At 44.7% G+C, this 143467-nt stretch overlaps 9 protein-coding genes and 1 pseudogene across 14 annotated transcripts in view; 8 read left to right on the top strand and 2 right to left on the bottom strand.

Annotated features, from left to right (window-relative positions):
* cnbpb (CCHC-type zinc finger, nucleic acid binding protein b) overlaps positions 1-3886 on the top strand; it is a 12224-nt gene extending 8338 nt beyond the window's left edge. The window contains exon 5 of the mRNA XM_083660844.1: positions 290-3886. Within this exon, the coding sequence (XP_083516970.1) occupies positions 290-407 (118 nt within the window). The 3' untranslated portion in view covers positions 408-3886. The remainder of the gene's footprint in view (positions 1-289) is intronic.
* Positions 3887-7741: 3855 nt separating this feature from the next.
* Positions 7742-18511, top strand: isy1 (ISY1 splicing factor homolog; the record flags this gene model as incomplete). The annotated part of the gene is made up of 11 exons (XM_083660721.1): positions 7742-7809; positions 9182-9204; positions 10515-10566; positions 10935-11000; positions 12420-12462; positions 13188-13300; positions 13710-13827; positions 14862-14984; positions 15929-16044; positions 16381-16467; positions 18404-18511. Exons 1-11 carry the CDS (start codon positions 7807-7809, stop codon positions 18509-18511), a joined length of 852 nt encoding a protein of 283 aa, XP_083516847.1. The 5' UTR covers positions 7742-7806.
* Positions 18512-25862: 7351 nt separating this feature from the next.
* LOC310798441 (haloacid dehalogenase-like hydrolase domain-containing 5) lies at positions 25863-35610 on the top strand (the record flags this gene model as incomplete). The annotated part of the gene is made up of 10 exons (XM_083660988.1): positions 25863-26036; positions 26615-26806; positions 28587-28699; positions 29224-29317; positions 29430-29463; positions 30292-30466; positions 32310-32486; positions 33201-33375; positions 35173-35346; positions 35422-35610. The coding sequence occupies 10 exons, from the start codon at positions 25863-25865 to the stop codon at positions 35608-35610; spliced, it is 1497 nt and encodes a 498-aa protein (XP_083517114.1).
* A 2527-nt stretch (positions 35611-38137) lies between these two features.
* On the top strand, positions 38138-67489 carry pcif1 (phosphorylated CTD interacting factor 1). Its single transcript, XM_083660760.1, has 16 exons — positions 38138-38201; positions 42822-42973; positions 46400-46524; positions 49046-49174; positions 49291-49430; positions 49754-49908; positions 50772-50919; positions 54197-54280; positions 54647-54746; positions 55610-55769; positions 57010-57188; positions 58231-58317; positions 58421-58605; positions 61710-61803; positions 62097-62272; positions 64064-67489. Exons 2-16 carry the CDS (start codon positions 42850-42852, stop codon positions 64455-64457), a joined length of 2280 nt encoding a protein of 759 aa, XP_083516886.1. The 5' UTR covers positions 38138-38201; positions 42822-42849; the 3' UTR covers positions 64458-67489.
* A 2620-nt stretch (positions 67490-70109) lies between these two features.
* On the top strand, positions 70110-81123 carry LOC310798594 (deoxynucleotidyltransferase terminal-interacting protein 1-like). Its single transcript, XM_083661134.1, has 13 exons — positions 70110-70376; positions 71011-71078; positions 71521-71617; positions 71957-72055; positions 72786-72851; positions 73801-73854; positions 73989-74050; positions 75159-75201; positions 75436-75494; positions 76034-76094; positions 76557-76628; positions 77305-77360; positions 80113-81123. The coding sequence occupies exons 1-13, from the start codon at positions 70302-70304 to the stop codon at positions 80225-80227; spliced, it is 927 nt and encodes a 308-aa protein (XP_083517260.1). The 5' UTR covers positions 70110-70301; the 3' UTR covers positions 80228-81123.
* Positions 81124-81961: 838 nt separating this feature from the next.
* On the bottom strand, positions 81962-84946 carry polr2j (RNA polymerase II subunit J). Its single transcript, XM_083660712.1, has 3 exons — positions 84750-84946; positions 83973-84081; positions 81962-82161 (listed from the first exon to the last, which is right to left on the bottom strand). Exons 1-3 carry the CDS (start codon positions 84890-84892, stop codon positions 82060-82062), a joined length of 354 nt encoding a protein of 117 aa, XP_083516838.1. The 5' UTR covers positions 84893-84946; the 3' UTR covers positions 81962-82059.
* Positions 84442-95140, top strand: ube2c (ubiquitin-conjugating enzyme E2C). 5 transcript variants are annotated; one of them, XM_083660710.1, is made up of 7 exons: positions 84442-84463; positions 88759-88878; positions 89204-89231; positions 89420-89506; positions 91709-91913; positions 93933-93992; positions 94966-95140. In XM_083660710.1, exons 2-7 carry the CDS (start codon positions 88778-88780, stop codon positions 95001-95003), a joined length of 519 nt encoding a protein of 172 aa, XP_083516836.1. In that variant the 5' UTR covers positions 84442-84463; positions 88759-88777; the 3' UTR covers positions 95004-95140. The 5 variants fall into 5 exon arrangements, with proteins under 5 accessions (XP_083516836.1, XP_083516833.1, XP_083516834.1 ...); XM_083660707.1 differs by lacking the exon at positions 84442-84463 and adding an exon at positions 86872-86958; XM_083660708.1 differs by lacking the exon at positions 84442-84463 and adding an exon at positions 86958-86986.
* Positions 95141-96731: 1591 nt separating this feature from the next.
* Positions 96732-101038, bottom strand: LOC310798440 (E3 ubiquitin-protein ligase RNF182; the record flags this gene model as incomplete). The annotated part of the gene is made up of 6 exons (XM_083660987.1): positions 96732-96905; positions 97108-97337; positions 97965-98067; positions 99431-99498; positions 100497-100650; positions 100991-101038. The coding sequence occupies 6 exons, from the start codon at positions 101036-101038 to the stop codon at positions 96732-96734; spliced, it is 777 nt and encodes a 258-aa protein (XP_083517113.1).
* A 6071-nt stretch (positions 101039-107109) lies between these two features.
* Positions 107110-108411, top strand: LOC310798439 (monocarboxylate transporter 1 pseudogene; annotated as a pseudogene). Its single transcript has one exon. The product of its transcript is annotated as a monocarboxylate transporter 1 pseudogene (transcript).
* Positions 108412-117381: 8970 nt separating this feature from the next.
* The window catches only part of ippk (inositol 1,3,4,5,6-pentakisphosphate 2-kinase), a 26297-nt gene continuing 211 nt past the window's right edge, over positions 117382-143467 (top strand). The window contains exons 1-14 of the mRNA XM_083660930.1: positions 117382-117564; positions 122684-122743; positions 124661-124756; positions 125089-125155; positions 127434-127552; positions 128370-128459; positions 128669-128727; positions 131673-131745; positions 132248-132400; positions 134551-134662; positions 136113-136248; positions 136434-136536; positions 137101-137192; positions 137860-143467. The exon at positions 137860-143467 is cut by the window's right edge and continues 211 nt beyond it. Of these exons, the coding sequence (XP_083517056.1) occupies positions 117484-117564; positions 122684-122743; positions 124661-124756; positions 125089-125155; positions 127434-127552; positions 128370-128459; positions 128669-128727; positions 131673-131745; positions 132248-132400; positions 134551-134662; positions 136113-136248; positions 136434-136536; positions 137101-137192; positions 137860-138079 (1461 nt within the window). The 5' untranslated portion in view covers positions 117382-117483 and the 3' untranslated portion in view covers positions 138080-143467. The remainder of the gene's footprint in view (positions 117565-122683; positions 122744-124660; positions 124757-125088; positions 125156-127433; positions 127553-128369; positions 128460-128668; positions 128728-131672; positions 131746-132247; positions 132401-134550; positions 134663-136112; positions 136249-136433; positions 136537-137100; positions 137193-137859) is intronic.

The following is a 143467-nucleotide window of genomic DNA, read 5'->3' as shown; positions in this document are numbered from 1 at the left end:
CAAGCTGGCATGGTGCATTTGTGTTTGTGTTCATGGTCGAGGTTAACCACCACTTGACATAAACAACTAGTCAACAGGACTACTTAACTATTTAACAGGTAAACAACAAATGAACAGTCAGACTAGTCGACGGGTAACTGAGGTAAGTACCTCTTAGTCAGACTCAGTCAGGTAATTAACTAGAGGTCTCTCTCTCCAGGTGTGGTTAATACCCGGTCTACCTGTCTGTCGGTCTGTCTCTGCTCGGGTGTGGTTAATTCAGTCTACGTGTCTGTCTGTCTGTCCTCAGGTGTGGTGAGATCGGCCATGTTGCGGTGCACTGCAGCAAGGCTTCTGAAGTCAACTGCTACAACTGTGGGAAGTCCGGTCACCTGGCCAAGGAGTGCAGCATCGAGGCTACGGCCTAACCACGCCCGTCACCAGGCCACACCCTCCCCAGACCACACCCTCCCCAGACCACACCCCAAACCCACAAGCCTCCCCAGGCCACCCCCCCACTCTCTTTCATCATCCTCTTTTCTTTGGCCCAATCCCACGTCTTTTTACCTCTACCCTTCACTTTCCAGCTTGCCCCTCTGAATAGAGTTACAAGGGGTAAGACCTCGATACGTCATCAGTTGTCAGACACCACAAGTTTGTTGCCGGACTAGGGATGTCTTCAGTGTTTTCAGTTCATTTTACTTTCGATTAACCGACACCCTTAACCGGTTAATACCCGGTTCATTTTTTTTTAAAGATGTGAAATACAAGACAGTGGCACGTGCCTTTCAGTCCAGCGGTCCATTCAGGGTTTGAGACTGCATATGCGACCATTATTTTATTTAGAGTGTGCGAGTCCATTGTGCTTTCCACACTACCAAATCTGCTTGAATTTGACATTAGTCTTATGTATTATGTCTTATGTCATAGACTAATGTCTGGAATAGTGATATTTTCGCTCTTCCATGATCCAGAGAAGAGCAGAGCAGACTCGGCCAGCCTGCCTCTCTGTGTGTCTAGGAGGAAAAGGAGGCGGGGCGCGGGCGCTTCCCAGCTCGCTCTCACTCACTCACTCTGGCACAGACCCGAGACGTTACGGAGAGGACTTACGTTAAACATTTATTTAATTTTTTTATTCTTCAGTAGAATCGATGTGGAAGAAGCTTGTTGCATGAAACACGACGAACGTAAAGTGAAAGTAAAAACCTCAGGCAGAGAAATGCAGTTTTCCACTGCCTGGCAGCTCGTCAGGTAACATTAACGTTATATTCAGCCCCCAGTCCCACACAGCACACACAGATTTCACAAAATCTGAAATGGTCAGACTCAGAGCCACATCTGAGCTGTCATTCAGAAATTCAGGGGGGGGGGGGCGGATAGTGCGTGAGAGAGAGACAGGAATCCATGAAGAGCTGCTCTCTCAAACGCTTGGAAAAGACGAGGCAGTTTCGACCTTTCTCTAAATGAATGTTGTTATTGGCAGTGGCAAGAGCTTATAATTCCTATATAATGCTAGTTTAACCCTTGTGCCATGTTTTAATATACTTAGGTTAACATTGCTTCCCACGAAGGAGGAAAAAAATCGCCAGATTGGCAACACCGTTGTATGCAAATTAACCATTTAACCGACATGCTTAACCAGTCAGAGACGTTCTCGGCGGTTACCGTTGACATCCCTATGCCGGACATCAAATCTATTTATCCAACAAAGGGGTAAATGCGACATGGAAATAAACTGTCGTGCACAAATCAGCCTTAAAACAATGTAACGCTAGCCAGCTAACGTTATAACATTGTTTAACGTTCCAACATTGTTTAAATGTTACAACATTGTTTAATGTTACAAGATTGTTTAACGTTCCAACATTGCTTAAATGTTACAACATGGTTTAATGTTACAAGATTTTTTTTACGTTCCAACATTATTTAGATGTTACAACATTGTTTAATATTACAACATTGTTTAACGTTACAACATTAACAGTTACATTGTAATGTTAAACAATGTTGCAACTGTTGTAATTGTATATTATTATCATTACAACATTGTTTAACGTTACAACATGGCTGATTTGTGCATGACAGCGACGTCGACATACTAGCCATTTTTTTGTGATTTTTTTTGTTACACTTGTTACAAAGAAAAGGTATCTAATACATCTAAACAACATGAAACTAAGATAATACGATGTTATCATAATTTTTTAATATTTATTAATGAAGAGAGTACTTAGATTTGTGGATTTCTTTTAGCGTTAGCCACCATCTTGGTGGTAGTGGGGTGTATTGGGATTGGGCCTTTCTCTTTATTTTTCATTTTCTCTGATGCACCTCCCATCATTGGTGCGGAGGCCTGTCACTCAGCCTCGGCCCGACCAATCAGAGGGACGGAAGGAGCGGACAGAAATAACAACAGAAATCCACTTTCTTCTGCATTTCTAAAACAAACCCAGAGTTAGTGTTTGATTTTGGTAGCGGTGTCATGATCTGCCGAGCTTTGTTTAAGAATCTTTCTGCCCAGCCCATTGACCTTTCCTAAGTCCCACCCATTTTCGGTCTCCCTAGAACCAAGGTCAACTTAACCTTTTCCTGTTGTACTCACCACGGACACATCTGTTCAAAGGTAACATTTTAACATCATATTACATTGGTATCACAATCTACACAGATGGACACATTACATTGTATATAGCCATATCTTAAGTTAGCTATGTTAGCAAAACAAGAGCTAGCTAACCCGGCCATAGCTACATCAAAACGAGTTGGCCTAAGATCAGCAACTTCCTCCTCATTTCTAATTCATGTCATCTTAAAATCTGTCCTTTTCCAAATCCTTTTAATGTTACCACAGAAATAAGGAGGAAGTTGGTGATCTGACATTGGGCTAACTCCTCTCCATGTAGCTATCGAGTTAGCTAGCATTTTGCTAATATTAGCTAACTTGAAACGTGATACAATGGGGGTTTCTTTCTGATCCCCCCCCATTTTCTCCCTAATTGTACTTGGCCAATTCCCCCCTCCCCTGCTGCCATGGTCGCTGCTCCACCCTCTGCTGATCTGGGGAGAGCCGTAGACTAGCACCATGCTTCCTCCGACACGTGCAGTTGCTAGCCGCTTCTTTTCACCTGACAGCGGGGAGCTTCACCAGCAGGATGTAGCATGTGGGAGGATCACGCTATTCCCACCAGTTCCCTTCAAAATGTGATACAAATGTAATGTGTCCATGAAGATTGTGATACCAATGTAATCTGATTTAGTAAGGTTATCTTTCAACAGATGTGTCCTTCTGCTGGTAGAGCGAAAAGGGGATGGGCCTTATGAAAGGTCAATTGGCTGAGAGTGTAGACTGATATGTTAAGCCCCTCCCATCAGCCCTAAAAGGGGCGGGGTCACGGGAGGGGAATAAAATATGCTACTCTAAGTTTCTATCTTCTGACGCAGTTATTCACTTTATTTGTACTTTTTTTTCTTTCTTTTATTCCCGGACAAAACTGAGTTTGTCTGAGAGAAAGGTGATTGGCTGCCTCCAGGCTAGCAACAGCCAATCACTCGGAAGGATGGCCACTTCATTACCGCTGGAACGAGCGAGCCGATCGCAGCAGACGACAAATGAACATTGATAATAATTCATATCTTAAAGGTGCGTTTTGTGTTTGGACAGAGAGAGATAGTGCTGACTGAAGCACGGAACGACGGACGAGACCTGCAAAGACAAAAAAACAAAAAAACAATTTTAATTTGGGGGAAAGGAGAATGTTTTCACAAAAGAAAAAAAATCAAATGTTATTTTTGTACAATATATCACTTAGAACTACTGTAAAGAGATCATTTGCTTGTACTGAGTGTTAAGTGGAGGCTGTAAGTTTAACCTGAAATAAACCTGGAGGAGAGAGAGGACGGAGAGAGAGACGCCCCCTGGCTGCTGTCATTCTTTACCCAACCCGGTCTCACTCGGGAGGGGAATAAAATATTCAGTGGTGCTGGAAGTACTTTTTTTTTGGCCACTTTGTTGCCAGATTAGAGGAATATTAACATTAAGATTAGACTGTTGTGTCATTATTCAGTCACCTTTTCTCACTCACCTCGATGTCACCACTTGCTCCCACTGCTGTGTTGGAATCCTCATTCTCTCTCCCACCCTTTTTGGACTTTTAGCCATATTTAGATGAATATTTAATTTTAAATTAACTTTAGGATTATACTGTTGTGATGTCATTATTCAGTGTCTTCTCCTCTTCTCTGCAGCATTACTCAATTTACCCTCGGGAATCAGGGACAGTGATAGCCTACCTGCTATTCCTCCCATATATCCAGGGCCGGATTAATAGTACCAATAGGCCCCCGGGGCTATTCATTTTCTAAGCTATTCATTTAGCCTTTTAGTCATAAAGATTATATCTTCCAGACTGAAATGTTATAACAGAAGTGGAGTATTGGCCAGAATTACATGAACATTTGGACACTTATTCAGCGGGTATTTCAGGTGCACTGTAATTTTTTTTATATATATATATAGACAGTTTTAACTTGACAACAATAACAACCGTCACAACCCACCTGAATATCCGGTTTACTTCCTGTATACATAGCTGAGCGCAGGCTGATATTCGGCTCTTATTAAATGTTAACGTTAGGCCGTGTCTCCGACAGACACATTAACAAGGTAGCCTATTTCGGTCTTTATGTCTTGTAGTAGTTAGTAGTAGTTGTTGTTGTTGTTGTTGATAGTTGCCATAACAACCACCCCTGTCGGAAAGACGTGCACACGCTGGGTAGGAAGCGTTGTTGTCCCAGAGGCGATATTCTTTTTTCGGATGATGGCGAAGGCATAACCCGCCCCTTTCTGCCTCTGATTGGCCTAGCGTCAAACTTCCATCCAAACACATTCGCTTGGCTATCCTGCATTACATCTCTTTCTACAGTCTGTGGTCAGACCGTCAAACTCAGTGGGTCAGACTCAGACATACAGCAGTTACGCTTGCTAGCCTGCATGAAAGACGCCAGTGTGTTTATGTTTTTAATATAGTCATATCTATGGTTTATAACGCTGCCACTAATCAGAGGCAGAGAGGGCCAGGGGTGGGTTATGCCTTCGCCGTCATCCAAAAAAAATATCGCTTCTGGTAAGCTAGCTAGCTAGCTAATGTTAGCTGCTGGTTGGTTGGCTAACTAGCGAATGTTAGCCGTTAGCTAACGTTAACACATTAACTAGACAAACACAGACATGCAGAGCTCCAAAAACAGAGCAATTCGTGATTTTGTTACTGTAGTTTCTGCAGAGTAACGTCCATGTCACGGATCTGACTGATAGTGCAGTAACAGTCAGCAGCTATGATAGCGCAGCCAGGGGGGGGAGGAAGTCCATATATGGTCCATCCGGTCATGGGTCATAGGACATTACGTCATCACAGGATAACGCGATTGGCTGGCTCAGATCTGTTCAAATCTGAGCCAGCCAATCACGTTGTCCTGCGTTGTTTGAGACGTGTATAAAAGGCGACCGCGGGTGGGGGTGGGTGGGGGGAACCAGAGGAGAGGAGAGCAGAGGGGGAGAGGAGAGGGGGAACCAGGGGGAGAGGGGGGGAGAGGAGAGAGGGGGAACCAGGGGGAGAGGAGAGAGGAGGGGAGAGGAGAGAGGGGGAACCAGGGGGAGAGGAGGGGAGAGGAGAGAGGGGGGACCAGAGGGGAGAGAGGGGGAGAGGAGGGGGGGAACCAGGGGGAGAGGAGAGGAGAGAGGGGGGACCAGAGGGGAGAGAGGGGGAGAGGAGGGGGGTGACCAGGGGGAGAGGAGAGACCAGAGGGGGGAGAGAAGAGAGGGGGAGAGGAGGGGGGGAACCAGGGGGGGAGAGGAGAGAGGGGGAACCAGAGGAGGGGAGAGGAGAGAGGGGGAACCAGAGGAGAGGAGAGCAGAGGAGGAGAGGAGAGAGGGGGAACCAGAGGGGGGAGAGGAGAGGGGGAACCAGGGGGAGAGGAGGGGAGAGGAGAGAGGGGGGACCAGAGAGGGGGAGAGGAGGGGGGGAACCAGGGGGGGAGAGGAGAGAGGGGGAACCAGAGGAGGGGAGAGGAGAGAGGGGGAACCAGAGGAGAGGAGAGCAGAGGAGGAGAGGAGAGAGGGGGAGAGGAGAGAGGGGGAACCAGGGGGAGAGGAGGGGAGAGGAGAGAGGGGGGACCAGAGGGGGAGAGGAGGGGGGAACCAGGGGGAGAGGAGAGGGGGAGAGGAGAGAGGGGGGACCAGAGGGGGGAGAGGAGAGAGGGGGAGAGGAGGGGGGGAACCAGGGGGAGAGGAGGGGAGAGGGAGAGGAGAGGGGCTGGATCCCTCCAGGGGCACTGCCATCTCTCTGGGCGGCCCTGGTAGTGGAAGCGATCATCTTGCTCTATAATGACCAGAATGGGTGTTGTTCAAACTGAACATTTATTTCTTCAACATGCTGCAGCAGAAAGGGAGATAAACAGTGGACACTATTTTCGTAGTTAAGCTATGAAGTAGCCTACTTCCCCCGCAGCATCGTGACATTGAATGAAAGTATAGGCTCGTTTGAGATGACTTCTGGCTCGCCTGGGAAGCAGCCGAGAGCAGCCGAGTGCAGTCAGCAAATTAGAGGCAGAGAGGGGCGGGTCATGCCTTCGCCATCATGGGAAAAAAAAGATTGCGTCCCGGAGCTAGCCTGAGAGGCTAATAAAAGCTACATGTTACAGAGTAAGCTGACTATCAGTACGTTATTGCACGCATAGGCCTATCTTTACATTTAAACGTTTACATAGCAAAAATAGAAATAGAAGTAGGCTATGTCAGTGTTTTCCCCGAATAGCTGAGAAAGTGGACACTGTCAATAGTTAGCACTGTGAAGCTGATACAATTCAGGTGGCGGTAATGCAACATTTAAGGATGCCAACCGCCATAAAACACAGAAGAAGAAGCTGAGAAAGTGCTGTGGGGTTGCAGCTGGTGAAAACCGTCTATATATACAGTATATATATATATATATATTTACATCTCTTGCCACCAGGGGGTGCTGCAGCACCCACCGCACCCAGCTTCCCGCGCCCTTGACTCCACGTGCCTCCAAATATGCCCATTTGTCACTCCTCTTCAGGGTCATGTCCCCCCAGGGTCACGTCCCCTCAGTGTCCTTATTGCAGACATGAAAGGGTACGTTTTGTGTCATAATATACGGGAGGACTGTTGTACCCTCTGGAAATCTTTCGTTCATTGAAATATGTATTTTCTTCCTCCAAAGGTGAGGATTTAAAATCTATTCTGAAAGCGGTTTCTGTTGCTAGTCAGCGTAACTTGCTGTTTTGACACAGCCCAAGTTCACACCACTCACTGCGTGTGTCTGCTTAAGCGAGAATTATGCTTGACGTATGGACTGTCCGGAAATGATGAGACACGGAATCCTTTTGCAGCTGCAACTGTGTTGCGTTTGGCCTGTATGATGTGATTGAAATCTTCATATTTTTTCTAGCATTGCTCATTACTCCTGTGTGAAATATGCCACTCTGCTGCCAAAGTGATCACAAAATAGACTATTCGTTTTTTATCAATGAAAATTATGTCCACCGTGTCGATGCAGTTCAGCAGCTTTTCTTTTATTATCATTATTTTATTATAGGAATTATTGAAGCTGCTGTAGGCTGGCAGACACAGCTGCACATCTCCTCATCTGTCCCTAGATGGAGACATACTGACTGACAGACGGCGGCGCCTGGATGCTCTACTTTCACCCTTGACCTCTCAGACGTACTTCCTGTTTGTGTCAGCGCGTGCAGTTTGTTGTTCAAACAGAACTTTACGTCCTCAAACAGAAGAAGCAGAGGGATCATAAAATGGTGAGAAACACGCTTTGATACGAAGCTAACAGCTAGCTAGCACTCCGTAAGATAACCTGTTAACCTTGGCTAACCGCAAATAACCTACAGAGTCTAAGCTAACCTGTTTGCAAGCCGGCTAGCATCTGTCCATAGAGAGAGAGAGAGCTAATGTTAGCTAAAGAGTATAACTATACCCACCCTAGAGATACACGATAAGCCACGGTTGCCGACTTTGGGTACCTGGCTGGAGTGAGATTTTGATGGCATGGGTCATGTCTCAATTCACCATCAGGCTTTTAAAAAGTACATGCAGCTTCGTACACACACACACACACACACACACACACACACACACACACACACACACACACACACACACACACACACACACACACACACACACACAAGATGAATACATGCAGCAGTATGCTGTCAGTGATGTCACTTGTCCTTATGGAATGAATGAATATCCAGACTCCTACCTCCCAATGTTATGTTTTGGCATGACCATATAAGTACAGTATTGCCAAAACATGTTACAAGGTTTAAAATCTAAGTCAACAAATGGCTTGCAGTTTGCACAGTAGACTATAATAGCCTATATCAGTGGTTCTCAAGCTTTTCACATCAAGGACCCCTCTAAACTGACACAAATTAGACCATGGACCCATTTGATAAGATTTTGTCCCAGGTACCCCATCTGAAAAGATAGTTGCTTTTAGGTGATTTATTACAGAAAGTGTACCAAACCCATGATCAGAATAGTCATACGTTCTGTAATTGTGTTATATGGAATCATAGCGAAAATAAATGATCCCATTTTTGCTGGGGACCCCCTGGGACCACTTCCAAGATCCCTGGGGGTCCCTGGACCACAATTGGAGAGCCACTGGCCTATATAATGTGTTCCACAACAGTGACAGAGATGACAGGCAAACGTACAGCATTATGGTCAAAAAGGGTCTTAATTACTCTATTACTCTGATTGGTGCACGATATGCTTATCTCCGTGTTGCCATCACTCACTGCAGGTGGGGTTGATTCTCTGCCCGAAGCCGAGACCCGGCTGGGCTGTCTCTCCACTCCTCTCCTCTCCTTATGAGTGCATGCACTGAGTAATGCTGAACAGCTTTCTGCCATTCAAATGTCTTGCTGGATGTTTAGTTCATTGTGTCAATTAGTCAATGTTTTACGATTTGAAATGCGAGTGGCGGGGGGATTGTCGCCGCACTCGCTTTACGCGTGCTGTGAGACTAGGCCTATAGTGACAGGTTTCTGAATGGAGTCTGGTGTGACTCGGGCAGAGTGGAAACAAGCTGTGGAGTGGACAGGAAGCTGTCTGTTAGCTGCTAACGCTAACTCATGTTTGTCACTGTGTTTTCACCAACAGGCTCGAAATGCAGAGAAAGCCATGTAAGTACTGTGTGTGTGTGTGTGTGTGTGTGTGTGTGTGTGTGTGTGTGCGCGCACTGTCTGTACAGTGTTAATGTTGTGGTAAACGTGTCATCTGGTATCCAGCCCCTATGTATCTATGTGTGATGATTTTTTTACTGTATGCCTCCGCCAGCGATAGCCAGGCCGGAGGCATTATGGATCCGGGTTGTCCGTACGTACGTACGTATGTCTGTCCTATGTTTGTTACCGCGATATCTGAGGAACGCCTTGACGGAATTTAATCAAATTTGCCTCAAACCTCGATTTGCACTCAAGGATAAACTGATTAGACTTTGATGGTTAAAGGTCAAAGTTCAAAGTCACTGTGACCTCACACACCCAATTTCCAAGCTCTGTAACGCAACATCTCAGGAGCGCCTTGACAGAATTTCTTCCAATTTGCCTCAAATTGCGATTTAGACTAAAGAATGAACTAATGGCATAAGTCCACGGTGCAGTCGTTCTAGTTTATATATACCGTATATATATAAATTTTTTATTGGGTAAAACAAAATTACAAGAAAGAAAAATACAAAAAAACAAAATAAAACAAACATTTATACAAAACAGGACCCCCCTGACCCACAAAACCAACAAAGATATTAGCTCACAGTATATATATTCAATATATGTGCCCTTCAGGACATATCAACCCAGGCAGGATCAATAAGTGGACAGTCTCCACCACACACAACAACAAAAAAGAAAAGACAAATGCAACCTATCTATGATTGCGAGATGTCCATGGTCCCCACGCACAGATTTCCACAAATGCATTCCACGTGGAAATATTTTCTAATTTAGCGCCATGCATATGAGCCACCGACATCTCCATGACTCCCAGGTCCACAGCTGAAGAAGCCCATTGTTCAACAGGCAGAGTATGAGGAGGCTTCCATCTTTGAGCCACACTTTGGTTTTGTGGCAGTAAGACCCAGCAACAGCCAAGGCCTCTGCCTCAAGGATACATTCAACCCAGTAAAATCATTCAACAACAAAACAACAGGAGGACAAGGAATAGAGCGGAACACCAGGCTAGACTAGAGGCTGGACACCAGGCTAGACTAGAGGCTGGACACCAGGCTAGACTAGAGGCTGGACACCAGGCTAGACTAGAGGCTGGACACCAGGCTAGACTAGAGGCTGGACACCAGGCTAGACTAGAGGCTGGACACCAGGCTAGTAAATGAGTGTTTTTGGATTCATTCAGAAGCTGGTGGCTTTGAAACAATGAACAGCATGCTAGTGAACTACAGTGCCCATAATGCATCTGTTCTGCTGTGTTGTAGGACGGCTCTGGCTCGGTTCAGACAGGCCCAGCTGGAGGAAGGCAGAGTCAAGGTACTGCTCTGCTGCCATGGTAACACACTCACACAATCCCACAGGATTCCCACAGTCATGGGAATACCTGCAAAAGTCATGGGAGTTTCGACATCTAATTTTCCAGGCCTGGAAAACTCATGGAACTAGTCAAATCCTTGAAAGTTTTTGAAAAGTCATGGAATGTTGTGTGTAATGAAATTAATTGTTCCAAATTAATTCTCTGTAGTTGTTGACGTAACGTAGCTCTAATATGTGTTGACATGTGACCCACTGACTCCAAATCAGTACCAGATATTACTACACTGGACAAATAGAACACGTGTGTTGTTTTATCCATGAAAATGTTCTCTGTCTGTCTGACTACCTGCCTGCCTGTCTGTCTGTAGGAGAGGAGGCCCTTCCTGGCTTCAGAGTGTAGCGAGCTTCCTAAAGCAGAGAAGTGGAGGAGACAGGTTGGTCACTCTGTATTTATTTATTCATTCATTCATTCATTCATTCATTCATTCATTCATTCATTCATTCATTCATTTATTTATTTATTTATTTATTTATTTATTTATTTATTTATTTATTTATTTATTTATTTATTTATTTGACGGGGACAATGCTCAATAACGAAGCATCAAACATAGAGGACTCAAGCGCAGTAAACTGTATAGTACAGAGGTTTCTGATGGCCTGATACCTGCCTGGAGGTGTGTCTGTAACCGATGACGCGCTCGTCTGGAGTCGGGCCTGTGACTGCTCATTAGTAAATGGCCTGCATTTATATAGCGCTTTTATCCAAAGCGCTTTACAGTCAGTAGGTACATTCACCCATTCATACACCGATGGCGGCAAGCTACCACGCAGGGTGCTGGCACACAATCAGGAGCAATTTGGGGTTCAGTATCTTGCCCAAGGACACTTCGACATGCAGACTGGAGGAGCCGGGAATCGAACCACCGACCTCTTTTATCCAAGGCGATTAGTGGACAACCCGCTCTACCTCCTGAGCTACAGCCGCCCATTAGTGGTCAAAAAGTGTTGGCTAAAACCTTTACGCTTTGTAAATCCTTCCATTAGTTTGTCAGTGGAAAACCTTTTAATATGAAGCAGCAGGAAATGTTATAGTAACGTAACGGTTTCTCCTCGGCTCTCCTGCTTTTTAATTTAACCGCTCTCAGTGCGATGCAGCCGTCAAGCTAACGTAAGTCACTGAGCAGACTTATACGTGTTTATACTGCTCTCTGAACAAGCTCGCTCGTCAGGCTGAGCTGTATATCGTCACTGCTGCTACTGACTATAAACAAACCAGTTGAATTGACTTGAACACATTGTACTCACACTGGGTTGAAAATAGGAAAGAATGTATTTTAACATTACGTTAGTTTCTACTCACATTGTGTTGAAAATAGGAAAGAATGTATTTTAACGTTACGTTAGTTTCTACTCACATTGTGTTGAAAATAGGAAGGAATGTATTTTAACGTTACGTTATTTTCTACTCACTGGGTTGAAAATAGGAATGGTTGTATATAACGTTGTTATGTTAGTTTCTACTCACACTGGGTTGAAAATAGGAAAGTGGGTGTAATTCCCACCCTGTATAGGACGTTACGTCAGTTTCACAACACAGCCTCTCAGCACCGCGGCTCAGAACACTCTGTGCTCAGCTTAGTTTGTCACCCGGATTCAGAACGACGACACATCGCCCGTCACTCAAAGTACCTACCTGATCATTGTAACCGACCATAGAATATGATGATGGCCATCTGTGACCATCATAAATCACTGTACTATAAACTGCCCTAAAGATGTGTCAACGCTGCTGTTACTAACCTGTGTGTGTGTGTGTGTGTGTGTGTGTGTGTGTGTGTGTGTGTGTGTAGATCATCAGTGAAATCTCTAAGAAAGTGGCCCAGATTCAGAATGGTGAGTATCTGAAACGTTTGCTCCAGAGACAGACAGACAGACAGACAGACAGACAGAGCTGAATTGTATCCACCTCCAGACACTCGGTACCACACGTAATTTTTATACAGAGTTTCCACCCGAAAGCTACGTGATGTAAATTCACACACAAATGATTTCAGAAGCTAGGTATCACATTTAATAAATATCTATGCACATTTAAATTAAGTTACAAACATGTCACCAACAGGAAGCGGGAAGCCCTAAATCCCAGTTTGAGCGACAGTCACTTTGTGTAGATTGGTATTGGCTGATGAGTGGGAAAATAAGAGCGTTGAGTACATAGCCTGCACTTCTTATTGTGAAGGTACAGGAAGGCTTAATAAAGCATTAATATGGTGTATATGAATATAATAACAAGGTATCTGTAACATTACAAGTTAATGTAAAAGCCATATTAAACTTTCTCTCTTTCTCCACCTGTCTGTCTCTCTCTCCACCTGCCTGTCTCTCTCTCTCTACACTTGCCTCTCTCACACCTCTCTCTCACCTGTCTGTCTCTACCTGTCTCTCTCTCCACCTGTCTGTCTCTCTCTCTCTCTACACTTGCCTCTCTCACACCTCTCTCTCACCTGTCTGTCTCTCACCTGTCTCTCTCTCACCTGTCTGTCTGTCTCTCTCTCTCTCTCTACACTTGCCTCTCTCACACCTCTCTCTCACCTGTCTCTCTCTCACCTGTCTGTCAGCCGGTCTGGGAGAGTTCAAGATTCGGGATCTGAACGATGAGATCAACAAGCTGCTGAGAGAGAAGGGTCACTGGGAGGTCCGCATCAAAGAGCTGGGAGGACCAGACTACGGGGTGACCAATCATTCTATTCATATTATATTCACCATCAACTCTATTCATATTACTATTAACCATCAGTTTTGGACGCAAACAGTCCGACGAAAGTGACAGAACCGCCCAGAACACACACAGACCTTACACACACAACACAATACCGAGCCGGAGTCCCAGCAAACTAGATTGCTTCAGTGCAAACAAATCCCATGGTGCAGTTTGATCCAGAACGAGACCACCTCTTTTCCTCGGACTAAACAGCCTCATTTGGTCCGGACCAAGGTCCGGACCAAATGAGGCTGTTTTGATCCGAAGTTTGGTTTGGATCAAACTGAAAAGTCCTAAACGAGGTTGGTGTGAAAGCCCCCATTAGTCTTGATTAATGTTAATGTTAAAATTAATGTGAATATTAACGTAACTGTTTCAGCGTGTGGGACCTAAGATGCTGGACCACGAAGGGAAAGAGGTCCCGGGGAACAGAGGCTATAAATACTTTGGAGCGGCCAGAGATCTGCCCGGAGTCAGAGAGCTGTTTGAGAAAGATCGTACGTATCTGTCTGTCTGTCTGTCTGTCTGTCTGTCTGTCTGTCTGCCTGTCTGTCTGTCTGTCTGTCTGTCTGTCTGCCTGTCTGTCTGTCTGCCTGTCTGCCTGTCTGTCTGTCTGCCTGCCTGTCTGTCTGTCTGTCTGCCTGTCTGTCTGCCCGTCTGTCTGTCTGTCTGTCTGCCTGTCTGTCTGTCTGCCTGCCTGTCTGTCTGTCTGTCTGTCTGTCTGTCTGTCTGCCTGTCTATCTGTCTATCTGTCTGTCTGCCTGCCTGTCTGTCTGTCTGTCTGTCTGCCTGTCTATCTGTCTGTCTGCCTGCCTGTCTGTCTGTCTGTCTGCTAGGGATGCAGGTGGCGACTAATTTCCCTGATGACTAGTCTATTTTTTCTGTATTTAGACTACCGGTAGTTGACTAGTCTATAAGTAAGAAAACACTCAGAAAATAGCCAAACTGAACACAATTTAATCTATAAGGTTAAAAAGTTGTAAAAAAATGTTTTTATTTATTTTTGTGACACTTGCACTGTTTCTATTTTTTTTACCTTTATTTATACAGGGGTGGCCCTTGAGAGCAAGCTCTCATTTTCAAGAGCGTCTTGTTACAGCAAAACATTTATAAAAAGTTATAAAATTACAGACAGACAAGATGAAGACAAACAATAAAAACAGATGATAAAAAAAAACATCGAGTAAGACACGAACACTCCCTGTGCTTAAATTTTAGAGTGTCCTGGAGCCTATTCCATTTACCAGGGGCATAGAATGAAAAAGCTTCTTTCCCTGTTCAGTCCTCACACCTGGAAGGAAATGGAAGTGTTAGCATGTTAGCATCCAGGTCTCCCGCTCTCATTCCTGCCGTACTGTAGAAGTATAGAAAAGAGTGAAAAGGACAAAAGATGAAAAACAGCAGCTGTGTCAACTAGTGAGAGTAACGTTGATGCATCAATTCATCGTCCATGGTGCAGTTACATAATCTATACTAATGTATACTATACTGTCTGTCTGTCTGTCTGTCTCTGTCTGTCTCTGTCTGTCAGCGGCCCCGGCGGTGAGGAAGACGAGGGCGGAGCTGATGAAGGATGTGGATGCAGAGTATTACGGCTACAGAGACGAAGACGACGGAGTACTGCTGCCTCTGGAGACGCAGCACGAGAAACAAGGTGATCAGCCAGAGGGGGCGCTGCAGAGCCCAAATTACATCATTAAAGCCCCTCTCCAGTCAGTTTCCCTGCCTGTATACAATATTCTTATAAATATCAACAACTAGCCAACACATATCAACGCTGGTGGGCTTTATGGAAAGAGTGTGACTCCAACTGCTTGACAGTTGTATCAAACTGGTCATTCAGTGGTGTTCTACTGCCAAGTAACTAACGTAGCGATTCTAGCGAACAGCTGTGAGCTAATGCCAGAGGCTCTGATATCTCACTGTCTCTGCTAACGTAACTCCATGCTGTAATGTATTATTTGAATATCGTACGTCAGTCGTTAGACAACCATAATGTCTGACGTCATCATTGGGCTGGGAAGAGTCACTTATCTCCCGATTCGATACTATCACGATACTTGGCTGCCGATTCATAAGTATTGCGATTCTACAAGTATTGCGAGTCGATATTACAAATTTTATTGCAATTTGTGTTTGCTCTTTTTTAACACTAGACCATGTGAAAGTGAAACAATTTTTTTGCCCAGCCCTAGTCATCACCCTTTTTTACCAACAGCTTATTTTTAGGACTTTGAGCACAAAATAAGGTTATTCGTCAACAAAATACACTGGCGAACACTGTAGCTAATCAACAGAGCAGGGAAAAACCCAGCTATACATGAAATATCTTAAAAATGACAAAATACACTGGAGCGGGGCTTTAAGAATCAATCACAGATTTACCTTCCCAAGGGTTTTAAAAAGCTGTGTGTGTGTGCGTGCATGTATGTATGTGTGTGTGTCTCTGTGTGTGTGTGTGTGTGTGTGTGTGTGTGTGTGTGTGTGTGTGTGTGTGCGTGTGCGTGTGCGTGTGTGTGTGCGCCTCTGTGTGTGTTTGTGTGCGTGTGTGTCTCCCTGTCCGTATGCATGTGCCCGTGTGTGTGTGTGTGCGCGCAGCTGTAGCGGAGGCAGTGGAGAAGTGGAAGTCAGAGAAGGAGGCGCGGCTCTCAGGAGAGAAGGAGAAGGAGGAGGAAGAGGAGGAGCAGAACATCTACACCGTGCAGGACGAAGAGGTACAGCACTGACCAATTAGCATCTGTTGTTGTTAGCATAGCCCTTCCTGTTAGCTTAGTTAATTTTGTTTATTGTCCTTTTGGAAATTATTTTTGCGTCTGTGGCAGTCAGACAAGATACAGTACAATACAAATACAAACAGTTGTGACAGATTTAACAAATATTTGCTCACAAAGGCTAACAGGAGGCTACTAGGAACCATTTCATGAAGTGTTCGTTCCAACTTGTAAAAAACACTGTTGCCTGGAACTCACTAGTACTGTGTGTGTGTGTGTGTGTGTGTGTGTGTGTGTGTGTGTGTGTGTGTGTGTGTGTGTGTATGTGTGTGTTTTCAGCTTGACGAGGAGAGCAGAGAGGAGCAGGAGGGAGAGGAGGGAGGACATGCCTTCATCTCCCACGTTCCTGTTCCCTCACAGAAAGAGGTAGATTTTGATATCTTTATTTATGTTCACATTTAGACAAGAATCATTGAACATTGAAAACAGCCGAGCGGTATCCTCCTAACCTCATGAGGCCTAAATTGGCTAGTATGACCCAGATGTTTGCAAGTATAAACCCTGATAACTTGAGTTATTACTGTTTTCACTGCTATACTACCTCCTACCACGATATATATATATATATATATATATATATATATATATAAAACTCTCCTTTTCCTTTGCTCTTATTTCTTTTTTGTTATTGCTGATGTATTCTTTTATTTTATGTATTTTTATTCTGTGTGCTGGTTGGGATGTTTCAATGTAAAAAAAAAAATACATTTGTTAATGTATTGTAATGGCAATGCTCCCTGTTCAAAAATAAATATTATAAAAAAAAGAATCATTGAACACAAACAATAATAGCTGCACAAACATTTGGAAATCTCAGAACGACAAATATATCCCGTCTGTCTATGGATAAAGAAAGTAGCGCCTCCTCCAAATGATCACTGATACAGAGCAGAATTTAGCCAGTGCCTTAGACTTGACTTGGACTTGGACTTGACTTGGACTTAGACTTGACTTGACTTGGGGACCGCCCACTTGGAAAGAGTGGGCGGTCACTAGGGGTGCCACGATATTGACTTTTTCCTGTCGAGGTAAGCGCAAAAAAATGACAGAAAAAAGTTATAAAGTAAGGTAATTGTCCTTAAATAAAGGTTTAGGATGCATTCATTCATCTAGTATAATCTTTATATAAGTCTATAAATAGTCTTTCTTTATTCCAGTGTTGTTGTCATTAATAATAATAATAAGAGTCGGCATTCCAGCCACGCATTCGGGCAAGCACGCGTTCATGATTGAAAAACAGACAACATAGGAAGTGCGGAAGGGGGCCGACTCTGCAACCAAATACTTAGACTTGTTGTTCGTGCTGCTCGCCACATGTTGCTGTCTATGGTGTATTTCTTCACTCTGGCAAAGGCATCAGATGCTGCTATCTGGTGCAGTCCTGAGCGGGTACCTCCTGAGGTGGATGGGTTGCCTTTCATTGCATCATAGCGATGACGAGTTGGTCCTCAGATGCGATGCCAGATTTGTCGTTTTTCATCGCATGGAAATTGATTTTCTTGCCACAAACACGACACAGCCTCATCCAAATTCTTTGGCTTTCCGTCTTCCTCGGGCAGAAATTCCGAAATGCTCCCAAACGGGAGAAATAATGTTGGGTTTCGCCACAAGAGCCATGTTTTCAGTGCGGCCAGCAGATCAAAGCACTTTTTCCGATCAGAATACTGCCAATTGGTGAGTGGAAATTTCCATCACACGACGTGAAAAAAATAAGCCACACAATTTTCAAAATTTTCCTCAAATTTGGCTCAAACATCCACTTGGATTCAAGGATGAACCGATTTAGATTGTGGTGGTCAAAGTTCAAGGTTCACTGTGACCTCATGACCACCCTTTCCATCAAGGGAGGGGGCGGGGCTAGGGAAAAGGGCATAGCTCGGGATAGAGACAGTCGGCATGTGTGGGAACGCCCACAAAATGTTATACGGCTGGCGCGCGAGTGGGGTAAAACCGCTGATATATCTCAATGGGCTGACTCACCAAAAGACGGTGCTGTGGCTCTAAACTACATGTTTGGGGGTTCTAGAGCAGAACACAAGACGTCTGCTCAGATGTGCGTTTACTGCGGTGGTTAAATCCCCGATCGTGTCTGCCTGGGCTGGGCTATCAGCTAAATTCTAGGGTTTGAGGGGTGGGTATGGAGAGTGGTGCTCAACAGAAGATCTGTCTGACGTGTCTGTCTCTCCCTGTGTGTGTGTGTGTGTGTGTGTGTGTGTGTGTGTGTGTGTGTGTGTGTGTGTGTGTGTGTGTGTGTGTGTGTGTGTGTGTGTGTGTGTGTGTGTGTGTGTGTGTGTGTGTGTAGGTGGAGGAGGCTCTGGTGAGGAGGAAGAAGATGGAGTTGCTGCAGCGTTACGCCAGTGAGACTCTGCTGGCCCAGAGCCAGGAGGCGCGGGCCCTGCTGGGGTTGTGAGGGGGAGGGGCTTGATGGGGTTGTGAGGGGGGAGTGGCCTGATGGGGCTGTGGGGGGGGGGGGGGGGGGGGGGGGGGGGGGGGGGGGGCTGAGTGGGTGGAGTGTGTATGAGAGGGTTGCAACTAATGAGTATTTTCATTATGGATTATTATGGAAGTACCCCTAGGGATATTTGTACCTCTGGTTGGGAATCACTGTCATAGAAGACTAAAGAAACCAGAAAGAAATATTTTTTTTCCTAAACGCTTAATCGATTATGTAAAAATAGTTGATTAATTTTCTGTGGAAGGACTAATGTCCTCATGGTTGCCGCTGTAGTGTGTGAGTGATGGTGTCAGTGTAAATAATGTTTTTTCTACATGAAAATGATCTGTTTCCTATTAAAGACATTCAGTTCAGTCTGAACCTGCTGCTGTCCATCTTCTGTCCACCAGGGGGAGGGGTCCACTGGGTTCCAGGGAACTCATGTCCAGGTTTCAGGACTCGTGTGAGTGAATGAAGAGAAAAGAACTCAACAAGCTGAAAAAGGCCCAATCCAATTTCTTATTTTTACCCCTAGTTTTCGAGTGCCCCTCGCTTTGCCCCTTGTCCAAATTAAATCCCCCCCCCCCCATATTCTGTTGTTTTACATTTTAATTTAGGGGTTAGGATATATATATAGATATATAGATATGATATCATTTGATGACTTGTCTCTCTCAGCCAGCCTCTTCGACATGTTTCTCAAAGTGAAAACCAAGTTGTGAGGTGACGTCGGGCCCCACGCAAGACCGACCCCCCCCTCTCAAAAACACCCCAATCCTAAACATAATTATTTCTCTAGGCCTATTTTACAATTATGAATCATTTAGGTCACTGCAATAATTATGTCTACTTTTGATTTTGATTATTAGGCCTACTTTTATCAATTTCAGCCAAATTATGGAAGATTCTACAACATTCCATGTTTTACAGTTGATTCCATTTTTATTACCAAATTTATTTTTATTTTTATTTATACTTTTTTCTGCTTTGCGGAAATCATATGGCCCTAACAAAGGCAATAAGACATGGTCCAAATACAGTTTGTCTGTCTGTCTGCCTGTCTGTCTGTCTGCTCAGTGTCTCAGCTTCATCATGTGGCTTCAATCTGGCAGCTGATTGGTTGATTGCCAACGTCCTGCTGCATGTGATGTCATGTGAGGAGCACCAAACTGCCATCAGCCCAAACTAATCTGTGTGTGTGTGTTTGTGTGTGTGTGCGTGTGTGAGTGTGAGAGAGAGATCAGATTCCTGAGCAGGTATTGATGAATGATTGTTTACAGATTTCTGTTGATTCACTTCTCCATCTTTGATCTGAATTCATCTGATTTGGGAGGCAGAGAGACAGAGTGTGAGACACAGGCAGAGTGAGTGAGACAGAGACACTGAAGAGGTTTTTAAAGGAACAGTTCACTCAAAAATGTACCGTAAATTCCGGACTATAAGACGCACCGGTCTATAAGCCGCGGGACCAAAATTGACTATTTTTTTCTTCTATAAGCCGCACCGGTCTATAAGCCGCGGGTGTTTTGATGTTTAATTACCATATGAAAGGGTTCGTGCACAGAGAGGAATGTCGGGAAAGAGATGGCTGTTTGGGGAAGCTCCCATTTATTAACATTTCAACAAAACAAAACAAAAGTCAGGTCACTAATCCCCAGACAAAATCACACAACAATAGGCTATATGTGCAGCAAACCTGTAACCAGAGAAGTCAAGTCACTAATCCTCGTCTTCCTCTTCTTCCTGCGTACTGAAACCACCAAAGTCCTCATCTTCAGTGTCGGAAACGAACAGGTTCAGGGTGGCTTCGTCAACCACTCTCCTCTCTCCTTCATTGTCACTCAAAACCAACGAACTCCTCTTCATCACTGTCGGCATCGAACAGCCTCTGAAGCCTCTGACGGCCCTCAGCGCCAGCTGTGGCGGCGTCATCCTCTTCATCCCGCAGCAGTCCAGCGTTTTGGAACCCGTTGGTGATTGTGGATGTTTTCACACTCCTATAATATTCCGTGATCTTCCTTTGTGTTTGTCCTCCTGCTGCACCGTCCAACGCCTCACCATTGACTCATCGATGCCCAGGTTACGCGCGGCTGCTGTTTCCCTCTTTTAATGCGAGATTGACTGCTTTCAACTTGAAAGCTGCGTCGTGTGAATTTCTGCGTACCTTCCCCATGGTAAGTGAGAGTGTTGCTTCTACTGCTCGTCTTGTTGTGAATATTCCTTGATCTTCCTTTGTGTGAATTCGCCGAAGTTTGTGATTTTCTCCTGGTAGTCGGGGGAGGGAGTTGATGGCCGAGTGGCCGTTTGCTTACCGTAATTACCATATGTAAGTGGTCACGCACAGAGGGGATTGTCGGGAAAGAGATGGCTGTTTGAGGAAGCTCCCATTTACCGTATTACCGTAACATTTCAACAAAACAACATAACACAACACCACCGTTGTTTATTTTTACAGTGCACACAGTGTCCGCGGTGTGGTGAAAAGAGGGCAAGAGAGGAAATTAAAACAGAAGTGGATTTATAGTTAGAAAGAGTGCTAAAAAAGAGAGATTTTATTTGTATTTTTTTTTTTTTCTGAAAAAATCCATAGATAAGACGCACCGTTATATAAGCCGCAGGGGCCAAAAAACGGGAAAAAAGCCGCGGCTTATAGTCCGGAATTTACGGTAATTGTGTCATCTCCTTCCCTCATGTGGGTTGGGTACTAAAACCTGATACATCTGTCGTACCTCTATGATACCCAGTGTTGGGCAAGTTACTTTCAAAATGTAATCTACTACATATTACTAGTTACTTTCATTTGAAAGTAATACGTTACTTTACAATATTACTTTCTGTGTAGAGTAACTCATTACTTATTTCACTACTTTTGCATTACTTTTACCAAAACAACAGCAGCAGCAGAATGACATTCAGAACCATCCCGAAAAAAAAAAATTCAACCGCCTTGAAGTCAGTGTAAGGCTTACACATTTAGAAACATTTAGAATTTTGGATTGCTTACACTGTAAGCAATCCAAAATTCTAAATGTTATTCTTTTCCTTTGTTATTGTCATTTATAGTAGTTATTTGCATAAAAACACACAGTTTGATTAGGAAATGATTGTATCTTTTTTAAATATGTGATTTGATTTAATAAAATGTAACTCAATTTGTAACTTGAGTTACTTGATAAAGTAACTGGTATAATATTACTGAAATCCTATAAGTAATAAGTTATATTACTGAGTTACTGCTAAAAGTAATATATTACATGTAATATGTTACATTTGTAATGAGTTACCCCCAACACTGATGATACCTCTCTGGCAGCCTACCGTACAGTAGGTGCCTTGACAATCGGTACTACTATACACCGAATAGAGCACCGCAGTATACTTCCAGGTTCGTCTGGGGAAAAGTGAATGGGCTTTTAGAATGGGGATTTCACTTAAATGCATAAAATAAGGTCTGTGGTTAACAAAAGTTTATGGGAACGCGAATTTGGGTTCAGCAGGATAATCTTCACAAACGTGAATAACTTTTATGACTTTTAGACCGTAAATGCATTTTTTAACGCGATTTTTAGAAAACGCTTCAAAAGGCATAAAAGTAATTAATGTTTGTGAAGATGATCCTGATTAACCCGAATTTGCGCTCTCATAAACTTTTGTTAATCACAGAACTTATTTGATGCATTTAAGTGAAATCCCCATTCTAAAACCCCACAGACTTTTCCACTGATGAACCAAAATGGTGGCGATTTCTGGTTAAGCCTACAAAAATACATCATCCCTGTGGTAGTGTTGTTCCATATACTAACAGACAGGGAGGTTGCCAGCACAACTCCACATCAGCCTTCTCCAAAACAGCCAAAGTCAGTGGGGACCAAAACCAGCCAAACAGACTGTGAACAGAAAGACCTACAGACCTATAGTCTTCGCGGTCAACGGCTTTTGCACACCAAGTCTGTATTTTTCTTTCTGAAATTGTTGCATGTTTAAAAATAAATGCAACCTAATTTTGTGTAATCACATTTACACACAGTGACTCCCAAACTTTCGTCCGTCATTAAAGTTTTCGGAACAGGTTGGATTTTCTGCGTTTTTTCGCATCAGTCAAAAGCCTTTTACGAACTGTTTGACCCGTGTGTGTCTGTGTGTTTCCACTCCCTCTCCCAGGGGAGCTCCACCTCACTGGCCCCTCTCCGCTCCATCTCCCCAGAGAGCTCCACCTCACTGGCCCCTCTCCACTCCCTCTCCCCAGAGAGCTCCACCTCACTGGCCCCTCTCTGCTCCCTCTCCCCAGAGAGCTCCACCTCACTGGCCCCTCTCCACTCCCTCTCCCCAGAGAGCTCCACCTCACTGGCCCCTCTCCACTCCCTCTCCCCAGAGAGCTGCACCTCACTGGCCCCTCTCCACTCCCTCTCCCCAGAGAGCTCCACCTCACTGGCCCCTCTCCACTCCCTCTCCCCAGAGAGCTGCACCTCACTGGCCCCTCTCCACTCCCTCTCCCAGGGGAGCTCCACCTCACTGGCCCCTCTCTGCTCCCTCTCCCCGGAGAGCTCCACCTCACTGGCCCCTCTCTGCTCCCTCTCCCAGGGGAGCTCCACCTCACTGGCCCCTCTCCACTCCCTCTCCCAGGAGAGCTCCACCTCACTGGCCCCTCTCCACTCCCTCTCCCAGGAGAGCTCCACCTCACTGGCCCCTCTCTGCTCCCTCTCCCCGGAGAGCTCCACCTCACTGGCCCCTCTCTGCTCCCTCTCCCCGGAGAGCTCCACCTCACTGGCCCCTCTCCACTCCCTCTCCCAGGGGAGCTCCACCTCACTGGCCCCTCTCTGCTCCCTCTCCCAGGGGAGCTCCACCTCACTGGCCCCTCTCCACTCCCTCTCCCAGGGGAGCTCCACCTTACTGGCCCCTCTCCACTCCCTCTCCCAGGGGAGCTCCACCTTACTGGCCCCTCTCCACTCCCTCTCCCAGGGGAGCTCCACCTCATTGGCCCCTCTCCACTCCCTCTCCCAGGGGAGCTCCACCTCACTGGCCCCTCTCCACTCCCTCTCCCAGGGGAGCTCCACCTCACTGGCCTGTCAGTCTGTCAGACAGATTGTCTATCCACATGTTGTAGCTCCTCCCAAGGGGAGGATATATATGTCTGCTATAAATCAGTCTCCAAACACAGCAGTCACTCTCTGAATGACAGACAGGCAGCATGCGGTGTGTGGGTCTCCTACGGCAGGCGGTGAGAACCAGCATGAGCCACAGACAGGTCAGGGTGTGTGTGTGTGTGTGTGTGTGTGTGTGTGTGTGTGAGAGCCACAGACAGGTCAGTGTGTGTGTGTGTGTGTGTGCGTGTGTGTGTGTGTGTGTGTTTGTGTGTGTGTGTGTGTGTGTGTGAGAGAGAGCCACAGACAGGTCAATGTGTGTGTGTGTGTGTGTGTGTGTGTGTGTGTGTGTGTGTGTGTGTGAGTGAGTGAGTGTGTGTGTGTGAGAGAGAGAGAGCCACAGACAGGTCAATGTGTGTGTGTGTGTGTGTGTGTGTGTGTGTGTGTGTGTGTGAGTGAGTGAGTGAGAGAGAGCCACAGACATGCCAGTGTGTGTGTGTGTGTGTGTGTGTGTGTGTGTGTGTGTGTGTGTAAGCCACAGACAGGTCAGTGTGTGTGTGTGTGTGTGTGTGTGTGTGTGTGTGTGTGTGAGAGCCACTGACAGGTCAGTTTGTGTGTATGTGTGTTTGGGTTTGAGCCGCAGACAGGTCTGTGTGTGTGTGTGTGTGTGTGTGTGTGTGTGTGTGTGTGTGTGTGTGTGAGCCACAGACAGGTCAGTTTGTGTGTGTGTGTGTGTGTGTGTGTTTGAGTGTGAGCCACAGACAGGTCAGTGTGTGTTTGTGTGTGTGTTACTGTTCAGTTATTGTCCTTTATTTTCTTGGTTCTGTCTGTAAGGTCAGGACTCAGGATGCTCGATGATATCAGCACACTATCCTCCACCACTAGAGACTCTCTGTCCTCAGCAGTACAGACTGTCTACCTGTCTGTCCTCAGCACTACAGACTGTCTACCTGTCTGTCCTCAGCACTACAGACTGTCTACCTGTCTGTCCTCAGCAGTACAGACTGTCTACCTGTCTGTCCTCAGCAGTACAGACTGTCTTACGGTCTGTCCTCAGCACTACAGACTGTCTACCTGTCTGTCCTCAGCATTACAGACTGTCTACCTGTCTGTCCTCAGCACTACAGACTGTCTACCTGTCTGTGCTCAGCAGTACAGACTGTCTACCTGTCTGTCCTCAGCAGTACAGACTGTCTACCGGTCTGTCCTCAGCACTACAGACTGTCTACCTGTCTGTCCTCAGCATTACAGACTGTCTACCTGTCTGTCCTCAGCACTACAGACTGTCTACCTGTCTGTCCTCAGCAGTACAGACTGTCTACCTGTCTGTCCTCAACATTACAGACTCTCTGTCTGTCTACCTGTCTGTCCTCAGCAGTACAGACTGTCTACCTGTCTGTCCTCAGCACTACAGACTGTCTACCTGTCTGTCCTCAGCAGTACAGACTGTCTACCTGTCTGTCCTCAGCACTACAGACTGTCTACCTGTCTGTCCTCAGCAGTACAGACTGTCTACCGGTCTGTCCTCAGCACTACAGACTGTCTACCTGTCTGTCCTCAACATTACAGACTCTCTGTCTGTCTACCTGTCTGTCCTCAGCACTACAGACTCTCTGTCTGTCTACCTGTCTGTCCTCAGCACTACAGACTGTCTACCTGTCTGTCCTCAGCACTACAGACTCTCTGTCGGTCTGTCTGTCCTCAGTACTACAGGCTCTCTGCTTTGCTTCTGCCTGCTTATCTATTGTATCTACATCTATGTAGCTGTTAGCCCGGCTGAAAGGCAGAAACCTGAGTGGACTTCTGTTAACACTCATTGTACAGGATGAGAGCAATCAGAGGTCATGATCAGCTGTTTTTAAACTTTTCACCATTCTAGAACCCACCAACAGACAGTGACTGACTGACTGACTGACTGACCGACTGACAGACAGACAGACAGACAGACAGACAGACAGACAGACAGACAGACAGACAGACAGACAGACAGACAGTGACTGGTGACTGACTGCCACAGATTACCAGGCTACGTTCTGGGAGAGACAGAGAACGTTGATCGGAAGCTGCTCATTTAAGGGTTTTTGGAAAGGAATGAGAGAAGAGAGACAGTTCTGTACAGTCGTTCTGGGAAGCAGTAGGGTCAAGGGAGGCTTGACTCTAGCAGTCTTTAGAGCAGCCAGAACAACACCTGAGGACAGAGGAGTTGATAAGGGTCGTGAGGAAGGGAGGGAGATACATCCGTGGAGATGGTTTGGAGAAGAGAGGAAGGGATAGGGGTCAAGAGGGCAGGAGATGGCTTGGTTAGACCTGACACGTTGAAGGACTTCTTCTGGGGAGAGGGGAGAGAAGCAAGCAAGCACAGGGACAGGGACAGGGACAAGCACAGGGACAGGGACAGGGGGCAAAGAAGCAGGTTTGGAGTCAGGAGTGCTTTTGTTAATGCCCGGAGGATGGAAGGAAGAGCTGATGTCATCCACCTTCTTAGCAAAGAAGGTTACAAAATCATCAGCAGAGAGGAAGGAGGGAGGGGGAGGGTTGAGGAGGGAGGAGAAGCCCCGCCCCGCCCCCCAGTGGAGCTCCGCCTCTCTGGGAGGCGCGTCCCCAGTGGAGCTCCGCCCCCAGTGGAGCAGACACCTGTGCCAGATGCGGCTATCAGAAACATTTGGCCGTAAGATGATTAAAGAGACTGTCTGTCTCTGTCTTGTCTGTCTGTCTGTCTCTCTGTCTGTCTTGTCTGTCTCTCTGACCTAACTGTCTGTCTGTCTGTCTCTCTGACCTAACTGTCTGTCTCTCTGACCTAACTGTCTGTCTGTCTCTCTGACCTAACTGTCTGTCTGTCTGTCTCTCTGACCTAACTGTCTGTCTGTCTGTCTGTCTCTCTGACCTAACTGTCTGTCTGTCTGTCTGTCTGTCTCTCTGACCTAAACTGTCTGTCTGTCTCTCTGACCTAACTGTCTGTCTGACCAGGCTGTCTGTCTGTCTGTCTGCCTGTCAACAGGCGGGTGTGTTGCTGGATGTGGATGGCGTGTTGCTACGCGGCGGCTCGTTACTTCCTGCGGCTCGCCGGGCATTCAGGAAGCTGCTGGATGCCGACAACAACTTCCTGTTTCCTGTCGTGTTCGTCACCAACGCAGGAAACTGCCTGCGGGAACACAAGGCCAGGCAGCTGTCTCACCTCCTCGGGGTCCAGGTAGGACATGCCAAGCAGCTGCCTCACCTTAGTCTCTCTCATGTGGTCAGACCCAATGTCTTACGTCAGCACGCTTCCAGCGATGGAGGGCCTGAATCACAAGACAAATTTCCAGGTTCTGCCGACAGGAAGCGTGCAGTGAAATCTGATTGGTTGGGCTGTTACGGATGTCCCGCATGCCGTCCGTGGTTGGCCAATTCATATGTTTGTCACACCTCTTTTTTTTGTCTTGGGGGCGGGCATTAACCACTTTTCAAGAGTTGTGTTTGAGACGTAGTAGTTGGGTCATTTCGGGTGATTCCGTGACCGCAGATGTAACAATAGCATTGTTATCCTGTGTTTGATACTTGTTTCTGCACGTGACGGACGTGTTAGAGTGTGACACCAGGAAGAGTAGCTGTCGTCCAGGCGACGGCTAATGGGGATCCTTTTTAATAAACTAATAAAGTACCCAGGAGCAGTGTGTGCTGTCAGACCGCTGAGCATGTTCATCTCAATCTAACGTGGTTAATAAACAGTGTAAGCCACTCAAGTGCTTTAATCGTCCATTCTGCAGAGACAGCAAGCTAGTTTGCTGTGCAGCTAACTAGCTAGCTAGCTCCACCCTCTGCCGATCTGGGGGTGAGCCGTAGACTAGCACCATGCTTCCTCTGACACATGCGCAATTGCCGGCCGCTTCTTTTCACCTGACAGCGGAGAGCTTCACCGGCAAAGACGTAGCACGTGGGAGGATCACACTATTCCCACCAGTTACCTTCCGCCCCGAACAAGCGCCCAGACCGACCAGAGAAGGCGCTAGTGCAGCGACCAGGACACATACCCCTAATCCGGCTTCCCACCCGCAGACACAGCCGGTCAGTATATGGACGCCCGACCAAGCCGGGGGTAACACGGGGGCGCGAACCTGCGACCCTCGGGTTGGTAGGCAGGGAATCTACTGCTACACTACCCGGACGCCCCAGTACCCATATCTGTCTATGTTGGATCACCGCAACACACCAACTCAAGGACTACAGACAAGTCCAGCTCAGAGATTGCTGAGTAGGAGGACCAGAACCCTACTACCAACCAGGGACAGTCTTCTACAGCCAGAGGTGAAACATACAACACAAGCACGGATTGACACTGCCAGACAAATGAGACAAGCCAAATACTCCAACAGGACAGCCAAGGACATGGACGCACTAGAACGAGGAGACTGTCTTGTTTTTTAATACAACCTTTTGAACCCTGCACGATCTGGAGAAAGGCTACAGTGGTGAATCCTGTGGACCACAGGACCACCTACGCGGTACGGCTGGACTTGGGGGTGGAGAGAAGGCCGGCTGAGGTGGATCTGAGAGACCAGTAGGGTTGGTAGGGGGAGAGGAGGTTGGTGAGATAGGGGGGGGGGGGGGGGGCAGTTGGTGAAGGGCTTTGTATGTGATGACCAGGATTTTGTAGTTGATCCAGTAGGTGTTTTCAATTGTTGCTTCACAAGCTTCTGCAGTCTAACCTTGTTTCCTGAGTTGACCATGAGTTTGTTGAACTCAGCAGCTCCCCCATTTCTTAGATGACATGCATCAAGATTTTGTACAAGAGGATCGGACGTCTCCATGAATGAGACCCATAAGTCCCTCATGTCTTTGCCCGGTTTCTCATCAACTCTGTTGATCAGCTCCTTCATGTCACCATCATCCTCAAGATCAATGTGAAGTTCCTCTGCATCAGCGAAGACTCCCTCTCTCTCCCTCCCTCTCTCTCTCTCCCCCCCTCTCTCCCCCTCTCTCCCTTTCTCTAGATCGCCCCGGAGCAGGTCATGCTATCCCACAGTCCTTTGCGGATGTTGACTGGTTTCCATGATAAGTGTGTGTTGGTGTCTGGACAGGGACCAGTTATCCACATCGCCAACAAGTATCCTTAAAGCCCCTTCCAATGTTAAAGCCCCCTCCCTCCAGTGTTAAAGCCCTCTCCAGTGTATTTTGTGGGCAGTGGTGGCCCAACGGTTAGAGAAACGAGCTTGTGACCGGAAGGTCGTCGGTTCAATCCCCGAGACCGGCAGGATAAATCTGGCTGGGGAAAGTGAAAAGGCAGCACTTGCCCCTCCCTCATTACCACAATCAACACCATACATCAAAAGAATACAAAGCCATACAAATAATAGCCTACAAAACACCATTGCAGATACTAGAAACAGGAGCACTCAACTGTTACCATATCCTCCAATAGAAGTTTAAACTGATTGAGTGAAACCAGTTGTTTTAGTTTCCGCGATTTCTGCAGCCTGCACTAAGTCAATCTGATTACTTACTGTGGGTATTAAAGTGAATCTTGAATCTTGTGTAAAAGTATTGACCAATGAGAAGGCTTGTGTAAAAGTAGATCTATATCTAATAGAGTAGATCTGTTTATGTTGTTGCTCCTTGATTGTTGGTCAGTCTGGGGTTCCAGAAGGTTGTGAGCATGGAGCAGCTGAAGGAGCATCACCCCCTGCTGGACATGGTGGACCATAACAGACGGCCCAGCCTGACAGTATGTACACAACTATATTATAACTATATTATAACTTTTGTATTGCTGTAGAATATGTTAGAGTTTGTAGTATTTGTCAGTAATCTAAGTTATCAGTGTTTCTCTGTTTCAGTTGTCTCCTCTGCAGACTCTTCCTAAAGTAGAAGGTAACTACTACACAACTACAACTACACAACTATAGAGTAAAGCAGGAATGAGTTGGAGAACACAAATTACCACTCCCATAAACTTTTGTTAACTTTTTCTTCTTATTTAGAAGTATTATCTTATTATACTTCTTATTTCATAGCCTGGGTGAACCCAGCCTTCAAGGTGACGTCACAGACTATAGGCTACTTAAGGTCACATGGAGGCTGGGTTTACCCAGGCTACTTATGCTGCGTTCAATTGGGCTTGTGTTTACCGTGAATACGACATAAATCCACTTGAACGGCCCCCTCATGTGGTGTTCACGACTTGGTATGTGGAATCCTGGGACACCAGGGACACCTGGGAGAATGTGGATGCTGCCGACCCATAGACCTCTAAAAATATGGACAGAGTCAGCGTGAGTGACGTCAGCCATTGGTTTGTGGACTCCCATTTTGAAGCCTAGAGTACTATGGCCATCGCCATCTTGGGGTTCTTGCACAGCTCGCGTGTGATGGCACAAGACCAGCTCCGCCCGGCTATCAAAACATAGTCTTTTGTATCGTCTATTTTACTTTAAACAGGTAACCTCGCGCCACCAGGCTCTCTCAAAGGAGAGAGAGCATGGTATCATTCCTACAGGCAGGATGTCCCCCCCTCCCCCCCGTACAGCTATCATGAAATGTTAAATTAGAACCAGCTACAACTACAACTACACTACTACAACAAAACTACAACCGTAGTACTACGACTATAATATATACCGTAGTACCTACCATAGCACTGTCATCATGATAGCTTGTTAATGAGTTTACAGTAGACCTTACACCGCTCCACTCCTCCAGCCATCATCCTGTTCGGTGAACCAATCAGATGGGAGACCAACCTCCAGCTGTTGATTGACGTGCTGCTGACCAATGGGAATCTTAGCTCCGCCTACGAGCCCACTCTGTCCACCCACCTGCCGGTCCTGGCCTGTAACATGGACCTGATGTGGATGGCTGAGGCCCCATCACCACGGTAACAACACACACAAACAAACAAATAAAACAAACACAACACACACACACACACACACACACACACACACACACACACACACACACACACACACACACACACACACACACACACACCTACCTCCAGAGGGTCAGGGACACATTGAGACCATATTTAAGTGTAAATGTGATGCGTGCTCAATCCACAAGTCACTGCTTTGTACGTCGTTACCATGCCTCCTTTTTCTAAGTTAGAATAATTGAACAGCACAAAACACATAATGTATCACCAAACAAACAATACATGCCTGGAAGTCAGTAGTCAACCCACCTTCATATTTGACTACAAATGTTGTTCCAAATGCAAATAGCACTAGTTTGCTATCCACAGTAGCATGCTGATGCTACCCTTGCTAAAAGCGCTTTGTTTTGGTTAGCTTACCTACATTACTGTGGATATATTTAGGTGCTTGGTCACACTTGACTCACCTGGACATTTAAGGCCTTGACATACTTCCGCGTCAAACCCCTCGCCGAATACCCCGAGGGGTGCGCCGCGGCCGGGGAGCCTACCTGCGCAGCCTGCGTGCAGCTCCCCGGAAATGTGACTCGACGCAGCTGACGCAAACAGCGCAAATATAATATAGATGGGGAGATAACAGGAGAGAGTGAAAGCTGTTACCAAGTATGTACTACATTCTCTCCTTGGGCTAACTTCTAGTCATTGAAATCCTAGTGAAATCACACAATTGACTCATTTTGCTGGGGACTCCCCTCCCCTGTGACCCCTGGTCAAGCTGACGTTCGAGTATATAGGACCAGCTGTCGCCGGCAAGAGTTTCAGTTGAAAGAGCCATGAGCCCTGCCTCTGCCAACTCTTTACTCCAAAGCAATATGACCCACATTTGAGATGTAATTGTCCAAAACAATGGAGGAGATTCAAGTTGTTGTGTGCTTGGTACATACCTAAGACTTAGGACAATCACTTCAGTGACCAAAACGCTTCATCACGTGTCAGGTAAGGTATTTCCACTCAGTTCAGCACAGTTCAAAACAATATTATTGTACAAAAAGGTCACGTCACTTTGAAAATACTGCTTACATTTTTTCAAATTGACAAGAATATCAGAGCATGCAAAATCATCAGTGTCTGAAAATACCCTCAGACTCCAGGAGGTGTAAATGTAATAATCAGGTTCAGTTTTGCCAAATCTTTTCCAACGAAAGCAGCTATTGGCTGCTCAGAAAGTCGCTAGAAGTTGCGAGATGACGTCATATGCTAAATTGCATACTTTTGCAATTATGCGCGTGGCGACAGGCGTTTTTGGTGAAAACAACCTACATTCAAGTGTCGATAACTAAAGAACGGAAGAAGGCAGAAACAAACTCCCCCCCCGGGAGTGTAACTAGTATGAACTATAATCTATCTTTGTCTGCAGGTTTGGTCACTTTAATGCCAGGTGTTAAAGAAGTGTAACTAGTATGAACTATAATCTATCTTTCTCTGCAGGTTTGGTCACTTTAATGCCAGGTGTTAAAGAAGTGTAACTAGTATGAACTATAATCTATCTTTCTCTGCAGGTTTGGTCACTTTAATGCCAGGTGTTAAAGAAGTGTAACTAGTATGAACTATAATCTATCTTTCTCTGCAGGTTTGGTCACTTTAATGCCAGGTGTTAAAGAAGTGTAACTAGTATGAACTATAATCTATCTTTCTCTGTAGGTTTGGTCACTTTAATGCCAGGTGTTAAAGAAGTGTAACTAGTATGAACTATAATCTATCTTTCTCTGTAGGTTTGGTCACTTTAATGCCAGGTGTTAAAGAAGTGTAACTAGTATGAACTATAATCTATCTTTCTCTGCAGGTTTGGTCACGGGATGTTCCTGCTGTGTCTGGAGGCGGTCTTCAGGAAGCTGACTGGGCGGGAACTGGTCTACCAGGCTCTGCTGGGGAAGCCCAGTCTGCTTACCTACCAGTATGCCGAGCAGCTTTTGAGACTGAACAACCACGGCCAGCCAGTTAGCACTGTGTATGCTATAGGGTAAGACCAAATAAAGACTAAATAAAATATTGAGGGGAAAAAAGGATACGCCAACATTTTGAGAGTTCAGGCCATTTGCCAATATCATTGCCAATATCAAAACTAGAATGTAGATGCCTTTATTTTCAATCTCCATGCAGTACAAACCATGGTAGAGCCCTCACTGCTACTTAGCTTAGCGCTACAATGGTAGTCTATGGTACTTTTGCCTACTCCCGTTCAGTCGCCCAAAATACACATTCCAACAGCGCCAGACACACTCACATGTACATGTTGTGACTCGTGTAACTACTCACCATGCCATGAAATAATCATCTGAAGTTACGTGAAACGGTCATTTTCGTAGTAAATCCACACACCGAGAACTAACAAAGAGTAACCGAACTAACAGAGTATAACCGAAGTGACTTCCTCGTTTGCCATGTGGCGCATGCGCTGTGTGCAGTGCACATGTGCTGTACTGATGACTGTCGTTGACTACATACAGACATTGTACTATTAGGCTACTAAGTACAATGGCACTGAATCATAACGCAAGCTACATTACCATGTTCTGGACCTTTGCTTGAGGACATTTTCTCTAACTGGACCTCTTTGAATTTTAATTGAGTACCCCTGGCCTAAATTCTCAAAATGTTGGTGTATCCCTTTAATGTGGGTTCTCAGATCACAACACAAAGCTAATCTCTTTCCGATTCCTCCTGTTGCCTATAGCGACAACCTGATGACAGACATCTACGGTGCTAACCTGTACAACCGCTACCTGGCCCAACAACGTGTCACCATGACAACCACCGCCAAGCTGGTCGCCCAGGGAAGCGGGAGTCAGGTGACCGCCGCTACACAAGAGGAGCTGGTTTCCACTGCAACACACTGTCATTCCATACTGGTAGGTAGAGAGTAGAGCTGTCAATCTTCCTCTATAATCCAATTTGATTTTCCGTGCTTTATTATTTTAATATTCAATTTCTATAATTTTTTTTAATGAAATTTAGCCTATTTCTCTGTACCTATAGGCTTATAAAGCCTAATAATCAGCATGTTGTTGTTATGTAAAGTTCTGTCCACTAGAAGGTAGTTCAACCACTCAAATGTTCTGTTGTAACATGACCATTGAATGAGATATTACATGAGAAGATGATATTAAGGGGATACGCCAACATTTTAGGAGATTTGCGTATATGCCATATTGCTGACAGTAAATGGAGAATGTGGACGCCTTTATCATCACTGTGCATGCCCTACAAACAGCGGTACAGCCCTCGATGCTACTTAGCTTAGCGCTACAATGGTAGTGAACAGTACAGCTGCCTACTCTCGTTCATTCGCCCAAAATTCACATTCCCAACAGCGCCAGAAACACTCACACGATCAAATAATAATCCAAAGTTACTGGAAACGGTCATTTTCGAAGTAAATTTGGCAGACCCAAAGCAGACCGTGATGGAGTTGCAGAGGACAGGATGGAGTTGCAGAGGACAGACTGGATGATGGCTGTGTAGAACCGGATCAGCAGCTCCTGAGGCAGTTTGTACTTGCTGAGCTGGCGTAGAAAGTACAACCTCTGCTGTGCCTTTTTGATGATTGTGACTACCTGCATCTCCAAACAAGGACAGACACGCATGTTGTAGAATGTTTGATTGATGGGCTTTACCTCTCTGTCCTACCTGACCTGTCTGTCCTACCTGCAGGGCCGTAGCTAGCTATGAGGACGGGGAGGTCCGGACCTCCCCTAATATTTCAGAGAATTTTTTTTTTTTTTTTTTTTTTTATAAAACAATCTGCATGGAAAAGCATGAAAAACACGGGATCACTTTTATTTTGAAACGAAAGGCAGGTCAGGCAGGAAGTCATCTGACGCCGCGTCCGCGGTAACTTGATTCCGAGAGAGCAGCAGCATGGTGGTGAGTGATGACTGTCTGTCTGCCTGGCGAGATAATTGAAGGTGAGCGACCTGCGAGACAGTGAGCGAGTGAACGACAGACAGTGAGTGACACTTGACAGATTTTTTAGCAACAACCAAGAAAGTAAGTGTCTAGTCTGTCTCTTAAGTAATGTTACCTGTGTGACACGTTGGGATGCTACTGGCTAATCATGCATGATGCCAATTGCCAAGCTCCCGAAGTCAGGTATGCAGGTGGCTATATGCATGGTTTCAGTTTCATGACCCAATAAGTAACAAAAAGAGGTGGTGTAAAGTTAAAAACAACATAATATATTTTATTTTATTTTTCAATCGTTCCTATCAGGAATAAATAAATGTCCCTCTGTATGTTTTTTTTATTATCGATGATGACTTTGTGTGTTGTGTACGGCTTGGGTTGTGTACCTGTGTTTGTAGGTGTCATTTTGATATGAATTTGGCTAAAACAGTTTGTGTTTGTTAGTTACAATTATGTTGACAGGAGAGCTGAGCAGGTGGTGACATGAAAGAGAATATACTGAATAATGACATCACAACAGTATAATCCTAATGTTGATTTAAAATGATATATTACTCTAAATATGGCTTAAAAAGGGGAAAAAAAAACTCAATTTTTTTTCGGCGGCGCCCTAACGGCCCTAACGGCCGCCGAATCCGCCTCCCCTTGCTGGACCTCCCCTATTTCGGAACCCTGGCTACGGCCCTGCCTACCTGACCTGTCTGTCCTTCTGACCTGTCTGTCCTGGCTACCTGTCTCCTCAGGTGTGCACGGGCGTGTATGACCCTCGCTCCCCGTTGCCTAGCGACTGGAGCCGTGCTGTCAAGGAGACAGTGTTCCACGGTCACCGGGACTTTGTTCTGGAGGCGGAGCTGCTGAAGCCGTGCCACCTGGTGAAGGATGTGGAGGCTGCAGTGGACCTGCTGCTGCAACAAGAGGCCACGCCCCGCTGAGAGGCCACACCCCTCTGAGAGGTGACGCCCCTCTGAGAGGCCACTCCCCTCTGAGGACAGCCCTCTGAGAAGCTGCAACCCTCTGAGAGGCCACACCCCCTGAGCTGCCGCAGCAGCAAGGGGCCACACCTCTCTGAGCTGCTGCTGCAGCAGCAAGAGGCCACACCACAGGAGACCACACCCCTGATCTGTCCCATGACCTCTGACCTGAGCCTGGAACAGGACTTTACCCTGAGACTCTTAACTTGACCTTTGACCCCTGACCCTGTCATCACTTTTATTAATATTTATTTTATTGATGTGCACATTTTTTTAAACAGAAATGGACAAAATGAAAACAACAAAATAATGTGCAGGTAGACAGGAAACCCTAGATGGGCTTATGCAGGGTCTCTACCTCACAAAACCAATACCTGGTGCTAACAGACTTTTAATGTATTATTTTGCCTTCTGTTTGTTAAATTTCCATTTAGCTCTTATACATTGGTCGATAAAGTGACTAGAAAACAATAAACAGCATTAGACCATCAGCCCAGGCTTGCATTTTTTCAACGTTCAGCGCTTTAATAATTATTTTATTTTTATTTTTAATTAACTTGTTGTTTTAATAAAGTTGTTGTGTCTCTTATACTCTGTATTGCTTTATATCATAGTAACATCCTATAATAAAATTGCGTAGGTGGACAGGTGCCGGGTGGGTATGTGTCTGTCAGTCACTTTTTGTTGGAAACCCTATAGTGTTTTTCTTGCACCTGTGTTTACCCTGCCTTTTTGACACAAAATGCCCCCCTGAAAAGGGTCTATTAAAATGCCTCGCTACTGAGGACTTCTCATCCTTGTGCCTAATAGGTACTGCTCTTGTGTTCAGAGATGCAGACTTTTAGCTCTCTTATGGTTTTACCCACAAAAGCCACATGGGCACTTAAAAAAAAACACGATTTCAGAAGGAAGCCCGTCTTTATTGTCACACGAACACATGCATGCGGCCACAACACACACTCATGCTGACGGTGGCCGGTGAAATATGTCCTCTGCATTTGACCCATCCAGGCTTGTCCTTTCCTCCAGGGGGCAGGCCAGGAGCAGTGGTCGCTTTTTTCTTTCCAGCGCCCGGGGACCATCATTGGACCAACTTCAGATGTTGTCGTCACTGGTCGGATGACGATATTCTGCATGTTTTTAGTGTGGGGTTATGTAAGGAGGAACCCCCTGGGGGGTACGGGGAGAACATGCAAACTCCACACAGAAAGATGGGACTTCTGAGTCCTGCCTCAAGTGGCCATTCGAGGAATTACAGCTTAAACAAAGACTTCCGCATCTTCAGTGGAAAGGGGCAGAGCTTGCCCATTGGTCCAGATGAGGGATGTTGCTAATGAAGAAACTTTTTTTTAACTTTTGAATCGAGTGTACAAAGAATTCTGATGGTGCCCAAGGGATGACTAATGGGGTGCCGCATCTATGTGCCAACAGACCGCAATGCCGATAGCCCACAAGCAGAAGCAGCTGAGCGAGGCGGTGTGCAGCGTGTCGGTGGACCGGCTCTCCCAGCCCCCACGCCTAAACCTAACCTCTCCCACCCCCCATGCCTAAACCTAACCTCCCGCAGACCCTAACCCTAAACCTAACCTCTCCCACCCCCCATGCCTAAACCTAACCTCCCGCAGACCCTAACCCTAAACCCTCCCACCCCCCATGCCTAAACCTAACCTCCCGCAGACCCTAACCCTAAACCTAACCTCTCCCACCCCCCACGCCTAAACCTAACCTCCCCCAGACCCTAACCCCTCCCACGCCTAAACCTAACGTTGGCATTGCGGGCTGTCTGCACTGCGGGTGGTCGGCATAGCGGGTGGACACCGACTAATGGCTCATTTACAGTATACTCCATTTTCATACGTAAATAGATGTGTCCGTTTCAAAAGTTATCGTCACTGCCCACGGCCACATAGTACTTCCATGCGTCTTTCACGTTGGTATCATGTTAAGCAATACATTCACCAGTGGGCAGTAGAGAGTCGAATGTATGAGTGTGTGTGTATGTGGTTTTGCTCCGTTTCATGCGTATCCGTAAGCTTTCAGATGACGGACAGAAAACGCACAAAATGAACGCAGAGTAGGCCTACGGACAGAAAGCTCTGTCCGTCTCCGTCTTTAACGCAGAGTATAATTGGCAGTATACGAGGGATCAGCCGAGCAGCATTTTGGTAAACAAACCGCGTCACTGGGTGGCAACGGAAATGGAACCCTATGGAGCCAAATTGGCGCGAAGCTTTAATGTCTGACTCTAGCCAGTTAACTCTGTTTACATTTTAAAAACTGCGACAGTTCACACAACTTTAACACGTGCATAATTATACATCAAGCTCTTGAGCTACTTCTGCTCTCACTCAGAATGTCAAAATATAACCGATGTGCTGTATAGTTTTTGAGATATTAATGTTTGTTTGACACAACTCATACTATTAACTGCCACAGGGTTTCGCATTTCTGGGTGGCAAGTGACGTCATGCTGATCCCTCGTATAATCTCACAAACTCTACTCGAAAATGTATTTTTTTTTCTCTTTTTTTAATTGTCTAATGTCTATGTATTTGTTTGTATCTTTGTACGTGATTCTGTGTACAATAAAGAAAGTTAAAAAAAAAAGTGTTTTCGACCCGCTCAACATGGCGGCTCTGCTGGGCCACATCTGAACCGGAAATGTAGCTTGTGTGCGCTTGCGCAGTGGGCTGTCCCGGGTCCCTGTAAAGATGTCTGAGCTCGCGGGGAGGGAGAGAGAGAGGAACCGCAGCACGGAGCGCACGGAGCCCGCAGCGCGATCGGAGCGAAACACGCTGACGGTAAGCTTTTTGCCCCCCAAAGTCACGTTAAAACGGCTCTATTTCAACACGAACTCTTCCCGCTGCGCACGGGCCGCGCAGCGTGCGCACCGGGCGGCGCGGCTCACGGTAAACTGCCTGTTTCTGTATTGCGGGGCGCGCGACGCGGTGCAGGGGCGGGGCCGCCATCTTGTTTGGAAAGGCTCCCGCCGAAAAGAGTAGCAGCTCGCGCTGCAGCTCAAAATGGCTTCAGCCTCCCGCTGCTGTTTGTGCCTTTGTCACAGTGAGCTAACAGACAGCTAGCAGGCTACTATTACAGCTAGCAGCTAGCTAGCTGTGAAGAGCTGCTTTCAGCCCGCTGTCCTCCGCTCTCTGCCCGCTCAGAGCACAGCGCTCAGGGCTTTGTTGTGCTCAGCTCAGCCCTCTCTCTCTCTCTCCTCTCCTCCCCCTCTCCCCCTCCCCCTCTTCTTCTCCTCCTCCTGTTTGTTTAGAAGGCCTCAGGGCGCATGCGTGTCACCATGGCGCTCGTTTCTGCGTCTTTGACAGAAAGAAGCTCCTCAATAAAATGTGTGCAGCTCGAGCTGTCAGATCTCATTCATAAAGACAGGCAGCCCTAACCTAACGTGAACCGAATCAGCTGCTAACCTAACGTTAACCCCTCCCCCAGATCTGAGTTTTTAACCTAACGCCCCAAACACATCATGTCTGATAATAAATGGGATAAACATGCTAACACACTGTTAGCCTGGTTGCAGAGATTCTCTTTCCCCTCTGCCACTCTGCTCTTTCCACTGCGATGTGTTACTGTGCTGATGTAAATATGATATATGATCATATAATATTAAAATATGATAATATTGTATCATATTTACATCACAGCTCTCCTGTGTGGAGGAGCGGTCCGACACTGCAGGTGACTGACAACAGACAGGCAGACAAACAGACAGGTTTCAGTCAAATATTTGTACGTTATTCTTAAGGTTTCCTTTCCTTGACGTCACACAAGCAAGGAGGGCAGGAAGAAACCTGGAACTGGGTGTAACCCAAAACAATGAGCGCAGACGTGTATTCTGTAAATAAACAACTACTGTATATCAATGACACGGACGTGGTCTTAGCTTTCGGTTTTTAGCCCGAATATTACGAAAGACTCAACTGATTCATAACAGATCTAAAGTCAGGCTATAGACGGTTTTCACCAGCTGCAACCCCACACAGCACTTCCTTTTTCTCAGCTTCTTCTTCTGTGTTTTATGGCGGTTGGCATCCATGGCATGCATTACCGCCAGCTGAATTGTATCAGCTTCACAGTGCTACTGCTATTTACAGTGTCCACTTTCTCAGCTGTTCAGGGGGAAAACACTGACATAGCCTACTTCTATTTCTATTTTTTATTTTTGCTATACATCTAAATGTAAAGATAGGCCTATGCGTGCAATAACGTACTGATAGTCAGCTTACTCTTTAACATGTAGCTTTTATTAGCCTCTTAGGCTAGCCCTGGACCAGACAACAACGCTTCTACCCAGCTACTACCCCGCCCCTGTCTTTCCGACAGGGGAGGTTGTTATGGCAACTATCAACAACAACAATGACAACAACAACTACTAACTACTACAAGACATAAAGACCGAAATAGGCTACCTTGTTAATGTGTCTGTCAGAGACACGGCCTAACGTTAACATTTAATATGAGCCGAATATCAGCCATCACTCAGCTATCTATACAGGAAGTAAAACGGATATTCAGGTGGGTTGTGACAGTTGTTAAGTTAAAACCGTCTATAGCAGTCGGGCGCACTTAGTGACATTAAGCAAAACAGTACAAAAACTGACAGGTTTTTGTATTGATTTCGGTGTCGGTGGGCGTAACCCACAGCACGTTAGCCCGTCCCCAACGTTGTGTAGCAACAACACCAAAAGTCCAGCGTGTCCTGAAGAATAGACCTTTTTCACAGCAACCGTTTTGAGGTGGTAAAGCAGGAAGTAAAGCAGGTGTAACCTATACCATTAATTTAGGTTCCATTCCATGTAGGTGTTCCAGTGCCAGGGCCCTCATTAAAATGTTAGTGGTTAAGTAATCTCGCCGGCCAGCCTCCTCTCTCCCTTCCGTCCGACGAGTCTGGCGCCGCAGATCTCCATAACTGGGATAAACCCTCCCCTGCTCTACTCTGCTCTCCCATTGGAGGCGTCGGTTTCAGACGCTGCCGGATTTCCGCTCCTCGCTTAAAGAGATAGTTCGGTTTGTTTGAAGTGAGCTCCTATCAGCTAGTTGCATACACTAACTGAAATAGGTACAGTGTTCTCTTGACGCTGAGCGCACCGTTTATCCAGACCCAGCACTGAGCAACAGCCTCCACAGCTCTGTCTCTCTACTACACGGGGCCAAGAACTAAAACGTAATTTAGCCACCTAAAACAACGCCCACCTAAACAAATCGATATCTGTGTACACGCACGCTCTATTTTGACAATTTTCAGCGCTTTACTTTTTCGCCAAACAGCCGACTGCTTTTTCTCCCAACCGTACAACTACCGTATTCCTCCGCTAAACGCCTGCACAGAGCCGCGGTTTACAAAACAGGAAGGCTTAGAAGAAGAGAGACAAAACACTGACTTACTTTAGAGACAACAAGTCACCTGGTCTGGGCCGTTTTCCCCAATTGATCCTCGGAATGGTGAATGGTCTGCAGCCAGGGCACCCAGGCATTTAGACAGCATATTATGGCAGTTCCTCGTATCTCTCTCTGTTCACTCTGCAAAAGTTCCTCTTCTGTATATTGCTCTCTCTGGTTCATAATTGTATCCTCTTGTCACCAAGGTGAATGGCATATCGTCCTCGCTATCAAAATCACTCATATTTTCGTTCGTGTATTCTATTTGTTGTCTTCACTAACAAGCTGGGAGAAATAACCCAAAATAACAGCTGATCTGCGGGGTAATCCAGCGCGCGGCTCTGTGCAGGCGTTTAGCGGAGGAATACGGTAGTTGTACGGTTGGGAGAAAAAGCAGTGCCGAATGCGACGGCTGTTTGGCGAAAAAGTAAAGCGCTGGAAATTGTCAAAATAGAGCGTGCATGTACACAGATATCGATTTGTTTAGGTGGGCGTTGTTTTAGGTGGCTAAATTACGTTTTAGTTCTTGGCCCCATGTAGTAGAGAGACAGAGCTGTGGAGGCTGTTGTTTAATGCTGGGTCTTGATAAACGGTGCGCTCAGCGTCAGAGAACACTGTACCTATTTCAGTTAGTGTATGCAACTAGCTGATAGGAGCTCACTTCAAACAAACCAAACTATCCCTTTAAGAAGCTCTGTCATTGGCTCCGACCATGTCAATCAGAGCGGCTTCCGCTCCCTCCTCCCTGTGTGTCGCTGTAAATAGTGCCCTGCCGCCTCAGGGAAAACGACAACGCTAACTAGCTAGCAAGCTAACAGCAGAAACCTACACGCTAGCTCGTTGCTACACGCTGAAAACGGCAAGTTGGATTGTTGTTATTGAACTATTTTCCAAGGGCACTGCCGCCAAGCGCCGCCCATCGCAATCCCACTATGGAGACCTGCGGCGCCAGACTCCTCGGACGGAAGGGAGAGGAGGCTGGCCAGCGAGACTAGTGGTTAGGTTACACTTGCTTTACTGCCTGCTTTACCACCTCAAAACCAGAGGTGGTTAGTACTCAAATACATTTACTGATTTACATACTTCTAAGGGTGTATTCACACCTGGAGCTTGTTTACTTTGCTCTGATTCAGGGGTTTAATTTAATTGATACAAATTGTTGGTTAGTTTGTGTTCACACGGCCACAAATCAAACGGTCCAAATAGGATTGCCAAACCTCCTAGATTGGCCAGGAGACTCTGGTAATAGCCTCCTGGGATGGCAAAAAAATCCCAGAGATTTTGTAAGATTGTAAAAATGTGTGTGTGTTGTTGGGTAGGCCTACACGAGGAGAGAGAGGGGGAAATTATTTATTTATTTCATCTAACCGCCTCCCCCCGGGAATTTGTAGATGGAAGATAGACCCCCGCAACTTCTACTATTCCATCGCACGTTTGGTGTTCAATTTAATTTAAAGTAGTAATGTAGGCTCTCGATTCATCTGTTGTCTATTGTTGATGCCTGGAAGCGAAAAATATCTTTAAAAAGTATTAAATTAACTTGTTTATACCTGAAGACACCCTTTTAGCACCGCACAAACTCAATATTCTTCGCTGCATTGATAGTAGAATTCAATTTTCTACAAGTGCTTCTCTCTTCCTTCAAAAAGTTGTAGCTGTCATAGATTCTGTTGCATAGTTGATTTCTCTACTGTTGACAAAATGTGATATTGTAAGTCGCTTAGATAAATTAAAGCATCTGCCAAATGACACCATGTAATGTAAAACTGTCAGAAGACTTAATACCACTGTGTTGTTACCACAATTTGTGATATTGTGGTTTTAGTTTGCTAATGTTCGATAACATTAGCACAAAAGTAACATTAGCTAGATCGCAACTAGCAAGCATGTTATCTAACATTAGACAACTAAAACCATAATATCACAAATTTGACAGGCGTTTATTCAGCTCACGATCAATACATGTGCAGAATTCAGTTGATCTTTGCAGCGATGCCATCATAACGTTCCCCTCTCTGTCCAGACAGGTCAATGTCATTCTGACAAGCAGCTGCCATGTCCAATGACAGCCAGGGATCGTTGAAGGGGGGGGCAGCCATGACTCTGTCTCCCTCTGGCTCCGCCTCCTCACAGGGACCGCCCCTTTCTCCTTCCACCTCCAAACCACAGGAGCTACCAGGTAAACCTGTGTGACCTGTCGCTCTCTCACTCTCTCTCGCTTGCCCAGAAGTCCCTGCACTTCCTGTTTCCTTAGGGGAAAAGTCAATGGGTTTTTTTTGTATGGGAATTTTGGCTAAATGCATGAGATAAGGTCTGTGGTTAACAGAAGTTTATAAAACAGCGAACTTTGTCTTCTCAGCAAGATAATCTTCACAAATGTGACCACTTTTATGGCTTTCGAAGCATTTTCTGAAAATGGCGTAAAAAAAACGCATTAGACTTCGCATTACAATCATAAAAGTGATTTGTGAAGATTATCATGCTGAACACAAAGTTTGTTGTTTCATAAACTTTTGTTAACCACAGAGCATATTTCAAGCATTTAACCAAAATCCCTAATAAATACCATAATCAAAAATCCCATTTTTTTATTTTTTATTTTTTTAAGATCCCCATTAACCACTGCCTCAAGCAGCGATTATTCTTCCTGGGGTCTGAAATTACAATATAAAATTCAAGAAGCAGAAAATTGAAAATAAAAATACATAATGAAATCAAATAATACAACAATAACCAGAAACATTACACAGAAAATAAACTTGCCAAAGCTTCCATTGACTTTTACACGTAGGAACCAGAAGTGTTAACATCCTGGTCTTCCGGACTCATTCTTGCCGTACACTATTTCTGTGCAATGAGTCTCCTATTGATGTTTTCCAGTTTATCTTGAAGTGTCTGTGGCAGAGAAAAGCCCAAAGACCTGCATAGAGGAGATGTTTTGCCCGCCCGTAAACATGGAAGCACATAAAGTGAAGGGAGTTGGGTAGTGATGTTAGGTCTGACACTGAAGCTCAGAGGCACGGTGCTTACTCGCTAGGCAGCTGTATGGAGCCGCTGTGCCGAGGTTGGCTTTGGTCCGGGAAAAAAATCACCTTCCTTATGACGTATGAAGCAGCTGTCTACTTCATTCAGTCACCTGACTGCTTTGGTTTGACAGCTTGGAGCGCACAAACACAGTCAAACCAAGCAGAACCCAAAACCCAAGTAGGCTACATACTGTGCTCAAATACACAATCTGTATTTGTACCAGAGCCATGTGAAAATAACATGTCAGTCCATCTTTAATTTGTATAGAACATTTCATAAATAACAGCAGCATCAAATGCTTCATAACAAAAATAGATATGGAATTAGATGGGTCAAATAACGCACACTGTCTTCAACGTTAGTGCAGTCAAACAGAACTGTACGTGTGTATGGCGCATCACAATCGTAACTATCCCAGAACGCTTCCATGTTCAGAAGCAATAAGCAGGGATGCAAACACAGTGCTGCTCTCCTCCGCTACAGCCTACTCCGGTCCTGAGCGGTGCACTCCGGTCCTGAGCGGTGCACTCCGGTCCTGAGCGGTGCGCAGGCGTCTAAATAATGATAAAGAAATATCCAAGGCACCAGTATTTCATAATCAGTTTAAAAGTTCCGTGTAGTGATTTAATTGTAACGTTACAAACGTGTCCTATTCTTTTGAATAGCCTACATCCATGGGATTGCACCAAAGTCACGTCCTCTTCTGCATTCAGCATACAGAGCATACAAACCAAGGGAGTTCATCCGCCATTCATTTTTCCATCTACATTTCGTAAAATGCTTATAAAAAAGAGTTTTACTTGGTCAAACCAAGCGATTCAACTTAAAATCAGGCGAGACATAACATTTAACTCGGAATAAAAATGTTTACTTTTTTATCCGTTTTATTTTTAATGAATTCAAAATACATAAATAAAATAAAAATCGAATATTAAAATAATAAAGCAGTGAAAATCGAATTGGATGGAAGATTGACAGCCCTAGTGGCAACCACTTTTAAAAAGTATGTGTTGAAGCCCTCATTAACATGCCTTTTCTCCAAGCATGATGTACAGTAGGGAGTAAATAGGTTTCATAATGTCACCAAATCACACGTTGGATCATCAATTAGACCTACTACTGTGATTAATTAATGGTTCACATAACATGGTCTAGGTGCCTAATGGCTATTACAGCTTACTATACAGTATGTATGCCAAGCTGCGTGTAATGGCTCTGGCTCACTGTATATAGGCCTAAAAAGTCCCTTCCATCATTTTCTTTTTGGACCAGGTGACCCCTGGGGGCTCCCCACTAGGGATGTTCATTTTGAAAAATGTCCAAAATCGAAAATCGGGGAAAATTTACGATCAATTATCGATTATCGATCATAATTAATAATAATATTTTTTTATTTTTTTGTTTTTTATTTTTTTTACAAAATGAATGCCTATGGCAGAAAATACGAAAGACAACGTGTTCTCCTCAATGAACTCTTTATTTCAATGTGTCTCCTCTCCAACACTGCTGTCCCCGGCGCATGCCGGTGTGAATTCCCCATGTTTAAAACAGTTTTGTTGGCACAAAGGCCCGTGCCCAGCCAGAAAACTAGAGACTATATGAAGCTCCACCTCATGTTAGTCGGCTGTGCAATTGAGTGGGGCGAGGCGGAACGAATTCCACCCAAACCTAGCCCGCAAAAAAAAAAATATATATATATATATATATATATAACAATAATCGATAAGAATTCCACATGATCGATTCCATTCCTTAACGATCAATTATCGATTCTCTATAACTGATGAACATCCCTACTCCCCACTCATCCCTATTTCACTAGATTCATAGATTAATTACTTCCTCCTTCATTCAGCACAGACACATGTCAATTGTCTTTGTTCTTGTTGTTGGACTAGTTTTATAGAGAAAGACATTGTGCCATGTTGTGGTGTGCCCACTAACACACACCCGCCGCCCCGCCCGTATTCTCTCTTCTGCGTCTTGGGTGCACTACATTTATTTCTCCAGCAGATGTCATACACATGCGCTGTGTCATTTGAGGCAGTGCTTCTCAAATTTGTTCACATGAAGGACCCCTAAACTGACAAAAATTAGACCACGGACCCTCATTTGATAGGATTTTGTCCCACGGACCCCCATATGATAAGACTGATGCTTTTAGATGTTTTATTACAGAAAGTAGCCTATATAAAACCCATGACCAGTCATTGTGTTACTTATGGAATTATAGCTAAAATAAATTATCCCCCTTTTGGCTGGGGACCCCCTGGAACCCCTGGGGGTCCCCGGACCCCCATTTGAGAACCACTGATTTGAGGCATCAAACGGTTTTAGAAAGTCTCGTTGCGCCATCACTCGACTCATCACTCAAATCCATCACTAGAGTCCCTCACTCCACTCCATCACTCGAGTCCCTCACTAGAGTCCATCACTAGAGTCAGGTACCACAAGCACCATATACAGAGGTAAAAAGCCATCTGTCTGTCTGTCTGTCTTTCTGACCTGTCTGCCTCTCTGAACTGTCTGTCTCTCTGACCTGTCTGAACTCTCTGTCTCTCTGCCTGTCTGTGTGCAGATGAGCTGGTGCAGGCCGGCTGGGCTAAGTGCTGGTCTAAGAGAGAGAACCGGCCGTATTACTTCAACCGCTTCACCAACCAGAGTCTGTGGGAGGTGCCTGTGCTGGGCCAGCATGATGTCATCGTCAGTCTGATTATTGATTATTGATCGTTATTATAATATTACGATAAATGTATTATTTATTTGTTTAGTCCATCCACAGTCAGTACCATTCCAGGTACGCTAGTTACATGATTATCTCTAGTAGAGCCTGACCGATGTGGGATTTTTTAGACCGATACCGATTTTAGGGAGCAAAAAAAATTGGACCAGAAAACCCTTTTTAATTAAAATTTAATTTCTACCTAAATAAATAATATGACACATAGTTTATTGATGTGCTCACCTATTACAATGGGTATTTCTGTATGTTTTTACTGCATTGAGTCAAATCTTCGAGGAGCTGCACGCAGGCTGCGTTGGCGGGCTCGCCGGCCACGGCGCACCGCTCGGCGCATTTCGGCGAGGGGTTTGACGCGGAAGTATATCAAGGCTTTAACTAGGGATGGGCATTTCTAGCAAAAACACTATTTGAAATTCGCTGGCCAAAGTCGACTTTTAATCGAAATTCGAAAATAAAAATGTAAAAAAAAGTATTATTATTATTATTATTATTTTTGTGAGTGAAATGTTGTATTGTCTCCCCTGATTCTAAGTCTAAGGCTTTATTAATTAATAGAAAAAGCTTCTGCTGTGGATTTTTAGCTCAAACAAGCATTGCACCACTGAAGTAAAGAACATGTTACATGACATTGACATTTTCGAAAATAAAAAACAGTTTTGACAATCATGAGTGGTTCATTAAATATTTAGTAGGCTCAGGTCTGAGTGCCAAAGGGGTGCCAAAGTCACCCCCTCTCCCTCTTCAGGGGATTTCATCCGCCATTCATTTTTCCATAAACCTTGCTTAAAATGCTTATAAAAAAATTGTTTTACTTGCTCAAACCAAGCGATTCGACTATACTTAGAATCAGGGGAGACAATGCAACATTTCACTCACAAAAAAAAAAAAAAAAACATTTTTTCCCCGAATTTCGACTTTCAATAATAAAAGTCGACCTTGATAATAACAACGATTATTCGAAAATTCGAAATTCGATGCCCATCCCTAGCTTTAACGCGTTAGCATGCCTTTCAATCTGCTGCTGTATGCTACTGACAAACTACAATGGTAGGCTTTGTGATAAACTAAGTGACATGGGCGGTTGTCAGGCACAGGCACAACATTATTGAAAGGGGAAATGAGGGGGTCAATGTTTATTAACTTTCCAGTACGTATTTCACAAACTAATGTTAACTTACGTGACACGTCTGTCTGCTCTGCCGGCTGCTTTCAGTCTGTCTCCACGACCGCTTCACACTCTGATCAAATTCATCACACCTCCTTTGTTTCTCTTTCTGTTGACAAGCACATGTGCTCAGTGCTGAATGGAATCGATGCGCGCTCTGCTGGACAAACGAGGCTATTAGACCATGTTCAGACTAGGAGGCCAAATCTGATTTGTGAACTTTAATGACCTCTTAATGATTCTATCCAGATTGGCTTTATGCGTCTGGACGCTCCCAAGTTTGATTTGTGTCACTTGTCCCAAACCACATATGGAGGTCTGGACACACAAATCCGACTTGAACACTTGCCCAAATCAGATTTGTGGCAGTGCGGACACACTCCCAAATAGGGATGCAGCAGTATACCGTTTGAAGGTATACCGCGGTTTGAAAACGCCACCGTATCAAAACCACTAAAATTTGCCGTCATACCTTCTCCACAGTATCAGCTGTTTCCCCAAAACAAAGTGCCCAGGTCGCTTGCAGAGTGCAGCTTACGCGGCCCCTCCCCCTGGCTGCATGCCTACCTAGACTAGAGCACAGTAGAGAGGAGCTGGCCCCTCCCCCTGGCTGCATGCCTACCTAGACTAGAGCACAGTAGAGAGGAGCCGCAAGGACCCCCCTGAACCTTCCCCCATCTAAAAAGACGACGTCAGCTGTATGGGAATATTTCGGCTATTATAAAAACACAAATGGTCCGCAATACCGCGATACCATGAAACCGTGGTATTTTTGTCCAAGGTTATCATACCGTCAAAAACTCATACCGTTGCATCCCTACTCCCAAATCAAAATTTGGGAAACCAATCAAGATAATGATGATTCATTACTTTATCAGCAAATCGGATTTGCCTGTAATGTGAACATGGCCATAGACACTCAAAGCATGGTTTTCTGAATTATATGGTCTGTAAAAAAAAGTGGTCATATCCGGTGTCTGTTGGCAAACGACCATGCCGATACCGATATATATGTGGTAGGTCGATATTCGGCCGGGCCGACCGATATATCAGTCAGGCTCTAATCTCTAGTTGTACTGAGTGTAATACTTTAGTAGTGTCTGGACCTCTCTCTCTCTGTCTGTCTGTCTGTCTCTCTCTCTCTCTGTCTGTCTGTCTCTCTGTCTGTCTGTCTGTCTGTCTGTCTGTCTGTCTCTCTGTCTGTCTGTCTGTCTGTCTCTGTCTGTCTGTCTGTCTGTCTGTCTCTCTCTGTCTGTCTGTCTGTCTGTCTGTCTCTCTCTGTCTGTCTGTCTGTCTGTCTGTCTGTCTGTCTGCAGTCTGACCCTTTAGGTCTGAATGCGGCTCCAACCGAAGCAGCAGCAGAGAGTAATCTCGGCAATGGCCAGAGGAAGAGGCGGGTATCTGAGGAGCAGGGGGCGGGGCCTAACAGCGTCAAACGACCCAAGGTAAAACATCAACTTGGTTACTGGACAGAAACACACGAGCCTACACCGCGGCTCGCCAGTCACATCAATAATATGCCTTGTTTGTTTGTTGTTTGGTTGGTTGATGGTTGTTCCAGGTCGAGCCCACCACGCCCATCTCTCCCAGCACTCCCGGAGCCAAACCCTGGAGCGCCGCCCCCGAGGACAAACAGAGCCAATCCGCAACACCCACAACTCCTAGCCCCGCCCCCACACCCACACCCTACAGACCGGCTGTGTGAGTACAAAGGGAGCCCCTTCCTGTTTGTTAGCATCGCTTTTTGTTAGCGTAGCCCTTCGTCTTAGCCTCTTTTGTTAGTATAGCCCTTCTTGTTAGCCTCTGTTGTGACACAAAGGTTTCGGATCTCAACACTTGTTTCACCTGATTTCACCTGCAATTACCACTCATCGCCATCTGTGTCGCCAAAGAGAATGAAACTGAAATCTTCGAGATTATCACTTTAAATTAGGATTGACTGATTTTTAAAAGATTTAAAGAGGGAATTTGAAGTGACATGTTGAAGAGAAGAAGCCGTGTTGTGACAGAATTTATGTGTTCAGGATCTACTGGGATCTGGACGTCCAGACCAATGCTGTGATCAGAGAGCACCCCCCTGCCAACCACCTCTCCCCCCACCCCGAGATTGAACTCCAGAGAGCGCAGCTGGTCACCAAGCTACGCCAACATTACCACGAACTTTGCTACCAGAGAGAAGGTACTTTAGCATGACCGCTAACTCTGCTACCAGAGAGAAGGTACATTAGCCATACCTGCCACCACTCCCGATTTAGGCGGGGGTCTCCAGATTTTTAACCCTTTCTCCCACTGTGCTCCCACTTGATAATTTCTCCCGATAATCTCCCGTTTTGTAGGATATGTGTTGTGGTACCTGGCAACCCAACCCAGCCAGAGGCACTGACGTCACTGCGCTGAGTGCGCTCACTCAAGCAGCTCTTGGTGAGGCGCTCTGCCATATAAGGGCTCCGCTCGCTTTGCCACTGGAAACGGATGAAACGGGTCCCAAGAAGAAGAGATACGCTAACAAAGATCAGTCCACTTGGTGCGAGACCATCCCGTTTCTAATCAGCAAATACCATGCGTTTTACAAGCTATGTCGGGCCGACTATCGTAGAACACGGTGGGAAAATGACGTTGGCAAACAAACATGCGCCATTAAACATGTCAAACACAAACAAGCACAGAGGGGAACTGCTAACGTATTCACGTTCCTCATGAGAGGTGTGTCCGAGGCTGAGCAAGTCAAATGGCCGTGCTATAGTCGCCAAGAACATTTCTTTATCATTTTTTGTGATGTCATTTTTAGATCACAAACTTTCACACACAACATCTTTTGTATGTTTTGTATGTTTGTTTAATTTAATTTGATAATGATTTTACTGTGAGCTATGAATTTAAGACTTAATTTAACTTTCCCTCCCTCCCTCCTTTATGTGAGCAAAAATGTTAATGTGAAGCCCTGACTGTAACCAACCAAAACTACAGCTGGTTTGACCTTCTCTGTGTGTGTGTGTGTGTCTGTCTGTCTGTCTGTCTGTCTGTCTGTCTGTCTGTCTTCAGGTATCGACCCGCCCAGAGAGTCTTTTAACCGTTGGCTTTTGGAGAGGAAAGTGATTGACAAGGGTCTTGACCCCCTGTTGCCCAGCGAATGTGACCCTGTCATCTCCCCGTCCATGTTCAGAGAGGTCATGAATGACATTCCCATCAGGTACCTGTCTGTCTGTCTGTCTTGTCTGTCTGTCTGTCTGTCTGTCTGTCTGTCTGTCTGTCTGTCTTATCTGTCTGTCTGTCTGTCTGTCTGTCTGTCTGTCTGTCTGTCTTATCTGTCTACCTCAGTGCCTGAGAGCCGGCACATCTGAGTTTTGCCCACATGAATACCCTTCATATTCCGTCCCTCCACCTCCTACTACGACCTTAGTTGAATGCTATCTCCGTGTGAAGAAAGTGCTCCATAGACTTGGTAGGGCTTCATTAAGCAGACAGCAGCCTACAGGCTGGAGGCAGCCGAGTCAAACTACTTAAGATGTGAGACCTGACTTGGACTTGCAAAGAATGACTTGTGCATCTCTGATAATCACTGTGTTGTAATTTTATTGATATTGGCCATAGTTTTGACCTGGATGTGAGAACGGGGGCGGCTTTAGCTCAGGAGGTAGAGCGGGTCGGCCAATGACGCAAGGGTTGGCGGTTCGATCCCCGCTCCCTCCCAGCTGCCGTCGCTGTGTCCTTGGGCAAGACACTTAACCCTCCTTGCTCCCGATGGTGTGTAGGCACCCTGCGTGGCAGCCTGCCGCCATCGGTGTATGAATGGGTGAATGTAGACTATCTACTCATTGTAAAGCGCTTTGGATAAAAGCGCTATATAAATGCAGGCCATTTACCATTTTAACTGACGCCCAGTGACCAGTGAGTCTGGCCTGTTTTGCTACATTTGCCACCATTAAAACTCAATGTTTAAATTGACATTGACCAGTGTGTAAGGACCTTTACTCTTAAAAAGCTGTATGAACCCTGCATTATTAAGACCATTCCACTGGCAGATTGTAAATAAGATAATGGCTTACTTTCTGATGCATCAGTTTGTGGGCAAAGCGACAATGGAAAGATATGAGCTGTATAAAAAAGAAATGCATTAATTTAGTGAGCAGAGTGACGCCTCTTGGAGCAGAGCAGTCAGCGAGCACAGGGCCATTACTGTCAAGTTTCAATAATGAAGAAATTCTTAATCGTAATAAAACACCAATATGTCCAATCAACACAACTGATCAGGTGACAGAGAGAGAGAGAGAAAAGAGAAATAGAGGATGTGCAGCAAATGAAAGGTAGGTTGGTGAACCAAAGAGGAATAAATGTATTTTAAAAGTAGAGGTCTCACGATTTCAATTCTTAATAGAGAACCAAAGTGAACGTGACTTCCTGCCTCTCTCAGCGTACCAGCCTCTTAAAAAAATATGAATGGTGGTGAACGGAGACAGACGTTACTTTTTTTTTAATACTGTTTGAATTGTGCCACAGGTTAACACATTGACTGCCAGCCGTTTTTTTTTTGCTGTAGGTAGCTTCTGCCAGGCCGTTTTTTGAGGATTCTGGCTCATTTTAAAAGAGCCGAGGATTCTTTTCTGCTTGGAGTTTGTGAACACAAAGTTCAGAAAAGTACTAATAGAATGTGTGCTTTCTCTGTCTAAAAGAGTTAGTTTGTAGAGTTAGTAGTTATGTAGATATTAGCCGTTGAGTACAGCATGGTTTCAGCTGTCTGAGAGTGAAAGCTGAGATAATCGCAGTTTTGTGAAATTCAATCAAACAGGCAGAACAGTCACTTTAACCATTTATTTTTGGCATCAGTGAGAGATCAGACATCCAAACAATATAGTTCCGAACGCCCTCTCCTTCAACTCCTCCCTCCGTGGGCGTGTCTAGTGGCTTTCAGCCTGCGTTTGTCACAAGCGAGTGCTCTGCTGCTGCTGCTGCTGCAGCGAGTTCGAGCAGCCTCCCTCCCTGGCAGCGAGTTTGAGCAGCCTCCCTCCCTGGCAGCGAGTGTGGATAGGTCTCACTCGTCTCTTGGGTTTGAGAGCCCCGATGAAGCCCCGTGCGACTCTAGGCTTATGCAAATTTGCAATCCCCCGTGTGCTGCTGCTGGCGCGGCCCGAGAGCGGCGAGTCTGGTGACTGATGACTGTAAAATCGGCAAGCCATTTCCTTGAGAATGGAGGAAGCAGCCGCGGGAGGCGGCTGCTTTTGGTTGACTTTCTCTCTGTCGGGAGGGCACCGTCGCCACCTACCTGGTCGGTAAAATAGATTATACACATTCAATACTTCCAATATCTCCATAGGAGACGCGGGGGGCATTGATCCACGTAGCACCGTCAAAAAAAAAAATCAATGGCAGTGAACCGCTGGATTTTTTTTTACGTATTAATACGTCGGTGGCAGTCAACGTGTTAAACATGCTTGTCAATGTAAAAGATAACTTTGCAAGTCAAGAAAGTCGCAGTTTGTGGTAAAACTGTGGCACTATAAGTTATAAATCAGAAAGACTACGCCAGTCGCACAAGTGATGTCTCTCCCACCAGGCCATGTTGTTGTTGGTGTGACTTATATTGTGCGATACGAGAGATGTAGTCGGTTGAGCGGTTTCATACAAAACTAAATGTTATGTTTCAGTTTTCAACTGCGACTTTCTTGACACACGGTTATCTTTTAAATGGTCAAAATTTACATGTGGACCTCATGCACAATTGAAACAGAAAAATCTGAAAAAGTATCGTCACCATTCATATTTTTTTCAGACGCTGGTACGCATGGTAAGGCAGGAAGTGACGTCCACTTTGGCTCTCTGTTGAAAATCGATGGAAACTAACCCAGCACATGTTTTTGTGTTGATGTTTTTAAAGCCCCATTCAGTAAGATTTCCAACTGTGCCCTCTGCGTGCATTAGTATCGATAACGATATCGCCGTTCAAAGTCAACAAAACACAGCGCCAGAAGCTCTATGTACATGTTGTGACATCGGGTACTCACCACGTGATGAAATAATAATCCATAGTTCCGTGAAACGTTATTTTCTTAGCAAATCCGAATCGAGTTACTTCCTCGTTTTCATGAACACAGCGCTTACGCTGTACAGCGCATGCGCGCATGCTTTTCTTTTTTCTATGTTATTGACACGGGACGCTGACAGCAAACTGCTTAGTCCCAGTGCTGGCCAATGGAGGGCGGTGTGGGATAAATTAAGACGAGGGTCTCCCTATTAAAAGTCAATCTACCATGTCCTGTGACTAAATAGCTGTTATATTACAATAAAAAATGTCAAAAATCTTAATGATTGGGGCTTTAAGTAGCAGGTAGGTGAGGACGAGTTACTGTATGTTGCAGCTAAACTGACTGCAGTCTTCTTTCATTTTCAGTTGTTTCATTGTAGCAGATATGCAATATTATATTTGTTACTGTGTAATGAAATGTAACGCATTTTCACGTGTGTGTGTGCAGGTTGTCTCGTATCAAGTACAAGGAGGAGGCCAGGAAGCTGCTGTTTAAATACGCTGAAGCCGCCAAGAAGATGATCGACTCCAGGTAGGAACCAATTGCAGAGCTCATCTCGGGATCGGCCAATAGTAGGACAGATGTTGACCTGTGACCCCTGTAGGACAGATGTTGACCTCTGACGGGTCGGAGATCAACATCTGTCCTACAGGGGTCGGTAGATGTTGACATCTGACCACTGTAGGACAGATGTTGACCTGTGACCTCTGATGACTGTAGGACAGATGTTGACCTGTGACCTCTGATGACTGTAGGACAGATGTTGACCTGTGACCTCTGATGACTGTAGGACAGATGTTGACCTGTGACCTCTGATGACTGTAGGACAGATGTTGACCTGTGACCTCTGATGACTGTAGGACAGATGTTGACCTCTGTGACCTCTGACCCCTGTAGGAATGCGAGTCCTGAGAGCAGGAAGGTGGTGAAGTGGAACGCCGAGGACACCATGAGCTGGCTGCGCAGAGACCACTCCGCCAGCAAGGAGGACTACATGGTACCACCTCCCATACTCACTCAAACAGCAAGGAGGACTACATGGTACCACCTCCCAGACTCACTCAAACAGCTGGATCAATGGGGCCAATCTATTCAATTCAATCCTGTTATTCTCCGTTTTGCGTCTGCGTGCCTGACGTGTACTATGTCATGTGACCGGAGCGTACGGCCAAAATGGCAAACTGGAAACGGGAGTCCACAAATCAGTGGGTGACGGCACACCAGGGTTTTATATAGTTTTATATGGTTTTGACTCATTTATTTCACTTTTTTCAGATTTTACTCCTGTTTTCTCTTCCCAATTGTACTTGTTCAACCCTCCCTGCTGTGGAGTTGTAGACTAGCACATGCTCCCTCCTCCGGTACATGTGCAGTCACCTCACCAGCCGCTTCTTTTCACCTAGTCTGACTAAACAGAAGTAGGCTTTGGGTATAAGCTCTGCCGTTGGTGCTGCCCCTTCCCCTTCATGTACAGTATCAGCCAACTGGCATGAACACACACACACACACACACACACACACACACACACACACACACACACTTGACCTCCATGCCCGATCTCAGCCTCCTAGGGCACAAACTGTGCCCGCTAAAGGGCGGTGAACCTTTTGTGGACCGACTCCCCGACCAACAGAGTAACTTACTCAGCTGCTGGTCGCAGCTAGAAATGTCTCGTCTACGCTCGCCTACAATGACAATACAGTTATCTTATCTTAAAGGGTATTGAACATAACTTCAGGGTTCCTGCTTATACGTGTGTGTGTGTGTGTGTGTGTGTGTGTGTGTGTGTGTGTGTGTGTGTGTGTGTGTGTGTGTGTGTGTGTGTGTGTGTGTGTGTGTGTGTGTGTGTGTGTGTGTAGGACCGTCTGGAACATCTCAGACAGCAGTGTGGTCCTCATGTAGCAGCTGTAGCTAAAGACTCTGTGGAGGGAATCTGCTCCAAGATCTTCACCATCTCAGCCGAGTACAGCCGCAGGCTCCGCACATCACACCTCGCCCTGCTGCCCGACCGGCCTGCAGGTAGGCCTCCACACACACACACACACACACACACACACACACACACACACACACACACACAGTCTCGGGATGCTCGATGATATCGGCATGCCGCTGTACTCATTTTGCGTAGCAGGCACGCATTTGGACAACAAAATACGCTGGCACGATTTGACATTTAAAACTATGCAAAAATGCGTTGACGTCTGTTAATTAAATGGTGTCCATGCAATATCTAAGCATGATCCTGTGTTGTGAATCCTACTTCACCCTGTGGCGATAATCTATCCAATCGACGAAAGGAATGAGTCTAGCCAATCAGAGGCAGAGGAGGGTGGGTCATGACTTTGCCTTCAACTCCTTGCCGTGGGCGTGTAAACAGTTTTTTTTCCGCCTCTCAAACATCCACAACTTGTGGATAAAGCAGATGAACGGAGCAAAATATGGAATTATGGACACAATGTAGCCCGTCTGTAAACGATGTTTCAAAACTACGCAGGCGAAGGGAGCAACACGTCCAACTTGGCCAAACATTGTGCCAAAAGACATCCCGACTTGTTCGAAGAGCGTCAGGTTAGCGAATGTGATGGTAACATAATTATATTCCCTCAAGTCAAACGAGTGTTATTTTGTGACGAGCAAACTTTTTTCACCGTCAGTTTGACGAGGCAATTAAGGGCAATGCCCTCAGTCGGAGTGCAGACCTCTGCCAAGAGGGTGTAACGTTATTGAGTCAGGACGCTGTTAAAGTATCTGGTTAACGTTAAATATCAAAGAAATCACATAAACTCAAGTATAGTGGACATCAGATCATGGCATACCATATAAAAGCGTTAATACTGTTAACAGTATGACCTGTCCTTGATCTAATTATCTATATTAAAACGGAGCAAGTGGGCAATGTTTGTTTCAGCAGAATTCCGGCCGGCCACAGCTCTGCTGTTTGACGTGCGATCGGGCTGAATCTTTCAGGCGGTGTAAAGAGACCTGACAGAGATGGATTTTTTGAATTAGGTGATTACCTAATGATGTGATGTCATCCTTCCTGGCTGAGGCTATATAAATTCAGTGATGAAATCATGTCATGATGATGATTATCGGCATCAGCCAAAAGAGTTGGAAATATTGGCGTGTTGGATATCGACAAAAAAAAAGAAAAATCTAATGTGTGTTTGTGTGTCTGTGCGTACGTGTGTGTGCGCGCGTGCATGTGTGTCTGTGCGTGTGCGCATGTGTCTGCGTGCATGTGTGTGCATGTCAGAGCCCGTGGCCCCGCCCCCTGAGCAGCAGCGGTTGGTGTATTGTTACCCGGTGCGGTTGCTCCTGCCCTCCCCCCCCCAGCCCCAGCCTCGGGTCGAGCTGCACTTTGAGAACGACGCGGCCTGCCTGCGCTTCAAAGGAGAGATGGTCAAGATCAACAGAGGTCACTTCAGTAAACTGGTTAGTACTGCTGCTAGTACTACTACTGCTACTACTACTACTACTACTACTACTGCTACTACTACTAGAGTCTGATATCGAGTTGCTAAAAACACATAATGGACGATAAGTGCCTGCTGCTAACGGTTGTGCATATTAACTACTCGTTCGCGCATATTAAAGACCCTCAAACTCACGGCCAGATACAAAGACTTCCTCTGCCATGGGGCTGCGAAAACAGGTCCTTTTGATAGGACCAATCTGCAGCAGTGTATCACCAGTACTGACTTCTACTACTATGATTCATTTAAAGTTTACTCCTATGAAGCTACATCAGTCTCGCTAGAAATGGACAGAATACCGGAAGCTAAACGTTTTTAAAATAAAAACAATAATTTATTACTGGGTAAAAACGGAACAGTCGACTCACTACGGGTGAAAATTGACTTTCCGAAGCAGCAGATATTCCTCCAATTTGTATGTTTTCTGTGTATTTCGGATCACACACAAAACATTACAACGTGCATCAGTAAGGCTATTACTTTATTTAACTGCCATTATTATGAAAGTTCTAACTGGAAGTTTCCGTTTTATTCTGGCTGACTTGATGCTGCTCGGAGTTGGTGCTGACATTTGCAGCTTCAGTCTGCACGCAAATTGTTCTCGCAAAATGCAAAATGCTGTGTATATGAATGCAGAACCAAAGGCCAGAACGCAGTTTGAACAGTTTGCCTTTTTATGCAGAGACCATTGTCGTCTAAACGTGGCCTTAGTTTACTTATAAACGGCCAACTTACGAAGACAATGTCACTCGTGTCGGGTTTGTTTTCTTGGGCCCAATATAAGCTCTAATACCGCTGTCTCTCTCTCTCTCTCTCTGTAGGAGTTGTATCGGTACAGCTGTATAGACGATCTAATACCGCTGTCTCTCTCTCTCTCTGTAGGAGTTGTTGTATCGGTACAGCTGTATAGATGATCCTCTGTCTCTCTCTCTCTCTGTAGGAGTTGTATCGGTACAGCTGTATAGATGATCTAATACCGCTGTCTCTCTCTCTCTCTGTAGGAGTTGTTGTATCGGTACAGCTGTATAGACGATCCTCGTTTTGACAAGTTCCTGTCCAGAGTCTGGTGCCTCCTGAAGAGATACCAGGTACCCGTCTGTTTGTCTGATCCATCTGTCTGTCTGACAGACCCATCTGTGTGTAGTGAGTCAGTGTGTTAACAGCTGTGTGTGTGTGTGTGTGTGGAATCAGGTGATGTTTGGCAGTGGGGTGAATGAGGGCAGTGGTCTGCAGGGGGCGCTCCCGGTCTCTGTGTTCGAGGCGGTGAACCGGCACTTCGGCGTTTCCTTTGAGTGTTTCGCCTCGCCACTCAACTGCTACTTCAAACAGTTCTGCTCCGCCTTCCCCGACATTGACGGCTTCTTCGGCTCCAGAGGGTGAGTCCACCTGCCTGATAACTAGTGACAGTATATATACTAACTAGTATGTAGTATACCCCCTGCTAACTAGTGTCAGTATATACTAACTAGTATGTAGTATACCCCCTGCTAACTAGTGTCAGTATATACTAACTAGTATGTAGTATATATACCCCCTGCTAACTAGTGTCAGTATATACTAACTAGTATGTAGTATACCCCCTGCTAACTAGTGTCAGTATATACTAACTAGTATGTAGTATACCCCCTGCTAACTAGTGTCAGTATATACTAACTAGTATGTAGTATACCCCCTGCTAACTAGTGTCAGTATATACTAACTAGTATGTAGTATACCCCCTGCTAACTAGTGTCAGTATATACTAACTAGTATGTAGTATACCCCCTGCTAACTAGTGTCAGTATATACTAACTAGTATGTAGTATACCCCCTGCTAACTAGTGTCAGTATATAATAACTAGTATGTAGTATACCCCCTGCTAACTAGTGTCAGTATATACTAACTAGTATGTAGTATACCCCCTGCTAACTAGTGTCAGTATATAATAACTAGTATGTAGTAGAGCTGTGCATCTTCACTGATCTCACGATTCGATTATACAAGTCTACGATTCGATTCGATTCAATTATACGATGCATCTTAAATCGATGCATCACTTTTTCCGCAATACATGATTTATTTTTTCTCACTTTCTTTTTTCTCACTGTGTGGCTACTTTTAAAATAAAAGTGCATTTGGAATTGCATTGTATTATGAACCATAATTAAAATAAACAACTGCATGTACTTACATTCTATTTGATTTGATTATAAAAAAAATAAAAATTAAATAATCGATTTTTGATATTTGTTAATCGATTCAGAATCGTCCTATTAAGCATCGCGATGCATCTCTGAATCGATTATTTTCGGCAGCTCTAGTATGTAGTATACCCCCTGCTAACTAGTGTCAGTATATACTAACTAGTATGTAGTATATCCCCTGCTAACTAGTGTCAGTATATACTAACTAGTATGTAGTATACCCCCTGCTAACTAGTGTCAGTATATACTAACTAGTATGTAGTATACCCCCTGCTAACTAGTGTCAGTATATACTAACTAGTATGTAGTATACCGCCTGCTAACTAGTGTCAGTATATACTAACTAGTATGTAGTATACCCCCTGCTAACTAGTGTCAGTATATACTAACTAGTATGTAGTATACCCCCTGCTAACTAGTGTCAGTATATACTAACTAGTATGTAGTGTATACCCCCTGCTAACTAGTGTCAGTATATACTAACTAGTATGTAGTATACCCCCTGCTAACTAGTGTCAGTATATACTAACTAGTATGTAGTATACCCCCTGCTAACTAGTGTCAGTATATAATAACTAGTATGTAGTATATATACCCCCTGCTAACTAGTGTCAGTATGTACTAGTTACGAATTTCAGTGTTTTTTTACTTGGACCCTATTTTCATGTTTTTTTTATGTTTAACTAATGTGAAGTATATGTAATGTGTATATAAAGTTTAAATTAAATTAAAAATAAAGTACCGTAATTTCCGCACTATAAGCCGCACCGGAGTATAAGCCGCAGCAGCAAAATTGCCTGTTTGTTACATATATAAGCCGCACCGGACTATAAGCCGCAGGTGTTTTAATGTTTTTTTTTTTTTTTTTTTTTTTTTTTTTTTTTTTGTGTTTTAATGTTTAATTACCATATGTAAGGGTTCATGCACAGAGGGGATTGTCGGGAAAGAGATGGCTGTTTGAGGAAGCTCCCATTTATTAACATTTCAACAAAACAACATAACACAACACCACCTGTGTTTTTTTTTACAGTGCACACAGTGTCCGCGGTGTGGTGAAAAGAGGGCAAGAGAGGAAATTAAAACAGAAGTGGATTTATAGTTAGAAAGAGTGCTAAAAAAAAGAGAGAATTCCGTTTTTTTTTTTTTTTTGAAAAAATCCATAGATAAGCCGCACCGTTATATAAGCCGCAGGGCCAAAAAACGGGGGAAAAGCCGCGGCTTATAGTCCGAAATTTACGGTATATTGTATATATTGACTCGATTTGATTCGATTTGATTGCGATTGCCATTAGTTATCTTCCTACTTCTTATCCCTGTATATTGATGTAACCGCTACGCTGCATACAGACACTAAGACAAATTCCTCGTATGTAACTTGCATACTGTGGCAATAAAAGTGATTCTGATTCTGATTCTGAACCGAAATCTTTGAAATTGGTGCATTATAGACCACCAAGATCACTTCAGTTGGCAGCCGCTTTTCCCACATGCCCCTACTGCACTAACACAAGCTTTATTAGCTGGGACTGGGAGCTGCCATGTTTGTTTGGGGTAACAGATAGCGTAGCTGAATTATTTTGTAAGGTTTGGCTGAATATTTATCTGATTTCGAGAATATGGATGATGCATTTGAATTCGATGGCCGCCCGTATTTATTTGAGCCGGACTAATGTTATACGGATTACAAACTGAAGAGCGGGGGCAACGGCAACCTCTATCTCTACCAATGTGACGGACAGCAGACGACGACAGGGTGAACGGTAGCTACTAAGCCGAACCATGTCACCATAATACCCAGAGTGCCTTGCGCCACCGTAGAAAGCCGAGCACTCGGGAGTCGGGGGAGGGGGCTCGCTACGGCTGTGCAGGCAGAGTCGTAAAGATAACGTTAGGTGTGTTTACGTTTACTAAAGTGAGTGTTTTCTAATAGATAATTAGATCAATCTCATAAATGCTATAAAACTTTTCAAACATATTTCATTGCAAGATTATGTTTTCTTTGTTGTTTGTGAGGGACACATTTTATAGTATTAATTTTTTCATTCATATTTTATACATAAAACCACCTAAGAGCCAGACCTAAAACCACATAAGAGCCAGACGTAAAACCACCTAAGAGCCAGAGGTAAAAGCACCTAAGAGCCAGACCTAAAACCACATAAAAGCCTGTGCCTGTGCCGTGTGGTATCGGTCACAGACGTACGCTGCCATGCTCACCTAGGCAATGTTCTTCTAGGATTGGTAGATGTGAGTAAATCTGAGTGTATTAGTAAAGCAGTGTCTCTGTGTGCCTCAGTCCGTTCCTGAGTTTCTGTCCGCTCAGCGGATCGTTTGAAGCCAATCCTCCATTCTGTGAGGAGCTGATGGACGCCATGGTGACGCACTTTGAGGTGAGAGACCTGAGAGAGATGTTTCAAAAAGTGCTTATAAAAAATAGTTTTACTTGGTCAGACCAAGTGATTCAGCTTTATTTAGAATCAGGAGAGACCATAGAACATTTCACTCTGACCAACTTCCGGGTTGGCCTACGAAAATACATCATCCCTGCGGTACTCCTATTGTCAGATTATTGCAGTCCCTCAGCCAATCAGAACTGAGTTATTATACACATTTACAGACTGTGTGTGTTGTGTGTGTGTGTGTGTGTGTGTGTGTGTGTGTGTGTGTGTGTGTGTGTGTGTAGGAGCTCCTGCAGCGGTCCAGTGAGCCCCTCTCCTTCATGGTGTTTGTGCCCGAGTGGCGTGACCCCCTGACCCCGGCCCTGAGCCGCATGGAGGCCAGCCGCTTCCTACGCCACCTGCTGAGCCTACCGGCCTACGAGCACGAGTACCGCTCCGGTACCCAACACCTCTGTAAAAGGTAACTTAACTTAACACCCCCTTCCAGTTTACTTAACTCAACTTAACACCTGCTGAGCCTACCGGCCTAAGAGCGCGAAGTATTTAACTTAACTTAAACTTAACACCTACTGAGCCTACAAGTACAAGTACCGCTCGGGTACCCAAGACCTCTGTAAGAGTTACAAGTACTACCATTTTGCACTACAGATTATACAGCACGAGTACTGGTCTACAGCAGCCAATAGTAATAACTGTATAGTTACAACGTATGCAGTAATAACAATAACATACGCAGTAATAACAATAACATACAGAGTAGTGACCACAATGACCACTAGATGGCACAGTCACATGACTCTGGTGGGATGAGCGGTTGGGCTATATAAGGCTACGTTCTGGCCTTGTCTCTTCAGTCTAAAGCCCTGCTGTAGATATACTCCCGAGTTGAGGCGGATACGGACAGCTGCAGACGCGTAGTAGTTCGGTTTATATTCGTTTCTGGAGTTGCAGACGAGGATGTGTGAAGAGAGAGAGAGGGGGGGGGGGGAGAGAGAGGGGGGGGAGCAAACTCATTGCAGATCTCAAAAGCAGGTACAGTAAAGCACTGTGGGATTAGTGAGAAAATTGCTAAAGGAGTAGAGAGTTGTGAGTGCTTGAGCAGAAGTGTAGTTTAATGTACAGCGGGTAATCGGCCACTGCAATGAAGAATATAGCCAAATTAACCCGTTTGAGAGAAGCAAAAATGAAGCTAACTTTAGGTTGGATATTCGACAGACGGAATGGTTGTTGAATATCCAACCTAAAACTAACTTCAGCTCGGTGCAAAACACCTCTCTTCAAATCAGCGTCTGTTTTGGTTTTCCAGACTCAAATGTGGAAATTTTGACCAGAATTCTTCACACACCACCTCCAAAGTCATATTGGTTAAAAGCTGAAAAAAAGTGTTTTGGGGGTAAGTTACACTTTAAGGTTTGTCGCTGTCTCCAATTGCACCTTTCATCATCAGCCCTCGATGATGATGTCGTTGCGCACGCATCGCGGTATCCAAAACTCTGAGGAAGCAAGTGAAGCCGAAACTGAGAGATCCCCGGAATACAGGAAAAAGATGTCTTGTGCCGTGTAGATGCTGGACATTCCCACTAGGATTATGTCTGGCGATGTAGTTGGATCCTAGACCCATCCTGACAGTGAGTAGGGGTCAGGAAACCTTACCCCCATTGAAAGAGTTATCTTATTTGTGGAAGGTAACCTGACTGTTGCTGGCAAAGCTTTAAAATACGTGGAGGAGGCATCCGGATCTTACAGGTTTCTATGACGGCTGAAACGCTAGTTGTAACTTTCTGCAACCAGTTTGGCTCCGCCCACAAAATATGTAATCGCTGTTTACAAACATAAAAAGGGTCTATTATAATGGTAGTAGGGGGGGCACTATGGCGATATTTGGTTTTTAGGCCTTCTGACAGCCATTGTGACAGCATAACAACACATCAACGAGGAGGGAACAGACACAGACGGACGCATCAGCAATGATAGACATCAGTGATGTCACTCGAATTGTGATGTCATCAGTTATTTATGACAGTCGTAGACACTGATGATGTCATAATAAGAGGCGGGAGTGCGAAGTTGAGAGAGGGAAGAGGAGGGACAGAATGTAGAGCAATGGCGGTAATGCAACATAAAGGATGCCAACTGCCATAAAACACTACAGAAGAAGTCATAAGTATAACATGAGGAAACTCAAGCTGTTGCAAAACACTCTGCTGCCATCTAGTGGCTCTTACACTGACACAGTCCTTTGTGCCTGCAGGGAGGAGATGTACTACAAGGCGGTGCATGGTACTGCGGTGCTCTTCCTGCAGAACGACGCGGGCTTCGCCAAGTGGGCACCCACGCCGGAGCGCCTGGCTGAGCTAACCGCGGCATACCGCGCCTCCTCCTCCCGCAACTCTGCTGCTGGCCCCGCCCCCACAGCCGCTGGCCCCGCCCCCACAGCCACAACAGGAGACAGAGACTCCTCACTTTCCTCTGCTGCCCCCGCCCCCACAGCCACAGGAGACAAAGACTCCGCCTCCAAAACAGCTGCTGAGAGGACGCAGAGCGAGGAGTGTCCCGGTAGCCACGACAACAACAACAACAACAACAACAACAACAGTAGCAGCAGTAGCAGCAGCAGCCCCAGAGACAAGATGAGTGCCGTGTAGAGAAGGGGCGGCACTTCTGCGTTCTGTAGAGGAGGGGGCGTGGCTTCTGCATTCTGTAGAGAACTGTTAAAGCGTTTAAGGTAGTTCCTAGCTGTTATGCTGCAGTCCTCCATCACTTGTGTTTACATGCCAGCCAGTCAGCTTTGTGTTTGGATTGTCCCTCACCAGCACCGGTAGCACATCTCCATGTTCTGCCATGCTGCTCTGCCAGCAGGGGGCAGACCGGAGTGTCCACTTTCTACTGCGTTCTGTTCTGTTGCTTTCTGCTGTCAGCTTTCTGGTTCGTGGCTTGCGGGTTCGTCTGCAGTGGCCTCAGTTCTTGTGATTGGTCGAAGCTTTGATGTTGACTTGAGGCATGTGGAGCTTTTTTAAGCCTCCAGTGATTCAGATTTAACCTCCTGGAACTGTATTTTGTTGCTAATGTTGCTAGGCAACACACAGCACCGGCCAATAAGAGTTATGTTTATTACTACGCAGCAAAATGTAGTTTGAAGCAGCTAAACGTGACTGAGCAGAAGCTACAGCAATAACCTTTTTCACTCATGATTATTATGATTAACTTTTGATTGATCCTCAAACTGAGAAGTGTTGGTGATTGGTTGATTAGGCAGCTATAGTTTCTAATAGGACTTTTTCGATTTTCTCTGATTGCCTCTGTCAGTTAGAGAAGTTGGACTGTGGTAGAATCCATATCAGAGCTTTCCTCAGTGGAAACAAGACAACACGCTAACGCTGCAGTTTACAACATGCTAACACTCTACAACACGCTAACGCTGCAGTCTGTTCTGTACAAAATGCTAACGCTCTAGAACATTGGTTCCCAAACTGTGGTCCGTGGTCCACGGGGCTCCGCATGGTAGTCCGGTAGAATAGCATTTAAAAAATATATATCTATAGACAACAGTTTTTACATATACCCATGAACTCTGAGGAGTAGCCGGCTTGTGCTGATTTTCGAAAATATCACGATATTCAGGAAATATCACAATTTTTCAAATTTTCTTTCAGAGGCTGTAACGGACTCAGTTTTAAAGCCAGAGTGACATTTCTGGTATCATATGAAACTATAAGACCTGTCCTAAAGCATTGATTGTTACCATGTCAAGCTAGCTTGTCAGGAAGGTGGCTAAATGACACTTCAAAGTTAGGCTAAATTTGGTGAGGGAAAAAACATCTTCAAATGGGTCCTCTTTTTCACAGCCTAATGTTGGTAGGTGTGCGTGTGTGCGTTTCCATTTTGAACCAATAGCCTTAAGTTGTTGAGCCTTTCTGATCATCAAATCATCCACGTTTATTTTCCGGGGGGAGATGGGTTATACGCATTGGAAGTGGTCGCTGGGAATTTTGGTTTGGTACATAGTGGTACTTGGTCACAAAAGTTTGGGAACCCCTGCTCTAGAACACACTAATGCTGCAGTGTTTTGGTGAGAGAGGCCTGAGTGCTGCCCCCTGCAGGCCTCTGTACAATATAGACCAGAAGCTCTGCCCACAGCGCACCTCCAGGAAGTGGTTTGATCAGCCAGATCACACACCTAACTAACCGTCTGTACCGAGCTGAAGGAGACACAAGCTCCTGATGAGAAGTAGGAGGGTACGCAGCTTATAATAAAGAAGCGCTCCCTCCTCCACCCCGTGTTGTCGTTTGAGAGGTGATCCTCAAAACACTCAACTATTATTAACCCCCTTCTGCCCTCTACTGGAATGATGGTGCATTCAAAACACCTGGGAAGTTTGAACTCTGAGATTTCCGACTTCCTACGACATCATTGCGTTCAAGACAACTCGGGACTCTGAAAAAACAAGCTCCAAGTTGTCCCAACTCGGAATTACAGGTCTATTCTAGTATAATTTCCAAGCTTCAGATTTCTGACCTGTAATTCCGAATTGGACTAAGCATTCAATTGGAAGTGGGAAGTGGTTGTTTTGAACAAGGTATGACTGTGTGACCTGATGTCTTCAGACAGGAGGTGACTGACTGCTGTTAAAAAGTAGTCACGTCCTCTTCCGCGTTCAGCATGTGAACCAAGGGATTTCATCCACCATTCATTTTCAAAAAACCCTCATAAAAATGGTTTCACTTGGTCAAATCAAGCGATTCAGCTATATTTAGAATCGGGCGAGCCCATAGAACATTTCACTCAGGCCATTTTTATTTTTCATTTTTGGCACGAGTGAAATGTTCTCCAAATATAGCTGAATCCAGTTGTTGTAGTACTCGAGTCTAGTCTTCAGGACATGTGACTCGACCATTCATGCATTCAGACTCGGAAGTTGGAGACATGTCTCTTGCTATGTCTCTGTGTCTCTCTGTCTCGCACCCTCTCTCGCTCTGTCTCTGTCAGTCTCTATCTCTGTCTCGCGCCGTCTCTGTCAGTCTCTATCTCTCTCTGTCTCGCATCCTCTCTCGCTCTGTCTCTGTCAGTCTCTATCTCTCTCTGTCTCGCGCCCTCTCCTGAATGCACGTTTCTATGATCATTCAATAATTCCACTAAGTGTACTGTAACATTTCTCAGTCATTAATATATGATGTTTCTAGAATAAGTCAGTAATTTAAAAGATAATAATTGCAGTAATAATTGAGTAGGCTAATAGTAGTACTCACTAACAGTATTATTGCCCCTTCAAAGCAGCTATGGTATTTTATGCAACCATTATGCATGGCAGATGATGGAACCACTAATGGCCTGATTCTTGACACAGGAGGTCTGATTTATGATCTGATGTGCCTTATTCCTATTGTTATCCTATATGAAAATGTGTAAACGGCTATTTACTCCACTGGTGTAACGTGAGACACCAGGCTGGCAGTTACATATCTGTAACTGTGCTCGCTCGCTCGTCTCTCTCCTTCTCTGTTTAGACAATCAGCATAACATTAGGGAGGCATACTATATGACGACTTCAAATGTTTGTTAAAAAAGTGAATAATTTATCTTTTTCATGTCATTCTTTTTTCTTTTTCTTTTTTTCTTTTTGGAAAGTAAAGTTATTTATTTGGAGGCTCCAAATCCTCTTATTTCACTCATGGCCTTTGTGCCTCGAACACTGAGGACTCGAGATATAGTGACTTGACTACAACACTGGCTGAATTGCTTGGTCTGACCAAGTAAAACTATTTTTATAAGGATTTTATGAAATATAAATGGAAAAATGAATGGTGGATGAAATCCCTTGGTTCGTATGCTGAATGCAGAAGAGGGTGTGACTTTGGCACTCTATAAAACTTTCATTTGGAATTTTTCACTTCCCCCCAAAAAGGTATCAAATGATTTGGTAAAATAACTTCCTGTAACTGCGATGGGGGCGGGGCCTCAACATCACACTGGCTGTTTTCTGAAAGCTGTCCAACCCTGATTGGTTAAAGTCATATGTCTGTCACCAGCAGCTCCTGTAGATATTGTACAGTAAAGTGCTATGAAGTATGTTGTTATTTTCCTCCTACGCTATTGGATCGAGCTCTGATGAAAAACAGAAATTAATTGTACGTTTCACTGTTCCTCCATGCTTTTTTATTTGAGTTAATTTAACATAATTTTTTAAAAGATGAAAATCTGTTCCTGTATGATACAGCTTATGAGATAGTTTGTTTTGAACTAAACCAAAGTGTTATTATTAAGAAGATATATATCTTGTATGTAAAAGTAGAACCGTGTATGCATCAGTACTGCTGACGTCTAACCAGCAAAAATACTCCTCCCATTTATTTTTATAATTCTTTCTTGTTCTCTTGTTTTGTTTATTTTGTGGTAACTGATTTGTTTTTGTTTTGAGTTATTTGGGTTCATTGTGCATGCTCCTCTCAGACTCTGTGTAATCCTGAATGTGTTAGAGGTTGAGACTTCCCGTCCGAGCCGCATGGCCACACACTGCTCTGCTGGCCTCCATTTTGGATTTTTGTTTTCTTTCCCCCCCATCGTTTTTCTTCACTAGATGTGGAAAAGTTAAGATGCTAACAACGACAACATTATTTGTGTAACTGTGGAACAAAACGATCGTTTCGGTGTGGGTCCTGTGTGGCAGTGCGGCTTGGCCAGGAAGCGGTAGCCATGTTATTTTTAGCGGGTCCTCGCGGCGTTGGTCTAATTAAAGCCCCGCCCTACTGTGCCTGTGATTTTGGCTTACCCTGATATTCTTCCCCTAACCCCAACCAATCATCAATCCTCATGCCTAAACCCAACCCAATCAGAGGTAGAGTAGGGCGGGTCTTACCTAGAAGAGGCGTGGGATCCATAACGCGCCCTCGCGGTGTGGTCATGCTGCTTGGTAAGGAAGTGGCAGCCATGTTGTTTTTAGGAGAATGTAAATAGTGTCGGTCCTGTCTGCAGCTTCACTCTCCAGTAAAACTGTCCAACATGTATCTGACTGTGTTTTAATAAACTGGGTTAAAGACTGTATTACTACAGCATTCTGCACACTGTTTCTGTACCGCAGGTGGAACCATGTGTTTTTGTGCTTGTGATGAGAAATGCTTGATTTTGCAACGTCTTTTCTCAAAACTTGCAATGCAATTTATTACGTTTTATGTGACCCCTTTGCTGTAAAATTGCAGGAATTGACAAAAACCAAACCTGTTTTGACATTTGAATTGCAGCTCCCATGGCAAGCCGTTTTAACATGTCATTACATTTTAGATGTATAATTTCTCGTAGTCAACATGTTATCAGTCAGATTGGTAAATAGAGATATCTTCAGCTTTGATTGTACTAGACAAATCTACATTAAGATATCTAAAGAAGTGTAAGTGGCAGTTTACATTTACTAGCTAGACTGGGTGTAGTCTATTGCAGATAATGGCAAATGGCCTGCATTTATATAGGCCTAGCGCTTTTATCCAAAGCACTTTACAATCAGTACTAGGTACATTCACACAGACATTCATACATACACCAATGGCGGCAAGCTACCCCACAGGGTGCTGGCACAACCATCGGGAGCAATTTGGGGTTTAGTATCTTGCCCGAGGACACTGGACAGACTATACAGACAGGAGACTGGAGGAGCCGGGGATCGAACCACCGATCTCCTTTATCTAAAGCGATTAGTGTCCGACCAGCTCTGCCTCCTGAGCTACAGTCGCCAAGATATCTAATTCAATTCTTCCTAGTCAAAAAGAACATTTCAGATGGCATTCTTCCAAGGACAGTGACATCACTTTTGCTATTCATGTGTGCATAAATACCTACATACACACATACATACACAGATTACATTTAAGACTGCGAGAAGATAGTGACGATAAAATTACAGTGTGAGCAGGCAATGTCTGATGTCTTTAATAATCCCCCCCTCCCCCTTTATGCTTATTTTATCAATCCATAAGATTCAAGATTTAAGATTCAAGATTATTAAGTGTCCCAAAAGGGCAATTTGGGTTGCAAAAAGCGTAGTACAAAGTACATACATAAAAACAAGACAAATAAAACTATAAATACAAATAATCTAGTTATCAATCCATTTTCCCCATTTAGCTCTCAAATCCTTCACTATCTAATCTTAGGATGAACGTACATTATATTATACATCCATGGTCACAGCAGACTGACCTTCCCAACATGGCGGCTTTCAAGGTTCAGTTCTCACATGGCCCTGCCCATCGCGTAATTGCGCATGCGCCGTATTTGGGTCCTAGGAGCAACATCCTTTTCCTGTATAAAACGCTGATTTATTTGATCACATCGGATCAGCCGGTTATTGATTTATTTATAGTGTTTGGTGAAGTTGTGAACATTCTGATTGCGTCATCATCTCCCTGTGTGACGGATTAGTGATCTTTGTTAGCCGCAGCTGTTAGTTAGCCTGGCTACCGGAGTTAACTCGGGTCGGCCCGGCCTGGACCGGGTTAGCATGGGAGCGCACCGCAGCGAGGGCCGCAGCCGGGACTGGATGGCCCCGATCGGGCCAGAGGACCTGCACATCCCGGTGAGACACAGCTGCTAGCTGCCTAGCGTTAGTTAGCTAGCTGCTAGCTAGCTTTAATTGTGATATAAAACATCCTACAGTAAACAAACGTAATACAAAATGTATTAATATGATAATAATGACTCATTGATTCATAACTTAAAATGTGTTTAGACTGACAGGTCTGCTTTAGGTTTTATCCAGTCAGAGGATTCACTTATAATACACTATCGATCTATCTATTTATCGCCATTTATTCTTATGATTCTTACGCTTATTATTATTATTATTATTATTGTTGTTGTTATTATGACAAGAGGTTAATAAAGTGATCTCTCATGTCAGTAAGGAGCAGTGGGCAGTGCCCACCCCCTTCGCTCTGATGATGCAGATTGTACTAGATTGTGATCATACACTGATCATCTAATCAATGACTCACTAATGTTCACAATCCTACAGCCTTCAAAATAAAAGCCTTGAAGTTTAAAGTAGTGCCTTGCTCCAGGGTATAGAACCCCCAACACTCCTGACATGTGTGTGTGTGTGTGTGTGTGTGTGTGTGTGTGTGTGTGTGTGTGTGTGTGTGTGTGTGTGTGTGTGTGTGTGTGTGTGTGTGTGTGTGTGTGTGTGTGTGTGTGTGCGCGCGTGCGTGCAGCCATGGAACCTGATGATTAAACACAGACAGATCCACAGACGTGGACGCCGCTCTCACATGACCGTCAGGTCAGTTTACTGGTTCTATTGATTAATACTGGTTTATGATGGTTATACTGGTTTGTACTCTGGTAAGATATCTGGCCAATATGTGACTACATTTCTTACCAAGAAATGTCTTCAGCAATGTGTTTGTAAAGGTGTCTCCTGTCAAAAAGTCCTTTTTCTTTTTTAATTGCGTCGATTTGCATAACGTGCCGTCGATGCGTCAAAATTAAGTGAAGCAAAGATAATTAACCCTTGTGCCATGTTTTAATATACTACTTGGGTTCTTAACATTGCTTCCAGGGCCCGAAATTAAATTTACGTTCTGGCGAGCGATGCTCAGAGGGCTGTCTGCCCACTTTGTACTGGTCTCTGCTCTCTCACTGTGGTTATTAAAGTGTGTGTGTGTGTGTGTGTGTGTGTGTGTGTGTGTGTGTGTGTGTGTGTGTGTGTGTGTGTGTGTTAGCTACACAGACCCGCTGGTGTCCATGGATCTATTGAGGGCAGTGCTCCAGCCCAGCTTCAATGATGACATTATGGCCGTGTTCAGGAAGTACCAGAAGGTGAGGCAGTGATGACCTCATAACAATGACATCATAGCCGTACGAGGTACCATGGCAGCCCCGGCTAAAAAAAAAAAGCAAGTGCACGTACCCCAGAAGTACCTCGAAAGCTACCGAGAGAGCTGGCCATGTCTCCGCAACTCGGGTTCCCACGGGTTCTTGAAATGCTTAGCTGTTAGCCTTTATGCAGGGTTTGTCCTTAAGGGCCTCCGTAGTCCAGCAGCTGTACAGTGCTTTGTTTAAAAATGTGCTGTGGTCTCTGTCGCCCGCTAGTGGCCAGAAAGTCTGCCGTTTACAGAGCTGTAATGTAGCTGTGATGTTCTCTGATGTTTTGTGCAGTTCTTTGAGAAAGCAGCTCAGAACGTGAAGGAGAACGTTGGAGAGGAGGTACAGACGGATCAGCTGATCAGAGACACCTGCCGGAACCTTCTGGAGCACGTAAGACTGACCTCTGACCCTAACCCTAAAGCCAACCATACACTGTACTAGAGCCTGACCGATACTGGATGTTTGAGGCTGAGGCCGATACCGATATTAGGGTGTAAAAAAGTTCCGATATCGATATATCGGCCGATATTCTTATATTAAATATACACATTATATTACACAATGTTTTTGCAACGATCCCTCAAATATCAAACACTTGACAAAGATATGACTTGACATGACTTGAGATGTAATGTAGGCAGGATATTTTACAGCTCATCAATAAACTTTATTGTCCAAAATGACATCAATGCAATGAAACAGTAAACTTAACTGGGGATTTAATCATTATAAATAACTACAAATACAAAAACACAAATGGAACAAATATGAAATATAACCTGAATTAAGAAAAAAGATCAAATATACACAACATGTTGTCTATGACTTAAAAATGACAAAATAAAGAAAAATATCGGGTTGAATTTGAGCTTGGTAGCGTGTACATGGCGAAACTTGGTTGCAGAGAGGAGGGGCTATGAGTAATTTGTTCTGTGTGTTTGTGTGTGTGAGAGAGAGAGAGACAACGGGGCAGGGTGGAGTTGAGCAAGGGGGGGGAAACGAACTGTCAACATCTGTTGTGGTGGACACAAAATGTTGATGTGGTGTACCACCACAAAAGGATCAATGTATGGGAAAGACTGCACCAGTGTGACCTCTGACATCTGTGTGATGTCATCAGGCCAAGCAGCTGTTTCCAGAGGTGGAGGGGAAGAGCGGCCGGCCGGGCTCAGAGGTCAGCGTCAAGGTAGGAACCTCACAACGTTCTGGACCTATCAGGTTCTACCTAGAACATGTAGAACATGTTGTACTGTTACAAGGCTGTTTCCACAATCATCTTCTGAAAGTGGAAAGTTTCTCAGAGCTCCCTGAAAAGGCCGTTTTCAACAAGCAAGATTCGTGACATCACAAATCTTGGAGCCAATCCCTGTCCAGTATTCAGGCAGTTGATGCCCCGACACATTCTTACTCCCAACTCGTCATAGACTGCAGATTGTTCAGGAACCCTTGTCGTCACTTTGTCACGAGTGAGAATGTGTTGAAAGCCCGTGTTGTATGCTGTGATTGGCTAGTTATGTTCTAGATAACCCTGATTGGTTGCTTTGGATTTATAAATGAGGGAGAAGGAGGGGAAGTCATTTTAAGCATTTTAACAAGGTAATGTAACCTTTTTGGTGGGAAAAACCATCGGATACAAATTATTATTCACAGTAGAGTATTTTATACACAACTTGAAACATGACTTTAGGGGGTCTTTAACATCTAAAGCAACAACACGCCGTCATTTTTGAAAGATTTGCCTAATTGCCATCTTCTAAGAGGTGAAGATAGATGCCTTTCTTGTCTCTGTAGTAGATAAATAGTGAGCGCTATTTAGCTTAGCACAATGAATGATAGTCAGTGGTGCTGGCTAGCCTACCCTGCAAGAAGGTGTGGTGCGGTTACTGCAGCCTGCTACAGTGCAGATTTCAGCTAAAAACAATGACATCTTTTCAAGTCAACTTGGCATTTCAGGGCTTGTGGAGGATTACGCCAGGTGCACAGTATGGAAGCTTTTTTTTTATATTCTTTTTCATTTTTGCTCATGTTAATGGGGGTAGGCCAGCCAGTACCATTGACTACCATTCATTTTGGTAAGCTCTGTGTGTGTGTGTGTGTGTGTGTGTGTGTGTGTGTGTGTGTTTGTGTGTTCTCAGCGCAGCAAACCAGCTGATGAAGAGAGCCGGAGAGGTAGTCCAGTTCCTAAGAAGGTACAGTAACACACACATGATTATTAGCACGATTTCAGCCGGAGTGACCGGGCGATGATGTGTAAATCACTATGTGCGTGTCTAATGTGCGTGCGTGTGTGCCTGTGTGTGCCTGTGCCTGTGTGTGTGCGCAGAGGAAGGGTCGTCCCCCTGTTCCAGCTGTCAACTATGAGCGACCTTTGACCTTCTCCAGCCAGTGAGTATCTGCTCTTTATCACATTACATCATATTGCTTTCAATTGCTGTACATTACATCATATTACTCTATTATATTGCTCTACTGACATAGTGAAGGGCAATCTTTCTGAAATGTGTGTTAAAATGTAGGGCTGTCCGACTCAGAATCCTACCATTTCATTTCATTTATTTGATAGGGACACGTGTTAAATATAGACAATTGCAATACAGTCATCCAATGCACTGCAATACCAGTCAAATCAAATTCGACTGTCCAATACGAATAAGCGACTATTCTATAAAAAATAAATAAATGTATAGAATATCTTTACTAATTATTTTGACCATATCAACAGTCAATGCAACAGAGTGATGGGGACATATTTTGAGCAATAGGAGACTGTATATGATCATGCAAGATTTGAATTGGCAACGTCAGGCTATCGGATGGTTTGTCTGAATAATGAGACAGGCAGGAGACATCTATTTATTTTTTAATTAAATTAAGCTCTTAAAGTTTTTATTTTATTTCACCTTTTAAACATTAAACCATGTAGCCTACATGAATAAACAAAGGAAACAGTGTAAAATAAGACATTGCCACTGCTTTGAAATTATATCTCTAATGCCTAGGGATAGGCTATACAGTTCTTTAGCCTATTTCTCAAAAACTAATGGCTAAATAAATCTAAACAAGAACAAATTAACAAATGAAATTTAAGATTAGAATTTAAATGGAAAAAACGACTGCTCGACTTGAGGAATGTCCATCGACTCACGGGTCTCTCAACTGATGATTTCATCTATTCAACTTTTAGAGGACAACCCCTGCTAGCAGGGCACTGCCAAACCCCTGCTAGCAGGGTACTGCCAAAGTGGCCTTAGGGATCTCAGGGCATCACGGCCAGAAGGAGGGGCCATGGAGGCCATGGCCTTATGGCCTCCATGTAATTCCCACCCTGCATTACACACATATACATTATATACAACATTACATACATTATAGACATACATGATATAGATTACATACATCACAGACATATACATTGCATGCATTATGATATACATTACATGCATTATATACACTGTAGAACAGTAGAAATATATGCATGTGTTGTTCTCCCCAGAGTGAAGCCTAAATCAGATCCAGTGAAAAGAGAAGGACCAAAGGTTCGTATGAGAGAATCAGTACTACTGTGTGTATTACTGTGTGTACTATATATATATATATATATATATATATATATATATATATATATATATATATATACACACATGCATACACAAGTTTTGAATACCAAAATTAGTTTCAACAGCCCTAGTATTTAGTACTATAACTGTTGTAGTTAATGTATTGGTCCTGTGTGTGTATTTGGATTGTGCTGATGTGTGCGCATGTTGCAGTGGGATCCAGCCAGGCTGAGTGGCAGCAGCACGTTTGTCCTCGGCTCCCGAGCCAACAAGTGAGTTACTGCTAATGTTAGCTTGCTAACAAGTGAGTTACTGCTAACATTAGCTTGCTAACAAGTGAGTTACTGCTAACATTAGCTTGCTAACAAGTGAGTTACTGCTAACGTTAGCTTGCTAACAAGTGAGTTACTGCTAACATTAGCTTGCTAACAAGTGAGTTACTGCTAACATTAGCTTGCCAACAAGTGAGTTACTGCGAACGTTAGCTTGCTAACAAGTGAGTTACTGCTAACATTAGCTTGCTAACAAGTGAGTTACTGCTAACATTAGCTTGCTAACAAGTGAGTTACTACTAACATTAGCTTGCTAACAAGTGAGTTACTGCTAACATTAGCTTGCTAACAAGTGAGTTACTGCTAGCTGTCCCCCAACAAAGGGGGGGACTATTGATTGGTCTCCGTTTGTCACACTGTAATGTTGACTTTGTCTTGTTGTTTATGTTGTCTTCTTGTTTACGTTGTCTTGTTTATGCTGTCTTTTTGTTATCTTGTTGTTTATGTTATCTTGTTGTTTATGTTGTCTTTTTGTGCAGGGCGTTGGGAATGGGCGGGACCAGAGGACGCATCTACATCAAACATGCTGATCTTTTTAAGGTACACACACGCATATTAAAGACCCTCTAAAGTCACGTTTTAAAGGATGTACAAATACTGGGGTGTGATTAATATTTGTACATGCAAAATGTGTAAATATCCTATTTTCCTTCCTTGTAAAAAAATAACTTTTTTGGAGATGCGAGGTCTCCGCTTCACAGCGACGAAATGTCGCTCGTCCGGCTTACTTTTGAATTTCAGATTTCCTCCAGTGTGCACAGCAGGTCCCCCTTCAGGAGAGGAGTGTAAAAACACCTCTCTCCTGATCAACTGCAAGTCAAGTCTCGTCTAGTCAAGAGTTTTCCTTTTTAGACATAAAAAAATTAACACATTTAGACTTGATGAGGTCTTTAATTATAATGGATACACTTGTAGTTTAATAAATCTGGTGTGTGTGTCTGTGTGCGTGCGTGTGTGTGTGTGTGTGTGTGTGTGTGTGTGTGTGTGTGTGTGTGTGTGTAGTATGCTGCAGATGCTCAAGATAAGCACTGGCTGGCGGAGCGGCAGCACATGAGAGCCACAGGAGGGAAGATGGTGAGAAAACATTCAAATGTCAAAACGTTTATTTAAACTGAAACATGAGCAGCAAGTGCTGTCATTGTTGGGCGCGTGCGAGTACGGTGCACGCACGCCAGCTCGAGCACATGCTGCCTGCAGTTACTCTTAACGGCCACCGGTGTCAGTAAGAGTTAGAAGTTATGCAATGGACCTTTTAAAAGCTGTTCATTTGACTTTTTCATATCAGTCAGTCACAGCTCCAGCATCTGGATACACCGCTCACGGTTAGAGCCTTGCTCCTCTGCAACAATCAATCTTTCAGTCAATGCCAGTTGGGCACCGACTGATTTGATGAGTTGACTGTCATGCATTTTGCTTGTTCTTTACAGTACATAAAGATGTTTCACTTTATTCTGTTTCTTTAGAGGGTAAAATATCTCTATTCGACTTGATTTGATGATTTCACTCTCATGCATTTTCCTCTCTCTTTACATGAAGCTGTCACTTTATTTCTGTGCTCGACTTTGATCTATTGAAGCTTTCCATCAACTCTGTGTGCTCTACTAATAAACCTGCCTGCCTACATTTGTTCGTGTGTGTGTGTGTGTGTGTGTGTGTGTGTGTGTGTGTGTGTGTGTGTGTGTGTGTGTGTGTGTGTGTGTGTGTGTGTGTGTGTGTGTGTGTGTGTGTGTGTGTGTATGTGTATGTATAGGCCTACCTGCTGATAGAAGAGGACATCCAGGATCTTGCTCACAGTGATGAGTATAAGTAAGACTGACTGACCCGACCTCTGACCTGCTGATGTCACAGTCGTACATTCAACATATCCTCCAACTCATACGACCAATGACGTCGTACCACTGACTGAAATACACTGCAATACGACCATACGACTACGTCTGCTAGACTAGCGCCCCTCAGTGGCAGAGAAAAAGTACTATGCGACTTCCGCCCAAAAGCAAGTTGAAAAAGTGACTTTTCTTCTAAAAAATCATTTCCGGTTAGGGTGTGGGTTAGGGGTACGGACCGCAACAACTTGGTAGCCGAGTGGCGACAGGCGGCTGTCAAGCCAGCGGCCCCAGGTTCAAATCCCACACAAGGGTATACTTTCACCAAACTCTGAGACTGGCCTGTTATTCACACGACTGCTAGAGGACGCTTAACGTTGAAATGTGATTTCACGTCGCATTCAGCTGCTTGTTAGTCTGGATGTAAAAACCTCGCTCCGAGTCAAAGTTATTTTTCACCATTTTGTGACATTTTATAGACCAAACGACTACCGTAAATTCCGGACTATAAGACGCACCGGTCTATAAGCCGCGGGACCAAAATTGACTATTTTTTTCTTCTATAAGCCGCACCGGACTATAAGCCGCGGGTGTTTTGATGTTTAATTACCATGTGAAAGGGTTCGTGCACAGAGAGGAATGTCGGGAAAGAGATCGCTGTTTGGGGAAGCTCCCATTTATTAACATTTCAACAAAACAAAACAAAAGTCAGGTCACTAATCCCCAGACAAAATCACACAACAATAGGCTACCGTATATGTGCAGCAAACCTGTAACCAGAGAAGTCAAGTCACTAATCCTCGTCTTCCTCTTCTTCCTGCGTACTGAAACCACCAAAGTCCTCATCTTCAGTGTCGGAAACGAACAGGTTCAGGGTGGCTTCGTCAACCACTCTCCTCTCTCCTTCATTGTCACTCAAAACCAACGAACTCCTCTTCATCAGTGTCGGCATCGAACAGCCTCTGAAGCCTCTGACGGCCCTCAGCGCCAACTGTGGCGGCGTCATCCTTTTCATCCCGCAGCAGTCCAGCATTTTGGAATCCGTTGGTGATTGTGGATGTTTTCACACTCCTATAATATTCCGTGATCTTCCTTTGTGTGAATTCGCCGAAGTTTGTGATTTTCTCCTGGTAGTCGGGAGGGAGTTGTTCAGTAGTTCTCCCCCGGACGGACAGTCCCTTTCGTCTCATGAATCGGTAGCACCAAGATGGCCCACCTCTGAAATGTTCAATTTTCATCTCGGTGGCGATTGTTTTGGCCTTCAGTCGGATCTGCACCGTGGAAACGTCTCGGCCGTCTCCTCTCTGGGTCAACACCCAGTCCTCAAGGGAATCTTCAAGTTCCGGCCATCTGCTTTTGTGGCCTCTGAAGGACTTTTTTGTCTTATTACACTGAGACAGTTCCTGCTGCTGCTGCTTCCAACGTCTCACCATTGACTCATCGATGCCCAGGATACGCGCTGCTGCTCTGTTTGTTTCTTTTAGTGCGAGTTCGACTGCTTTCAGCTTGAAAGCTGCGTCGTGTGACTTTCTGCGTACCTTCCCCATGGTAAGTGAGAGAGAGACTGCTTGTCTTGTTGTGATTCCGGGCTGATGAACTTTGCTTACCGTAATTACCATATGTAAGGGTTCACGCACAGAGGGGATTGTTGGCTGTTTGAGGAAGCTCCCATTTACCGTATTACCGTAACATTTCAACAAAACAACATAACACAACACCTTTGTTTATTTCGACAGTGCACACAGTGTCCGCGGTGTGGTGAAAAGAGGGCAAGAGAGGAAATTAAAACAGAAGTGGATTTATAGTTAGAAAGAGTGCTAAAAAAGAGAGATTTTTTTTTTTTTTTTTTTTTTTTCTGAAAAAATCCATAGATAAGACGCACCGTTATATAAGCCGCAGGGGCCAAAAAACGGGAAAAAAGCCGCGGCTTATAGTCCGGAATTTACGGTAATAGAATAGTGAGAAAATAATGGACATATTAATTGATAATGAAAATAATCGTTAGTTGCAGCTCTTCTCAACATTGGTAACGTGTCCCACATTGTCCCACACAAACATACTCATCCCACATTTGCTTTGTTGGGATCTGGTCACCCGATGTACGAGTTGATAATTCAGTCTGAATATCAGGCTAGGTAATCAGATTACAGGAATTTGACTTAGCGTAAGTATGCAGTGTAGCAGTGCCATCAAGACTCAGGAGACAAAGAAATATAAAAGATAGATTTACAACACTTCATCACCTTGGATTTACAAGTCATATCTTAAAGAGCACAGTGCAGGTTGAATTCTTTAATGAATTCACATTTGGGGCTCATAATTAGTACGGAAATAATGGCCCACCTGGGCCAAGCCCAGCAACAGGGGATGTCACAGCTGGCCTGACATCACAGGTTTACTAAAACCAGTCTAGATGCAGCTATGTGGGATGCTTTCTTTTTAATTATTATTGTTGAAAATCGCATTGCTTTATGCCCCTCCCACATATGAATGTAATGTGGTCTCCAACCTGCACCATGCTCTTTAAGGATGATATATATCAATTCACGTTGCATTGATACGATATCAATCAATGTAATTTATACTTGTCTAGATGAATATATCATCCCACCCAAAGTCCCCATGGTAACCGGGTCTGTGTGTCTCTCTTTATTGTTGCCATGGTAACGGCTCTGTGTGTGTGTCTCTCTTGTCGTTGCCATGGTAACCTGCTCTGTGTGTCTCTCTTGTAGGGACTGTCCAGACGTGAAGATGGAGGAGATGAAGCCGTTCTCTGTGCCGGTCTGGGTGGTGGAGAAGATGCAGAAAGCCATGGAGGCTCAGAGAGACCAGGATACCCTGACCTGATCTAGGGATCCACCATATGGGATTGCTTTGCCGATATTTTCCAACTCTTTTGGCCGATGCCGATGATGCCCACTCTTCCCCCCGGCTAATCTCGGAGAACATGAAGTCTCTCCTGTAGTGAATGAACACATTATTCTGCCTACTCTGATGGTGACGGCCCACTGGCAGATGCAGACAGAGATACTATGCTTTTCTAAATGGACACCTTCACTGGGCAAAATAAATCTACTAAGACTTGGCTTATGTCAAACATGCCATATTTTATTTATGTGACGTTTTCTTTCAAACTAAACTGTAAGATTCATCCTAATTACAGGATTGGATAATATCGGCCGGTCAGCAGCAATGTTCGTTTCGGGCCGATGTCGATATTCCATTTTAAAGCCTTTATCAGCGGATACCGATGACGTCCCTGGGTTTGACCGTGTGGCTCATCTAATTAGTCAGAATCTGTTGGTTGTGTTCCCACCATTTTTTTTTATTCCCCCCCCCCCCCCTGCTCTCCCCAAAATTTCAATAAACCTTTATGGCATATTATTACAATACAACAATACTGGTGTTGATAGTAATAGAAGGTGTCAAATCATTCAAAACAATAAGCATTTTGATTTTAGGAGTATTGTGCCAGCGTGCAGCGCTGTTCCAAAACGTGTCGTGTGTCATTGCCTGGGAAACGCACATCCCATAATACAACTGTTCACATCACATCCCATAATAATATGAAAATACTTGGGATGCCATACATAGATGCGAACAGGTTAGCTAAAAGTTTAGCGTCGCCAGCGACGGCCCCCACCGATGCAGTCTGGGTACGTTTCGAAATCCCTCCAGGCCTGACATTTTTTCTAGGGGAAACACTGATATTTTTTTGTATGTGGATGAATTATTCATTTGCCATATTCCCAAGTTCACAATATGCTCTGTTAATGAAATAAAAACATATAGGGAAATGCATCATCTTATTCGTGTGTTGATCAGAATTGTGATTAAAGGGTTGGGTGGGCCCCGGAAGATTTTCACATTTCAGATTTCAAAGTGGGCCCTGGTATTCTTAAGTTTGGGTACCACACACACACACACACACACACTGATAGGAAGGGTCCAGGGTTTAAAATACTGAACTATCTATTCCCTTAACTCAAGGAAGAAAAGTTGCCAACAAAAAGTTAATGAGTTAAAAAATCTTAATCCAATATGTTTGATAAACTCTTAATTAAAGTGAAGAACTTCTACCAGTTGAAAGATTTTTCTGTCACAGAAATAGTCCAGTAAAAATGTCACTTGACCTCACACTAATTGCAACAAAACCAAACTCAACTGATTTTGTATCCTCAATATGTCCTCAATGAAGGAAAAAAAGTGTTAAGGAAATGTATGAAGGGAAATCTTTGAAAATGACCCATATGATGCTACCAAAAACATTTTTTTTATTTCTTTAACATTTTTTTTTATTTTTTATTTTATTTATTTATTCTCCTTGAAGCAAAAAACACATACAGGATATAAGTGATGAGATTTATGGCACATAAAAAAAAAAAAAAAAGGCTTCCATAGGCTTCCATCATATTTAGGTCATTTTCAAAACTTTCCCTTCATACATTTCCTTAACACTTTTTCCTTCATTGAGGACATATTGAGGATACAAAATCAGTTGAGTTTGGTTTTGTTGCAATTAGTGTGAGGTTGACCCACATATTTGTGTAAAATGCCTGGACTAAAACGAGACCGTTTCCTTCCATAGGCTTTTATTGAACAGGTGTGAAAAAATAAACAGAACAGAGTCACATGATGCTAAAGCTAATAGCGACAAACAGGAAATTACATCAGGCGCATCACTCGATCCCTTCCTGTTTGTCCCTGATGGCGACCCGGAAGCGTTCTTCCAGCAGCGACAGCTCGCTGATCAGATCTGTGATGGCGTTGGTGAATGCCTCCTGTGGACAGTTAGCATACCCTGAGTTAGCATACCCTGAGCTAGCATAACCTGAACTAGCATGTAGGGAGGGGTGTCACAAAATAATAAATCCTCGATTCGACCCCCCCCCCCCTTCCTCCAACAGAACAGACATGATTGGTTGGTTGGAATATTTCAGAATCCCCTTTATTGGCCAAGTATATACACACAAGGAATTTGACTCTGGTTAGCGTTGCTCTCAATGTACTTGCATACAGGAAAAAAGGTATGCACAAGTTAAAACAGACAAGGCACGGGTACATTTAAACATAACACAAAATTAAACACAATTTTCTATCAACTACTATACAATAAGTGTGGTGTAAAGTGTATTTTAAATACGTATGAAATTATGTATATATATATATATGTATAAATAAGCCACACAGGATCATAAACAAGGCTTATACAGATATATTTCCAGATATTTAAGTTACAGTATTTACTGTTCAATGTGAATGAGGCTTTGAGTCAGATATTGCAAAGTTATTTCACAGTAAACGTACATTCATTTTTCATATACAATCAAATATGATGCAACTACTTCACCTTAAATTGGTGCTAATTATCTGATCTTCTGTAATAATGACAAATAGTCCAGACCCTTAGGGAGATTTTTGTGCAAAAGCACCAAATTTGGCTCAGATGTAGCCCAGAGTATGCTAACTTGATTTAGCCAGAGCACCCGAGCCTGCGACCCCTGGCGTTGCCATGGCGCCAAATCTAATATGGCCACTGCACAAAAACGGTTTGTCAATTAATATTCAACCTAATTGCCATCAGTTAATTATTTATTGACAAATCCACGATGGCATCCCAAGAGGGAGCCCCCAATTCCAGTGAATAGGGTTACATTTTTAACTAATACATATTGTGAAACTTCACCAGTTGATTACTTACATGAAGGCAATTTTTGTTGTATTACAAGTTTTCTGAAATGTTATGTTTAAATATGCAAATTTGCTCAATTTACAGAAAATTACCCCATTCCCATCAATATGGCGCAGAGCATGTGAGCGGAGCGGAGCGGTGATAATTACCGCTCCTCGCTCCCGGAGCGGTGATAATTACCGCTCCTCGCTCCCATAGCGGTCTGCTCCCCGCTCGATAAAACTGATAAAAAGGCCAGGGTGTTTTAATTTGCGTTTAAACGCCTGGGCAATGGGCATTGCTCACTACAAATAACATGAGCTCAGCAGAGTTGCATGTTCCGTTTCTCTTCCTTCTCGTCTCGCAGCAGCTGGCAAGAAAATAGTGGCCGTGCACATGGCCACGCACCGACGCATTCTGTTTCGAACATGTTGTGATCGAAACTGGAGCGGGACTGAGCGGGTGATCGGTGCCGCTCAGACTTTCGCTCCGGTAGCACTCTGGTCCCCGCTCAAGCCAAAATCCCCCCGCTCGCTCCACGCGCCGCTCCGCTCACATGCTCTGATATGGCGCTACATTACACACAGCTCATTGGCTGTTTGTGTCATTTGATTGTAATCACCTGTTAATTGATTACAATCACCTGTTATTTTCCTACCAAGGTGGCCTTATGGGGATGTAACAATACTATCAATAGAGTCCGTTTCTGCAATAACTGCACTTATGGCTGTGTTTACTCTACTAACGTTAACATTACCGCTCGTTGCTTCGGGAAATGTCATTATTGTTTTGTGTGTAAATGTGATTCAGTCCCTGATTGGCCGGTTACATTGTAATATCAGGAAGTTTCACCAGGTTAGTGGAAAAGCTGCTGGTGTGACTTCAGTGTGCTGAACAGGAAGTTAGCTGGATCAGACCCACCTGTGGGCTGTAGTCTGGTGTGGTCTGGACCCGGATCACGATCTTATGCTCCAGAGGGTGAGGAACCTTATAGCCCGCAAACAGAACCTGAGGGTCCTTCAACAGCTGCCTGCAACAACACAGAGAACGACATACATCACTCTACTGTGATGTCACTGCTGTGCAATGCGACATCACCACCAATAGCAGGCGGAGCCTGGGAAAGCCCTGATCTTGAAAACCAAGATGGCAGCAGCCAATTTGATGATTTGATGATTTGATCAATGAGCCGCCATCTCCATATGACTGCATTGATTGATCACAGCGTGCAAGCAGTGCACCATGATAGTGAGATCAAACACACCCTGCTGTAAATTCAGCACAGGCTGTGGAAAGACTGCTTTCAAACGTTGTTTCACGCAGCAGTATCATTTCAACCGCCCCGGCTAAATTACTGGCTTCCGTAGGAGGATTATCATATCTTCTGATCTGCAATGGGACGTCGGAGACGGGTAGGAGAGCGTTTTGAACAGCCCCCCTACAGTTCCCCCCTATTGCCTTATGGAAGGCTATGTGACCCGAGTACTGCACGAGTGTATACTATGCGGAGTACAGTAGTAGGGTCACTTATGGGGCTAAGGTTGAACAGGCAGCTAGCTAACGCATTGTAAAGGTGTTTGTACAGTCTGTTTTTTGTATGCGTTTTTTTTTTTTTCATCAGAAAAAAATCGTCACAGGGAAACCTTGCACATGGGGTTTTGTTGTTAACGTTAGCCCTGAGGCTAGCTGTTAGCTTACGATCTGATGATGTTGCCCAGGGTGTGATCCTCCTTGTTGAGGGTAAACAGGCAGGCGTTGGGCACCTTGGTGTCTTTGGTGATGCAGATCTTCTTCTCTCCTTCAAACAGCAGGAACGACTCGAATGCTGGAGGCGCGTTCATCTTTACAACTGTCCGCAAGCAAGCCAAACACACCAAGACCGCTTCCGGGGGTGGTATGTCACGTGACGTCCTTCTTCTTTCAAAGTTTCCGGCACGATTTATTGAACCAAAGAACTTACATTGATAACAAGTGATACCAGTACAACAGCAGCGCACACCAAACCCGCCATTTTGGCCTGAAGGAGACAGCTGATTGGCTGTCAAGGTTCTGTGCCTGTTGGTTTATTGGCCAAGGAGGCGCGGGGGGGGGGGGGGTAGGCCAAAATGGCGGCAGTGTAGTTAACAAAAACTACTAGAATTATCTTGCCTTCAAAGCGCTTTGATTGAACTAACGCACGTGACGTTTGCTTGACCGGTTCTTCTTCTTTGGTTTGATTGGCAGTTGGTCGATGGTACATTGCCGCCACCCACTGGACTGAGCTCCCCTCTCTCTCTAATATTTCTACCATCAAAACAATAAATACAATTGTCATAATTCAATGAATAAAACCAAGTGATAACAAGATAAATACATAACCACTGTGCACTCCCAACTGATGATTCATTTTTTTAATGTAAATTACGTTCTTGTTCCATTCAGTCTGACTGACATCCTTTTTCGTTTATTGTCACCCCTTTAGCTTCTAACGTGCCTTTCAAGAGATATTTTATTATCTCAATGACTTTGCTTCTAACTTCACTTGGTAATAAATAAGTAATGAATAAAATAAAAGTAAAATAAATAATAAATAAGTGGCATATTAAGTTTGTCTGTCCCTCATACAGTTTGTTATTGTCTATCCTGTTTTTGTGTTTTATTTTCTTTATTTTCTTAATGTGTTTGATTTTCACATTTTGAAACGGGGAGATGTTAAAATGGTATTTTTTCATATTGTGCTAAGTCCCACAAAAGGTCTGTATGGAAACAAACTCCTAAAACACAACATAACAATACTATTGTTAGATCCATTAATTGATATTTCTTCAAAATGTCGACCATTATATCTATCATCATCATCAGTAAATGGGAGCTACGGCTCTGTCTGTCTGGGCTCTGTGATGTGACATCATCAGTGAATTACTCACACACACAAGGTTCAGTGATGATTACTGCGACATCATCAGTGATGTCATAAATTTCACTGTGACATCATCAGTGATGTCATAACTCACACTGTGACATCACCAGTGATGTCATAAATCCCACTGATGACATCATCAGTGATGTCAGAAATCTGACATCATCAGTGATGCTGGTCCCATTGGCCACACAGCAGCCGAGCTGCGAATGTGAGCTGCAGGGCCAGCTCGGCGAGCTACAGGACGGGCGAGCCTAGGAATTGAGCACGCACGAGATCCCTAGTAGGCCTATATAAAATCGAGTATGTGGGCGATGTTTCAAGTTCTGTGTTCGGCCACAGCTATGTCGTTTTACGTGTGATCATCAGGCTGAAACCTTCAAGGTGTGTTTTTAAAGGGCAACCGTGCAGGTGACCTGAGGGAGCCGGATTTTAGGCTAATTAGCTAATGATGTGATGTCATCAGTAATAATGTCATCAGTGATGATGTCAAAAGTTAGAAGGGCGTGCACACACATACACACAAAGAGGCATTGTGACAAGACTGATCAGTGATGTCATAGGGGGGCACACACACACTGATGATGTCATCAGTGATATCATAATGGGGCACACACACACAAGGCATTGTGACATCAGTGATGCAATAACATTTAGTGAGCAACACACACCCGCTGCGCGCCAATAGGGCAGGCGAGGCCGAGAATAGGCATCGAGCACGCATAGCCACGAGATGCCTAACGATATATAAATATAATGTATAATACATTAATGTGGGTGACGCTCCCACTCTTCAATGCCTGCATACGTCATGTCCTGAACTTCTCTCACCACCCACCCCACGGCTCTGGTCCTTCCTATTGGTTGTGACGCAGTGGTTTGTTTTTTAAAGCTGGCAGTTGATTGGCCGAGCGGCTGGAGAACGACCCGGTTTAAACCGGGGGGCGGGAGGATGGTTAGTTTGAATCAGATCAGCTCGAGAGACGCTCCCACATACAACCATTACAGGCAAGTCTCCCACACACAACCATTACAGGCAAGTCCCACGCGCGCACACACACACGCAAGTTTACTGCTAACCTTCACACGGTAACGTTATCCACTGTGAGATTATGAGCTGTTATTAACTTTTGACTTCATCCTGTTTCAACTGAGCAACTGAGCTAATATACAGCTAGCAGGCTAACATCCAGAGCTAACAGTTAGCTTGAGCTAACTAGCTTGACGCTAACGGAGAGGTATGCTCATACTGTTAGCTAACTGCGGGTAGCTAGCATGAACATGAAGCTATGAGCTGACGTACCCTTTTTCTGCTGACAGACTGTTATCTGCCGCCGCAGCTCCTTGCTAACGTTAGCTGAGAAGCTAGCTCATACTGTTAGCTAACGACAATGCTAACCAGAGAACACAAAGCAGATATAATCCTGGTAATGCTAACAGACAGACAGTAGTGTGAAGGGACTGAATGTGGTCCCAGGCTGTGGAGCAGCTCAGTCTGGCTACTCTGGCTGGTTTGAAGACGGTCACGCTGAGGACCAACCGTCTTCTTAAAAAAAGAAAGTCTTCCTTGTGTTGTTATGCTTGGCTTGGACCTAATAGCGATCTGTTTTTATGCTTGAGTGATCATGTACGCGATTTTGATTTGTGATGCCTTTGACTGTATGTCTGTCAAGTTATGGCTCATTTATACTCTTATTTTCATACTAAATAGATGCATCCGTTTCAAACGTTATTGTCGTCACTGCTCACATACTTCCATGCGTCTTTCACGTTGGTATCATGTTAAGCAATACATTCACCAGTGGGCAGTAGGGAGTCAAATGTATGAGTGTGTATGTGGTTTAGAGCTAGCCCAGTATGTTCCGCTGTTCTCCGTTCCAGTCTGAATCAGCGTCACACTCACATAACGCTAGTTCCATAAGGGGGAGGGGGGTCGTTTCGAAGATATAATAATCTCCCTATGGAAGCCAGCCCAGTAAGCACGGACGGACCGGGATGAATCGAGAGAGCCCAATAGAGGACAGCTCAAGTCATATCATGCCGAGTGGCGAGTCAGATCTGGCCCAGAGTATCACCCTATCCAACTAACTTCACCACTGAAATATCCACGAGGATAGCTAACAACAACTATTTTCAGGCTGGTCTATTCTTATCCAAAATCTGACTATCTGATCAGCACTTGTGGAAACAATCTGCTGATTAACCAAACGGGTTGTTTGGTTTCGTGGAGGAGATCCATTGCAGGGGGATCCTGCATTGTCTCACTTGCATATCTTGTTGCCAGATTATTTGGGGCAAAAAAATACACTCGGAGGCATAAACTACATTTACGAGTTGGAAGTCGATTGCTGATTTGAGCGTTGATTACCATGGCAACGATTGAAGCTTCGAAGCTCAATTGTTTGGGGTCAGCCCTAGCAGTAACTGTTGTCCTGTATGTATCATGTGACAGCCTCCTGTATGTCAAAGACACATTTCCTTCGGCACAAATACAATTATCTTGAACTTTCATCCCAGGGGGAAACACAGCAGTGCGAACACACACACACACACACACACACACACACACACACACACACACACACACACAGCAGTAGCAACACGAGGTAAAGAAAGTAGGCCACAAAGCTGAAGGCCAGATAAGAGCAGAGTCAGACTCATAGTTCACCTTGTTGTTGTTGTTGTGTTGTTAAATGTCATCGTTTGTTTGGCCATCTTGTTTTTTTGTTTGTGTGCAGCACTTTGGAAGCTAGGTTTTGAAACATGCTATATAAATAAATGTGTACTTCCTTTCCTAACGGTCCTCAGTGCTAACGAGCTAGCAGTGATGGCTTCTCAGAACCTGGACCCGGCCACAGCCAACGCTCCTGCCGCCCTGAAGGGCTCTGACAGCGGAGGCAGCGCCGCCAGAGGCTCCGTGTCTAAACGGTACGTTAGCCCTAACCCCTATCACCACAGACACTACTGACAGACAGCCAGACAGGTATCACCACACACACTACAGACAGTTAGGTATCACCACACACTATAGACAGACCGGTATCACCAAAAACACTACTGACAGACAGGTATCACCACAAACACTACTGACAGACGGGTATCACCACAAACACTACTGACAGACGGGTATCACCACAAACACTACTGACAAACCGGTATCACCATTCACCGCACACACACAGTACTGACTGACTGACTCACAGACAGATCGACAGACAGGTCTAATGGTGTGTGTGTATCCGTGTCCCCGCAGGCTGCAGCAGGAGCTAATGACTCTGATGGTGAGACTCTAACTCATTATTGATATCGTGTGTGTGTGTGTGTATATATATATATATTTGCCAACAAATTTCATTCTTAAATTGTATCAATTTTTTGTTGCAGCCCTAGTGTGTGTGTGTGTATCATATGTCAGTAGTAGTTATACGTTTGTGTGTGCGAGTCAGTAATGTGTGTGTATGTCCTGCAGATGTCAGGTGACAAAGGCATCTCTGCGTTTCCGGAGTCGGACAACCTGTTCAGATGGATCGGGACCATCGACGGAGCTCAGGGAACGGTACTGCCTGCCTGCCTGTCACTGTAGTCTATATAATGATATGCAAATTAGCACCACACTGTTGATCCAGCCTAAAGGCACTGACAGGGTTCTGACTTGGAGCCTTGCCGCCGACTAGCGGCGACAGCCAGACTGTGCATACTCGAACGTAACTCGGCGCGTTGTGGTGCACTCGTGTCCATTACATATGACGCTATCGTGTTGTTTACCAAGAACTTGCAATCATGTCCATTTCAAAACTCATTCCGGTGAGCCTGCAGAAGGCTTTGCTAGATGCGGCACAAGCACTGTTAAATGAGGAAATTGCATTTCCTCATTCCTCACAACAAGTACGTCAGCGGATATGTGCGCGGCCCGAGGCAATGGCCAAATCACAGCTCTCGTGCTGGTCACGTCACGTCCGCGTTGACGCCGCCGAGTCACATTTTCGAGGAGCTGCACGCCGAGCTGCGCCGATTTTTTTTTGCTTTTTGCTCAAGGTGTTTTGCGAGGAGAAGGGAGGAGAATTCAGAATAACGGGAGCGCTCTCACTCTCGCTCCCTCTCTCTCTGAGAAAGAGACAGGCAGAGAGAGAGGGACACCAGAGAGAGAGCGAGACATATAGCGTGCATTAAGACATCGAGTGTGAATTTGAAAGGAGATGATCATAAAACTGCTTTTTTCCACGCATTAAAAAGAGCCCATGCTGGATTGACCCAAAATGCGCCATAGACACCATGAAAATGTATATATTTATTTATTTATTTATTTATTTATTTATTTATTTCATAGGGACAGTGCATCATTTATGAACATTTGCATGTAAATGTGCCGGATTGTAGCCTTAGCTAATTTCCATCCGTAGTCCCTCGACAGGTAGAAGTAAAGTGCAAGAGTTAAAAAAAAAACAAGAAATAGAAAAATTAGTGCATACATAGGGCAACTGACAGGGATACGATGTGAGTAACATACATACATATGGGGTAAAGTATAGTGTATAAGTAAAAAGGAGACATACATATACAGGCAGACAGGAGGCATTTGACTTTCAGGGGTGTGCAAATAAACAAAAAGAAGAGACATTGACTAAGGTAGACATTAGACTTTCAGGGATATACATATACAAAAACAAACACATGAAACAAAAGGGTTTAAATGTGGTCGCAGTTTTGCTGGGTTCTGAGCCCCTTAAAGGTGTGGATGCTGCTACTCTCTCTGAATAATTTCAACTCCATAGCAAGATACATCGGCAATAATACTTTACGCCTCATATGAACTCTGTATCCAGCCCACTGATGAGCTTCCACCTGGTTACTGTACATGCATCATCCACATTGACTCTATTTCTTTATTCATTGTTAGTGAAACCAACAACACAGCACATCTCTCTCAAATTAAACCAGTTTAAATAGTTTGTTTGAAGTGTTTTCGGCTACTTGTACAGTCTTTTCCTATGGTGGGTTTCCCCTAAAAAGGGGCGCGGCCTTGATGCTTAATGACGCGGCACTGTTCTGGTCTAGAAACATACAACGCCCTGTCTGTCTCTCTGACCTGTCTGTCTCTCTGACCTGTCTGTCTCTCTGACCTGTCTGTCTCTCTGACCTGTCTGTCTCTCTGACCTGTCTCTCTCTCTGACCTGTCTGTCTCTCTGACCTGTCTGTCTCTCTGACCTGTCTGTCTCTCTGACCTGTCTCTCTCTCTGACCTGTCTGTCTCTCTGACCTGTCTGTCTCTCTGACCTGTCTGTCTCTCTGACCTGTCGGTCTCTCTGACCTGTTTCTCTCCAGGTGTATGAGGGCTTGTCTGTCTCTCTGACTTGTTTGTCTCTCTGACCTGTTTGTCTCCAGGTGTATGAGGGCTTGTTTGTCTCTCTGACTTGTCTGTCTCTCTGACCTGTTTGTCTCCAGGTGTATGAGGGCTTGTCTGTCTCTGACTTGTCTGTCTCCAGGTGTATGAGGGCTTGTCTGTCTCTCTGACCTGTTTGTCTCTCTGACCTGTCTGTCTCTCTGACCTGTCTCTCTCCAGGTGTATGAGGGCTTGTCTGTCTCTCTGACTTGTCTGTCTCTCTGACCTGTTTCTCTCCATGTGTATGAGGGCTTGTTTGTCTCTCTGACCTGTCTGTCTCTCTGACCTGTCTCTCTCTCTCTGACCTGTTTCTCTCCAGGTGTATGAGGGCTTGTTTGTCTCTCTGACCTGTCTGTCTCTCTGACCTGTTTGTCTCCAGGTCTATGAGGGCTTGCGGTTCAAGCTGTCCCTGGACTTCCCGGGGGGTTACCCCTACAAAGCCCCTCGGGTGATGTTTGTCTCTCCGTGTTTCCACCCCAACGTGGACGACCAGGGTTTCATCTGCCTGGACATCCTCAAGGACAAGTGGTCTGCCCTGTACGATGTCCGCTCCATACTGCTGTCCATACAGAGTCTACTGGGAGGTACCTTAACTTACCTTAACTTAACAAGTGGTCTGCCCTGTACGACGTCCGCTCCATACTGCTGTCCATACAGAGTCTACTGGGAGGTACCTTAACTTACCTTAACTTAACTTAACTTAACAAGTGCTCTGTCCTGTACGACGTCCGCTCCATACTGCTGTCCATACAGAGTCTACTGGGAGGTACCTTAACTTACCTTAACTTACCTTAACTTAACAAGTGCTCTGTCCTGTATGACGTTCGCTCCATACTGCTGTCCATACAGAGTCTACTGGGAGGTACCTTAACTTACCTTAACTTAACAAGTGCTCTGTCCTGTACGACGTCCGCTCCATACTGCTGTCCATACAGAGTCTACTGGGAGGTACCTTAACTTACCTTAACTTACCTTAACTTAACAAGTGCTCTGCCCTGTACGACGTCCGCTCCATACTGCTGTCCATACAGAGTCTACTGGGAGGTACCTTAACTTACCTTAACTTAACAAGTGCTCTGTCCTGTATGACGTTCGCTCCATACTGCTGTCCATACAGAGTCTACTGGGAGGTACCTTAGCTTAACTTACCTTAACTTAACAAGTGGTCTGCCCTGTACGACGTCCGCTCCATACTGCTGTCCATACAGAGTCTACTGGGAGGTACCTTAACTTACCTTAACTTAACAAGTGCTCTGTCCTGTACGACGTCCGCTCCATACTGCTGTCCATACAGAGTCTACTGGGAGGTACCTTAACTTACCTTAACTTACCTTAACTTAACAAGTGCTCTGCCCTGTACGACGTCCGCTCCATACTGCTGTCCATACAGAGTCTACTGGGAGGTACCTTAACTTACCTTAACTTAACAAGTGCTCTGTCCTGTATGACGTTCGCTCCATACTGCTGTCCATACAGAGTCTACTGGGAGGTACCTTAGCTTAACTTACCTTAACTTAACAAGTGGTCTGCCCTGTACGACGTCCGCTCCATACTGCTGTCCATACAGAGTCTACTGGGAGGTACCTTAACTTACCTTAACTTAACAAGTGCTCTGTCCTGTATGACGTTCGCTCCATACTGCTGTCCATACAGAGTCTACTGGGAGGTACCTTAGCTTAACTTACCTTAACTTAACAAGTGCTCTGTCCTGTATGACGTTCGCTCCATACTGCTGTCCATACAGAGTCTACTGGGAGGTACCTTAACTTACCTTAACTTAACAAGTGCTCTGTCCTGTACGACGTCCGCTCCATACTGCTGTCCATACAGAGTCTACTGGGAGGTACCTTAGCTTAACTTACCTTAACTTAACAAGTGCTCTGTCCTGTATGACGTTCGCTCCATACTGCTGTCCATACAGAGTCTAGTCTACTGGGAGGTACCTTAACTTACCTTAACTTAACAAGTGCTCTGTCCTGTATGACGTTCGCTCCATACTGCTGTCCATACAGAGTCTAGTCTACTGGGAGGTACCTTAGCTTAACTTACCTTAACTTAACAAGTGCTCTGTCCTGTATGACGTTCGCTCCATACTGCTGTCCATACAGAGTCTAGTCTACTGGGAGGTACCTTAACTTACCTTAACTTAACAAGTGCTCTGTCCTGTATGACGTTCGCTCCATACTGCTGTCCATACAGAGTCTAGTCTACTGGGAGGTACCTTAGCTTAACTTACCTTAACAAGTGCTCTGTCCTGTATGACGTTCGCTCCATACTGCTGTCCATACAGAGTCTAGTCTACTGGGAGGTACCTTAGCTTAACTTACCTTAACTTAACAAGTGCTCTGTCCTGTATGACGTTCGCTCCATACTGCTGTCCATACAGAGTCTAGTCTACTGGGAGGTACCTTAGCTTAACTTACCTTAACTTAACAAGTGCTCTGTCCTGTATGACGTTCGCTCCATACTGCTGTCCATACAGAGTCTAGTCTACTGGGAGGTACAGTCCAACCAGTTGACTGTAGAACATTCCAGTTGGATCTCAGTTCTGACTCGCTGTAGCTCCATCAGAGATTTGACTTCCTGTGTCCTGTTTCCATCAGAACCAAACAACGACAGTCCCCTGAACACTGCTGCCGCCGAGCTCTGGGACGACCAGGAAGGTGAGAAGAACCACTTGAGAACCATTAAAGGGATAATAAGCCTATTTGCCATATTGCCGACAGTAAATGGAGAATGTGGATGCCTATGCCTTATGGCAAATAGGCCAATCTTCACCCAAAAACAATGCTGATTTATCACTGGTCCACAGCTTAACTCAAATCAACTCTCAATAACTGTCAAACTAAATGAATGTCTGCAAAACTATTTACAGTTTTTGGATATGTGTGAGATTCTGTGCAAAATAAATCAGCATTGTTTTTCTGCAAAGTTCTCCTTTAACACTGTATAGGCTAGGGCTGTGCAGCCAGCAACCATTTATAGGGTTCCCACGGGTCCTTGAAAGTTTGTCAATTTGAAAAATAAAAATCAAGACATTAAAAGTTTTTGAAAACAGACTGGTCCTTCAAAGTGCTTTTAGGGTTTTTCCTGCATAGAGAATTACGAGGGGGTCACCACGGTCAAATTTCGCTCCACCTTCAGCTCTCAACAAGCGAAAAAGTATTTTCAAACAAGCGTTGCAGTCGGTGGATTTCTGTCATTTGCAATTGCAAATAAAAAGTTGGTTTGTCCTGACGCTAGTGACGCACACACTTTTGAACGGTCCAGTCAAACTCCTCAAGCGTTTTTCTCCGCCTCTAGCGGCCTGTTGTCCAATCAAATTCCTGCCAGTCTCTGGTCCCGCCTACATTCAACCTTTCACTCGGAAATATAATACATTTCAGCTCGACTAAGAAAAGAAAAAAAGAGAGTTAAAAGTTGTCATATGAATTACAGTTTAATCACAAGATTCTGTCAAATAATCACAATTAGATTTTTTGTGAAACCCTAAATTTTGTAGAATAAAATGTTCATCAGGTTCCGTGTTCCTCATCATGTTCTTGATTGCTCTGTGTGAAACTGGTTGGACAGGGAGGGAGCAGCGGCTGATGGGAGTTGTAGTTGTAACAGCTGTCTGTCTGTTCTCTGTTGCAGCCTTCAAAGCCCATCTACACTCCACCTATCAGAAGTGAGGCGAGACGAGACGAGGGTCTACTTTTTATTTCCTGTCTGTGTGCGTGCGTGCGCGTGATGCGTCTGGGTCTTTGTGTTTGTAAAATATTTTTATGTTTGTTTGAGTTTGAACCAGCAAAGTGTGAATAAAGTTCTTAACTCATGACAGTCCGGTTTCTGCACTCACTTTATTTTCAGGGTGTCTGTGGGCTCGAGTCATACATTAACTGTGATGATTATCTATGCATTAGTTATGTTAAGCATCAATTAATGCATATTTGTGCACCAATATTGTAAGGTTTACACACATTTTAGACAAGTAGGTTCTAGTTCAAAGTCTTCATAGGTTCCCTACACCTCGCATTAAGATTCACATTTAAGGTAAAGCTTTATTTGCTGTAGGGCCAAGTAGCCTAGGTCTCTGTCTCATGTCTGTTGAAAATAACAGCAGATTTTAGATTCTCCAACAGCAGCCAGTGTTTACATCTTTGCTCCAGTTGATCTAAACAGGTTTTTTTTTACCCAATAGCTTTGTAGATGGAAGCACTTTGGGTTGCCTCCTAGCCTCGCCTCTGGCAGTAAGCCTAAAGTTGATTAAACCAGAATTAATTCAGACCCTATTTTGAGAAGTTCTTAACTTATCTTAAGTAGGAAAATTAAATAAATTAGACTAAGAAAATATTGAGGAGTTGCACTTAAGAGCCCCTGGTTCTCAACTACAGTATATTGGGCTGTTTCAAGTCTTCCTCTCACTGCGCTCTGGCTGAGACACTGCTCTGGGGCAAACCCTTGTGGTGATCCGGTTAAGTTCTGGATATGTTCTGGTGTAGGTACCAGATCGGTTCGGGTTCCTGCATGTACAGATGACATCACAACGTCACCATTATGATTGCTGTACGTCTGAGAACCGCTATCAGCACAAGCGAGCAGCGGCCAAAACAGTTATGTTAGCTAGATAGCGTCCGCGTTAGCAAGCAAGCTAACATCTATCTATCTATATCTAACCGTAGCCAACTAAAACTACAATATCACAATATACTGTATTTGTCAGTCATTTTGTGCATCACTTTAGACTTCAACCAGTTTATTGTGGTAGCAACACAGTGTATCAGGTCTTCTGCAGACAGCTTCATGCTAAAAAGCTAACACAACAAGCTAAGACGAAGGTCCCTCCATAGCATGACTGTTGACAATAGTTTCCCCCCCAATGCCGGTCACATTCCCCGGGATTGATCTGGCTGGTAAATCAACTAGCTATGCTAGCTAGCTAGCAATTCATCCACATTAGCAAGCAAGCTAACGTTATCTAACATTAGCGAACTAAAACAGTTAATGGTGGTTAATGTTAGATCTCATTAGCTTGTTTGCTAATGCAGTCTTTGAACAAATTGCTATCTAGCTAACGTCACTATTCTGGCCGGTGCTCACTCACAATTGCCTGTTCTGAGACGGACAGCCAATCATAATATGTGATGTTTTTATGGTCATCTGTAGGTGCAGGACCCCGAACAGATCTGGTACCTACACCAGTCTGTTCCGGTGTGTTTTGGATAAGTTCTGGATATGTTCTGCTGTGTTTTGGATCAGTTCTGAATATGTTTCTGGTGTGTTTTGGATTACTTCTGGATATGTTTCTGGTGTGTTTTGGATTACTTCTGGATATGTTTCTGGTGTGTTTTGGATCAGTTCTGGATAATTTGTAATGTGTTCTGGTGTGATCAGTTCTGGGTCAGTTCTGGATGGAGTGTTCAGGGCCGGTGAGCAGCCAGCTTCTCCAGCACCTCGTGGTACAGACACTGGCAGAAGCCGTAGAGAACACAGAGGAGCAGAGTGGAGGGAACCAGGCTGACGAGTATAATGCCGAGCCACAGCTGACTGATCATCAGCAGGTAGATCCCCAGAGGAAGGGAGCTGAAGTAGACCTGAGAGACAGACAGGAGAACACAGCCTGGGGTTAGAACCTGTCACAATACCGGGCCGGACTCCCAGGAAACTATATTTGAAGGCCACATAGTGGCCTGATAATCTAGTAACCATAAAACAGCCATGACTGTCTCTGTGTACCAGTCTGTCTACTTCTCTGTCTGTCTGTGTCTCTACCGGTGTGTGTCTATCAGTACTGACCAGGCACAGTGCCCCCAGCAGGCAGCGTGGGAAGCTGCGGTCGGTCCAGGCCCGGCACTTCAGGCTGCAGGGCAGAGAGTCGAGGCTGGGAGGCCGGAACAGCCCCACCGTGTGGAGCATGCTCAGTGAGTCTGAGGACGGGGTCTCCCCCCCGGGCAGCTCCATGATGGTGATGACCAGGCAGTCTGAGGACCTGTGAGAGGCTTCCACACACCCCCTCACTGCTCCACCTGCAGACAGACAGACAGACAGACAGACAGACAGTTACAAGGCAAGTTTATTTGTAGAGCATAGTCAGCAAACCACTAGTACAGGGGTTCCCAAACTTTTCCGTCCAAGTACCATTACGTACCAAACCAAAATTCCCAGGGACCCCTTCCACTGATTGAACCATGCAATAGCAGCAGAAAGGCTAATTGACACTACTAGCTGGTTCAAAATGGATACACACACCTGCCAACATTAGGCTGTGAAAAAGAGGACCCCTTTTTTCCCTCGCCAAAACTTTGCCTAACTTTGGAGTGTTATTTAGCTTCCTTCCTGACAGAATAGCATGGCAGGATTGGCACAAATCGATTCCTGAGGTCTTCTAGTTTCATATGATCACAGAAACTTCACTTTGGCTTTAAAACTGAGCCTGCTTCAGCCTCTGAAAGTAGGTTCAAAATTGTGATATTTGCCAAATATTGCGATATTTCTGAAAATTGGCCCAATCCGGCTACTCCTCAGGGTTAATGTGTATTATGTAAAATCTGTTGTCTGTTAAAAAATAAAATAAAAAAAAATGCAATTCTCTGGCGGACCACAATTTGGGAACCAATGCACTAGTGTGTTAAAGTATTGAAAAGTGATGTTACCGGGCAGACTGTTGGGGCTGAGCACCATCTCTCCTCCTCTCCGGGCTCGGTCTTGACACGACAGAACAGCCAAGATGTGCCGGTCGTCCTCCATCAGCCACACCTCCACAGATAGACAGACAGACTTTAGCTTGGCTTATTTATCAATATGCAGCGAGAATCCCTACTCAAACTATGACTAACTTATCCAGTGACTGTCTACTTGATCCAATCTGTGTTTCACAATCTAGTGTCATCTTGCAAAGGTATTCCACACAGTAGTGATGTAAAAAAAAAAATTATACAATGGTTATAAAGTCACCAAGACAGCTTAGGCCAATGATTTAAGTTGATTCGGACCCTTCGCTTAAGCACATTTTGGGACACAAGTGCTTGCTGCAGGCAATTACCCCCAATCAAGTTCAAGTAGTTTATTCACCAGTTACATTGAAATTAACATTAAAATGCATTGTAATTTATTGGTCACAAGCAAGGTCATTCAAAAAGGAATACATGAAAAACATGGTATAAAACAGACATAAGAAACCACATAAAAACAAGATAAGACATAAAACATGTAGGCATCTGTACAGTACATTCTGTCTGCAAAGTGCAAAGGTTGCATAAAAGTGCCCATTTTGAGCGTTTATGGCACCCCCCGCAAGAGGGGGCGCCATTGCTCAACATTTGAGCAATTCGACCAAGAGGGGGGCGCGATTCGTTAATCGCACATGAAGTTATGACAATTTAGCTGAGAGGCCAGCAGCTTTAAAGGTTTCCCATATATTTATATAATAGTAAAGAGAGCAAAGTTGATTCATTCTTGTTAGTCTCAAGGAAAACACAAATTCTTTATCACAGAACTTGTCATTAGCTAATAGCCCTGTATTAAACCTCCATTGTCTATTATTAACAGGTGGTGAAAGAACCAAATCTAGAATGTGTGGGGCGTGATGGGAAATCACAACAGCAGAATAGTCAGTAGATTTCACAGCAGGTAACAAAGTCCTATCTAAAAATAAAGGATCAAGACGGGAGTAAGCTTGATGTAAAACATGAAGCACCAAGGATCAATGCAACCCAACTGACTCATGAGGGAGGACGGTGTCTTTGACATAGCAGAGGGTGTGATTTTTTTAGGGTGTGAGCGATCAAGTTTGGGGTGTATTACCAAATTTAGGTCGCCTTCTTTGCTTGTTATATAAGATAAGATAAGACAACTTTATTGTCCATTAAATTTACAAATAATGGAAATTTGTCTTCGGCAGTCTGGCTACATAATCAAAAGAGACAGTATACAGTAATAAAAACAAGACGGTGCACAGTATCAAACAGAGCAGACAGAGCACAGCAGCTAAAATACAGTCATGCATCTCCAGAAGCAGCAGTGCTCATGTGGGGGTGGGGGGGGGGAGTCTTACCTCCTTGTCAGGTGTAAAGGGGAGGAGACTTACTTCCTGCTCAGATGTAAAGGGGAGGGGTCTTACCTCCTCATCGGGCACGCGAGTCTCATGGCGACAGAATGGACAGCTGATGACGGAGGGCGACGACTCCCCTGAAAGCCAATGAAAACGGGGTTAGATGATGTCACAATAGAAAGAATTCCGTCGTGTAATAACATTAGAAACATGGTTCTGCAACACAATAGGCCTATTTCACATGACATGTCTGACTGCTTTTACACTGTGCCATTCCTATCCTATCACGTCATCACGGCAAGTGAAGTGGAAAACTGACAGCGGAGGTGTGCATTACCCATTGCGGGGCGGGGGCAATGTTGTGTCAAATAGGCCTATGGTTACAAGAGTAATAGTTTGTGCTCAAAGAGTATAGAAGCCAAGAGACGAAGCTCTGGTGCTTTTTTCACAGGAGTGCTTCTTTCTGCCATTTTGGCCTCATATGTCTCCTGGTGCCAATAGAGAGCCAAAGTCACACCCACTTCTGGGTTAAGCATGCAAGCCAAGGGATTTCATCCGCGAATGTACAGTCCATGATCCGCTATTTTATTTTCCATAGACATTTTGTAAAATGCTTACTTATGCTTTTATGCTTTTACTTGGTCAAACCAACCAATTCAGCTATATTTAGAATCAGGAGAGACTATATAACATTTCACTCTGACCAAAACAAATTCTTACGTTTTGTAACGAGTGAAATGTTCTATGGTCTCTCCTGATTCTAAGCTGAATCGCTTGGTTTGACCAAGTAAAACTATTTTTATGAGCATTTTCCAAAAGATAAATGGGAAGATAAATGACCCCCTGCCTAACCTGGAAGTGGGCGTGACTTTGGCTCTCTATGGGAAACATCACAGAACCATGACAGAGAGACACACCATGACCGAGAAGAAGACAGGCCATTTGGGTAGAGGTAGTTTTGTATGGTACTTTGTAGGCGTCGCGTTTTCCTGGCATCGTTACAGTAGTCTCCTTCGGGCCAAAATGGCGGATCTGCTGTTCGCAACGATGTTGCAACAGAACAACCTATTAACCTTCAGTTCTTAGCCATTTTAAGTTCTTTGGTGTGGTCATGTGGTCCGGTAATGTCACTCACCCATGTCCACCATCTTGTTCAGACACTTGGCGCAGATGCGGTGCAGGCAGCCCAGCAGCTTGGGCTTGCGGCTGCATGTGTCATAGCGGTTGTAGCAGATCTTACATTCTAGCTCCTCCAGAGTGTAGACCAGAGACTGAGCCCATGTCTGCACCTGCAACCGGCAAACAGCACACCACCACACAGCGTGATTCAAATGTTTCATACTGTATTCTTCCATATTTCAACACATTCTCAGACATAACATTCTCTTGCTTTGTCACACGCCTTGTGCGTGGGATGTTAGAAAGCATGGTACTCTGCAGCGTTAGTATGAGACGCACCTGGATGGGGTGATGCCTGCCTTGGGATTGGGGTGAGGCACAGGGGGGTCAGGGGGTTTGGGTTTAGGCACTGGTAGCCACTTGATTGGGGGTAGAGTGAGAATGGGCTGCATATTTTGGGTAGAGAAGAGAATATTCCTTTAGAATATTTCTAAAGGAATTTGAACTTACCTTGCTTTCCACCTCCTGGTTTGGCTCCGCCTCTGGCAGCTGGCTCATCCTATTGGCCGTCTTCTACACTCAACCAGAAAGGAACGCCACTGGTGAGCGGAGCTTTAGCTCAACTGGTCAGCTGGCTGCAACAGAACACTGTAAAGCCTGAGACAGCAGGTGGCGCTGTGGTCCTATCTGCTGTTAATGAAGCAGGAGAACGTTCATACCTGACTCCAGATCAGGATCCCGGAAGGAGCAGCGCTGCCTTCCTGTTGGTCTGAAATGCTGGGTGAACCCTGCCATTTGTCCATCTATTCGTCAGTGGCAGATCTCCAAGGTTCTCTCTCCAATGTTCCACATGAACAGCAAGACAACAGATCCACAATACTTTACCGCAGCAAAATATCTCCCCAAGGCTCTGGAGAACAGCCTAGAGTCTGGGAACGGTATATCTCCAGTGTCCTAGAACAGATTGTAGGTCTCCAGGGTTCTAGAACAGATGGTATGTCTCTGGGGTTCTAGAAGAGATGGTAGGTCTCCGGGGTTCTAGAACATATTGTAGGTCTCTTCTTGGGGTTCTAGAACAGATGATATGTATCTGGGGTTCTAGAATAGATAGTAAGTCTCTGTGGTTCTAGAACAGATTGTAGGTCTCTGTGGCTATAGAACAGATGGTAAGTCTGTGGTTCTGGAAGAGATTGTAGGTCTCTGGGCTTCTAGAACAGATGGAAGGTATCTGTGGTTGTAGAACAGATGGTAGGTCCCTGGGGTTCTGTGACATCATCAGTGACATCATTATTGACCAAAATCATCTTATGACATCACTGATGATGATATCATAGGCATTGTGACATCATCAGTGATGTCATTATTCCAAAATCATCATCATATAAAAGGGAGCAAGTGGGACTGCCATTGTAGCGCTAAGCTATTAGCATTTGAGGGCTCTACCACAGTTTGTACTGCATGCAGATTGAAAATAAATCCATGTACATTCTAGTTTTAATATAGGCAATATTGCAAATGACCTAAACTCTCTCCCTATCCATTTTGGGAGATCTGCCTATTTGCCATTATTTATTCCTGATAGTAAACCTAGAATGTAGATGCATTTCTCTTCCCTGTGCGTGCAGTAGAAAGTGTGTTTCACCCCTCCTGAATAGTGAGCTTAGCACTACATGGTTGACTAATTGATTTGTAGTCAGACTGGTCCTGAGACTCTAATTGATTTGTAGTCAGACTGGTCCTGAGACTAATTGATTTGTAGTCAGACTGGTCCTGAGACTAATTGATTTGTAGTCAGACTGGTCCTGAGACTAATTGATTTGTAGTCAGACTGGTCCTGAGACTAATTGATTTGTAGTCAGACTGGTCCTGAGACTAATTGATTTGTAGTCAGACTGGTCCTGAGACTAATTGATTTGTAGTCAGACTGGTCCTGAGACTAATTGATTTGTAGTCAGACTGGTCCTGAGACTAATTGATTTGTAGTCAGATTGGTCCTGAGACTAATTGATTTGTAGTCAGATTGGTCCTGAGACTCTAATTGATTTGTAGTCAGACTGGTCCTGAGACTAATTTATTTGTAGTCAGACTGGTCCTGAGACTAATTGATTTGTAGTCAGATTGGTCCTGAGACTAATTGATTTGTAGTCAGATTGGTCCTGAGGCAGAACAGGGTTAGAAAGTGAATTAAAAAAGTAAAACAAGCTCACACACTGCAAGGGCTCCAAGTGAGTTTCTTTGAATGCACCGGCGGTCACGTTTCGAGCAGATTGACTGATCTTCTTCAGACCGAGAAAGTGAATTAAGCCAGCGGGTGAGGGGACTAATTTCTTTCCTCAGCTCTTGGCATTGCAGGGCTTTGTAGTGATAGGAGTGGGGGCTCTGTCTGTCTCTCTCTTTATCTCCCTTTCTCTCTCCCCTCTCTCTCTACCCTCTCTCTGTCTCCCCCCGCTCTCTCTCTCTCCTCTCTCTCAAGCCTTTGATTAGAATTGATTGATCTGATTGGTTCATGTGAGGGTGAGGCAACCCCCCCCCCCCCATTACAGAAGGTGTTATATGTAACAGGGGGGCCCTGTTACATATAACACCTTCTGCATCTGCTATAAATAGAAGCAGCCTGAGTGTGAATTGAACATCATGGTAATGCAGTGCTGCCAACACACGGGAGTCTCCCTATCATTTTTAAGCCTTTCTCCCGCTGTGCTTCTGATTGGTCATTCCTCTCGTTAATCTTCTGTATGTGCAGCACATCTCCATATGTTGACTGTCTGTCAGAGGCTATAGCACAGACCTGGGCATTATGTGGCCCGCCCTCATGATGGTTCTGTCTGGCCCGGGAGATCTAAGACAAACCACACCATTTTACTTATCAAGCTAGAAAAATCAAATAGGATGACTTAAAATGGCTTTTTATTTTGAAACACGTGTGTGTCGTGAGTGTGCTTCTTCCTGAACATGTATGTTTTCTATAATTGAATCGAGTAATAAAATTAGAGGTTACGGCATGACAAAGGAAAAAAACGGCCCCCCCCCTCGACAATCTGGGTTTCTCATTATTTCTCAAATAATTGCCCCCCCCCCTGCTATAGCAGGTTCCGTTTTAAAGTCAAAGCGATGTTTCTGCTATCAGGTAAATGGCCTGCATTTATATAGCGCTTTTATCCAAAGCGCTTTACAATCACTAGGTACATTCACCGATTCATACACCGATGGCGGCAGGCTACCACGCAGGGTGCTGGCACACCATCAGGAGCAGTTCGGGGTTCAGTATCTTGCCCAAGGACACTTCGACATGCAGAAGAGCTGGGAATCGAACCACCGACCTCTTTTATCCAAAGCGATTAGTGGACGACCCGCTCTACCTCCTGAGCTACAGCCGCCCCATATATTCATATAAAACTAGAAGACCTACAGCAGCCATTGGTACCAACCATGTCAACCTAGGTTGGCAGCAAGGGGGCTACATAACGCTCCACATTTAGCTCAGGTAACGGTCAGGTGATGTCATCGTTAGTGATTGACAGCTTGGCTACCGGTTAGGTAACATCATCATTAGTAATTGACAGCTCGGCTAACGGTCAGGTAACATCATCGTTAGTGATTGACAGCTCGGCTAACGGTCAGGTAACATCATCGTTAGTGATTGACAGCTCGGCTAACGGTCAGGTAAAATCATCGTTAGTGATTGATAGCTCAGCTAATGGTCAGACATGCTGGTGCGTTAGTTTGTTTTTTGTTTTTCAAATGAAGAAACTAACATTTACTAAAATAAAACACCCTAAATGCGGAAGTGATTCAGTCCCAATTCTACCGTGCTGTTTTCATAGTGTGGTGTGCAAAACAAAAATCTCATTCATTAAAAAGTACTCATGTAGAATACCTATCATTTAGAGTAAAAGTATAGCATTATAAAAAAATACTTTAAAAGTACAAAAAAAACTTGAGTACTTGTACTTGAGTACTTTCCACCTCTGAACACCTGTTCCTGTTGACACACCAAACTCTGCTGGAAAGCTAACTGTTCAACCAAAACATACCACTCTGGAGCTGACTTCACCTTGTAATAACACTGTAATAACACTGTAATAACACTGTAATAACACTGTAATAATGGCCAGGCTTTATGAAGGGTTCAGATTGTTACCTGTGGAGTGTGAGCTATCAGTCCAGCTGCTCCGGCGCTGCCTCTTCAGTCAGTCAGCCCGGTCCGGTGTGGTCCGGTCCGATGTGGTCCGGTCCAGTCCGGTGCTGTGTGGTCCGGTGTGTGGTCACACTGCGGCAGATCTACAGCCTCATTAGCAGTCCGCTCCGCTCGCCTCTGACATCACATCGCCTTGTTCTTTACCAAGGGGGAGCCCAGCTAGCCTCATGCTAACCTGTTAGCTTCATGCTAACCAGACTGAGGTTAGCCTCGGTCGGTTGCTCGGTGCTTTTGTGTGTGTGTGTGTGTGTGTGTGTGTATGCGTGTGTGTGTGAGTAACCCTGTCCTTCTCTCTCTCCTCTCCCTCTCTGTCTCTCCCTTTATTTCTCTCTCTCTCACTGCGGCGCGCGGCTAGCATCAGGACCCGGGGTTGCCATGGCAATGAGCTGGCAGGATGCTGGGAAATCTGTACTGTTACAATGTATCTCCAATCCAGATCTTCATACTGCCAGATATCATATCAAACATGTGAGTTTGAATAGAATCCACAACTGCAATTTTAGGAAAAAATACATTTGTGGATATATATATATATATTTATTTTTCTCCCATTTTCTCCCGAATTTTACTTGGCCAATCGCCCCTGCTGTCCCAGTCGTTGCTCCACCCACTCTGCCGATCTTGGGAGAGTTGTAGACTAGCACAATGCTTCCTCTGATACATGTGCAGTCACCAGCTACTTCTTTTCACCTGACAGTGAGAAGTTTCAGGACGTAGCGCGTAGGAGGATCATTGCAAAAGGCACTTGAAAGCAACTTGTGGATAGGCACTTTGTTGGGCCCATGGTATCGAACCAAACTTCAATGGCATCAGCAGCATCGAGCTTTCAAACCCCGTTAAATGACACGTCCCAAAAGGGGCTACCTGCCTGCCACATCTCCATCTCGTTGCTCCTGCAAACTCCTTAATTCAGAAAAACAGTATGATTTTCTTTTATTTCTCAAGTGAATGCAATATGCTTCCGTAGCTCTGTGACGTAGTGCTGACAATACGAGGAATCAGCGTGACAACAAACACCTCACTTCCGGCCCGGGTGTCTCTGCGCAGTGTTACGCGAAAATCCACGCACGTTTTCCCTATGTGAATACATGCTAGCGTTATGTCTTTGCCTCCATGTAGCACTCCCATTGACTCCCATTCTCCTGCGTTAGCTGTGAGCTAACGTTAGTTGTGTTGCAATAAAACATCACTGAATGACCAGTTTTGATATAACGGTCAACAAGTTCGAGTCAGAGCTTTATTATGTTAGTGTTTGGTTCAACTGAATCATCTGTGCAGAAATTGGACTTTTGGAGGGAAGATATTAGAGAGGATATCGGATATTGGATATTGGATGAATGGAGTAGCATTTGTAGTAAAGCACAAACACAGACTGCGAACACTCAGCTTAAATTATTACAATACAATTGGTTAATGCGCACATACATTACCCTTGTTAAGTTAAATACATTTATCGGCACAAATTCAGATATGTGTTTTAAGTGTAAACACTCGAAAGGGACTCTCATCCACTGTTTGTGGGAATGCGAAAAGATTAATGCCTTCTGGAAGGAGGTATACTAGGAAAAAATGATGGTGCGGGAACGATATCAACAGGGTCATAGGACGTCCGGCACGGCACGCCACTATCCTGATGATGTCATACCCACTGATGATGTCATGCTCCACAATCGTCAAGTGGTGACCAGAGCGATGACATCATCATCATCATTGTCTAGGGGTGGCCAGTGGTGACTGATGATGTCATACCCACACTGACTGATTGTGACATTATCAGTGATGTCATAGTACACATTGGACATTGGTGATGCCAGTAGACTGAATTGTGATTTAATCAGTGATGTCATAAATCACTGATGATGCCATAGCGACTAATGATGTCATATATAGTGCCATTTTCCGTGATGTCATAGTAAACAATAGACATTGTGACATCAGTGATGTCATAGACTTAATTGTGATGTCATCAGTGATGTCAGAAGAAGTGAGATTGTAATTGCTCGAGTGACATCACTGGTGACATCATCACTGATGACATAATCACTGATTACATCACTCATTGATTATATCATTACATAATAATTGGTGATGTCGAGATCTCAAGTTGCCTGAGTTGCACAGTTCCTACCTGTGCTGAGAAGGATTTATGACATCACTGGTGATGTCACAATTTATATGACATCATCAGTGTCTGTCGCCTGTCATAAATCACCGATGATATCACTTATGTATAGAATTGGTGGCACTTTGTTGAGCGTCATTGAAGTTCCTGTCGCACCCTGCACATTTTCATTGCCAAGAGCAAGGACACCGGGACGCACACAGCATCCGAGCATCAACTCGACATAAGCTACTCCAGCGGACCAGCCAACCCTCACGGAAGCATTCCCCTCCATTATCTTCCCTCTTGTTCCTCTCGTCCTGAGAAGCCATGCCTGTAGCATTGGGTGCGCCGCAGGGCTACACCCCGCCTGACGGTGGTTGGGGCTGGGCCGTGGTCTTGGCGGCCTTCATCGCCATCGGCTTCTCCTACGCCGGCCCCAAGTCCATCACTGTCTTCTACAAGGATCTGGAGGCTATGTTTGATGCCACGCCCAGCCAGGTGTCCTGGATCTCCTCTATCATGCTGGCCGTCATGTACGCCGGAGGCCCGATCAGCAGTATCCTCGTAAATAAGTTTGGCAGTCGACCAGTCATGATGGTGGGAGGTTGTCTGTCCGGATCGGGGCTGGTCGCTGCCTCCTTCTGCAACACTGTGGCGCAGCTCTACTTCTTCGTAGGAGTGATAGGCGGTATGGGAATGGCGTTAAACTTGAATCCAGCGCTCACCATGATCGGTAAGTACTTTTTCGTGCGCCGGCCCATCGCTAATGGCATCGCTATGGCGGGCAGCCCCGTCTTCCTGTCCACCCTGGCCCCTCTCAACACCTGGCTGTTCAAGCAGTTTGGGTGGAGAGGCAGCTTCCTCATACTGGGAGGGCTTATACTCCACTGCTGCGTGGCCGGTTCCCTCATGCGCCCCATCGGAGCCAAGCCCCAGCCGGCCACGCCCAACATGCACAAGCCCAAGAAGACCCTCAACTCTTTCATCGACCTGACGCTGTTCAAACACCGCGGCTTCGTGCTCTACCTGATGGGCAACGTGATCATGTTCTTTGGCCTCTTCGCGCCCCTCGTCTACCTCTCCAACTATGCCAAGAGCAAAAACATCAGCCCGCAGAAGGCGGCCTTCTTACTGTCAGTACTGGCCATCGTCGACATGGTTGCCCGTCCCTCCATGGGCCTGCTAGCCAACACTAAGTGGGTCCGGCCCAGGGTGCAGTACTACTATGCCGCTTCCATCTTTTTGAACGGACTGTGCCACGTGCTGGCACCGCTGTCAGGGGACAGCTACATTGGCTTTGTGGTCTACGCCATCTTCTTTGGTTTCGCTTTTGGCTGGGTGAGCTCCGTGCTGTTTGAGACACTGATGGACCTGGTGGGGGCAGAGAGGTTCTCCTCAGCAGTGGGACTGGTCACTATAGTGGAGTGTGGGCCTGTGCTTCTGGGCCCGCCACTAACGGGTAGCTTCTACACCTATTATCAGTCCTACGACTACACCTATATCTGCTGCGGCATTATCCTCATTGTCGCCAGCCTCTTCCTCTTCGTGGTAATGGGCATCAACTACCGCCTGCTGGAGCGGGAGAACAAGGAGGAGAAGACAAAGGAGGAGAGGAACGAGCATGAGTAGCCCAAGGAGGAAGGCAGGGAACACGTGCCGGCGGCCATCATGTTAGTCCACTGTTAGACCACGTCGCAGAGATTCACCATGGAGGTTCTTCTATATAACCGGAGGCTGAAGGGAAAAATGGCCGCCCATTCATTTGAAGGTAAGCTGCTCACCAGCGCATGAAGTATTTTGAAGTGGTTTTTCTTCCTGGGTTTACTTCTGTGATGTGATTGATTGATTGATTGATTTTTATTGTGGATAATAAAAGGCAGCATCCAAGGGATAAAAACATGAGAAAGTGTAAGCACTTATTTACATCATGGTCCCTGTCTGCCTGGTCTTAGGGAAACAAGACATACAGCAACACATAAATAGCATCAAACTTACAGCACAGATCAATCTAAGATATGAAACATAATACAAAAGATATTGCATGGTGATTGAGGCCTGCTATGTCCCCACCCGTTGGCTCCATCATGTGGTCTCAGGAGGATGGTGTACCTGACCCAACTCACCCAGCTGTCCCCAACTACCTGATTGGGCCCAGATGTTCCCCAACTACCTGATTAGGCCCAGATGTTCCCCATCCACCTGATTAGGCCCAGATCAGACTAAGTGCAGAGGAACACACTCATTTTGGGAGAAGAAGCAGCAGAGCAAAGGGGCTCAGAGAGAGCCGAGCAAAGACAACCAGACCTGACTACCTAACTTGCGAGTTTACAACCCGATAAGCCCGATAGGGTTAAAGTAGAGTTCCAGTCGGAGCCAGTTTATGTTGACCTTTTGCGACTCGGTTCTACCTTTTTTTCTAAATAAAAGCCCAGGCCGTTGCCACTGGGCAGGATTCATTGCTTTGTGTGTGTGTTTGATGACTGTACAACCCAATGCTCTCTCAACCTAGCCCGTCCTGTTACATTGGTGGAGAATACGGGCAGAGCTGGTGATGTGTACAGTAATCAAGCCACACTGAAGAAGCCGATTATTAAAAAAAAAAAAACTGCTGAAGATCACCACGGAGCAGCAAGCGATGCAGAGAGACCTCCTGGCAGAACAGTGGCAGCAGAACGCGCTCATCCATACAGAGCTACAGAGGATGATGGGGGCTGCCACTGCCCAGTCCGGTGGAACAGGGAGTCATCCCAACCCCCGTTGATTCATCCCCAAGATGTCAGAGAACGATGAGGTAGAGGCGTACGTACCTTCTTGCATTTGAACGCACTGCTATGAGGGAGGGTTGGCCCGAGAACACCTGGGCAGATCTTATTGGACCTTTTCTCACCGGCCCAGCAGGCCTACCTACCTTGACCTTCCTCCTGAACAAGCCAAGGTTTTATAGCACCTTAAAGAAAGAGACTGGCCAGGTATGGCTACAGCCTACATCCTCGAGCTCAGAGGTTTCATGAGTGGAAATACAGCCCCGAGATGTCTGCTAGAGCCCAGGTGTATGATGACCTAGCACTAAATCCTGGCTGACCAACGACCCAGAGGGGGTGAGTGTGTTGGAGAGAGTGGAGATGGTAGCCAATGGTAACCCGAACAGTGTGGAGGGACTAGTCACTCTTGTTGAAAGCCACCAGGTTACAGTGGTGATACTGAAGTCTGGAAGAGTTGAGTGACCAGACGCTGCTAAAGCCAGGAAAGTCCCGGAGAAGGTGACCCAGGAGAGAGAAGACGAGGGGGTGCTTCCAGGTCCCTGGTGATCAGAGAAGGTGTTTCGAGTGTGGAGAGGTGGGTCACCTGGCCGGGGACTGCCCCACCAGGGACTGCCCCACCAGGGACCAATCTATGCCCACTGCAGCCTCTGCTGATGGAGGTCCGGGGAAGCCCTGCCACCTGCTGGACTCCTGCTGGGTCTCTGAATGTTCACCTCCCCACATGGTGCCAGTGAAAGTCAATGGGAAGGATACCGGAGCGCTGGTGGATTCAGGTAGTGCAGTCTCACTCATCCAACTCCATCTCCTGGGCCAACTGCAACCTAGTGAAATGTTACCTGTGTCCTGCGTACATGGAGACACTAAGGAATACCCAGTAGTCGGCCGGGACTGCCCTCTCTATGATGAGCTGTACAGGAAAAAATCGGTGAGTGAAGGAAGACATCTGTATAATGCAAAGTCTAACAAACTCAAAGCTAAACTGACTCTCAGGTACCGTCCCCAAAAGAAGCAACCACTAAGCTTGTGTGTGCCGCTCCAAAGAACGGGGACAGTAGTCCGACAGGACCCAGCTCAAACGAGGAGATGGAGAACCCGTTTGTGGTTTTTCCAGAGGAACAGAGTTCAGGGGAAGGTGAGCAGGGTGCCCAGCCGTTACCCCGGATGAAAGGACAGTTTGGCACGGCCCAGTTGGAGGACCCCAATCTGACACATGCCCGAAGCAATGTGCAAGAGATCGAGGGGAAACTGGCCCCAGGGGTGAGTAACCTGACATATCCCCACTTCCTGATAAAGAATCAGCTACTATACTATGCTCAGAGGATGAACAACCAAAAAAGTTTGTTGTGCCCAAACAGTATGTGTCCACAGTGTTGCACCTGGCCCACAGTATGTGTCCACAGTGTTGCACCTGGCCCACAGCCATGTCCTTGGGGCCCACCTGGGAGCGGAGAAGACAAAAGAGCGCATAATGAGCCCGTTCTATTGGCCCTGAGTGGTAAGAGCAGTGACCGATTACTGTCGCACATGCCCAGAGTGCCAAAAGAGGGCGCCAAAAATCCTCTCATACCGCTGCCCATTATTTATGTGCAGTTTGACAGAATTGCCATGGACCTAGTTGGGCCACTACCCTTTTTCAAAATAAAAGCCCAGGCCGTTGCCACTGGGGAGAATGAATTGCTTTGTGTGTGTGTGTGTTTGATGACTGTACAACCCAATGCTCTCTCAACCTAGCCCGTCCTGTTACAATATATACCAACACAGGCTCAAAAACCACTACGCCGAAAGGCCCGCACATTACTCTGGCCCACTCTGGTTGGCATGTGCAGCCTAGTGTCCTCTAGAGAGAGGTGGCGTCAGCGGAGGGCCAAAATGCGAGACTCATTAGCCAATGAACAGCCAGGAATGGGTCTCGCGCTACTTTTGCATGCTAAAATAAAGCTGATAATGTACAATTTGATTCAAGGGGGGAAAAACCCTTTCAAAGTACATCACAAAAAGTCCATTTTGCTGCAACTCAACAGTGCTGCTTACAGGAGAATTTCATTTTTTTTTAAACCTGGAGCCCTCTCATCACATTAATTATTATCTGACGACTCACCCAGTGTTCTCCGCAGCGTTTTTGTCCGTCTTAGGCATTGTTGTGATAGAAATAGTGTGCAAGCCAGTCTAAGAATGTAGCTCCGTGGGGGCCACGTGGCAGCGTGCTTTACATCCATGTAAATAGACAGTTTTATTCCCGTTTTTGACGCGACGAGAATTAGCAGTCTGATGGTTCCTTAGGGATCAGATTCTGACGATATGGGTCGAAAACGGGAATAAAACTGTTAGCCATTGTTAGCACTGTTAGCATGTCCACAGATAAGAAGTTAGAGAGTACTGTGTGTATGACCGATTTAATGAGACCCATAAGACAGAAGTGCTAATAAACAGTATTTACTACAACTTTACTGTTGAAGCATGGAGCTCCCACCTTGTGATTTTGAGGTCGGGGCTGGTGGTGAGGTTTCCCTGAGATCGGTGGAGGAAATCAGAGGGCAGGTGACGTCACAGCGGCATCCCAGACCTTTGAAGCGTGAGATTCTAGTTCCCAGTAAAAAAAGGAACGGGACAGAAGACAAACCCTCAAGGAAGACACGGCATCACATCCACACACTTCACAGAAACACACACAGTGATACACAGCAGTTTCGGGAAAATAATGTGATTTTTACTAGCACTCGAACAATTCTGATGTCATCAGTCATTTATGACAGGCACTGCAATTTCCCTGCTGAGGTAATTAGACGACTCTTGCTCAAAGCCCAGCCAATCAAGCCTGAACCTGAGACGACAAGATGGACCAGCTCGAGCCACTGTTTATGTCAGATTAATTTGCCACACATTCCATCTTATGTTTCTGGGGCATTTTGTCTGTATTGATAGGATAGTATTAGGCCGACAGGAAAGGTGGGGAGAGAGAGGGGATGACTTGCAGCAAAGGACCATGGGTCGGATTCGAACCTGGGTTGTTTATAGATAGGATGTTTTGACCAAACGTGGTCAGTCTACGTTGGACCTCAGTCACCTCTGGTGTCTGACCTGGTGGCAAGTCCAGTGATTATTTTCTTGTGGATGAATTCCTCTAAATCTGGCTTCTATTGACTGATAGATAAATCAATCAATCATGAGTGGAGTCAACACACTTTATCTGGGCAGACTGATTGAATCGTTGCAGATCTATTCAGACCTTAGGTCGAAAATATTTAGCCGGGGACCTTTGGTCACCACTGATTGTCGCCCCCTCAGAATTTTGGCTTGCCTGACACCCCTGTGAACCAAGAGATTTCATCTGCCATTTTTTCCCCATAGACATTTAGCAAAATGCGTATAAAAATAGTTTTACTTGGTCAAACCAGCAAGCGATTCAGCTATATTTAGAATCAAGACAGACCATAATATTTCACTGACAGTCAGACCATAATTTTTCACCCCCCAAGTGAAATAATATGATCTCTCCTGATTATATGTAGTTGAATCGCTTGATTTGACCAAGTAAAACTATTTTTATAGGCTACACATTTTACGAAATGTCTATGGGGAAAAATGACTGTGAAAAAAAGGGAAAAAAGGAAATGTTTCCTCTAATTATTTATTCAATTCAAATGTCACTATTGGTGTTACAATAAGCTGAATTAAAGTTCACTGTAAATGCGTATTATTGACCCTACCTTTTTTAATCACTATCACCCTTGATCAATTCTCATTCATCTTTTATCATTTTTTTGAAAATACTTGTCTCGGCTATAGGCTATAGCCTACAGAGTAGCAGCAGCAGCATTATAAACCATAGACCAGACTATATGGTCGATACAAAAAAGAAATGCGGGGAAAAAATAGAATTTTCTATCTTTTTCTCCTTATTTTCTGTTTTTGCTGAAAGTAAAATGTTTTATGGTCACTCAAGATTCTCTGGAAGACTGGTTCGCTTGGTTCCACTGAAATGTCTATGGAGAGAATGGGGAATTCACTTCTGGGGCAAGAAAAATCACATGACTGTTGAGCTGTATTGCAACAGTCATTGCATTAGCCTGGGTAAACCCAGCCTGGGTAAAGCCAGCCTTCAACGTGACGTCTGACATCACAGGCGATGCCTGTAGCGTAAGTTAGCCTGGGTAAACCCAGCCTTCAACGTGACGTCTGACATCACAGGCCATGCCTGTAGCGTAAGTTTCTTCTTCCACCCAATAGCTTTGGTCGCCCCTGCTGGTCTAAAAGTGAGAAATGTTGTGGTAAGGCAAGTCAGCTTTTTTATACAGTGGATTTTATACACAGATGATTCAGTTACAATTCATTCGATTATTTATAATGCCACCTTAGACATTTCTATTCAACATGGGGTCATAAGGTGACTGATGACGCGTCCCAGCGCATGCTGTAGTATGTATTTGAAGGAAAAAAGTGAAAAGCGAGCACACTCCAAAAAGTATGCAACTTCGGTGCAGGGCACATGTAATATCAAGTCACAACAGAAAAGCCAGCACACAAAAAAAGTCCTTTTAGAGGTTTTAATACCTTAGTCTGGGGCAGCAGCACAGCAACAAACACGTTTCTGCCCGTAGGCCTTCTTCAGTGTTGTGAACATACAATGTTTTTCAGTTAACACATTGACTGCCAGCCGTTTTTTTCTTGCTGTAGGTAGCTTCTGCCAAGCCGTTTTTTGAGGATTGTGGCTCATTTTACAAGAGCCGAGGATTATTTTCTGCTTGGAGTTTGTGAACATACAATATCTCAAAAGTACTAATAGAATGTGTACTTTCTCTGTCTAAAAGAGTTAGTTTGTAGAGTTAGTAGTTATGTAAGCATTAGCAGTTGAATACAGCATGGTTTTAGCGTCAGAAAAAATATTCAGAGATAAACGGCTTTTTGTGAAATTCGATAGAAATGTCACTTTAACCATTCATTTTTGGCTCTCTCTCTCTCTCTCTCCCTCTCTCGCTCTCTCTCTCTCTCTCTCTCTCTCTCTCTCTCTCCCTTCCTCTCGCTCTCCCTCCCTCTCTCTCTCTCTCTCTCTCTCTCTCCCTCCCTCTCGCTCTCCCTCCCTCTCTCTCTCTCTCCCTCCCTCTCGGGAGGGAGACGCACTAGGTTTAATCCTAGTGAGAGGGGGAGAGGGAGAGAGAGAGAGAGAGAGGGAGGGAGGGAGAGAGAGAGAGCGAGAGAGAGAGAGAGAGAGGGAGAGAGCGAGAGGGAGAGTTGCTTCAACTCCTCCCTCCGTGGGCGTTCTTCTTGGCTGCAGCGGCCGTCACAAGCTTGTCACCAGTCTGAGTGCTTTGCTGCTGTCCTGTGCCTGTCTGCACGGCCGCTGTTTGAGGAAGTCGGCATGGACTCGCTCGCTTCTTGGAGTTTTGGTTGAGAGAAGCTTTTGCGATTCTGGTCATATTTATGCTGCGTGTTTCAAAGTGTGTTCCACCTGTAATGTATTATGTAAATTTGCAATCCCGCATCGCCAGCAATCAGCGCGAAAACGAGAGCGTTTTCCCCCATCCATTTTCATGAGAATGGCTGGGGTGAGAATGGCGTGACAAGTTAAAAAAATGCTTGCCTTCCTCTAGTCAGGAGAGCACTGTTGCCACTTAGTGGGTCGGTGGAATGGGTTGTAAACGTTCGGTGGCTCCAATAATTATATAAGAGATGTAAAAGGGTTAGATGCACATCCCACGGTCAAAAAAAAAAAATCATTTTTTTGACGACTCTACTCGTCGTTGGCAGTGAACAGCTGGATTGTGTTTGACGACTCAACTCGTTCTTGGCAATTAACGTGTTAAAATATCTTCAGTTTGGGGCTTTTCCAAAGCAAATATTGATATATGTGATAAAATCAGCAATATATATTTCTGCCACCCCTTAAGTCTTCATGCCACCCCTTTGCCACACCATAGGCCGCGGAACCGCCCGGGCCACACGGGCCCGGGCCCGGGTACATTTCTTTTTGCGATATTTGGAGGTTTTTGCGAATTAGGCAGCGTTTCCACTCAGTTTTTTAATGCGCAAATTGAAATTTCGCATCAAAACAGGTGGATGACTATTGTCTATTCTGTCTTTTGTGGTGTAGGGTTGCCAACCGTCCCTTAAAATACGGAATCGTCCACACACCACACACCCATGTGCATTCACATGTGCACTTTTGGTTCAGATCTAGGAAATAGATTGAGACTGGTTCTGTTTGAAGAGGCCAGGTGGCTCTGGCCCTGAATCTTTATGACTGGGTGAAGGCTCATAAGCATTTGTAAAGAGGCTAGGAGCTTCACCCTGGAGGACAGTTATTAAAGAACTTGAAGAGGCAAGTATTGTGCCCTCAGGCCTGAGATAAGGGGGAGATGAGAAGGGGGTTAGTTTCTCCAGAGAGAGGTCAACAAAGGATTTGGGCATCTGGGAGAGGAGAGAAGACTAGCTGGTTATCGATCCAGTTTCTGCATTTGCTTAAGAAACACACCGTTCCCACAGCTGAACGGAGTGAGATGATTGGTGGAGGAGAATAGGATGTGAGGTCAGAAGGAAGGCAGGGCTTAGTCTGGACAGAGGTTTTATAAGGAACAACAAAGCAAAACTTAGACAGATGCTATCTCGATTTGTGGACCTGCAGGCACAAATCCGGTCCTACTTTTCAGCGTGCTGGTTCAAACAATAAAACCTTATTGAGAGACCTCACCGCTGGCTTTGGCTTTGAAAAGATGCAATATTAATAGTTTTTCATGAGATACTCAGTATTTAATACTAATACTAATAATAGAAAAGGAGAAGATACTGAATAATGACATCACAACAGTATAATCCTAATGTTAATTTAAAATTAAATATTATTTTAAATATGGATAAAAGTCCAAAAAACATAAAATTTTCTTCGTCAAGATTCCATTCCTTACAGCACCCCCTGCTTAATAATAGTTCCAGCGCGGCTGCGAAAATGTGGTGGCGCACTGTGTCAAGTGTACTGGCTCGGGGAACGGTCCGGCCCCCGGTCCCTTAGGTTTCTGACAATGTGGCCCCCTGAACAATTTAGTTGAATAGCCCTGCTGTAATTTATAGATTCATTATGCTATAACTTATTTGTACTGATACGTATGCTTATATTAACCCAGTGGCACTCATATTCTGGTTTATTTCAAGAAAAACATTTTGGCTAGTTGAAATTAATTGGCTCGTAACTTTAAAATCTAGCAGCTATATTGGCTGGTGATAAAAAAAAAAGTTGAATCTCAAACCCTGCAGGGAGAGCAGGTGGTGACATAGGAGTGAGTGAGAAAAGGAGCAAATATATGATTGTTAAGACTGAATACTGACATCACAACCGTCTAATCCTAATGTTAATTTAAAATTAGATATTCCTATATGAATCTCAATCTGGCTTCGAACGACCAAAATCTTTATATGATGATCCACACCATGAATATTTTGCTAGATCCGCCCCTGCAGACTATAAAAACATATAGGCCTAAACACACAGTGCCGTCTTTCATCCACTCTAACAAGCAAAACTGCTGTCTGTCTCTCTGACCACACGAGAGCCTGGTGACCCAAGTGGCGAGGTTACTGACGTGACAACACACTGAAAAGAGATGCAGGATAGCAAAGCGAATGTGATTGGATGAACAACGTTTGTCGCTAGGCCAATCAGAGGCAGAGAAGGGCGGGTCATGTCGCTAGGCCAATCAGAGGCAGAGAAGGGCGGGTCATGCCTTCGCCATCCTGGGGAAAGAGAATCGCGGCCGGGCCGGGCGGGCACCACGGCAGGCAGCAGCAGAGACAGTGTGGCTGTGTACTTGTCCAGACTAAAGTTTAGTCCCAGTAGTACTCGGCCAGTACTCTGCCCTCTCACTGTAGTACTCAGTCAGTACTCTGACCTTTTAAAACTTCTATATATGTTGAGTGAATCCCTGCTGCTCAGCGCCTGCTCTGTGTGGGGATGGAACTGGACAAAATGGACGAGAACGACTGGAAGTATCACGGAGAGGGAAACAAGAGCCTGGTGGTCTGTCACATACAGGTGAGTCAGCTAGGCTAGGCTAGGCTAGGCTAGGCTAGGCTAGGCTAAGCTAAGCTAAGTTAGTGTAAACAATGGTGTAAACCCTGGTAGCTTTAACATGGCAGATGACGGTTCTTTCGCTGTAGCTGTCTGCAGCTGCTCACAGGAACCTCTGAGTGAAACGCAGCCAAGTTTGCTAATGGCTGTAGAGTGAGTTGTCATCTGTCTTGATGTGACTGTAGCTGTTAGCTTGTGTTCACTAACGTTAGCTCAGCTGGCTACTAGCTAGCTGTTAGCTTGTGTTCACTAACGTCAGCTCAGCTGTTGGCAGTTCAGAGCGTTTCCATAAATATAAAACAATCCGAGTTAACGTCATGTAGAAAACACTGCAGATAAAACACTTGACAAATGGAAGTGAGGGCTGTGTGTGTGTGTGTGTGTGTGTGTGTGTGTGTGTGTGTGTGTGTGTGTGTGTGTGTGTGTGTGTGTGTGTGTGTCAGCTGGTGAGAGAGGAGAGAGGCAGGGTTGTTGCTCACTGAAAGCACAACGTTAGCTTTACAAGCTACCAATTACTTCACAGTGGAAGGAGTTGAACTACAGCAAAGCTACCCCAAGGAGAAATCTTGTCTGGTTGACTAAAGTTATGCTACTTTGTAAAAAAAGAAGAAGACAAATGTACATGTAATACGAATTAGTGTTGCACGATTTGGGGAAAAGGTGTGATTGCAATTATTGTGGACAATATTGCGATTTGTGATATAATAAACAAACTGTGACAAAAAAAGGAGCAACCAAGGCACTCTTGTGATTGAAAACAGTTAAAAAGCCTTTATTATATGGCTAATACAATAATAGCGAAAACTAAAAACACGCCAATGCGTTGCGGCACACAGGCCTTCATCAGGGTGACTAACCAAATAGTATCTAGGGATGTGCGGGTATGAGTTTTTGACTATGATATCCTTGGAGGAAAATACCACGGTTTCGCAGTACCGCAGGTTTTTAAAGTGCTTATAAGCTTCTCAGTGTGTGCTTCAAGTAAAGAAAAAAACAACTGTGAACAAAACATTCACTTCTGAGTTTTTAGACAGACGTCACTTCAGACCAGTGGGCAACCTCCCCGGCTTCCCTCCGATGACGCGGAAGTGAATTGAAAAGCTGTAGTTCCTCGAATGGCCACTAGGTGTTGGGGGCACTAGGCTTTTTTTTAAATATAAATCAAGCCCTGTATAGTAGTATATTTTGAGAGACAAAGCAGTGGGCCGATTAAAATCGGTCCGCGGGCCGGACTTTGGTCATGCCTGATCTAGCAGGAATAAGGTCCAAACCGGTCCCTTGATTTGTTGGTAAAGCGGATTGACACGCCCTTACCCTTTCCACTGAGACAGGACTAATCCCTAAGGCATCTGGAACAACATTTCTGTCTTTGTAAAAAGACTTGACAAAGGATGGGCCGTATGTCCCTGAGCCACAAGGCCATTTATCAACCAAACAGGAAGCAATTGTTGTAAAAAAAAAACTATTAAAATGACTAGCACCCTTCCATTGATCAAAACACAAATGATCTTCAATGACTGATCAATGTTTGATTTAGACTTTACTGTGGAGCCTGGAGTGCATTGTCAGCAATAGAATCCACATCAAATTTGGACTTCACTTTCTCTATGCTATAGCTGGCTTGATTTATAAAAATTAAAAAAAAGTATCATAGCCCGTAGTCAGTTTTGACTTGTTAAACTTTTTGAAGTATAGTTCACATTGTCGAATAAGATTTAAAATCTCAGAGGTCATCCACTTAGCACTTCTCTGTTTAAAGTCTAGTCTCCCTCATTGGAGCCACAGCATCAAGTGCAGCTATGAGATGCTCTTTGAAGAGGTTCCAAGCAACATCAACATCCTTCTTCTACCATTTGATCATGATTTCACTAAGCAGCTCTTTCGAGGAGGCAATAGCAGATTCGTATTCAGGTCACGAAAAATAACACACTCATTTTCCATGCAACATATTACTCCTAATACAAGATGCTTCTAAGCGCTCATAGGAATCTGTTTGCTTAGGAGGTCTATAACACAACAGACGCCAATAATGGTGGGTTTTGTCTTGAGAGGGGTGCAGTCTAGAGAGACTGGGCAAAGCTCAGAGAGAGGGGGTGCCGTCCCCAGCTCCATAGAGACGGACCCAGCGTGTCCTTATGTGACCTGAACTCAGTGTAGGAAATGAGCCAGGCACAAGGGCACAAATGCCCCAAGACATCTCAGAATGCCCCTAAAAACCAGGATCGAGGGGCAAAAATGGTTCCCAACGTTCTGATAATTTATTTCTATTTCCATCTCTAAAACACACTCAACACCTGCAAGCTGGTTGGCAGGAGAAGAAGAGGACGAAGAACACACTCACACAAACAGTGCTGTTTGTTCACACTACACTTTAGTCACTTTATGCACTAATTACTTCTTTTTTTTAAGTGCTCCCAAAGCACCGCCCAATTCAAATCCTGCCTCAAGAAACATTTTAAACAAGGGAAATGGTGATATTTAGGATTTGGGTTGAAACTAATGTCTTTTTGAGGCTTACTAATTAGTCACATAAGACCCTAAATTACATACGGTAGTTAAAAGGTTTTTGTGGATTTTCGGTTTCCAGGGTCTTTAAGCATAAGCCCTTAGGCTTTGAGAGAATGAAAAACAAAGTAGCCAAACCCCCCCCCCCCACACACACACACGCACACGCACACACGCACACACACACGCACACACACACACACACACACACACACACACACACACACACACACCTGCTAGAAACGCTGCTCTCTCCAAGATGCGACTGAGTCACGTTCTGCAACGTTATGTGCACTTTTCTATTTTATTTTATGGCAATCGCGGTCAGATGCAAAAGTGTCAGTAAAAGCATTATTCATTAGGTCAGACTGAGTGCACAGGCAGCAGCTTTGTGACTGGAAGTGGGAACTCCTGATGAAGCACTTACTAACGTTAGCCTCCTCGAGCACCATAGAAAACGCCCGGTTTCCTCAAGTGTCCAAACAGCTTCCCGTCAGCAGCACCAGTTTAACTCATTTCTTCCTCAACTAGAGCCGTATCTTCGGCAGATTTCATAACCATTCTACATGGCGGTGCAGACTAGAATGCTACCAACTAATAAACATTAGATTAATCACGTTCATCATGTTGCTTATTACTAAATGCAATACAAGTTGGATTTAGGCTGCTGAGGCTGCCTTTTAATTTGCCAGAACCTGGCATAATGATACATGTCGGTTCAGCCGGGTGGCATGAAATCAAACCGGTTTGAGCTCCTACACCAGACCGCTAAACCGGAAATCCACCCATGCCTTGTGTGTTTGGAGAGGAAAAGGTGTGTGTGACTTGTTTTCCACTTGGGTCTGAAGTAAGGAAGAAGGGAGTGGCGAGGGGCGTGCCTCTCTCGGTATGAAGCTGACTGGTTTTGGGGTGTGGCAGGTGTGAAGCTAGGATGTTGACAAGATTCTGTGAAGGGTAGAGCAAGTCAGTGTGCCTACCTTTACCTTATGCAGTAGGGATGGGCACAATTAATCGATGATCGATAATTGATCATTAAGGATTTCGATTTTAAGGAGGAATTTGATCGACAACCTCCCCTACCCTTAACCACCCCATTCTCTCCCCTCCCCTCTCTTCTGTCTCTCCCCTCTCCCTCCCACACGCTCTCTGCCTCCCTTCCTTCTGTTTTCCATGTATCTCTGTTTAGATGGGTTTTCTATCTGTTGCTTGTTGCATGTTTTTATTTGTTTCCTAATCGACTCCTATTGTCAGCCTCTTTGCGCCAGATAGTGGCAAAGGACCACGGGTCGGATTCGAACCCGGGTCGTATTTGAACCCGGGTCTGCCGCACGAAGGACTACGGCCATGTTTAGATGACAACGGTCTCTGCATAAAACGGCAAACTGTCGTTGCGTTCTCGCCTTTGATTTATTTTGAATTTATACACCGTCAGTACAGATTGCAGCTGCAGAAAACTCAAGAGCAGGATCAAATGAGCCAGTAAACCTATGGTTAAAACCTTCACAATAATGGCAATTAAATAAACTAATAGCATTATTGATGCATTTTGCAAATCTGTGTGTGTGTGTGATCCGAAATACACAGAACACACAGATCACAGAGAACTAAAAGTCAATTTTCGACAGTTCGGTTTTTTATTTATACATTACTGCTTTTATTTTGAAGGTAAAAACGCCTAGCTTCCCGTATTCTGTCTATTTCTAATGGGATTGATTTAGCTTTATAGGATTAAACTTGAAATGAATTTTCCACACGGTAGGGTGGCACAGAAGTCAATAATAATAAACTGCTCCAGATTGGGCGCATTACAGAATAAAAACCCAGTAAAGCCAGGTATCTTTAGAGCACATTGGGACTTGAGTAAATCGATGTATCTGGTGAGTTGAGCAGTTATTTAGGGAGTGATTAATTAATATGTGCGATGTTAATAGCGGGCACTTAACGCTGTGTTTTTCATGTGTTTTTAGCTAAATCATTATTAGGGATGCACGATATATCGGCAATCATATCGGTATCGGCCGATGTTGGTCATTTTTTAACATATCGGTATCGGTCAGATGTTGCAATGTTAATATCGCTTATCATTATCAGCCAAATTCTTCAGAATTGATATGAAATAATGCAGTAAATCTATGATTTATGGGCTTTTACAAAGGCTTTGCAAATAAAGAAATGCATAACTTTTTCAAATTCAGTGTTAACATGTGTTTTTCAGTATGTACAAAATGTGATGATCATAAAAATGTGGTTTTATACAGATCATATCGACATCGGTAAATATCGGTTATCGACCATAACAGCAATGTTAATATCGGTTATCGGCATCGGCCAAAATTTTCATATCGGTGCATCCCTAATCATTATCATGTTTGTTGAATGCCAATGCGATTCACTCGTGCCTTAACCCATTGATACCTGATGCAGCATTTGCGTGTATATCCCTCATTTGTGTGTGTATCCCTTTAAAGGGATACACACACAAATACTGCATCAGGTATCAATGGGTTAAGGCTGTATTGGGCTACTTGAATGCTCCTATTATGGCTAATTCCCTACACTGTGTCTTGTGTACTTGCAGCACTCCAGGGTTCTGCGCCTACTCAAGTACCCCGCAGAGGACTCTGAGAACCCCCCACAGGTACTGTGTGCGTGTGTGTGTGTGTGTGTGTGTGTGTGTCATCCCAGGCAGCTGGCTACACCTGAACACACATGTAATAAACTATTTAAACTATGTGAAGTATTTCATATGGTAAAAAAGCAGCCAGCAGAACAATGATGTGAATCATGAGAAAGTTTTGTGGACAAAACTAGGAGTGCACCGATACTGTTATTATAGAAGTACAACTTTGGGTACTCACCAATACCGAGTACTGATACTAATACTTCACATTAGAGCTGCAACCATTAACACATTCAGTGCCAAGGACGTCTGTGCACGTCCTAAAAAAAAGTAACGTTCAGTGCCAAGGACGTCTGTGGACGTCCTAAAATCATAATTCATATTATTCCATAATTCTGCTGTTTAAGGTCGTACCCAGCCAGTGAGCATGAATCCCTTCAAGGGATCACACGGCGCCACCTTAAACATCGTCACAGGAGCTGCTCCACCCACCTCAGATCCTTTACTTTGTACAGGAGACAGCGGAGAAAGCCGTGGAAACCGATGCATGCTTTCTGCCAGAGCCGTATATATTGCTCCGTCTACAGCGAGAGTGGGCTCGGCTGCATCCGCGCTCACAACTGAGCTCTTATGCTTCTATCTATCTCCACACGATTTCCTAGAAAGCCAGCATCCGAAGCCGAACGGGCCAAGCCTTTTCGTTCAGTCGCGTTTGCCAGCGCGCATCATTTCCTTGATGCCCATCAAGGAAATGATGCGCGCAGCAAAGCTGGGATCTGTCCGGGGCAAAAACGGAGTCGAGAAAGCAAACTCTGTGCGTGTGGGAGGAGCCCGCAGCTCAGAGGTGGAGAGGGGGGGGGGGGGGGGGGGAGAGGGGTGTGTGGCTGCACAGAAACCACACCACACGCCACCACATCAAAAAACACCAGCCAGAGTCAGTGAATGTGCTCGAAATTAGAGTGCAAAAGGTATTCATAAAAGGGGCTATATCTTGGAAAGAAAAAAAAAACGACAGAAAACCCTTGAAAGTGCACTTTTTTGAGAGGCTGTAATTTCATAATGGAACTGTCTAGAAACAAAATTTCTTCTTTGGAAGAAGCAGGAGTGTTCAATCTTTCATTAAAGTCCAGCCCCGTTAATATAGCCATAATAGAAAAAATTCTATAGCTGTTTTCAACTGAATGGAAGTGAATCTGGCACAGGCTCCAGACAATTTTACTGAAGCGCTGTGGCACTGAATGTGTTAATCCATTCGTTGTCAACTATTAAATAAATCGCCAACTTTTTTGATAATTGATTAATCAGTTTGAGGGGTTTTTTTAAGATTTTTTTTTTTTTTTAATTCTCTGATACCAGCTTCTTAAATGTGAATATTTCCTGGTTTATATTCTTCTCTATGACAGTAAACTGAATATCTTTGGGATGTGGACAAAACAAGAAATTTGAGAACGTCATCTTGGGCTAAACACTGATCCACATTTTTCACCATTTTATTGATTTTAAATTTTTTCAAACAACTAATGATGAACTGATAAATAATGGCTAGTTAACTTAGCTTCCTCCACTCACACTGAGGACAGGCCGGTGTGTGTACCAGATCTACTTGCCCTACCAACATTTATTTTCAATAAGTAAGGCTCATGTTTATGAGAAATGGTCCTGTACACTTGAATTATGATCAGTGAATGTTTGTATGATATATATTTGTATGCCTCCGTCGGCGAAAGGTATGCGGTTTAATGTATAATATCGAACCGGTAAAAAAAAAAATACACCAACCCATGCCTAGTAATTAGTAAATAGGCCCTATTTACTAATTACTAGGCACGGGTTGGTGTAAAAAAAATGTAAACCCTAGGGCTAGGGTTCCAAAAATCAGAACTATCCCTTTAAATCCAAACTCATAACCTGTCTGTCTGTCTGTCTGTCTGTCAGACTCCTGAGCAGGCCTTCAGACAGATCCAGAACATCGTGGACTTCAGCTCCAGGGTGATGAGCAGCCTGCTGGGAGAGAAGTTCGTCCACAGCGGGGTGAGACTGACGACATCAAGTCAAGTTTATTTGTATAGCCCTAATTCACAAGCATGTCTCAGAGGGCGTAACAGGGATATACAGTATCTAGCTAAATCTAGCTAAGCACTTTCAATACACATGATTGAACCATCTTATATTAGAGAGGGGGGAGAGAATGGGGGGAGAGGAAGCGAGAGAGCAGGGCCCGAGTCCGTACAACTTTACAACTGTAAACAAATGTTTTGACCTGGATATGACATCAGCTGCAAGTTCCTGATCACGATTAACATTGGATTAATTGTTGAACACTGGATTAAAGTGATGATCGTCTTTTTCTTCTTCTTCTTCAGGAAGTGGTCAAGCTGCCTCTGGAGTTTGTCAGACAGCTGTCAATCAAAGTTCAACATCAGAGACCAGGTAGGCCCCGCCCCTTCATCCTGGAGGTTCTCTGAGGAACTGCCACTGTTCTTTAGAGCAGTATATATTAAAAGGGAGCAAGTGGGCAATGTTTGTTCTCTGTCCTCTGTTTCAATTTTTGTCCCACTGATGATCTCACAGACATTGTGACATCACTGTTGATGTCATCAGTGATGTCATAAGACTGATGATGTCATCAGTGATGTCATAAGAGCAAAATCATCTTATGACATCACTGATGATGTCATAGGCACTGATGAACTTAAGGGGCACACACACACACACACACACACACACACACCTGCACACATGTAAATGTAAGGGTAATGAATAACATTTTGTGAGCAACACACCCACGCCAATAGAGCAGGCGAGGCCACACACCCACGCCAATAGAGCAGGCGAGGCCACACAGCAACCGTGTATGTGAGCTGCATAGGAATCAAAGTACAGTATATTAAAGAACAGAATGCAGCATCTTTTTATATCATAACATCTTAGCAAATGATATAGACATGTACTCTTCACAACATCCAACTGATATCAGTTGTTTGATACAGGTCCTTTGCCTGTCTCAAACATAGAACATAGAAACACAATAGAAATCAGAAACTGCAGCACTGTGGTACAGCACATAGGCTATGTAAGATGACTCAGACTGCAAAGTTAGTTACAGATCTGTCCAGTGACGCATAACGTACTGACTGTGGTGCCAGTTAGAGAGGGGGGTGTTCAGACCCATTGTGCCTAGTTTGCTTACCAAGTGCTGGGGAATGATGGTGTTGAAAGCTGAACAGCCGACGCACAGACAGGTATGTGTTCTCTTTCTCCAGGTGCTCCAGGCTTAGATGGGTTGTTGCACAAGCCAGGTTGTCATCAGTAGGGTGGGAACGGTCAAAACAAAACAAAGACACCAAAAATAAATCAAATACGAACGTCCAGGACCTTATCGATGCTGCCAGTACCGACCCATCAGGAACTGGTACCAATGAAATACCGGTCCTTGGTACCCAGCACTATGCTGTATGACGTAACATACGTTTCTCCGAGGGCCCAGGAAATGTACTTTTGATTCAGACCCTCCGTTGCTGGAAGCTTGCTGACGTAAGACATATTCTTCATCACAGCAGCTCATTACGCGCTGTACAGAAAGAAAGAAACAAACTCAGACACAGGAAGGGGGTCCATGAGAAACCAGCTGGGCAAGTCACCCGTCGCCCCCAACTAAGGCTGTCAAAATTGGCCCAAAATCATATTTGAAAATTCCTTCTAAACAAAACATATTCGTTCGAATATATCTTTTATTATATTCTTTATTTTTTATTTTTACGTTCGTGGCAAGGCAAACCAATACAACCAGAGAACTTATAGTAACTACTTGGTATATTTATTTGAACATATATTTTTTTAAATTTCAACATGAACATTGTTTTGTTTTTCCATATTTATTCAGTCAGCATTAGTACAGTAGTAGCCTACACTTTTGTAATGTTTTTAAATAACCAGGCAAACGATGTATGTTTTTATGTTGCCCTCTTGGCCATTTCTTTTTTTACCTGGTTAAATGTAAGAGAAAATAATAATAATAAATAAATACATACATAAAATATATTAATTTTCATATTCAAATATTCTTTTTAATTTTAATAATTTAATATATATATTTGATTATAGAGTATTCTTTGACAGCCCTACCCCCAACCTCATCAAAGTAGCCCAGAAACGGGTCCCAGATAGTTGAGAATATTTTAAGTGACTTAGTCCTCAGGAACCTGAGTCTCATATCCAACATATCCATCAACCACAGCTGTACACTTGAACTAGTTGTGCTCAAGCCCTCGTAGCTCTCTCCTTCTTTTACCAACTTTCTCACTAATCCCACGGCTGTTTATGCTTTTCAGATCTGCTGCCCCGGTCGCTGTATGGACGCCCGACCAAGCCGGAGGTAACACGAGGATGCGAACCTGCGCCCCTCGCGTTGGTAGGCAGGGAATCTACCGCTACACTACCCGGACGGCCTGAGCCATCTATCATTTGATCTAGTGATAAAATTAGAGGTTATGGCAGGACAAAAAAAGGGGGGCCTCCGACAACGATCTGGGTTTCTCATATGAGAACCCCCATGAAAAATAGTTACGCAACCTTGAAGTACAATCTAGCAACCCACCAGCTAAACTAACTGTGTGTGCGTGTGTGTGTGTGTGTGTGTGTGTGTGTGTGTGTGTGTGTGTGTGTGTGTGTGTGTGTGTGCGTGTGTGTGTGTGTGTGTGTGTCGCAGCCTGGCGCTGTGATAAAGTGATGGATATCTACAGCGGCTGTGCTCTCTGTCTGCCCAACCTGACCATGCCCACTCTGCACCTGACCACGCCCACTCCTGCTCTGTGCATCGAGATCAAGGTATACACACACACACACACACACACACACGGACACACACACACACACACACTTGTGTCACGGCAACCACAACTATGGGCATCCTTATTATCATTAGGCACTCGTTCGTCCAGGCTTCCAAATAGTTTGGTCGCCATGAAACGTCATATCAAAGAGGCTGTCAAACTGAACGAGAGGGCGTTGAAGCTACGGATAGTAACGATTAACCGTCGTAACTGATTAAGATTTATTAACCTTTTTGACCGACAACATTGTTACTTTGTATCACTCCAATCTCCAGAGCTCACACTGTGTTCACTTTTACACCAGTCCAGCAGAGGGCGTACCTCACCCAGCTGGGGCATGCAACAGAAGGAGTGAGGAAGGACGTGAGGAAGTAGATTGAGGGAACAGATGGCAGAATAGACCCTTCTCACGGGGGCCATTTTGGGTCGAAAAGGCAGGGTAAACACAGGTGCAAGCAAAACACTAATGAGGCTTTCCAAATTCCAATCATGGATGTTGGAAACCCTCATTAGTGTTTTGCTTGCACCTGTGTTTACCCTGCCTTTTCGACCCAAAATGGCCCCCGTGAGAAGGGTCTATTAGCACGAGCAAAGCTATAACGCAGTGTGGGAGCATTACACGTTAAAGCTGTTTCTAAACATGCAGTGAACTCCTGATCATAACCAGACCTTACTCGAATGGGCTGCATGTTTAGCACCAAAGTGCTAACTTTAATCTAAAGTGCTTTATCATGATGAACTGTCTGTCTCTTCTTCTGTGGTGTGTGTGTGTGTGTGTGTGTGTGTGTGTGTGTGTGTGTGTGTGTTTTCAGCCTAAGTGTGGCTTCCTACCGTCCTCCAAACACGTCAGCAAAGACATCAAAACCAAAGTGTGTCGCTTCTGCATGCACCAACACTACAAGGTAACTACAACTACACAAATACCTTTTTTACATCAAAAGTAACACTTATAAAACATGTCTTTATGCCTCCGCCGGGGATAGCCGGGCCGGAGGTATTATGGCTTCAAGTTGTCCGTCCGTCCGATGTTCCTTATCTCCAGAACGCCTTTATCTCCAGAATTTCTTCAACGTAGGCTGAAACCTCCACCTCTACCTGTCTCTCTCTACAGGTGGCCAATGGGAAGTGGAAGAAACCCAGTTTGTACTGTCCTCTAGACCTGTTCTCTGGGTGAGAATCCTGCTACTTCTACTGATACCACTACTTTTTTCTTGTCTTTCTTTTCTTTACTTGCACATTTGTTTTAAACATAGACAGACAAAATGAAAACAACAAAACAATGTGCAGGCAGTAGAGCTGTGCATCTTCACTGATCTCACGATTCGATACGATTCGATTACCGGTATACAAGTCTACGATTCGATTCGATTCGATTATACGATGCATCTTAAATCGATGCATCACTTTTTCCGCAATACATGATTTATTTTTTCTCACTTTCTTTTTTCTCACTGTGTGGCTACTTTTAAAATAAAAGTGCATTTGGAATTGCATTGTATTATGATCCATAATTAAAATAAACAACTGCATGTACTTACATTCTATTTTATTTGATTATAAAAAATAAAAAAATAATCGATTTTTGATATTTGTTAATCGATTCAGAATCATCCTATTAAGCATCGCGATGCATCTCTGAATCGATTATTTTCGGCAGCTCTAGCAGGTAGAGAGAGACATGGAACCCTATCTGTGCTTATACTATGTCTCTATCTCAGAGAACCATGAATAATCATTCATACAAATTATGTAATATAACAGAAACAAGAGAAAGGAAACAAAACGACTGTAGAAGAAGAAAAATGTAAAACATAAAAACAATCCAAATTAAAATGGCAATGTTAAGGCTGGCTCACACTACAGGATTTTCGGGCCGATTTATGCCCGATTCACCCCTCCCGAGAATCGGAGGAGAAATCTGGCCTGGCAGCTTGCCAAGCTTGGTCGGGCCCGACTTTCGGCACCGATTATCTTGTAGTGTGAGCTGTTTGCAGATCCAATCTTAACCCTCCCGATCTGCTCAAAGCCTCATCGGGGCCGTCCCGATCATATCAAACATGTTTGATATTTAGGACTGAAAATCTGCGCGAATACATCATTCTGCTGCTGCGGGAGACTCCCGTCATTATCGTTAATTGACGCGGCTCATTTGATGCGCTGCACTGCAGGTATCAGATAGGCTACCAAATACCAACAGCACAGAACCATGAGTATTTGGGGGAAACTGTCACTAATTTATATCACAATGAATGACCAATGAATAAAAAGTTGTTATATCGTAGTTTTGAGCCCCTGCCAGTCAGAGGCTGTAATCTCCTACCTGTCTTATCAGGCAGTGTGGGGGGGAAAAGGCATTGCTGCTGCGGGAAGCAATCCAGTCTATCCAAACTTTTGCCGATCTTCATGACATGCAGCAGGGGAATATATTTTGGTAGCGCATGTGTTGTGTTCTCACTTGTACAGACAATAGAGTCGCGTTGTTTACACGCATGCTAACTACCGTGAGATTCATTTGTTTGGCGAGACGGGCATGAAAATGAGAAAAGAGAGAGAGGTGAGGTGGGGGCGGAGCGCTTTGGTCACTGCTGGAACCCCAAAAACGAAACAGGTTCGGAGTATTGCCGAATCAATGTGATTATCCTGCCGATAATCTTAATAATATCCTGTAGTGCGTGGTGCGCCACATTTACAAATCTTGTAGTGTGTGCATGTTTGAGATTCTAGGGAAGATAATCTGGGAAGATTCTCCTGTAGTGCATGTCACAGCCAGATTTCAAAATCGGCTAGGATAGTCAGAACCTGTAGTCTGAGCCCAGCTTTAGGTGTAGGTGTGATGTATGTGGACTATATGTGACTCATCAGAGAGAGGTTAAGCTTGGATTTAATGAGTTAACAGAAGATGCATGTAGGAAAGAGGTCTCCTTACATGTCTGAAGCTCCAACTCCAGCTCCTTCATTCTCCAGGGATCCAGGAAGGCGGATTGGGCCATGGGGGCCTCTCCTGGGTCAACGTTATCATCCAGATAAACGCTCCAGTAGTAGGAGTGGTCTGTGCGGGCGCTGAAGTGTCAATGAACATACGTGATGGAGACATGTCCTAGACTAGGAACAGAATAGTGTCACTTGCGTCTACTTATAGATGTGATAGTAGCATCTATGACATCACGGATGATATCATCAGTGGTCATCGTCAACCTTTATTTAATCAGGCAAGTTAATTAAGAACAAATTCTTATTTTCAATAAGCGCCTGGTGGATTTGAGTGGTTATGAAATCACTCCTGGCTCGTGGCTCTGATGATGTCACTTCTCTGGAATGTCACATTGCTGATGATGTCATCACTGTGTGACATTGTCATCATCACTCTCATTGTGATGCCATTGCCTGTGGCTCCCCATTGTGATGTCATTATTTGCGGTAGCTACAGGGAACTGGCCGGCCTGATTGGCCATGGATAGGTTGAGGCGATGTCTCGTCATAGACGCTGGGTTAGCTGGCTCATCCTGGCTGGGGGCGTGGTCAGGGTGGGGTAAATCCCCCTTCCTATCCGTTCAGCAAAGTTCGAATTTAGCTGATAGCCCAGCCCAGGCAGACACGATCAGGGATTTAACCACCGCAGTAAACGCACATCTGAACAGACGTCCTGTAGTCTAAACCTGTAGTTTAGAGCCGCAGCACCGTCCTTTGGTGAGTCAGCCCATTGAGATATATCGACGGTTTTACCCCACTCGCGCGCCAGCCATTTAACATTTTGTGGGCGTTCCCACATTCCCGCAAATAAGCACCTGACAGGGAACCTTTTGAACAATGCACGATTGGCAATATTGATATAGTTGTTCCACAGTGTGGCACCTCTGTAGCATATTGAAAATTGGTTATTGGTAATGTGACAGTATGGGGGTGTGAAGGTGATCTGAGTGTCTTGTTTAGTTTAGTTTATTTTATTTATTCGCACAGTAAAAACAAGACAATAAAATATACACATCAATGACAACTGTACAATAGAAAGGATACTGTGCAGGGAGAGGTAAAAAAAAGCCTTGTACTGTCTTGTACTTCTGTTCTGCTGTGACTGCTCATCCTTGTGATCAGTGTGTGTTTGTCTTGTTGTTCAGGAACAGACAGAGAATGTTCTCTGCCATCAAACACCTGATAGAAGAACCTCAGAACAACTTCAAGATCTTCAAGGTGAGACAGAACCAGGGTTTTTGCTATATACATTTAGTAGCGGCGGCCGGCTGCTGTTAAATCCTGCTTCAAAATAAGATGAAATGTCATGAAAAATGTGAGAGTCCTGAGAGCTTTTATTTTGAAACACTGGCTAACGCTTTGTTTACATCCGGGCATTAGTGGGGGGAGGGGGGGTTGGGGGGGCTACAGTAGTGGCTGGTAAAGACGCAACAGCTCCCGCCTTCATTGTTTATTATTATGATAATTTAGGCATTTAAACGTTTAACCGACTAGTCGCGGGCATGCCTACTCAGAATTCCGTTTTTGACTTTAATCTCAGAATTCATACTTTATTCTCAGAATTGTGACTCTGCCTGTGTGTGTGTTGTGTGTGTGTGTGTGTGTGTGTGTGTGTGCGTGTGCGTGTGCGTGTGCGTGTGCGCGTGCGCGTGCGTGTGTGTGTGTGTGTGTGTGCGCGCGTGCGTGCGCGTGCGTGTGTCTTCCTGTGTGTTTCTTTCAGGGCGGTCAGTGTATATATGGTGGTAAGGAGAGCAGTGAAGACCTCCTGGACCCTTGCTCTCTGCTGCAGCAGCTCAGACCCTACTTTGTGTTGGGAAACAATCGCATCCACAGCCACATGAGCAGCAAGGCCGTGCTCAACGACTTCATACAGGTACCAACAAGCTGTTTATTACACCAACGACTTCATACAGGTACCAACAAGCTGTTTATTACACCACAAAGACAACAACAACAACACAATAACACAACAGAGATAACAACACAATAACATATATAAGAACACAATGACAAAGATAACAAGACAATAACACAACAGAGATAACAACACAATAACACAACAGAGATAACAACACAATAACACAACAGAGATAACAAGACAATAACACAACAGAGATAACAACACAATAACACAACAGAGATAACAACACAATAACACAACAGAGATAACAAGACAATAACACAACAGAGATAACAAGACAATAACACAACAGAGATAACAACACAATAACACAACAGAGATAACAAGACAATAACACAACAGAGATAACAAGACAATGACACAACAGAGATAACAAGACAATAACACAACAGAGATAACAACACAATAACACAACAGAGATAACAACACAATAACACAACAGAGATAACAAGACAATAACACAACAGAGATAACAAGACAATAACACAACAGAGATAACAAGACAATAACACAACAGAGATAACAACACAATAACACAACAGAGATAACAACACAATAACACAACAGAGATAACAACACAATAACACAACAGAGATAACAACACAATAACACAACAGAGATAACAACACAATAACACAACAGAGATAACAACACAATAACACAACAGAGATAACAACACAATAACATATATAAGAACACAATGACAAAGATAACAACACAATAACACAACAGAGATAACAAGACAATAACACAACAGAGATAACAACACAATAACACAACAGAGATAACAAGACAATAACACAACAGAGATAACAAGACAATAACACAACAGAGATAACAACACAATAACACAACAGAGATAACAAGACAATAACACAACAGAGATAACAAGACAATAACACAACAGAGATAACAAGACAATAACACAACAGAGATAACAACACAATAACACAACAGAGATAACAACACAATAACACAACAGAGATAACAAGACAATAACACAACAGAGATAACAAGACAATAACACAACAGAGATAACAAGACAATAACACAACAGAGATAACAACACAATAACACAACAGAGATAACAACACAATAACACAACAGAGATAACAACACAATAACACAACAGAGATAACAACACAATAACACAACAGAGATAACAACACAATAACACAACAGAGATAACAACACAATAACACAACAGAGATAACAACACAATAACATATATAAGAACACAATGACAAAGATAACAACACAATAACACAACAGAGATAACAAGACAATAACACAACAGAGATAACAACACAATAACACAACAGAGATAACAACACAATAACACAACAGAGATAACAACACAATAACACAACAGAGATAACAACACAATAACACAACAGAGATAACAACACAATAACACAACAGAGATAACAACACAATAACACAACAGAGATAACAACACAATAACACAACAGAGATAACAACACAATAACACAACAGAGATAACAACACAATAACACAACAGAGATAACAACACAATAACATATATAAGAACACAATGACAAAGATAACAACACAATAACACAACAGAGATAACAAGACAATAACACAACAGAGATAACAACACAATAACACAACAGAGATAACAACACAATAACACAACAGAGATAACAACACAATAACACAACAGAGATAACAACACAATAACACAACTGTAAGAAATTGTCAAACAAGGAGAACATAGTACAAGAAATAAATCATTAAACAGTCAAAGGCAAGAGAAGAAGACATAACGCTGTTATTTGCTGGCCAACCATAACGTAACATCCCAACTGCATTTGCATCTTAAAGCCACAAGGTGGCAATAATTGTATATTTTCATTCTGTCAATGACTCTTCATTTATTGAAGTGTCACAGTTAAGGAAGGTAGCCATCCCTGAACTCACTTTGGGATCAGTAGATCTAGATTATCAACAGCCAATCAGGATGAAGGGAGGGGCTTACGTATCTATTGATAGTTACAATACAATACAATCACTCTCTCTCCCCCTCTCTCTGTCTCTCTCTCCCCCTCTCTCTGTCTCACTCCCTCCCCCTCTCTCAGATGTTGGTGAACGCCCTGTTGACTGGTGGTGGGGTTGACGGAGGTGTGGGGATGGACAGAGGAGGAGAGGGGAGGAGCTTCTGTGAGGCCAGCAGAGAGAGGAGCCGCCATGGTCAGTACCTGTCTGCCTGTCTGTCTGTCTGTCTGCTTGTATGCCTGTCTGTATGTCTGTCTCTCTGCCTGTTCTCTTACATACTTAAAAGGAGAAGTGTGGAAAATGAGTTTGATCATTTCCAGACCTTGAGGTTTGGACCTGTGAAGAGAACAGGTTATTCACCTGTATCTCTCTCTCATGCAAATGTCAGGGGACATCAGTTGATTTGCCAATTAACGAGGAGTCTAGCCTACTTAATTAACGAGGAGTCTAGCCTACTTAATTAACGAGGAGTCTAGCCTACTTAATTAACGAGGAGTCTAGCCTACTTAATTAACGAGGAGTCTAGCCTACTTAATTAACGAGGAGTCTAGCCTACTTAATTAACGAGGAGTCTAGCCTACTTAATTAACGAGGAGTCTAGCCTACTTAATTAACGAGGAGTCTAGCCTACTTAATTAATGAGGAGTCTAGCCTACTCTACTAGCTCTGCCCTCAGACAGTGTTCTGTCTCTCACACCTCTCTGTCTCTCACCAGGTGTTCAGGCTCTGTCCTCACAGTGTTCTCTCTCTCTCACACCTCTCTGTCTCTCACCAGGTGTTCAGGCTCTGCCCTCAGACAGTGTTCTCTCTCTCTCACACCTCTCTGTCTCTCACCAGGTGTTCAGGCTCTGTCCTCACAGTGTTCTCTCTCTCTCACACCTCTCTGTCTCTCACCAGGTGTTCAGGCTCTGTCCTCACAGTGTTCTCTCTCTCTCACACCTCTCTGTCTCTCACCAGGTGTTCAGGCTCTGCCCTCAGACAGTGTTCTGTCTCTCTCTCTCACACCTCTCTGTCTCTCACCAGGTGTTCAGGCTCTGCCCTCACAGTGTTCTGTCTCTCTCACACCTCTCTGTCTCTCACCAGGTGTTCAGGCTCTGCCCTCAGACAGTGTTCTGTCTCTCTCTCTCTCTCACCTCTCTGTCTCTCACCAGGTGTTCAGGCTCTGCCCTCACAGTGTTCTGTCTCTCTCACACCTCTCTGTCTCTCACCAGGTGTTCAGGCTCTGCCCTCAGACAGTGTTCTGTCTCTCTCTCACACCTCTCTGTCTCTCACCAGGTGTTCAGGCTCTGTCCTCACAGTGTTCTGTCTCTCTCTCACACCTCTCTGTCTCTCACCAGGTGTTCAGGCTCTGCCCTCAGACAGTGTTCTGTCTCTCTCACCTCTCTGTCTCTCACCAGGTGTTCAGGCTCTGCCCTCACAGTGTTCTGTCTCTCTCACACCTCTCTGTCTCTCACCAGGTGTTCAGGCTCTGCCCTCAGACAGTGTTCTGTCTCTCTCTCTCTCACACCTCTCTGTCTCTCACCAGGTGTTCAGGCTCTGCCCTCAGACAGTGTTCTGTCTCTCACACCTCTCTGTCTCTCACCAGGTGTTCAGGCTCTGTCCTCACAGTGTTCTGTCTCTCTCACACCTCTCTGTCTCTCACCAGGTGTTCAGGCTCTGCCCTCAGACAGTGTTCTGGGCAGGATCCTGCAGACTCAGATGTTGGACAGTTTGGACATTGAAGGCATCTTCCCACTGTACTGCCGAGTGGAGCAACACCTGCTGGAGTTCCCCAAGGAGAGGTACAGCAGCACAGTACTGTGTGATGAACATCACGCTGTATAGAAGAAGATTTCAAACTAGCTATTGAGACCATAAAGCCAGTAAAGTGTTTACTGAAGTCATACATCAAGTGTAGTATGATCTGTGATGTCACTTCCTGTCATCTAGTTTGAGTGTGTGATGTCACTTCCTGTGTGTGTGTCAGGAGCCGTCTGCAGGTGGATGGGCCGTACGACGAGGCGTTCCTGGAGAAACTGCAGAAATGTCCTGCAGATGATGACGGATCAGTGGAGTTCGCTGTGGCCAAGGTCTCACTGCTCCATAGTTATTATACTTTTATATTTCATTAGTTAAAATTTTTGTTTTGTATTTTTTTACTTAGTTTAGTTTTGTATTTTTCTTTTTTAATTTTGAGCTGCAACCAGCAGCTCTATAGGTCACTGTCAGTCGGTTGGTTGGTCGGTGCATTTTGGAAATTCAAATATCTGGTCGCATCTATTGCGAATTTGCGCTTGTTGTTTTGTATTATTGTTTTAGTTTTAGTTTTGTTTTCACTTCAGTTTAGTTTCAGTTTGTTTCCGAGTGAGTTTGCTCATTTCAGCTTAGTATTTATTGTTTAAAAATGTTTAGGTTCAGAATAACTTTTCTTATGTTTTTTTTCTTTCTTTTCTTTTCTTTTCCTGTGTCTGAGCATGTTTGTTTGTCTTATTCGTGTGTTGTTAGAAAAATTTGAAAATAAAATATTGACAAAAAGAGAGTTTAACTTTTCTAAGTACACAATATTGTTTCAGTTAAGTCTAGCTTTTATTATTTTTTATTGTTTCAGTTAACTCAAATGTTTTCTCTCTCCACCCCCCCACACCTGGCTCTAGGTGCAGCAGTACTGCGTTGCCATGACAGCCAAGGACTGCTCCATCATGGTGGCCTTGTTGCCGAGCAGCGAGGAAGAAGAGGAGGATGAAGGGTGAGAACAGGAAGCTGCAGCAGCTGCTTCTGTCCAGCAGGGGGAGGCAGAGCGCCTGACTGGAGCAGGCCTATTTACACAATCACAACTATAAAGATAACTAGAAATGGAAACTAGAATGATATGCTGTTACTCAAGTTTTCACACTACATGCTACGCAACCTTGCCCTACTCAGGAGCTACATTGACAAAAAATAAAACACAAAATCTTTGCGAGAGCCACAATCCCCCCAAAAAGTCCCTTTCCTCCATTTATTTGTTTAGATTTTTATTTATTTTAAGTAGGACTTATAAGAGCCACAACTACCCATAAAGGAGCCACATGTGGCTCTAGAGCCTCGGGTTGAGTATCAACATTGGTGCCAAATATTAGACTAGAAGACTAGATTAGACTTAAAAAAAATATATGTCGGCAACCAACCTACCACAGAAATAAGGAGGAAGTTGGTGATCTGATATTAGGCCAACTGCTCTTGCTGTAGCTATACGTTAGCTTACTAACATTAGCTAACTTAAAGTGATCATCTCAAAGATTTTCATGTAAATAAATGTTAAGTTTAATAGAGAAATAAACATTGAGCTGGTCGTTGTTGTTATTGGACTAGTTTAATAGAGAAATAAACAGTGCAGCTGGTGCAGTGTGCTGACTCTACTGTCCCCCCTGCAGGCCCCCTGGTTTCTCCTGCTCGGTGTCCATCTTGGATCTGGACCCCAAGCCATGTGACAGCATCCCCCGCCAGCTGCGTCTGGACCAGAAGATCCTCTCCTTCTACCTGCGGACCCGAAGCCCCGCCCCCCGGCCCATAGGCGCCGCCCCCTGGCCGGGCCTGTACAGCAGCGTGGAGCGAGACAGAGACGACTGCACGCTGCTGTTCCACCCCGTGTGACGGGGCGCGTCCACCCCGTTACCAGGAAGCGTGACGGCCGCGTCCACCCCGTTACCAGGAAGCGTCTGCCGCAGAGCCTCTTCCAACGAGGAGGCGGAGCTCAGCTCTGTACCAACCTGCTTTTCTCTGCTCGCTGATTTATTTTTAATATTTATTGGAAACTAAACGGTGTCTCTTCTTCTTCTTTTCTTACCATTTTGGCGTCGAGTTGTGATTCGCCTCCTGAACACTGATGCGGTTGCTGCGGCGATGACCCTGCCCTGACCCTTATCTGACCACTCCTTTCTGCCTTCTGTCTCCACGGCGACGCTGCCGCCGGAGACACGACGATGATGATGTATATATGATGTCACTTCCTGAAAAACCTCGGCCATATTTGTTAAAAGTGAATGTAGGCGTGGCCTCAGTTAAGGTTGGGCGGAGCCATATAGAGAGAGTCAGTCCTCCATAAGGTCACCATGGTAACAGACCACAGGATCACAGGTTACTATGGCAACAGCCACAGCGGACTGAAGCCAGCATGGCTGAACTGTCTGTAAGGACCAGACAGGTGGACAGAGAGCTTCATGCTGCTGCTCCAGTGTTTTGTGCCATAAGTGGCTTTTGTGTTTGAGCACAGTGGTGTGTGTGTGTGTGTGTGTGTGTGTGTGTGAGAGACATTGACTATGTTAAACTTGACATGCACTGCAATATTCTGATATTAACCTTAACTCAAATATTATCTTATTTAGAATAAGGTCAATAGTTGGATTATTGCAATGCATGTAAACATAGTCGCTGTGCCTATTCTGGTGGGTTGTGTGTTAAAACTCATGTTGTTGTTGTTACAGGCTGCAGATCTGCTGTCAGAGTGAACAGTCTAATGTAAACTGACCGCAGATCAGCCTGCAGCCGCTGCACCTCTGAACTCTGACCCTTACACCCCCCCGCCCCCCCCCCCCCACTGTTTAATGCCTTCAGGCATGCTGGGAGGAGAGAGAGAGAAAGGGCTGTGATGTCAGCTGACCCTGATGCGTCTGTCATTCTCCTCACAATGCAGTTTAGATTAAACCACGCCCACTTCCATATGAAGAAGAAAGCCTCAGAAAACATGGCGGCTCATTTGTGAACTTGATCTTATTAGGAACATAGACCGTATAAATATAAAGACGTAGTCGTCATGATGTCGCCCATTGGTTTGTTGACTCCTCATTTTGAAGCCTCGAGGTTGGCATTTTCGCCGTCGCCATCTTGGTTGTTTGGAGCCAGAAGTGACGTGAATTTGGACGAGCAGAGCCTCGCCGCCGCCTGCTATCGATCCGCCATCGGTGATCTGTCAATCACGCCCCGAACCATAGTCTGCTTTATCGTCTATTTGACTCTAAATTGGAGCATAATTGACTAAATGAACATCATGCGCTGTTGAAGATGACTTGAAACTAGTGATTGACACCATTAACTCATTATTAACTCATGTTTACTGAGGTCATAAGTCAAGTGAGAAGTACAGTCGTTTCCCCATTCACTTCCATACATTTGGAAAAAAGGATAGACCACTCCCACAATAAAGTGGACCCAACCTCCCAGCAGCCCTGAAGGCTTCTGATGAACTGGTAACACTTGAGACCCCGCGCCCCCCCCCCAAACAGGAACACTACTAGACTGAAACCTCACTGCAGAAAGCTGTTCTTCTCAGCTGCTCTCTCCCACTGTCCCACCAGCCAATCACACAGCGGCGTGTGCTCTGTATGCCCCGCCCCTGCAAGCGGCAACAACGCTATTGGCTGCACGGCTGTCAGTCATCAGCAGCAGGGTGATGATGTCACGTGCAGGATGGACTGAACCGACCAACCACTGATCTGAAGAACGGTTTGACTGCAGAGTCTGGAACCATTTAACACGGAGCTAACGGGGGGCGATGGGGATGACACTGATCCATAACACCTCTGTCTGTCGTTTTAGCTTCTTCCTCTCTCCGTCACGTCACTGCCCCATTCACATCGCTGCCCCATTGGTGCTGCGCAATCACATGGGTCGGACATCTTGCACAGCCATGTATGGCAACACCACTTGGACAAACCATACTAGAGTTTCTAACGTGGCTCTGGTGGTCATTCTCTCGTAAGAAGAGTAGAGCAAGCTCAATTCCATTCAAAGATCTGACTGGCTAAACACAGAGCTCATAAATTATTCCTGAAAAGCTGCAGTGAATTGTTAGCATTCGGCATACGTAGCCTACAATCCTCCAAGCAGAACTTCTTTAATTTAATAAACTAGTGTCATCATTGATTCACTTATTATTCTAACAATCGCCTTCCACCAACATACTGTAGGCAGCAGCAAGGAGGGTCAGCCACTTTTAACATTGAACATTTGTTGAAATAAGGTGCTGCTTGGTGGATTATATGAATGCCAAAGTGAAAAGTGTCAACACACGATCTAGTAAAGGTACCGAGTCTCATTTTAAGAGGTTTGACAGAAGACCCTTTGCCGATAAGCAAAGACGCATTCAATTGTGAGAATTTTAATGGAGTTTGGCCTAACTATCTCTTATCAGTCTATGGCTAATGGCTATGCCGGCTACGGCTAATCGCTATGCCTAACAAGCTAAGACATTAGCTCCGGCTAGCTGGCTAACGCTAGACAGCCTTTAGGCTTTCTTCAATGTTTACACAGAGATATAACATCCAAGAGAGGAGCTGGGAGACAAAATAGTGCTCAAATAAATTGTTAGCCATTTCTTGAAAATACTCAATAAATAACTGGTTTGTTAAGTCAACTGGTTTGTGCGAGCGGTGTTGTGTTGTGTATTGTCGCTGCATTACATTACGTCATTTGGCAGACGCTTTTATCCAACGCTGCCCAAGATGGCCGACCCACCTGTGCGGTGCAGACCGGCCAGCGATGCAGATGTGGCAGTGTGTGAGTCTCCAGTCAGAAGCTGCTGCATGTTTCAACTCCTAGACTCTCATTGACTTCATCACGCTGAAGACCGGGGGGGTTGAGGGGGACTCGGGTCACAACTGTAACTGCTTGAGACTTGCTGCATGAAGACACCTGAGACTCGAGACTTGCTGCATGAAGACACCTGAGACTCCACTCGACTTGGGTTCTGGTGACTGGGGACTTGACTCTGACTTCTTGTTCTTTGATGACTTGAAAAGGTTTCTAAAGTTTTGACTTGAGATCTTGGCTGTGTTCCAATAGTCTTGTTTTGCGTAGGAAGGTTTCCTAACAGTGACTGCGTTTACATGGACAGGAGTATCCCGGTTATTATCGGGTTTTTGAAGAATCCTTGGGAAGTATCTTTGTGTTTGCGCGTGTAAACTTCATATCCCGATTTCAGAAACCTGAATACGCCCTTATCCCGGTTTTGAGAAACCCGATTATGCTACCTGGAGTACAACCCGGGATACTGTTGCCTGTGTAGGTACAGGATTGGCTCGAGGTCGACAACTAGCGATGAAGTTAAACTCTCATAACATTTATTTTCAAAAAAGTAAGGCTCATGTTTATGAGAAATGGTCCTGTAACACTTGAATCATGATCATTGAATGTTTGTATGATTCATATTTTGAATGTCTATCATGTCTGATAGCATCAGTAGCGTAGCTTGTTGGCTAATCTAAAGCTGTCGGCCATTTTGCCCACGTTTATCCCACGTGCCCGACATACAGTACAGCCAATCACAATGCCTGCCCAAGCCGATCTGGTAGGCGAGCCGAAATTTGTATGTACATCTTATCGTGGTTTCTGACCGCTGCAGACGACCTGCGCAGGTGCGGCTTCAGCCAAGTGATACAACAGAAAAATTCAAACCGTAATGGCGGGAACGAAAACGTCTCACGAGTTTTTTCTTTCGGTGATGAAAGAATTAAATATACTTGTTAGTTTAGATGAGAAAAAGCAGGGAAGCATGCTGACTTATTAAAGTCTATGTATACAGACGTAGAAGGTGTCCTGACTACAATGAAAGAAAGAGAAGCAGCGCGCTGCTGCACGTGGACGGGGACAGACCACCGTGAAGAGAGAGACAGGGACAGACCACCGTGAAGAGAGAGTCTCAGACAGTCTTGGCCCAAAAAGTCACACTCAATAGAGCCGCAGGTGATGCCTTTGTGTTGTAAACATCACAGGTGCCTGAGCAGATAGCAGCATGCAGTAATCCATAACCGGGATAGTAGTAGCCTACTTATCATGTATACAGGGATATGAATAACCTGATTTCTCTGTGTTCTAAACGCCATATCCCCAATATGATCAAAACCAGGATAAGCCTCATAACGGGATACTCAAGTCTATGTAAACACAGTCATTGAAATGACCTGGAAGTAGAGGTCCCGGCCCGGACCCCGTAGGCGCTTCTGGGTCAGACCCTCGGGTAGGGATGTTACGATACACTCAACTTTTACTTTTTTCTTTATCAAATGACAGAATCCTCTTATTTCTGAGGTAGGGTATAACTGCAAAACAATCTTTGCAATGAATGAATATTTCCTTTTCTAGAACTGGGGGGGGGGAAGCAACGCATCCCGATTATTTTCCATCTGACCGATTTGAATCTTCACACATTTGTATTGATTTTGAACTGTCTCGTGATGTATCGTGACATCTCTTCTCTTTTCCTTTATTCATTCTCCTTCACATCTTTCCTTGACCTCACAACATTTTCCATCCAGGTCGAGGAGAAACGGTTAGGAATAGGCATAGGACGTTTTTTGTTTTCTATTTGTTTTTTGACTATTGGAATCCAGTCCTGGGGCCAAATACATAAACCTCTGTGTATATTTAGGTGTAGAAATCTGTGTAAGCCTAAAAAAAGCTCCAAATTCACACTTGATGATGCTTTTTTGACACACTACTAGTCTGACTCAGAAGACCTCATACAGTGTGAGAGATGTGTACCGGTACGCACATTCTCACCACCTGTGGAATATGGTGCAGCACACTTTCTGTGTGCACACATGGTTTATACATTTGGCTCCTGGTGTTTGTGTAGAAGACTTTGATTGGAAGTCGTTAGATTTGGGATCCTGGACTCACTTGACTTGGTGACCTACTTTGAGACTTGAGACTTGCTTGTTGTGGATGGGAGTCTTGAGTTGAACCCTCGGGGACGCACGCGGCAGCAGCTTTGGAACTCGTCCTGGGAGCTCTCGGTTCTGCGGGTCTTTATAATTCTGAACAGAAACATCGGCGCACTGTGATACCTAAGACTTGTAAAGGGACGTTCACACTAACCGTGAAAATCGCATTACTCCTCGCTCGAGTTTGACCGCGTGAATTATTTGCTCAAGTTGAAAATTGTCAACTCAAGCGAAATAGCGGCTGAGGCTAATTCCACGTCGTTCGCTCGCCCGGGGCGAAATGGCGTGGCTGCATTGACTTTGTATGTAGTCTCACCGCACG

This window comes from Poromitra crassiceps (genome assembly GCF_964638095.1).
Source record: "Poromitra crassiceps genome assembly, chromosome: 25".
NCBI classification, from domain to species: Eukaryota; Metazoa; Chordata; class Actinopteri; order Beryciformes; family Melamphaidae; genus Poromitra; species Poromitra crassiceps.
This window is presented reverse-complemented; position numbering and strand designations above follow the sequence as displayed.

Bases quoted from the DNA above. Each gene is read 5' to 3' on its own strand.
- LOC310798594 (XM_083661134.1), top strand. From the start codon at position 70,302: ATGGGAGCGCACCGCAGCGAGGGCCGCAGCCGGGACTGGATGGCCCCG. The intron at 71,618-71,956 runs GTGAGGCAGTGA...TGTTTTGTGCAG, and splicing joins TGTTCAGGAAGTACCAGAAG to TTCTTTGAGAAAGCAGCTCA. The intron at 74,051-75,158 runs GTGAGTATCTGC...TGTTCTCCCCAG, and splicing joins CCTTTGACCTTCTCCAGCCA to AGTGAAGCCTAAATCAGATC.
- polr2j (XM_083660712.1), bottom strand. From the start codon at position 84,892: ATGAACGCGCCTCCAGCATTCGAGTCGTTCCTGCTGTTTGAAGGAGAG. The intron at 84,082-84,749 runs GTAAGCTAACAG...GTGTTGTTGCAG, and splicing joins CTGGGCAACATCATCAGATC to GCAGCTGTTGAAGGACCCTC. The intron at 82,162-83,972 runs GTGGGTCTGATC...AACTGTCCACAG, and splicing joins CACCAGACTACAGCCCACAG to GAGGCATTCACCAACGCCAT.
- pcif1 (XM_083660760.1), top strand. From the start codon at position 42,850: ATGTCCAATGACAGCCAGGGATCGTTGAAGGGGGGGGCAGCCATGACT. The intron at 49,909-50,771 runs GTACTTTAGCAT...GTCTGTCTTCAG, and splicing joins ACTTTGCTACCAGAGAGAAG to GTATCGACCCGCCCAGAGAG. The intron at 50,920-54,196 runs GTACCTGTCTGT...GTGTGTGTGCAG, and splicing joins ATGAATGACATTCCCATCAG to GTTGTCTCGTATCAAGTACA.
- ube2c (XM_083660707.1), top strand. From the start codon at position 86,903: ATGGTTAGTTTGAATCAGATCAGCTCGAGAGACGCTCCCACATACAAC. The intron at 89,507-91,708 runs GTACTGCCTGCC...GTTTGTCTCCAG, and splicing joins TCGACGGAGCTCAGGGAACG to GTCTATGAGGGCTTGCGGTT. The intron at 91,914-93,932 runs GTACCTTAACTT...TGTTTCCATCAG, and splicing joins CATACAGAGTCTACTGGGAG to AACCAAACAACGACAGTCCC.